Source organism: Papio anubis, chromosome 9 (genome assembly GCF_008728515.1).
Source record: "Papio anubis isolate 15944 chromosome 9, Panubis1.0, whole genome shotgun sequence".
Classification (NCBI taxonomy): Eukaryota; Metazoa; Chordata; class Mammalia; order Primates; family Cercopithecidae; genus Papio; species Papio anubis.
Window position 1 is genome coordinate 49,078,852 of NC_044984.1, and position 113,289 is coordinate 49,192,140.

General features: G+C 50.3%; 4 protein-coding genes and 1 non-coding gene across 9 annotated transcripts; 1 reads left to right on the top strand and 4 right to left on the bottom strand.

Moving 5' to 3' along the window:
* Positions 1-5,525: 5,525 nt before the first annotated feature.
* LOC116268984 lies at positions 5,526-5,629 on the bottom strand. The gene has a single exon (XR_004176311.1). It is a non-coding gene; the product is annotated as a U6 spliceosomal RNA (small nuclear RNA).
* A 7,203-nt stretch (positions 5,630-12,832) lies between these two features.
* On the top strand, positions 12,833-40,433 carry COPZ1 (COPI coat complex subunit zeta 1). The gene is made up of 9 exons (XM_031651043.1): positions 12,833-12,949; positions 29,202-29,270; positions 31,195-31,276; positions 32,244-32,335; positions 34,973-35,028; positions 37,304-37,381; positions 37,537-37,588; positions 39,172-39,210; positions 40,029-40,433. The coding sequence occupies exons 1-9, from the start codon at positions 12,932-12,934 to the stop codon at positions 40,074-40,076; spliced, it is 534 nt and encodes a 177-aa protein (XP_031506903.1). The 5' UTR covers positions 12,833-12,931; the 3' UTR covers positions 40,077-40,433.
* Positions 40,434-52,015: 11,582 nt separating this feature from the next.
* On the bottom strand, positions 52,016-54,139 carry GPR84 (G protein-coupled receptor 84). Its single transcript, XM_003906503.5, has 2 exons — positions 54,007-54,139; positions 52,016-53,430 (listed from the first exon to the last, which is right to left on the bottom strand). Exon 2 carries the CDS (start codon positions 53,420-53,422, stop codon positions 52,232-52,234), a length of 1,191 nt encoding a protein of 396 aa, XP_003906552.1. The 5' UTR covers positions 53,423-53,430; positions 54,007-54,139; the 3' UTR covers positions 52,016-52,231.
* A 6,074-nt stretch (positions 54,140-60,213) lies between these two features.
* Positions 60,214-86,388, bottom strand: ZNF385A (zinc finger protein 385A). Of its 3 annotated transcripts, XM_031651044.1 has the most exons (10): positions 85,816-86,388; positions 84,599-84,822; positions 84,119-84,394; positions 76,697-76,833; positions 66,997-67,107; positions 65,076-65,238; positions 62,549-62,791; positions 62,008-62,177; positions 61,707-61,802; positions 60,214-61,564 (listed from the first exon to the last, which is right to left on the bottom strand). In XM_031651044.1, exons 3-10 carry the CDS (start codon positions 84,126-84,128, stop codon positions 61,334-61,336), a joined length of 1,161 nt encoding a protein of 386 aa, XP_031506904.1. In that variant the 5' UTR covers positions 84,129-84,394; positions 84,599-84,822; positions 85,816-86,388; the 3' UTR covers positions 60,214-61,333. The 3 variants fall into 3 exon arrangements, with proteins under 3 accessions (XP_031506904.1, XP_003906548.2, XP_009179152.2); XM_003906499.3 differs by lacking the exon at positions 85,816-86,388 and having other exon boundaries at positions 84,599-85,064; XM_009180888.4 differs by lacking the exons at positions 84,119-84,394; positions 84,599-84,822; positions 85,816-86,388 and adding an exon at positions 78,234-78,323.
* Positions 86,389-88,103: 1,715 nt separating this feature from the next.
* On the bottom strand, positions 88,104-112,365 carry ITGA5 (integrin subunit alpha 5). Of its 3 annotated transcripts, XM_003906498.3 has the most exons (30): positions 111,870-112,365; positions 104,716-104,846; positions 102,699-102,811; positions 102,447-102,567; positions 102,106-102,167; positions 101,969-102,014; positions 101,340-101,465; positions 101,062-101,106; positions 100,880-100,923; positions 98,765-98,821; positions 98,562-98,614; positions 98,065-98,273; positions 97,599-97,790; positions 97,326-97,371; positions 97,041-97,142; positions 96,806-96,861; positions 96,520-96,674; positions 96,082-96,219; positions 95,878-95,945; positions 94,756-94,906; positions 94,577-94,669; positions 94,352-94,431; positions 94,161-94,241; positions 93,949-94,054; positions 93,422-93,571; positions 92,443-92,526; positions 92,222-92,335; positions 91,196-91,297; positions 90,186-90,308; positions 88,104-89,204 (listed from the first exon to the last, which is right to left on the bottom strand). In XM_003906498.3, the coding sequence occupies exons 1-30, from the start codon at positions 112,235-112,237 to the stop codon at positions 89,121-89,123; spliced, it is 3,300 nt and encodes a 1,099-aa protein (XP_003906547.2). In that variant the 5' UTR covers positions 112,238-112,365; the 3' UTR covers positions 88,104-89,120. The 3 variants fall into 3 exon arrangements, with proteins under 3 accessions (XP_003906547.2, XP_021778953.2, XP_021778952.2); XM_021923261.2 differs by lacking the exon at positions 97,041-97,142; XM_021923260.2 differs by lacking the exon at positions 94,161-94,241.
* Between the last annotated feature and the right edge of the window lie 924 nt (positions 112,366-113,289).

The following is a 113,289-nucleotide window of genomic DNA, read 5'->3' on the forward strand; positions in this document are numbered from 1 at the left end:
AAGTTACGTATTGCTACTCAAGGCGTCACCGAGGTTGCAGTGAGCTGGAGATCGTGATCACTGCACTCCAGCCTCGCAAACAGAGTAAACCCTGTATAAAAAAAAAAAAAAAAAAAAAAAGAAAGAAAGAAAGAAAAGAAAACATCTGCTTTGGCTTGAATGCCCATGTCAATTTTGGTCAATTAATTCATCTTGGAAGAACTCACTTATACACCAAACTTAGAAGAGTATAACATATAAGCCACATGGTTAATTTTACATATTTCTACATAAAACTTCCAGTGGCCTGGCTGGGCACGGTGGCCTGGGCCTGTAATAACAGCTTTGGGAGGCCAAGGCAGGTGGATCACTTGAGGCCGGGAGTTTGAGACCAGCCTGCTACAGGAAACTCTGTCTCTACTAAAATACAAAAATTAGCTGCATGGTGGTGCACACCTGTAGTCTTAGCTACTTCTCTAGGGAAATATTTATCTATTTTCAAACTGAAATCACTTGAACCTGGGAGGCTGAGGTTGCAGTGAGCCATGATTGCACCACTGCACTCCAGTCTGGGTGACAGATAGCGAGAGACTCTGACCCAAAAAGAGAGAGGGTGGGGCAGAGAGAGAGAAAGAAAGAGAGGAAGGGAAGGAAAGAAAGAAAAAAAGAAAGGAGGAGGAAAGAAAGAAAGAAAGAAGGAAACGAAGGAAGGAAGGAAAGAAAGAAAAAGAAAGGGAGGGAGGAAAGAAAGAAAAGAAAGAAGGAAAGAAAGAAAGAAAGAAAGAAAGAAAGAAAGAAAGAAAGAAAGAAAGAAAGAAAGAAAGAAAAGAAGAGAAAGAAAGAAGAACCAAACAACCTCTCTGTACCACTTTTTTTTTCTTTTTTTGAGATGGAGTCTCGCTCTGTTGCCCAGGCTGGAGTGCAGTGGCGTGATCTCAGCTCACTGTTACCTCCACCTCCCGGGTTCAAGCGATTCTCCTGCCTCAGCCTCCTGAGTAGCTGGGATTACAAGCACATGCCACCACACCCAGCTAATTTTTTGTATTTTTAGTAGAGACGGGATTTCATTGTGTTAGCCAGGATGATCTCGATCTCCTGACCTCATGATCCACTTGCCTTGGCCTCCCAAAGTGCTGGGATTACAGGCATGAGCCACCACACCCGGCCGTCTGTACCACTTTTAAATTTTGTTATTAAGAAATAGAGAAAAAAAACTTCCAGTGGCCTAGACAATCTTATTGGCTAATCAAAATGGTTGACTATTTTGGAAGCAAGTTTGATCATTAGAAGGTTGCTTAGTGAACAAGTGGAATTAGCTGGATAATTTTTTTTTTTTGAGACCGAGTCTGGCTCTGTCGCCCAGGCTGGAGTGCAGTGGCGTGATCTCTGCTCACTGCAAGCTCTGCCTCCCGGGTTCACGCCATTCTCCGGCCTCAGCCTCCCGAGTAGCTGGGATTACAGGCGCCCGCCACCGCGCCCGGCTAATTTTTTGTATTTTTAGTAGAGACGGGGTTTCACCGGGTTAGCCAGGATGGTCTCGATCTCCTGACCTCGTGATCCGCCCGCCTCGGCCTCCCAAAGTGCTGGGATTACAGGCGTGAGCCACCGCGCCTGGCTAGTTGGATAATTTTATTTTATTTTTTTGAGATGGAGTTTTGCGGTCACCCAGGCTGGAGTGCAGTGGTGCGATCTTGGTTCACTGCAACCTCCACCTCTCAGGTTCAAGCGATTCTCCTGCCTCAGCCTTCCAAGTAGCTGGGATTATAGGCGCCTGCCACCACTCTTGGTTAATTTTTGTATTTTTAGTAGAGACAAGGTTTTGCCATGTTGGCCAGGCTGGTCTCGAACTCCTGACCTCAGGTAATCCACCCTCCTCGGCCTCCCAAAGTGCTAGGATTACAGGCATGAGCCACTGAGCTCACCCTAGTTGGATAATTTTAATGACTAATAAAGCATACATCTTCTTTATACAGATATAAGACATTCATTTGTGTTGGACAAATGGGTAATCTTCTTTCCTAAATGTCACTGGAGAAATAATGACAATTTTAGGGGTGGGAATTCTTTGCAGAGTACTTCCTTACTCCCCTTTCTATGAAGACAAGGTACAATTCAATTGATGGGGTTTCAGCTCTAGCCAACTTAATATAATTGATTCTGTTTATATTCCCTTTAGCCATGTTATTATAATTGATTGGGTTAGAATTTGATTGTGTTAGGCCTCCAGCCATTTTACTTTGAGTGATTAGGTTGCTAGAACTTTAGATATGTTGATAGAATTATGCTTTCCTGAAACTACACCAGATTATTTGCTACTTCTACAAATGACTGATACCATCTGTTATACTTTGAGTTTTCCTAATTTTTTTTTTTTTTTTTTTTGAGATAGGGCCTCATTCTGTTGCCCAGGCTGCAGTGCAGTGTCGTGATCATGGCTCACTGAAGACTTTAACTCCCAGGCTCAAGGGGTCCTTCGACTTCAGCCTCCCAAGAAACTGGGACTGCAGGTACATACCACAATGCTCAGCTGACTTTTCCTAATTTCACTTGCGCACAATCTTTGGGGGACATTTTCTTACTGTTACTGTTTTGTGTCCATTGTAACCTGAAGAACTGCAATGAATTCCTAGTTGGTCTTTCTGCTTTCTGTCTCTTCAAATCCTTTCTGCACACACAGCTGTCAAATTAATCATTTAAAAATTGCTTCCAGGCCGGGCGCGGTGGCTCAAGCCTGTAATCCCAGCACTTTGGGAGGCCGAGACGGGCGGATCACGAGGTCAGGAGATCGAGACCATCCTGGTTAACACGGTGAAACCCCGTCTCTACTAAAAAATACAAAAAACTAGCCGGGCGAGGTGGCGGGCGCCTGTAGTCCCAGCTACTCGGGAGACTGAGGCAGGAGAATGGCGTGAACCCGGGAGGCGGGGCTTGCAGTGAGCTGAGGTCCGGCCAATGCACTCCAGCCTGGGTGACAGAGCGAGACTCCGTCTAAAAAAAAAAAAAAAAAAAAAAATTGCTTCCATAAACCTACAGAATAGAAGAAAATAATTGCAATTTTTGTACCTGATAAGGATCCAGTATCCAGAATATACAAAGAACTCTTAAAACTACAATAATCTACTTAAAAGTGAATAAAGGACTTGAATAGACATTTCTCAAAAAAAGATATACAAGGCTGGGCGCGGTGGCTCACGCCTATAATCCCAGCACTTTGGGAGGCCAATGCGGGCAGATCACAAGGTCAAGAGATTGAGACCATCCTGGCCAACAAGGTGAAATCCCGTCTCTACTAAAATACAAAAGTTAGCTGGGCGTGGTGGCACGTGCCTGTAATCCGAGCTACTTGGGAGGCCGAGGTGGGCAGATAACCTGAGGTCAGGAGTTCGAGACCAGCCTTACCAACATGGTGAAACTCCACCTCTACTAAAAATACAAAATTAGCCAGGCATAGTGGTGCATGCCTGTAATCCTAGCTACTCGGGAGGCTGAGGCAGGAGAATTGCTTGAATCTGGGAGGCGGAGGTTGCCGTGAGCCGAGATTGCACCATTGCACTCCAGCCTGGGCAACAAGAACAAAACTCCGTCGCAAAAAAAAAAAAAAAAAAAAAAAAAAAGATATGCAAATAGGCAAACATATGAAAAGATGTGCAAATCATTAGTCATTAGGGAGCTGGGCGCGGTGGCTCACAACTGTAATCCCAGCACTTTGGGAGGCCGAGGTGAGTGGGTCACGAGGTCAGGAGATCAAGACCATCCTGGCTAACACGGTGAAACCCCGTCTCTACTAAAAATACAAAAAATTAGCCAGGAGTGGTGGCGGGCACCTGTAGTCCCAGCTACTCGGGAGGCTGAAGCAGGAGAACGGCGTGAACCCGGGAGGTGGAGCTTGCAGTGGGCTGAGATCATGCCACTGCACTCCAGCCTGGGGGACAGAGCGAAAAAAAAAATCATTAGTCCTTAGGGAAATGCAAATCAAAACCATGAGACACCATGGTTTACAAACACCACTAGGATGGTCGTAAAGAAAATACAAAACCAAAAAACTCAGAAAATACCATGTGTTGGTGAGGATGTGGAGAGGAGAAATCAGAATCCTCAAACATTGTTGTTGGGAATGTAAAATGGTGCAGCCACTGTGGAAAATAATTTGGTAGTTCCTCAAGAAGTTAAACACAGGGCCTGGTGCAGTGGCTCACGCCTGTGATCCCAGTGCTTGCAAGCCCAAGGCAGGAGGATCGCTTGAGATCAGGATTTCAAGATCATCCTGGGCAACAAAGCAAGAGTCCATCTCTACAAAGAAATTTTATTTTATTTTATTTATTTTCTGAGACAGAGTCTCACTCTGTTGCCCAGGCTAGAGTGCAATGGAGTGATCTTGGCTCACTGCAACCTCTGCCTCCCAGGTTCAAGTGGTTCTCCTACCTCAGCCTCCCAAGTAGCCGGGATTATAGGCACCCACCATCATGACCTACTAATTTTTGTATTTTTATAGATATGGAGTTTCTCCATGTTGGCCAGGCTGGTCTTGAACCTCAGGTGATCCACCTGCCTTGGCCTCCCAAAAGTGCTGGGATTACAGGCGTGAGCCACTGCGCCGGCCTACAAAAAATAATTTTATAAAAAATTAGCCAAGTGTGCTAGTGCACACCTGTGGTCCCAGGTACATGGGAGGCTGAGGCTGAAGGATTGCTTGAGACCAGGAGGTTGAGGCTGAAGGATTGCTTGAGACCAGGAGGTTGAGGCTGAAGGATTGCTTGAGACCAGGAGGTTGAGGCTGCAGTGAGCCGTCTCTTTGCCACTGCACTCCAGCCTGGAAAACAAAAACAAAAAAGCAAAAAAAACAAAACAAAGCAAAAACAAAAAACAAAGTCCCAAAAAGAAGTAAAACAGGCCGGGAGTGGTGGTTCACACCTGTAATCCCAGAACTTTGGGAGGCCGAGGGGGGTGGATCACCTGAGTTCAGGAGTTCCAGACCAGCCTGGCCAACATGGTGAAACCCTGTCTCTGCTAAAAACACAAAAATTAGCCGGGAGTGGTGGCATGCGCCTGTAATCCCAGCTACTCAGGAGGCTGAGGCAGGAGAACCCTGGAGGCAGAGGTTGCAAAGAGCCAAGATCCCACCACTGGACTCCCACCTGGGCGACAGAGTGAGACTCTATCTCAAAAAAAAAAAGGAAAACATAGTTACCATGTGACCCAGCAATTCCACTCCTAGATACATACCCATAATAATTGAAAATACCTGTGGCCGGGAGGAGTGGCTCATGCCTGTAATCCCAGAATTTTGGGAGGTTGAGGTGGGTGGATCACTTGAGGTCAGGAGTTCCAGACCAGCCCAACCAAAATGGTGAAATCCTGTCTCTACTACAAATTAAAAAAAAAAAAAAAGCCTGATGTGGTGGCACACACCTGTAATCCCAGCTACTGCAGAGGCTGAGGCAGTAGAATCGCTTGAACCCAGGAGGCAGAGGTTGCAGCGAGCTGAGATCTCACCACTGCACTCCAGTATGGGTGATAGAGCAAGACTCCATCTCAAAAAAAAAAAAAAAAAAAAGGAAGGATTCGTGAATTTGCATGTCATCCTTGCACAGGGACCATGCTAATCTCTGCATCATTCCAATTTTAGTGTATGTGCTGCTGAAGCCAGCACTATATATATATGTTTTTGAGGCGTAGTCTTGCTCTGTCACCCAGGCTGGAGTGCAGTGGCATGATCTTGGCTCACTGCAACTTCTGTCTCCTGGGTTCAAACCATTCTCCTGCCTCAACCTCCTTACAGGCGCACACCACCATGCCCAGCTAATTTTTGTATTTTTAGTAGAGATGGGTTTTACCATTTTGGCCACGCTGGTCTCGAACTCCTGACCTTGTGATCTGCTTATCTTGGCCTTCCAAAATGCTGGGATTACAGGTGTGAGCCATCACTCCTGGCCTCTTTCTGTTACTTCTTTGGGGTGTCTCAATGAAATGTCCCCTTCTGAATAAGGTATTCCATGACCACCCTATTTAACTCTTCTTCCTTGTTTCTCTCTTCTCCCTAACATAAATGTACCATTTCAAATTGTGCAACGCATAGCCCAGCACCCATGGCATGAGCCTGTAGTCCCAGCAACTCAGGAGGCTGAGGTGGGAGGATCCCTTGAGCCCAGGAATTGAAGTCCAGCCTAGACAACAGAGTAAAACCTCATCTCTAAAAAAGAATATATATCTTGAACATATATATATTTTATATATATATTCTTTTTTAGAAATATTTTCTTATATCTAAATATATATATACACATATATATAATAAATTATTCTACAAAGTGGAATTGTCCACTAACTTCTTTTTCCATTTTGTTGTTCTCCATAATACTTATCACCTAACCTACTATATAGTTTACTTTTTTTTTTTTTTTAAAGTGGGGTCTCACTCTGTCACCCAGGCTGGAGTGCAGTGGCGAGATCATGCAGCTCACTGCAGTCTTGACCTCCTGGGCTCAATCGATCCTTCAGCCTCAGCTCCTGGAGTAGCTGGGAATACAGGCGCATGCCACCAAGCCCAGCTAATTTTTTATCTCTTTAGAGATGAAGTCTTGCTATGTTGCCCAGGCTGGTCTCAAACTCCTGGCTTCAAGCAATCCTCCTGCCTCTGCCTTCCAAAATGTTGGGATTACTGGTGTAAGCCACCCCTCACTGGCCTCAGTTTACTTATTTTTTTGGTTTATTGTCTGCTTCTGCACATTACCCCACCCCTCCAGCTAGAATGCAAGTTACATGAGGGTAAACATACTTGTCTGTTCTGTTCACTGCATTATCCCCAGTGCTTACAGTAAGTGCCTGGCCCACAATTGGCATTCAATAAATATTAATAGAATAGAATATAAACATTTACAGACATAATTATTCATAATTATAGTCTTTTGTGTGTGTTTTTGAGATGGAGTTTTTGCTCTGTAGCCCAGGCTAGAGTGCAATGGCACGATCTCGGCTCATTGCAACCTCCTTCTTCCAGGTTCAAGTGATTCTCCTGCCTCAGCCTCCCGCGTAGCTATGATTACAGGCATGCACCACCATGCGTGGCTAATTTTTGTATTTTTAGTAAAGATAGGGTTTCACCATGTTGGCCAGGCTGGTCTGGAACTCCTGACCTCAGGTAATCCGTCTGCCTCAGCCTCCCAAAGTGCTAGAATTTCAGGGGTGAGCCACCATGCCTCACCTATAGTCTTATTTTTTTTAATAAAAAAATGAAATAATGACATATAAATTACTCTGCAACTTACTTTTATCATTTAACATGCCATTGTTATTTCTCCAGGTGAATGTATGTAGATCTAACATTCTTTTTTTTTTTTTTTTTTGAGATGGAGTTTTGCTCTTGTCTCCCAGGCTGGAGTACAATGGTGTGATCTTGGCTCATGGCAACCTCCTCCTCCTGGGTTCAAGCGATTCTCCTGCCTCAGCCTCCCAAGTTACTGGGATTACAGGTGCCCACCACCATGCCCAGCTAATTTTTGTATTTTTAGTAGAGACGGCAATTCACCATGTTGGCCAGGCTGGTCTCGAACTCCTGACCTCAGGTGATCTGCCTGCTTCGGTCTCCCAAAGTACTGGGATTACAAGTGTGAGCCACTGCGCTCAGCCTAGTTGCATATTATTCCACAGTCTAGATGTACAATAATGTATTAACTCATTCCCCTATTGACAGATGTTATTTCTGGCCATTGTAAACAATTCTGTAATAAGCATTCTTAAATATGTATCATTAGGTATTGGACTGTGTTTTTATTTCTCTTTTTTTTTTTTTTTTTTTTTGGGACGGAGTCTCGCTCTGTCGCCCAGGCTGGAGTGCAGTGGCCGGATCTCAGCTCACTGCAAGCTCCGCCTCCCGGGTTCACGCCATTCTCCGGCCTCAGCTTCCCGAGTAGCTGGGACTACAGGCGCCCACAACCGCGCCCGGCTAGTTTTTTGTATTTTTAGTAGAGACGGGGTTTCACCGTGGTCTCGATCTCCTGACCTTGTGATCCGCCCGCCTCGGCCTCCCAAAGTGCTGGGATTACAGGCTTGAGCCACCGCGCCCAGCCTGTGTTTTTATTTCTCTAGGAGAGGGTATATCCATGTTTAGTTTTATAGGATATTGCCAGAATACTTTCCAAAAGACTGTAACAATTCCAACTTCCACAACATCTGGTCCCTCTATGGCAGCTACCTAGGTTTGTTTTCAAGGTGTTTCACAACCTGGACACAAAATACCTTTCCGATTTTATCTCTATTCTCTTCCATATTTCTTTCTTTGAATTCTGTTTCATGAAATCGATCCCTCAAAGATTTCCTATGTAATCTTTAAGACATTCTGCTAAGTGAAATAAGCTAGATGCAAACAGAAAAATATTGTATGATCCCATTTTATGAGGTACTAGAATAGTCAATTCATAGAGACAGAAAGTAGAGTAGTGGTTACCAGCTGCTGGGCACAGGAAATAATAGAGGTTATTGGTTTTTAAATTTATTTTATTTGTTTGTTTGTTTGTTTTTTTGAGACGGAGTCTCGCTCTGTCGCCCAGGCTGGAGTGCAGTGGCACAATCTCAGCTCACTGCAAGCTCCGCTCCGCCTCCCGGGTTCATGCCATTCTCCTGCCTCAGCTTCCCAAGTAGCTGGGACTACAGGCGCACGCCACCACGCCCGGCTAATTTTTTGTAATTTTAGTAGAGACGGGGTTTCACCATGTTAGCCAGGATGGTCTCGAACTCCTGACCTCATGATCCACCCGCCTTGGCCTCCCAAAGTGCTGGGATTACAGACGTGAGCCACTGCGCCCGGCCTGGTTTTTAAATTTATTTTAATTTAATGAATGAATGAATTAATTAATTTTTGAGACAGAGTCTCGCTCTGTTACCCAGGCTGGAGTGCAGTGGTGTGATCTCAGCTCACTGCAACCTCCGCCTCCTGGGATCAAGCAATTCTCTGCCTCAGCCTCCCAAGTAGCTGGGATTACAGGCACCCGCCACCATGCCCGGCTAATTTTTTGTGTTTTTAGTAGAGACAGGGTTTCACCGTCTTTGCCAAGCTGGTCTTGAACTCCTGACCTCGTGATCCACCCACCTCAGCCTCCCAAAGTGAGCCACCATGCCTGGCCTATTTTTATTTTTTTGTAGAGTTGGGGGTCTCACTATTTTGTCCAGGCTGGTCTCTAACTTCTGGCCTCAAGCCATTCACCCGTCTTGGCCTTCCAAGTCCTGTGATTACAGTCATGAGCCACAGCACCTGGTCAATCATAGAATTTTAATGTTAGGTAGGGCCCAGCCGGGCGTGGTGGCTCATGCCTGTAATTCCAGCACTTTGGGAGGCCGAGGCAGTCAGATCACCTGAGGTCGGGAGTTCAAGACCAACCTGACCAACATGGAGAAACCCTGTCTCTACTAAAAAAATACAAAATTAGCCAGGCCTGGTGGCGCATGCCTGTAATCCCAGCTACTCGGGAGGCTGAGGCAGGAGAATCGCTTGAACCCGGGAAGCGGAGGTTGCAGTGAGCCAACAGCGTGCCACTGCACTCCAGCCTGGGCAACAAGAGTGAGACTCCATCTCAAAAAAGAAAAAAAAAAAAAGGTAGGGCCCTAGAAAGCTCTGGTCTGAACCTCTCCCCTTTCCAGAAGTGACAACTATAGTCCATCCAGAGAGGGTACAGAGACTTGCAGAGTTATTTCACTGATTAAAGCAAAGTCACAACAATAACTAATGTCTCTAATTCAGTCAATTGTCTTCCCCACACAGCACAATTACCCCAACAGGCTGGAGAACTAAGACTAAAGAGATCTTCTGGAACAATATCTAACTTAACATTTGTCAGTTACTCCATAGAAAAAAGAGCCAACAATCCCCATGAACCAACCATACCACAGTTTTCCTCCCTATGGTCTTTGTAGAATATCTGGCACCGATGTAGAGTCCTTGAGGTAGGACTGGGATGCAAGAGAGGCAGTACAACAAATTAGAGGAGTGGACTTTGTATAAAAACGTGGTTTAGAGTCTCCTGTGCTCAAACATATGGCTGCTAAAATAGTTCTATAGCCTTAAGCAAATTATTTAACTGCTCTAAGCTCCACATTGCTCATCTGTAAAATGGGTTTAATAATCTACCTTGTAAGGATTTTTTTTTTTTTTTTTGAGACGGAGTCTCACTCTGTCACCCAGGCTGGAATGCAGTGTGCAGTCTCAGCTCACTGCAACCTCCGCCCTCCGAGTTCAAGAGATTCTCCTGCCTCAGCTTCCCAAGTAGCTGGGATTACAGGTGCCTGCCACTGTGCCCAGCTAATTTTTTGTATTTTTAATAGAGACGGGGTTTCACCATCTTGGCCATGCTGGTCTTGAACTCCTGACCTCATGATTCACCTGCCTCGGCCTCCCAAAGTGCTGAGATTACAGGTGTGAGCCACCGCTCCCAGTCAGGAATTTTTTTTTTTTTTTTTGAGATGGAGTTTCGCTCTTGTTGCTGAGGCTGAAGTGCAATGGCAGGATCTCAGCTCATTGCAACCTCCGCCTCCCGGGTTCAAGCGATTCTCCTGCCTTAGCCTCCAGAGTAGCTGGGATTACAGGTGCCTGCCACCACACCCAGCTAATTTTTGTATTTTTAATAGAGATGGGGTTTCACCGTGTTGGCTAGTCTGGTCTCGAACTCCTGACCTCAGGTAATCTGCCCGCCTCAGCCTCCCAAAGTGCTGGGATTACAGGCGTGAGCCACCACGCCCAGCTACTTCGTAAGGATTTTAAAAAATGTATTAAATAATGTATTTAAAGATTTAGCGCCGTGCCTGGCACATAAGTGGTCAGTAAATGTTAGTATTATCATTAAACTGCCAAGCCAATGACAACCCACTGACTGCGATGCCAGGCACAGTAAATGTTTGAACAACTCTCCTTGAGGAATAAAAGGACAAGCCTTCACTTCTTCCAGATATAAGGCTTAACACCTGGGATTCCACCAGAAATTCACCTTCCTTCATAGTACACTGTAGCTCTATAATTTGCATTGCATTATTTTTTATTTTATCTTATTTTTATATATAGACTGGGTCTCACTGTGTTGTCCAGGCTGGAATGCAGTGGCTATTCACAGGCACAATCACTGTGTGCTACAGCCTCAAACTCCTGGGCTCAAGCATCCTCCTGCCTCAGCCCCTGGGGTAACTGGTACTATAGGCACATGCCACAGGGCCCTTGTATTGTATTGTTTTATATGTTTCTTTGATTCTGCTCCGACTATTAGAAAAATTCCTGGGTGGCTGGGTGTGGTGGCTTATGCCTGTAATCCCAGCACTTTGGGAGGCCAAGGTGGGTGGATCATCTGAGATCCGGAGCTGGAGACCAGCCTGGCCAATATGGCAAAACTCCGTCTCTACTAAAAGTACAAAAATTAGCCAGGGGTGGTGGGCGCCTGTAATCCCAGCTACACCGGAGGCTGAGGCGGCAAGGAGAATCGCTTGAAACTGGGAGGCAGAGGTTACAGTGAGCCAAGATCACACCACTGCACTCCAGCCTGGGAGACAGAGAGAGACTCTATCTAAAAAAAAAAAAAAAAAAAAGAAAGAAAGAAAAAGAAAAATTCCTGGATAAGTCTGGAATCTCTTCTTGGAGAGCTCCTAAGGACATAATTTTCAGAGATGAGGAAAAAAAATCCCTGAGGGATAATTAAGGCAATAGGTGTCCCTGCCCTAAGAGGAGTCAGGGATCAGGAAACCAAGAGATAGGGGAAAGCCAAGCTTCATGAAAACCATTCCCTATTGTGAAATCCTTGCATTCAGTAAACTTCTCTTTTCTCATTTTGCAACGGCTCGTTTCTTTCCTTTTCTTTTTCTCTCTTTTTTTTTTTTTTTTTGAGATGGAGTTTTGCTGTTGTTGCCCAGGCTGGAGTGCAATGACGTGATCTTGGCTCACCGCAACCTCGGCCTCCTGGGTTCAAGAGAGTTTCCTGGCTCAGCCTCCCGAGTAGCTGGGATTATAGGCATGCTCTACCACGCCCGGCTAATTTTGTATTTTTTTTTTTTTTTTAGTAGATACGGGGTTTCTCCATGTTGGTCAGGTTGGTCTCGAACTCCCGACCTCCGATGATTTGCTCACCTCGGCCTCCCAAAGTGCTGAGATTACAGGCTTGAGCCACCGCGCCCAGCCACAACGGCTTGTTTCTATTGGAAAACCCCAGACCTTACTCCCTATAACCCTCCCTTATTCTAATCCCTTTCCCCGTTTGTCCCCCCAACTCCATCTCCAAAGACGATTTCACGTTGAGCCAAAGTTAGCTTTTACAAACTCTGACTTCTCATGTTCCTCAGGCCCAGCAAAGCCTGGAACTCCACCTTAGGGAGATTGTTACTGCGACTATCATCTCCTGGCAGCCTTGGTTTATGTAGTTAACATGTTGGGCCTTTCTTGGCTCTACTCTATGGTTGTGCAGACTTTCTGTGAGGATGCTGAAGTGACCCGAGCGAGCCTGAGGGAAGGGCTAGCCACAGAGATCATGGACCTAGGGGGCGCTGAAAAATAGGGATTATTAGGGCAGGATTCCTGTTAGGAAGCGTCAGCGTTAAAGGCTAAGGAGACACAGCGCCCCCTAAAGAGGGTGCGGTTTAAAATTGCTAAATCAGGCCGACAATATCACGTGTCCCCGGCCCTACCAATTGAAAATTAACAATCGCTTCCTCCGTTCCCCATGGAAACAACCCCGCCCCACCGACCCTCCCGCCCTAATAAGTCGTGAGGTTTTGGCGTTTTATTGAGTATTCAAACTGACAATCAAACACCTGTGCCTTCTGGTTGGATACTCCGCTTCCGGTAAGCAACTTAGTACAATAATTGGTCAACAGAGCAAGTCTTACCCAATGATCCTTATCCTAGGTAGGGCCTAATGGGGACGTATGGCCAATCAGCGGTGGCGTTACTTTTGCGGCTCCACGTCGGCACCAGCTGCGGGGCAAGATGGAAGCGCTGATTTTGGTAGGAGCTGGAGGGGCAGCAGAGATGCTGTGCTGTCCACAGGGGCCGGGAGTCAGGGTGCAGCCCAAGTGGGAGACGGGGAAGGAGAGTTCTGGGTAATTCTTGGGGACTGACGGTTCTGCCGACCCTTGGAATAAGTGTGTGGCCTAGTGTAGGAGCTAAAGCCTTGGTTTAGAGTAGGAAGCCCTGCCGGGGAGAGGGCATAGAGTCGGTGGAAAGTTAAAGGTAGCACATGGACTCCTTAGGATACACAGACCTGTAAGCGTACTGGATTAGGACTCTTCAGGTTTCCCCTTATTTTTAGCATTGTGGATGATATCCTGATTTTAATTTACCCAAACCACCAAACTAACCCCATATTGTAAGAAAAGAATACAGATGTTTTGTCGTTACAGGCTCCTCCTGATGGTTTCCCAAGTTTGACTCTCCATTGCTGATTCCCTGCCACATTCTTTCAGGAAACTGTTTTCTCTTGGGTTTCCTATTAATCCCTATTAAATAGGTTTGTCATGATAAAGAATCAGTGTTTCATCAAAGTTCTGGGATACCTGATAAAGTTAGCATGAATTGTGGAATATTTTTTCCAGACTCCTTATTCTGTTCTCCTTTTCTCTACCCATTGGACCTTAGGAATTCTTTTTTTTTTTTTTTTTTTTTTTTTGAGACCGAGCCTTGCTCTGTCGCCTACGCTGGAGTGCACACGTGGCACGATCTTGGCTCACTGCAATCTCCGCCTCCCGGGTTCAAGCTATTCTCCTGTCTCAGTCTCTTGAATAGTTGGGACTATAGGCGCGTGCCACCATGCCCGGCTAATTTTTTTTGTATTTTTAGTAGAAACGTGGTTTTACCATGTTGGCCAGGCTGGTTTCGAACTCCTGACCTCAAGTGATCCGCCGGCCTCGGCCTTCCAAAGTGCTGGGATTACAGGCGTGAGCCACCGCGCCTGGCCAGGAATTATTTTATTTTATTTATTTATTTATTTTTGAGACGGAGCCTCGCTCTGTCGCCCAGCCTGGAGTGCAGTGGCGCGATCTCGGCTCATTGCAATCGCCGCCTCCCTGGTTCACGCCATTCTCCTGCCTCAGCTTCCCGAGTAGCTGGGACTACAGGCGCCTGCCACCATGCCTGGCTAATTTTTTGTATTTTTCTTTTTTTTTTTTTGTGATGGAGTCTCGCTCTGTCGCCCAGGCTGGAGCGCAGTGGCCGGATCTCAGCTCACTGCAAGCTCCGCCTCCCGGGTTCCCGCCATTCTCCTGCCTCAGCCTCCCGAGTAGCTGGGACTACAGGCGCCCACCACCTCGCCCGGCTAGTTTTTTGTATTTTTTAGTAGAGACGGGGTTTCACCATGTTCGCCAGGATGGTTTCGATCTCTTGACCCTGTGATCCGCCCGTCTCGGCCTCCCAAAGTGCTGGGATTACAGGCTTGAGCCACCGCGCCCGGCCAATTTTTTGTATTTTTTAGTAGAGATGGGATTTCACCGTGTTAGCCAGGATGGTCTCGATCTCCTGACCTCATAATCTGCCCGCCTTGGCCTCCCAAAGTGCTGGGATTACAGGCGTGAGCCACCGCGCCTGGCCAGGGATTCTCATTGTATGATCTAGGATGCTAATTTCTCCCTTTCTGGTTACATGAGAATTGTGGTCGCTACAAGGAGTGTATTAGCCCTCTTGTCCATATGATGCTTTATGCTTGTTCTAACAAATAAAATACCTGTTACCCCTTATTTAGAACTGAACCAGATAATTTCTCTCAAAAGTGCCCTATTTTGCGATTTGGAGGGGTGTGTGTGTGTGTATGTGTGTGTGTGTGTAGGTAGGTAGGTAGGTAGTATAATGTAGGAATTTAACTCCCAGCCTCCTTCCTTAATTGGCTTGAACTCCAGGCCTCTTTCCAAAGAAGCTTGTCTTTTATTTTCCTTTAGATCTCCTATGCATACATATTCAGATCCTCGTCAGATAAAAGAATAACAGTTTTTAATTCCTCTCTTTCAGAATGTTAAAGACAGGTAATTCCTTATGTCGGTTGGTCAAATATAGGTAAAAAGCTTAAAATCTGAGTAGTTTTAAATATTTTCTGTACCAGGCAGTTAACAAATATTCTTTTTTTTTTTTTTTGAGATAGAGTCTGGCTGTGTTACTCAGGCTGGAGTGCAGTGGTACTATCTTGGCTCACTGCAACCTCCGTCTCCCAGAATCAAGCAATTCTTGTGCTTCAGCCTCCCGAGTAGCTGGAATTACAGGCACGTGCCACCATGCCCAGCTAATTTTTGTATTTTCAGTAGAGACGGTTTCACCATGTTTGCCAGGCTGGTCTGGTCTTGAACTCCTGACCTCAAGTGATCTGCTGCCTTGGCCTCCCAAAGTGCTGGGATTACAGGTGTGAGCCACTGCACCTGGCCAGTTAGCAAGTATGTTGTTTTTTTTTTTTTTTTTTTTTTGGAGACGGAGTCTCACTGTGTCATCCAGCCTGGAGTGCAGTGCTGTGATCTCAGCTCACTGCAACCTCTGCCTCCCGGGTTGAAGCAATTTCTCCTGCCTGAGCCTCCCGAGTAGCTGGGACTACAGGCACACACTGCCACGCCTGGCTAATTTTTTTGTGTTTTAGTAGAGACGGTTTCACTGTGTTGCCCAGGCTGGTCTTGAACTCTTGAGCTCAGGCAGTCTGCCTGCCTCAGCCTTCTAAAGTGCTAGGATTACAGGAGTGAGCCACTGTGCCCAGCAGCAAGTATTCTTTTTTTTTTTTTTTTTTTGAGACAGAGTCTCACTCTGTCACCCAGGCGGAAGTGCAGTGGCGTGATCTCAGCTCACTGCAAGCCTCGCCTCCCAGGTTCATGCCATTCTCCTGCCTCAGCCTCCCGAGTAGCTGGGACTACAGGCGCCCACCACCACACCCAGCTAATTTTTTGTAGTTTTAGTAGAGATGGGGTTTCACCATGCTAGCCAGGATGGTCTCGATCTCCTGACCTCGTGATCCGCCTGCCTCGGCCTCCCACAGTGCTGGGATTACAGATGTGAGCCACCGTGCCTGGCCACTGGCAGCAGATATTCTTTTTTTTTTTTTTTTTGAGACGGAGTCTCGCTCTGTCGCCCAGGCTGGAGTGCAGTGGCCAGATCTCAGCTCACTGCAAGCTCCGCCTCCCAGGTTCACGCCATTCTCCTGCCTCAGCCTCCCAAGTAGCTGGGACTACAGGCGCCTGCCACCTTGCCCAGCTAGTTTTTTGTATTTTTTAGTAGAGACGGGGTTTCACCGTATTAGCCAGGATGGTCTCGATCTCCTGACCTCGTGATCCACCCGTCTCGGCCTCCCAAAGTGCTGGGATTACAGGCTTGAGCCACCGCGCCCGGCCCGCAGATATTCTTAAGTAAGAGATTGAATTCAGTGGCTCACGCCTGTAATCCCAGCACTATGAGAGGCTGAGGCAGGAGGATCTCTTGAGCCCAGAAGTTTGAGGCTGCAGTGAGCTATGATTGTGCCACTGCACTCCAGCCTGGGTGACAAAGCCAGACCCAGTCTCTAAAAAAATAAGAATAAAAAACTTGCCCCCAAATGCAATTAACAGACTAGGATAGATTCTAGGGAATTGGTTTCTTTGGAAGTTTTTATTTATTTATTTATTTATTTTTTGAGACGGAGTCTCGCTCTGTTGCCCAGGCTGGAGTGCAGTGGCCGGATCTCAGCTCACTACAAGCTCCGCCTCCCAGGTTCACGCCATTCTCCTGCCTCAGCCTCCCAAGTAGCTGGGACTACAGGCGCCTGCCACCTTGCCCAGCTAGTTTTTTGTATTTTTTAGTAGAGACGGGGTTTCACCGTGTTAACCAGGATGGTCTTGATCTCCTGACCTCATGATCCACCCGCCTCGGCCTCCCAAAGTGCTGGGATTACAGGGTTGAGCCACTGCGCCCGGCCTCTTTGGAAATTTTTAGACTTACCTATGTATATTTAGAAGGGAGCCTGTTTAAAGGTAAAGGAATGAGGAAGATAATACTTGGGGAGCCTTTTTAACAATGGGCCTGTGTGTAATGGGTAAGTTGGGGGAGTTATATGTGAAAGTATCTCTGTCAGGCGCAGTGCAGTGGTTCATGCCTGTAATCCCAGCACTTTCGGAGGCCGAGGCAGGTGGATCACGAGGTCAAGAGATGGAGACCATCCTGGCCAACATAGTGAAACCCTGTCTCTACTGAAAATACAAAAATTAACTGGGCATGGTGGTGTGTGCCTGTAGTCCCAGCTACCTGGGAGACTGAGGCAGGAGAATCGCTTGAACCAGGGAGGCAGAGGTTGCAGTGAGCTGAGATCGTGCCACTGCACTCCAGCCCGGGCGACAGTGTGAGACTCCATCTCAAAAAAAAAAAAAGACCGGGCACGGTGGCTCACGCCTGTAATCCCAGCACTTTGGGAGGCCGAGGTGGGTGGATCACGAGGTCAGGAGTTCGAGACCAGCCTGACCAACATGATGAAACCTGGTCTCTACTAAAAATACAAAATTTAGCCGGGCGTAGTGGCAGACGCCTGTAATCCCAGCTACTCAGGAAGCTGAGGCAAGAGAATCACTTAAACCTGGGAGGCAGAGGTTGCAGTGAACTGAGATTGTGTCACTGCACTCCAGCCTGGGCGCCAGAGCAAGACTCAAGAAGAAAAAGTCTCTCTGTCACATTTCTCTTCCCTTAGTTCTCTGTCTCTGCTTCCTCAGTGAAGTCTGTTTCAGCCTGCTTCTACCTTATTCTTCTGCTTTAATCTATGCCTAATAGGCTGCATTGACAGATCGCTGCTAACTTGGTCAGGTAACCCTGGACTTTGCTTTTAAAACCACACTGATTCTTTGTTATGGCAAACCTATGTAGTGCTGTTAGGGACAATCTGATCAAAGCATATTCTTTTGTCCTTACCTCTACAAGGTACATACATAGCTGCAGGATGTTGAGAAAAAGGGACGGGTAAGATACAGGGGGTCAAGAAGAACTGTTGATCAAAGTTGCATTGATTGTGGAATTTCTAAATAACAATAGGTTCCCTTCGTTTAGGTACTTTACAATGGGTCACATTTCTTTCTTGAATTAAGTAATCCAGCTATAGCTTTCAAGCAGATTTGTCGAATCTCTCTTGGGTTTCCTTAGGCTCTAAGGAAAGAGACCCTTTCATCTCTTTTAGTTCCCAGTACTTAGTAATAGTGATCTCAGCCTACATCTTTGGACTTGGCTTCTTCTCTCTTGCTGTTTCTGCTGGGTCTCCCTTTTTGAGTTGCAAATGGAGAGGATCTCTGCAGGTCACCATTCTCCATTAATAACCTATGGAATCTTAAAGATAAGGATTTCCCCTTCCTCCTTCCCTCTTTACTTTTTTTCTTTAAAGCTGAATTACTGGGCTGGGCTTGGTGGCTCACGCCTGTAATCCCAAGGTGAGTGGATCACCTGAGGTCAGGAGTTCAAGACCAGCCTGACCAACGTGGTGAAACCCCGTCTCTACTAAAAATACAAAAATTAGCTGGGCCTGGTGGCATGCGCCTGTAATCCCCAGCTACACGAGAGGCTGAGGCAGGAGAATCGCTTGAACCTGGGAGGCGGAGGTTGCAGTGAGCCGAGGGGCCATTGCCTGGGCAAAAAGTGAAACTCTGTCTCAAAAAACAAACAAACAAAAAAACTGAATTCTGTATCGGTTTAGATCTTTAAATCTTTGTTCATAGGTTTTATTTTTCCTAATCCTCTCTGGATTCACTTTCAGAGTGCTTCTCCAGTGCTTTACAGACTAGACTTCTAATTCTGTAATTTCTCTTACCTTAATATTTTAAAACCATGACCAAATCCCAAATTCTAAGCCTCATGCAAAAATCAGGCCATCCAAAGTGCACAAGGATATGAGTATATATGGAGGAGGAAACTATGCAGAATACGTCAATGACTTTAAAGGTTGATATTGCTCCTTGGCCTTCGCTTCCTGAATCATCTTAATGGGGCTTTTGTTAAATTCCTTTGGCACTAACAGTAGAGGTACTTGGCCTAAATGCCCCCCTCCCCCTGCTCTGGGCAAAGGTATCAATTACATTAAGCCCCTAAAGCACTCCCATCTCGTTCCTGGCAGTCCCTTGTGCCCCTCTCCCAGCTGCGTCCTTGCTGGTGCCTGGCCCCTCCATTTCGTTAGGAGAAGCAATCTCCTCGTTCCTGCGCTGTGGAGATATATTTCTCAGCTAGGGCGCGAGCTGTGCCAGCACTGCCCCCGGTGAGGTCCCTGGCAGCAATAAAAATTTTTATTGTGATTATGTTGGTGTCGGGGTGTCCATCTGGGTTATTGCACACCTAGTTTAATTGATTGAAGTTTAATTTATTGACACTTCAAATTAAATGATCAGAATAAACTGTGCTGTTACTCTGGCCGGCTTGTTTTAATGGTTGATTGCTGGAAGCAGACCTCGGCTTGAACTAAAACCCCCAAAGAGCAATTGATGCTGCTTCTAACTCTCCCCATGTCTTGCCCTCCAAGAAGACCTTGTTATAGATTTCCGACGTATTTATATATATTTTTCCCTCTCCTTCACAGTGGTGGGAAAGAGTTGGTCCCTGGCAAGGTATAAATTATATCAAAGATCTAGGGGAGCTGTCACATGGTCAGAAGAGGAGGAGGGGGCCTCCATGTGAAGAAAACCAGACCCTTGAGAAGCTAGGTCAGCCTTGGGAGGCAGAGGATGAATGCAATTATCCAGGTATTTGAGGGAGCCTAGTGGCAGGTTTAGGGTCTTTTTTATGTAGATACTTGCTGCTGTTTCTTACTTTACTCCATTGACATGACTTGGTTAGAGTCTGGATGTTGACAAGAAAACAGGTTGTGGAAAGGGAAACTAGAGGAGCAAATTAGATGGAGCAGGGATAAAGAATCAGTACCTATGTACCCACTTGTGCTGGAGTAATTAGGAAGAGGAAAGGCAGAGTGCCCAGGGGACAGCTGATGAAGATGGATTGGGAGAATGAGTCCATGCACTTGTAAGATGCTTGTGCTTACAAGGGCCCTCTCACATTCTGTCCTTCCTGTTTCTGGGCAGAATAGGTTTCCTTACATCAGATTATTAGGGGGATCTCTCCTGGCCTTACATTCCCTAGCCTGTGTCACCTCTTCTGGTGTTTGACCACACCCATCTCTTCAGGAAGTCCTTCCTGTTGTGTAATTAAGTTATAGATGCTGCAGATGAAGCCTGCTTTTTTATTCGGCTTTTTATTTTCTCACTCTCTTTTTTTTTTTTTTTTTGAGACAGAGTCTTGCTCTCATTGCCCGGGCTGGAATGTAATGGCACGATCTTGGCTCACCACAACCTCCACCTTCTAGGTTCAAGCAATTCTCCTTCCTCCGCCTCCCGAGTAGCTGGGATTACAGGCGCCCGCCACCGTGCCTGGCTGATTTTTTTTTTTTTTTTAGTAGAGACGGGGTTTCGCCATGTTGGCCAAGCTGGCCTCGAACTTCTGACCTTGTGATCCACCCATCTCGGCCTCCCGAAGTGCTGGGATTACAGGCGTGAGCCACTGCGCCCGGCCCATTTTCTCACTCTCAATGCAGATATCCCATCCATAGCCAATTGCGCTGGATAGCTCGGTCAACTAATTTTCTGCAACTCCTTTTCTGTTGTGTAATTTTAGAGGGGGACTAAAACCAGAGGAGAATAGAGCAGTTTTCCTTTAGGGGTTGATTTGGGGGCATAAATAGACTGAAAGATAACACAGAGGCTGTCAATTCAGTCTTTCAGAGACTAGCTTTCTGTTTTCAGGAGCAAAAGCAGGGGGCTGTGGGGGGATAAATCATGATACAAATCGTGACCGAGGACTCATCAGGAATGGATCTAGCCCCGTTTGATTTTTTTCCTTTTCTGAGTGATATTTAAGTGAGGGCCCCTGGATTACCAAACTGAGAAGGCAAAATGTTCTAATGGTGCTCTCAGGCCTCAGGTCTGGAGTTCAGTCTGATTTCTCCTTATTCAGTTCATCTCTCTTCCCAGCAGTCCTGCTTTGTCCCTCATTTCTGTGATCTTTCACTTCCATGATAGTTGAAGAATTAGGGACTATGTGACCCCTGGGTAAAAAATTCTCCAGCAAGTCCGGGCGTGGTGGCTCATGTCTGTAATCCCAGCACTTTGGGAGGCCGAGGTGGGCGGATCACGAGGTCAGGAGTTGGAGACCAGTCTGGCCAACGTGGTGAAACCCTGTCTCTACCAAAAATACAAAAATTGGCCGGGCGTCGTGGTGTGCGCCTGTAATCCCACCTACTCAGGAGATTGGGGCAGGAGAATGGCGTGAACCTGGGAGACAGGTTGCAGTGAGCCACTGCACTCCAGCTTGGGCGACAGAGTGAGACTCCATCTCAAAAAAAAAAAAGATTCTCCAACAGACAGGCTTTCTGAGTTTTGAGAAAGAACCTGAGATTTTGCATTCCTAAAAAGCTTAGGGTTTGGTTATCTTTGTCCTGCCCATTTCACAGTCACCAAATTCAGCCATTGAAAGCTGGAGGTGGCCGGGCATGGAGGCTCATGCATGTAATCCCTGCACTTTGGGAGGCTGAGGTGGGCAGATCACCTGAGGTCAGGAGTTCGAGACCAGCCTTACCAACATGGCAAAACTTTGTCTACTAAAAATACAAAATTAGCCAGGTGTGGTAGTGGGTGCCTGTAATGCCAGCTATTTGAGAGACTGAGGCAGGAGAATCGCTTGAACCTGGGAGGTGGAGGTTGCAGTGAGCCGAGATTGCGCCATTGCCCTCCTGCCTGGGCAACAAGAATGAAACTCGGTCTTAAAATAAAAAAAAAAAAGTAGGGAAAAAAAAAGAAAGCTGGAGGGGGTGTGGTTGCTGACCTTTATTCCCCCTGCTGACTGTTAGTTTTCTCAATCATATTTATTAATTTATGAAGGCCACACACACGTTTATTGAAGTCATTACTGGGTGCCAGGTAGAGTAGAGGGGGTGATTTACAAAAGTATTACTCATTTCCCCTCTTTTTCCTGCTCCCTCCACACCATCTTCTTATATTCAGAGAGAATCTCATTTAATTCTAAACTCGACTCTATGAACTCTTTGAAATCATAAAAAAATTATTTTTATATATATATATATTTTTTGAGACAGTCTCGCTCTATCATCCAGGCTGGAGTGCAGTGGTGCGATGATCTTGGCTCACTGCAACCTCCATCTCCGGGGTTTAAGCAATTCTCATGCCTCAGCCTCCTGAATAGCTGGGATTACAGGCATGCATCACCATGCCCAGCTAATTTTTTGTATTTTTAGTAGAGACAGAGTTTCACCATGTTGCCCAGGCTGGTCTCGAACTCCTGAGCTCAAGCGATTTGCCCCCGCATTGGCCTCCCAAAGTGCTGGGATTACAGGTGGGAACCATCATGCCTAGCCATGAAATAAAAAAAAAATTGTGAATGTATTTTGCTGGGAATAAGGTCCATAGATTTAATTGGTTTATCAAAGGGGTCTGCTGTAACTCAAAAAAGGCATTAACCTTAACTGATCTAGATCAAGCCTCTCTCTCATTCTCTGATGTAGAAGCCGAATCTCAGAGAATGGGAAAACTTGAGTTAATGACTGATTCTGATTATAATACAAGTATTGTAGCCAGACGTGGTGGTGCATGCCTGTAGTCCTAGCTATTTGGAAGGCTGAGGCGGGACACCTTGAGCCCAGGAGTTCAGGTCCAGCTTGGGCAACATAGCAAGACCCTGTCCCTATGAGATGGATTGTAGGAGTTTAGAGACATTTTCTCCTGTAATATCAAAACTCTTGTTGACTGTGCTTTACATGTTTTGGGTCTGTGTCAGATAGGAAGATTGTAGGTGTCTCTTCCTCCAGTCAGTTCTTCCTGAGTCATGTGTTGAGTTTTTTCTTTATAACCAATATTTGGTATCATGTCAGCTGGGTAATATTCTGTGGTACTAGTGGCTCCCACTCTTTCCTGAGCTGTGCTTTTTGAATCTAATCTTGTTTGTATCCAGAAATAATTAGCAGGGTGTGGTGGCATGTACCTGAGTCCCAGCTACTTGGGGGGCTGAAGGGAGAGGATTGCTTAAGCCTGGGAGGTTGAGGCTGCAGTCACCTGTGATGGCACCACTGCAGTCCAGCCTGGGCGACAAGAAATGATAATAATATTAATAAATCTGATATAGGCTGCGTGCTGTGGCTGATGCCTGTAAGCACTATGGGAGGTCGAGGCGGGCAGATCACCTGAGGTCAGGAGTTCAAGACCAGCCTGGCCAACATGGCGAAACCCCATCTCTACTAAAAATACAAAAATAAGCTGGGTATGGTGGCAAGCACCTGTAATCCCAGCTGCCTGAGAGGCTGAGGCAGGAGAATTGCTGGAACCTGGGAGGCAGAGGCTGCAGTGAGCCGAGATCACACCACTGCACTTCAGCCTGGGCAACAGAGCAACACTCTGTCTCAAAAAAGAAAAAAAAAAATCTGATACCTAAAAACTGCTCTTCCCTGTCAAAGACTTTAGCTAATTCTTCTTTTCTTTTCATCTGAAGTCCATAGGATTGTGGCTGGCAAATTGGAGCCCTTAACCCCAGAGGAGCTTTTAATTTTAAAAAAGTTGGCACAGGCCCGGCGCAGTGGCTCACGCCTGTAATCCCAGCACTTTGGGAGGCCGAGGCAGGTGGATCACGAGGTCAGAAGATCTAGACCATCCTGGCTAATATGGTGAAACCTCATTTCTACTAAACAAAAATACAAAAAAATTAGCTGGTCGTAGTGGGGGGTACCTGTAGTCCCAGCTACTGGGGAGGCTGAGGCAGGAGAATGGCGTGAACCTGGGAGGTGGAGCTTGCAGTGAGCCGAGATCGTGCCACTGCACTCCAACCCGGGCGACAGGGCGAGACTCCGTCTCAAAAAAAAAAAAAAGTTGGCACAGAGGCCAGGTGCAGTGGCTCACACCTATAATACTAGCATGTTGGGAGGCCGAGACAGGCAGATTACCTGAGTTCAGGAGTTCGAGACTAGCCTGGGCAAGATGGTGAAACCCCATCTCTACTAAAATACAAAAAATCAGCCTGGCCTGATGGCAGTCACCTGTAATCCCAGCTACTGAGGAGGCTGAGGCACAAGAATTGCTAGAACCCGGGAGACGGAGGTTGCAGTGAGCCAAGATGGTGCCACTGCACCCCAGCCTGGACAACAAAGTGAAACTCTGACAAAAAAAGGAATGTTGGCACAGAGTCAGGAAGTATACCTACTTAGCCATGTGGAGCTGGGAGTGGTATCTAGGAATTTCTCCTTCTAGTTTTTACCATCTTAGTTTTACTTTGTAAACAGGATTGAGAGAAGAGAGAATCTTGTTACAGTTTTTAATTCATCAAGACCCATTGCCACATCAGGGTAACCCCTTTTGGTATGGCCTTAAGGATTTTTTTTTTTTTGAGATGGAGTCTTGCTGTGTCGCCCAGGCTGGAGTGGAGTGGTGCGATCTCAGCTCACTGCATCCTCTGCCTCCCGGGTATAAGCGATTCTCCTGCCTCAGCCTCCTGAGTAGCTGGGATTACAGGCGTCTGTTACCACGCCTGGCTAAGTTTTGTAATTTTGGTGGAGACGGGGTTTCACCATGTTGGCCAGGCTGGAAGGATTTATTTTTAAAGTAGACAATGAAGAACTTTTTGGTGATCTCAGTCAGCATCTTTTTTTTGAGGCATTCTCACTGTTTTGTGTAGCTGGAGTGCAGTAGCGCAATTGTAGCTCTCTACAACCTTGAACTCCCAGGCTCAAGCCATCCTCCTGCCTCAGCTTCCTGAGTAGCTGAGACTACAGGTGCATGCCACCATGCCTGGCTTTTTTTTTTTTTTTTTTTTTTTTAAAGTTCTCACAGAGACAGGGTCTCACTATGTTGCCCAGGTTGGTCTTGAACTCCTGGCTTTAGTGATCCTCCTTTCTAAGCTTCCGAAAGTGCTAGGATTACAGACATGAGCCACTGCGCCTGGCCTCCAGATTCTTATTTGTGCTCTTTCAGCTCTGTAGCTAGCATCCTGTAATTCCCTCCATAAAGGCTTCTTGGTTTTTTCCCCTAAATGAATCAAATAATTCATCATAGTTCCCAGGTATCCTCTATCGTCCCCAAACACTATTCCCCTAGTCTTCTGGTGGCTTACTAAGATCTTACCCCAAAGGGTTCTCTTACTATATACATTGTGAAGAGACTTAATTCAGTTATTTTTCAGGGCCCATCTCTACTAGTTTGTCCTACAAGACACACAAATAGCTTTTATCCAGAGCTGCCTTTGAAAAATATTTTTGCTAATGACTATAATCCTGTGGAAGCTGCAGGTCACCAAGAAGGCCCACAGGGGGCAGCACTGGGAATGACTCTTCCCCTCTAGTCCTCTATGTGCTAGGGGAGAGGGTTCTTGGAGATGTTGATACTTTTCACCAGGCTTTAGAAGCTCCTGACTGAGGCCCAGCACGGGGGCTCATGCCTGTAATCCCAGCAGTTTGGGAGGCCAAGGCAGGCAGATCATGAGTTCAGGAGTTTGAGACCAGCCTGGCCAATTTGGTGAAACACCGTCTCTACTAAAAATACAAAAATTTGTTGGGCGTGGTGGTGTGCACCTGTAGTCCCAGCTACTCGGGAGGCTGAGGCATGAGAATCGCTTGAACCTGGGAGGCGGAGGTTGTAGTGAGCCCAGTTTGCTCCACTGCGCTCCAGCCTGGGCGACAGACTAAGACTCCGTCTCAAAAAAAAAAAAAAAAAAAAAAAAAAAAGAAGCCCCTGAGATCAAAGATTCATTTGCAGCAGCCTAGTTGCTTGTTCTGTGGTGTTTCACCTGTCTTGAGGACAGCATTCTTGTTTTCTTGATAATAAAAACATAAATACATGAAAATCTGTCTAAGTCACCCAACCTCCCACAAAAACAATCTGCCTATACCTCATTTCCAAGCATGATTAGCATTTGAGGTGAAGTTCTGTTATACACTCAGGCTGTGGCTCTCTGAAAGTCAGTGCATCACAGAACTTTGTCTCGAAAGCTTTCTAGCAGCTACCCATTTTGGGAGTGGGAAGGAAGAATAGACCTTTTTAAGTTCTTTCAATGTGGCCCTAAGCTGATAAGGTCTTTCTCAACAGTCAGCATTTAATGTGTTACAAGGTCAAGCCTAGTCCATTGTCCTGGAAGCCCATTTCTCAGTAGCTGGGAGTTATTTATAAACTTGCCCTTTGCAAAAACTTAAAATGAAATTACATTATCAGTAATGACTTCTGGGGCCTTTAAACTGGCTAGTTTTATGGCATAGCCCTCCCCACTCCTGAGAGGTAAAAGCCCCAGGCTGAAGTGGAACCAGCTGCAGTCAGGAGGTGGCAGGAGAAGTAAAGAAGCTGCTGGCTCCAGCTGTAGCAGAATGGAGAATTGAAGCGGCATTTAAGCTCCTGCCTAAATTCTCAGCTTTATTTAGTATGCTTCCTCCTTTGGAAATTTGAAATGACCAGCCTTTTCTGTAATGCCTTCTTTCCCTTTTGAGAGCTCCAGTAAGCTCTGTGTCAAATCTAGTCTTTATCCTTGTCCTCCTTAGCCTGTCTTTTATTCTTCCCAGGAAGATCCAATGTTTCTATTTTTGGGGTTTCTTTGATAATGTCTTCTAGGAAGCCAGTGAAAAGAACCAGGAGCAGAACCCAGGGATATGTTCTCTCTTTGCCGGTGTGGCTGTCGTAGGCACTCACACCCTGTTGGCCACAAAGGACATTGACTGACTTTCCCAGTTGGCTGGTGGCCATTAGGGCTTTTCGTTTCTTTGGGTTCTAGGGATGCCAAACTCTATGGCTGCAAGAACCAGTTTCCTATGCCAGGTTAATGCCCAGCTTAAACTAATGGGCAGCTCTCTAAAGTTGCTATGAATGTGGATGGAGGAACAGGGCCAAAGAATTCCAGGAAAAGGTTGTGGGAAAAAATGATTTTGTCTAAATTTCCTTCCTTTTGGATTTCTTTTGTTCCATTAAGAAAACTCATTCCCATTGTTGTCTCCCTTTTGGAATTGAGGACCCAAGTTGTTACAGAACTGAGCCTGCTTTAAGGGAAGATCTTTCTGTGAGGAATTAGGAGTTAGGAGGGCTGCTTCTACCTGTGACCTTTTAAGACTAGACTCTAGAGGACTTCCCTCCACTAGGCAACAAAGTTCTTTAATTTGAGAGAGGAGTTACTCATGCCTTGTTTATTCCAGAGTGTTATGTATACAGGATGGGCATCTCTAAGGAGGGTTTATCAGAGGAGGGATAAAGTTGGTAGTAATATCACCCAAAGTGGCTACATCAGAAAATCCACTTATATGTGGAAGTCTAATTATAAGTAGTCCCCTAGATGCATACTGCATCAAGATATTTTAACTTTATTCTCAAAGTTCCTTTATTCTCTCAACTGTTCACCAAATATTGAGAGTTTAGTATGTGTCAGGCATTGTTCTGGACAAATGGGATAAACCAGCGAACAAAACAAAAATTGCAGTCCTCAAGAATTCAAGTAGGGAAAACTTATGTTCCTCATCAGCTTGTTGTCAAAAGACTGGGTTCCTTTTACTCCCATTCTGAACTGCCTGCCCCCCTCTGCACCCACAAACAGGGTTGATTCTTTGCATGGAACCATAAACCTCCTGAAGCCTCATGAGACAATTTATGTTTGTAGAGGCTACAGTTTCTGGGTTCTTGGCAATGATTCTTTCCTCCCCACTCTTGGATCTCTGTCAAACACATACTTTTGTGTTTGGCTCCTGTGAGGACTGTGGGTTTCTTAAATAAGGCCAGGAAAGAGGTAGCAAAGCAACAGCCTTGTCTCATAGCACAAGGGATATCAATGGTAAGTAATGTTGATTAGAAGGTCAAAGAATGTAGGCTGGGCGCAGTGGCTCACACTTGTAATCCCAGCACTTTGGGAGGCCTAGGTGGGAGGATTGTTTGAGCCTAGGAGTTCGAGACCAGCCTGAGCAATATAGTGACACCTTTTCTCTTAAAAAAAAAAAAAGAAAAAAGAAAGTCAAGGAATGTGAGGCTGCAAATACCTCTCATGCACACATCACTGTCTCCCCTCACTTTTGGTTTTTCTCTTCAATCAGAGATGGGGTTTCACTCTGTCACCCAGCCTGGAGTGCAGTGGCACAGTCATAGCTCGGTATGGTCTTAAACTCCTGGGCTCAAGAGATCCTCTCAAAACAAACAAACAAACAAACGAAAAAGAGATCCTCTCACCTCAGCCTCCTGAGTAGCCAGGACTGCAGATGCACACCACCACACCTGGCTAATTTTTTTATTTTTGTAGAGATGGGGATCTCCGTATGTTTCCCAGGCTGGTCTTAAACTGGCCTTAAGCAATCCTGCCTCAGCCTCCTGCGATTTTTCTTCTCCTAGTTAGCTGGCTTCCTGGAAGTTGCAGAGGTAGAGGAGAGCATCAGACCACCACAGCTTTTGCAAGTGACATACTTACAGTTGAAGAACCATGAAGATTGAGGCTGTGATTCCTTATTTGATTCTTGGTAGTGGAAAAAAAAATTACCCCTCTTGCTCACTCACTCTAGGCCCCAGAGTGTTTCTCAGATCATTTTGTCACTGCTTCTTAACTCCCCCAAAATTCAGATTGGCTTTTGTCCTTGGAAGTTAATTGGTAGTGTTAGTTAAGGTATAGTAGAAGAATTGGAAGACATAGGAGAGTTTTTGGAAGATGGCTGTCTTACTAAGCTGCATTGAGAACTGGTGTGCCTGTGTGTGTGTGTGTGTGTGTGTGTGTGTGTGTGTGTAAACGCTCTTTTCCCTCTGCTCAGTGTGTGGGTGGTTTAGGGAAGACTTGCTTTATGTTTCTGCATTGCCACTGCATTCGGACTGCAGAAACTTCCAAGTATACTAGGACATTCAACCCTATTTTCAAATGGCCTTGTTCAGTGCCTTTTAATTAATCTGGTCACATTCTATAACCGCCTGTACATGGGAGAGCAGGAAGGGAGAGGGTAATTTGGAAAATAACTGTACCATAATATTTGGAAATAACAGCATGACTTCTCTGGATTAAGCCCCCTGTGCGTCAGATAAACTGTTTCTCTGATGGTACTTTGGAATCCTTTGTTTAAATGCTTTCTCAGTTTACTTACCCTCGGTCTTTCTCAATGGGAAATATCAAAATCTGACCATGTTGAGGTAAGGGACTTACAGAGGTACCTCTGTATCCCCTTGCAGCCCCAGTGGGACTAGGGGAAGGTATCTGGTTTACCAGTGGTGGTGGGAGCCTCAGGACTGAAGGTATGTTCATATCTCTTCAGGAACCTTCCCTGTATACTGTCAAAGCCATCCTGATTCTGGACAATGATGGAGATCGACTTTTTGCCAAGGTGAGATTCCCTTTTGAATTAGTTTAGGAACAACACAAAGGCTTATTCTGAGATTTGAATCTTGGGCCTGATCCCCTATTAACTCATGTTGCTCAGTAGTATAATTTTGAGAACACTTCCATCTTTTTTTTTTTTTTTGAGACAGAGTCTCGCTCTGTAGCCCAGGCTGGAGTGCGGTAGCACGATCTTGACCTGGGCTCACTGCAAGCTCCGCCTCCCGGATTCACGCCATTCTCCTGCCTCAGCCTCCTGTGTAGCTGGGACTACAGGCACCCGCCACCGCGCCCGGCTAATTTTTTGTATTTTTAGTAGAGACGAGATTTCACCGTGGTCTCGATCTCCTGACCTCGTGATCTGCCCGCCTCGGCCTCCCCAAGTGCTGGGATTACAAGCGTGAGCCACCGCACCCAGCCTTTTTTTTTTTTTTTTTTTTTTTTGAGATGGAGTTTCGCACTTGGCGCCCAGCCTGGAGTGCAGTGGCACAACCTTGGCTCACTGCAACCTCTGCCTCCCGGGTTCAAGCGATTCTCCTGCCTCAGCCTCCTGAGTAGCTGGGATTACAGGCACACACTACCACACCCGGCTAATTTTTTGTATCTTTAGTAGAGACAGGGTTTCGCCATGTTGGCCAGACTGGTCTTGAACTCCTGACCTCATGATCCGCCCGCCTCGGCCTCCCAAAGTGTTGGGATTACAGGTGTGAGCCACCATACTCAGCCTGAATTCTTCCATCTTATCTTGCCTACTCCAGATAAAACCTGTTTTCTTTTGTCCCTTTGTTGTACTGCTGCCCTGCTTACTGTCCTCAGACTTTGACCTCCTTTGTTGTCAGCATCAGATTAGGAAAAAGCTTTGATACCTTGGTTCCTAACAAAGCAGTATGTAGATGCTAAGAGGCAGTCTGCCCATGTCCATCATTCCTGTCCCCTTCTCTTCTACCATGTCACCCTGCCTGGGTTTTTCCAGAGAGTTCTCTTGCAGTTCCAAGGTTCCATTCCTAGGTCTATAGTCACCATCAAGCTTGTTACCTCCTGACTTTCCCAGAGTGATGTTTTCAACTTTGGATCTGTTGGAAGAAAGAAGAAAGGACACCCCTCTCTCCCTCCATATTCTCCCCCTCCTGTAGAAATTTCTTCTGTCCCTGGTGTATTAACTCCAGGCGAGTATAGCATAAATCAATCAGCAGGTAGAGATTAGTTTAGAATTCACCAGCTGTTCCTCCCTGTAATTGGATGTAACTATGCAGGACACCTTTTGAAACAGTTATCCAGTTACTAAATGCCAGACCTGTCATAGGTCTTCAGCTGACTGCAACGGATTAGCCCCTAAAGAGCTAGCGATTTAGCAGCCTGCATCTCCGCCCCCTTGCCAGGGAGAGCCTGGGAATGGGCTCAGTGGTATGCTGGATGCTTCTTTCAGCTTGCAGAAAAGAAAGCTAAGATAGACTATAGGGCAGGGTTTGCCTTTCTTTGGAGGAGGTTTTTGTAGCCTTTCCCCATGCCTTAGCTTCATACAGTGAGTGAGGGTCTATGGAGGTGTTCTGTGCTTCTAGTGTTTTTTGTGTTCTCTGGGACTGCTTCCTGACATGGGGTAGCTCCTAGGAAACACTTGATGAGAATGGTTTAGGAGAGGTCTAGATTGCAGACAGGCACAGAGCCTCACCGTAGGGCTGGTAGGCTTCTGCCTTCAGACAGTCTTAGAAATGTGAGGTGGGGTTGCTTGTGGCAGGATCTTTTATTTATTTTTCTTAGATTACTCACTGCCCATTCTCTGCCTCTACAGTCCTTCCTTTTCCATGTCAGTATTTCTCCCTTGCCCCATGCCTTGAAGGAGAGAAATCCAAGATCCCAGGGCAAAGCATAGTCACTAATCATTCTGGCTTCCAGCTGTAGTGACCCAACCCTGTCTCCTTCCCTCTGACCAGTACTATGACGACACCTACCCCAGTGTCAAGGAGCAAAAGGCCTTTGAGAAGAACATTTTCAACAAGACCCATCGGACTGACAGTAGGTCATTTTCCTTTCACTACTCCCCGTGTTGTGGGGAACCATGGTGGAAAGGGGGTGGTAGCAGGGCTGCGGAGAAAGGATAAAATGACTCTGCCTCCTTTTTTTTTTTTTTTTTTTCCTTCCTCCCCTTGTATAATAAACTCTTCAGAATGTAATGGGGAGGTGAGTGTACCTCACGCGGGAATACCGTGCTGGAAGGTTGGCTGTTAGCTACCTGTCTAGTCCCTGGATTTATGAGCCTCACTTGACAAATTTAACTGCAGCTCTGCTTATTGTACCGCATCCATTAGGGCAGGTAAATGGAAGTCTGTAAAGGTGACCGCTCTGCATTTTCACCTCCGAAGGATCGACTAGTATCCTGTCTCATATACAAGGAGGGAAATAGGTATAGTGGGCAGGAACAGAGGATGGTGGTTAGAGAAGATACATTTAGACTCCCCCAAGTTTATGCTTCTCTTCTGCCACCACCCAAGAAGTGCAGATCATCTTCTGGCTTTGGAGGTCATTACAGTTGGCCTCACCTTAGCCCAAAACAGCTGGATACTAGGAATTCACGGTAATAGCTTTTTTTTTTTTTTCTTTTTTTTTTTTGAAATAGAGCCTTTCTCTGTCACCTAGGCTGGAGTGCAGTGGCACGATCTTGGCTTACTGCAGCCTCCGCCTCCCAGGTTCAAGTGGTTCTCCCGTCTCAGCCTCCCGAGTAGCAGGGATTACAGGTGCACACCACCACGCCCGGCTAATTTTTGTATTTTTAGTAGAGATGGGGTTTCACCATGTTGACCAGGCTGGTCTTGAACTCCTGACCTTAGGTGATCCACGCGGCTCAGCTTCCCAAGGTACTGGGATTACAGGCGTGCAAGGTGCTGGGATTACAGGCGTGAGCCACTGCACCTGGCTGGTAACTCCTTCTTTCCTACTTCCTCATCTCAGGCCACCCACTCTTTCTACTTTTTTCCCCCACCAGGTGAAATTGCCCTCTTGGAAGGCCTGACAGTGGTATACAAAAGCAGTATAGATCTCTATTTCTATGTGATTGGCAGCTCCTATGAAAATGAGGTGAGAATCCCTACTACCCCTTTGCTATTTCTGATCCTACTTTCTAAACCACAGGCAGTACATAGCCACTGGTTTGGGGCCCTGATAGAGCCGTGTTCCTCTAGCTTCTGACCAAGTTAATGAAGTTGTCAGAGATCCCACCAGCCTCACAAACATGGCCCGACAAATGAATCGCCTAGAAAGGAAGTTTTCCTAGATTGATCTTTTATATCCATTAGGAAACATCATATATGTTTTAATACCCTTCCCTGAGTAGTATTTTTTTTTTTTTTTTTTTTGAGATGGAGTCTTGCTCTGTCGCCCAGGCTGGAGTGCAGTGGCCGGATCTCAGCTCACTGCAAGCTCCGCCTCCCGGGTCTACGCCATTCTCCTGCCTCAGCCTCCCGAGTAGCTGGGACTACAGGCGCCCGCCACCTCACCCGGCTAGTTTTTTGTATTTTTTTAGTAGAGACGGGGTTTCACCGTGTTAGCCAGGCTGATCTCGATCTCCTGACCTCGTGATCCGCCCGTCTCGGCCTCCCAAAGTGCTGGGATTACAGGCTTGAGCCACCGCGCCCGGCCCGAGTAGTATTTTTTAAGATGGATTTCTGAAGTATGGTCAAGATTGCAGGGAGATACTTGCTCCTTCTATGAAGGGTCCATACCTGACTGAGTTTGAGCCAATTAGCTAACAACCTGGGTCGTGTTGAAACCATACATTCTGAATGGGTCACTTGAGAAGACCTTGGGTATAGTCCTAACCTGCTTCCTATATACAGAAAAAGCTATTTGCCTCAGGTAGCAAATTCTAGGAGAATAGATAAATAAAAATAAGCCCCCAGATAATTTGAGGCAAAAGTCAAAGTTTGAGAAAGTCAACTCATACTGAGCTCTTATTATTGGTATAAGTGCTTTGTAAAGTACATTGTTATTTAAACCTTGCAGCACTTCCATGAGTTGTAGACATTAGTGCCCTTGTTTTACAAATGAGGAAACCAAACCATGAAGAACCATAAGAAATTACTTGTATGTGGCCGGGCGCGGTGGCTCAAGCCTGTAATCCCAGCACTTTGGGAGGTCAGAGACGAGCGATCACGAGGTCAGAAGACGAGCCCATCCTGGCTAACCCCCGTGGAAACCCTTCCGGGCTCTACTAAAAAATACAAAACTAGCCGGCTAGGTGGCGGCTTCTGCAGTCCCAGCTACCGGGAGGCTGAGGCGGGAGAATGGCTGTGAACCCGAGAGCGGAGCTTGCAGTGAGCTGAGATCCAGCCACTGCACTCCAGCCTGGGTGACAGAGCAAGACTCTGTCTCAAAAAAAAAAAAAAAAAAAAAAGAAATTACTTGTATGTGACCATTGTGAAAACTACAAAAGTGGCAGTTTGATGTAGTTTAACCTAATAACTTTCTCAGGGTCACACATGTAGAAAATGGCTTAGCTTGGATTCAAACCCGTATCTGTCTGACTTAAAGTCCATGCTTTTTAAGAAATTTTGAGACATAGGCCGGGCGCGGTGGCTCATGCCTGTAATCCCAGCACTTTGGGAGGCCAAGGCGGGTGGATCACTTGGGGTCAGGAGATCGAGACCATCCTGGCTAACACAGTGAAACTGCATGTCTACTAAAACTACAAAAAATTAGCTGGGTGTGGTGGCAGGCATCTGTAGTCCCAGCTACTCGGGAGGCTGAGGTAGGAGAATGGCGTGAACCCGGGAGGCGGAGGTTGCAGTAAGCTGAGATCATGCCACTGCACTCCAGCCTGGGCAACAGAGCGAAACTCCGTCTCAACAACAACAAAAATTAGCTGGGCGTGGTGGTGGACGCCTGTAATCTCAGCTACTTGGGAGGCTGAGGCAGGAGAATTGCTTGAACCTGGGAGGTGGAGGTTGCAGTGAGCTGAGATTGCGCCATTGCACTCCAGCCTGGGCGACAAGAGTGAGACTCTCAAAAAAAAAAAAAAAATTGAGACAGGGTTCTTGTTCTGTCTCCCAGGCTGGATTGCAGTGGTGCAGTCTTGGCTCACTGCAACCTCTGGCTCCCAGGCTCAAGTGATACTCCTGCCTTAGCCTCCCAAGTAGCTGGGACTGCAGGTGCCCACCACCATGCCGGCTAATTTTTTTTGTATTTTTTGTAGAGACGGGGTTTTGCCATGTTGCCCAGGCTGGTCTCAACTCCTGAGCTCAAGCAATCTGCCTGCCTCGGCCTCCGAAAGTGCTGGGATAGAGTCAGGGTCTAGACAGGGTCTAGATGTTACAGGTGTGAGCCACTGTGCCCAGCCAATTAAAGTCCATGCTTTTTACACTAACTCTACAGCCTTCCTGTCACCTCAGCTATTGCTTGGTTAATGATTTCTCTACCTAAGACATCAGGTAACACACATACAGTTGGTAAAGACCTTGTAGAGGACTGTGACAAGAAAGTTCTGTTTATAAACTTTTGGCTAAAAGAGATGTTGAATTGTGGGATCATGTAGCAGAATTTATTTCTATGAGAAACCACAGGTCCTCTTCCTGTTGTGCTCTCACTTCCACCTTATGTTTTTGGTCCTTTGTGAAAGCCTGTGTCTTTTGATGTTTAATGAATTAGGAGGTTTTGTTTTTAGGTAGCAGCTTTCAGGGCCTTGAACCTTATCCTTCTGCCTCCTCTGTTTCCCAACAGCTGATGCTTATGGCAGTTCTGAACTGCCTCTTCGACTCATTGAGCCAGATGCTGAGGTGAGCAGGACATTCTTTTTTTTTCCCCCCAAGTTACGATGGAAACAGCAGGGCATTGTTGATTTCTGTTTGGGAGATAAAGTAACCATCTTCAGGCTCAGGGATTGTAGGAGATTGGCAAAGGCTCCAGGGAGTTGATTTAGTTTAAGAAGTTGGGTTTTGCCAGGCGTGGTGACTCACGCCTGTAATCCCAGTACTTTGGGAGGCCAACGTGGGTGGATCACGAGGTCAGGTGAACCATCCTGGCTAACATGGGGAAACCCCGTCTCCACTAAAAATACAAAAAATTAGCTGGGCATGGTAGTGGGCGCCTGTAGTCCCAGCTACTCAGGAGGCTGAGGCAGGAGAATGGCGTGAACCTGGGAGGCGGAGCTTGCAGTGAGCCAAGATCACACCACTGCACTCCAAACTTGGCGACAGAGTGAGACTGTGTCTCAAGAAAAAAAAAAAAAAGAAGGTCGGTTTTATTAATTCATAGTAATTCATGCTACTGGGGAGGACTGGATGGAGAGTATGTCCCTCCTATGGAATAATGATCTTACTAAGGAAGGGGACTGGAAGGGAGCCGAATCTTTACCTCTGTGTTTACTCTTGTAATCCCCTGTGGCCCTGTCAGATCTGAGCATCCTCAAGGTGCTTTCCTGGGCTTCATTCTTGACATTAGAAGTAGGGAAAGGGCAAGCATAAGGAAGTGTCCCAGATAGTATGTCATTCAGTACTTCGGGAATGGAAGCAACACTCCCAATTTTTTTTCTTTCTTTCTTTTTTTTTTTTTTTGAGATGGAGTCTCACTCCATCACACAGGCTAGAGTGCAGTAGCATGATCTCAGCTCACTGCAACCTCTGCCTCCCAGGTTCAAGCGATTCTCCTCCTCAGCCTCCTGAGTAGAGTAGCTGGGATTACAGGCATGCGCCACCACGCCTGGCTAATTTTTGTATTTTTAGTAGAGATGGGGTTTTACCATGTTGGCCAGGCTGGTCTTGAACTCCTGACCTCAAATGATCCACCTACCTTGGCCTCCCAAAGTGCTGGGATTATAGGCATGAGCCACGTAGCCCAGTTTTTTTTTTTTTTTTTTTCCCCACTTCTAGTCCTTGTTTTTTCCCTTCTATAGAACAGGAAGCACCCAGGCAGGAGGATTGCATAAGTCGAGTTCAAGACAAGCGTGGGCAACATAGTGAGACCCTGTCTCTGCAAAAAATAAAAAAATTAGCCAGGTGTGGTGGTACATACCTGTAGTCTCAGCTACTCAGGATGCTGAGGTAGGAAGATTGCTTGAGCGCAGGAGGTTGAGGCTGCAGTGAGCTGTGATCATGCTGCTGCACTCCAGACTAGGCGACATAGCAAGACCCTGTCTCAAAAAACAAAAAACAAAAAAACAAAAAAAAAAAACCCAGGAAGCTTCTGCCATTTACCCTCTCCTCCCTTTCCACTTCCCCACTAGCCCTCTGTTAACCGTGTAGATGGGTAATAGAAGAGAGGTAAGTTACTTTTCCTGAAAACATCCAGGGCTCTGAACTTCATTCCCCCAGCAGCTCCCAAGTGAACCCAGTACAGACAGCCATCCAGACCAGAACAGCAGGCACTCTCAGCCCTGCAAACTCAGCAGGGTGAATGGCTCAGATTTCCTCAGGAAGGGGATGATTTATTTCTTATCCAGGTGAATGAATAGACTTCATTTCGGGTAATCTAGTGAAAGCCTCAAACTGACGGATGTGACAGGCCACATGCACCAACCACCGGATCTGAGGCTAGTGTATGCAGACCCTGCCCCCTCTTTGGGCTTCTTTTCAGGGCCGGAGCAGAGCTGGTAAGGGATAGGGAGAAGAGGGAACAGAGAATGTCTCAGGAGGTTTGTTAGAGCTTGAGTGCAAATAAGGTTTGCATTCAACCCCTCCCACCTCCGGCCACCTCCAGATTGAGTCTTAGCTCTGTTTATATTTTTTTCCACCCACTGATGTCAGTGTTTATGAGCAATGTTATGAGCAGCAGCATGGCAGGTAGGAAAGAAACAATAGCTGTGGATAATCAACCCCTGAATAGTCAGAAATTGACTGTATTATTTGAATCTCTTTCCATACATTCCTTATTCAGCAACCAAGAGTAGAAAGGGGTTTTGAGTGAACTAGCTAAAAAGTTCTTCACCTTATTTACTTCTTTGTGTGGTTGGTGGAGATGTTTATTGGTCTAGTTTAGGTTCCTCAATTCAGACAAGGTCCTAGGATTTCTTTCACACACAATTTGGTTTTTTTCTCTCTTCTCTTGGGGACTCAGGAAAAATGTAGAAAAGCGAGCACTGCTGGAGAACATGGAGGGGCTGTTCTTGGCTGTGGATGAAATTGTAGATGGAGGGTAAGTTCTCTGACCTGCCTTGATCTTGGGTGAGGTAGTGGGATAACTGCCCCTGTCCTAAGTCAAGCAGGCTCAGCGGCCAGAGGTCCTGTTCCCCCACAGTGAGTTGGGCATTCGGGACAGAGTGAACAGTGATCTCTTCTTTGTTTTTGCAGGGTGATCCTGGAGAGTGATCCCCAGCAGGTGGTACACCGGGTGGCATTAAGGGTAAGCAGGAATGTGTTTCTCTGCATCCCCGCATCTATTCACAAACACCCTCCACAGCCAGACCTGCTGGATGTGTCTAGTAGTTGGGGCTCATAGGATACATAGAACCTTCTCTTTTTCTTTCAAATACATTCAGCCTTTCTCTTTCCTTCCCTTCTTATTGTCCCAAAGAAAGAAGAAGAAAGAACTTATTTCTACCCCTAATAAGGTACCTAACATCTCATACAGTCTTTGCACAAAGTGGACATTTAATACATATTTATTTAATAAGTGATAAAATAAACTAATATTTATGGTTTTGAAATTATAAAGGAACTTGAAGTTGGCTTATTCCCTTCTTGGAGATGGATCCAATCATCTGAGGCAGAAGAGTGTCTTTTTTGTCTTTTAAAGTGTTATATAGGACTGGGTGTGGTGGCTCACACCTGTAATCCCAGCACTTTGGGAAGTGGAGGCCGGTAGATCACAAGGTCAGGAGATCGAGATCAGCCTGACCAACGTGGTGAAACCCTGTCTCTACTAAAAATACAAAAATTAGCTGGGCGTGGTGGTGCGTGCCTGTAATCCCAGCTACTCGGGAGGCTGAGGCAGGAGAATTGCTTGAGCCTGGGAGGTGGAGGTTGCAGTGAGCCAAGATTGCACCACTGCACTGCAGCCTGGGTGACAGAGTGAGACTCTGTCTCAAAAATAAATAAATAAATAAATAAATAAATAAATAAATAAAGTGTTACATAACTGAGGATGGTGCCTCTCCATCAGGAAGTACGTATTTGCCAGAACCTCAGAACCTCAGTCCTCTTTGGTGCTAGTGATATCAGAAAGGGGCCTCTGAGTTAACCATAGAAGGCCCCAGGTCAGCTGAGGAGATAATGGTGGATGCAGAGAGCCCACAAGCAAATTATACGGGTGCAGAGATGTCTGAGCAAAGCAAATTCTCCCCATTCACAGAATGTCCTGGCTCTGACCTCCACAGAGTGAAGGCTGACAGTGCTTGGTAATGGGAAATCTTCTCCCTTAACTGCTGTGGGCTCCATTTGCATAGTTTAATCTTCTCCTCTAACATATGTCTCTATGTGGCAAGAGAGAGGGTCCCCCCCACCAACTCCCCCCTTTCTCTTCTCAGGCTGCTGTTGCAGCAGTTTATTTCTTCAAATTAACATGCTGTCGTTACCCATCAGGCTTTGCGGGATCCATTAAACCACTCCTGGCTCCCCCTCATCCTTTCCCTAGCAGTACTGATACTCAGAGAAGGCCTTTTCTGACTAGAGAATCAGGTCCTCCACCCCCAAGTTAAGAGAGTTGAGGATCACATAACCTGCTGGTTACTCGGAATGGAGTTAAATCTTTTAAGAAGTCCTCCTGCCTTAAAATGGAAGCTGGATGAAATGACCCTTTTTTGTTCATAGTCCCTCTGGCCAAGTAAAACTGTAGCTGTCCTAGTCCCTAGAAGGGACTGAGAAGTTCAGTGCATCTGCCCTTTGTTTCAGTTTAAAGGATTACTTTTTTCTTCTCTAATACCAGACTCCAATCAGGTCTTACTCCAGCTTTCTCCCACACTAAATGCTTGTATCTCTGTGCCATAGGGTGAAGATGTCCCCCTTACGGAGCAGACCGTGTCTCAGGTATGACTTTCTCCCTTCTTCCTTTCCAGATGGACTGGGTCACTAAAGAGGCTAGAACAGCATTCCACCCATACCTCCCAAGTCTGAGTGAGACTGGAGACTCAAGACACATCTTTCTTGGCTCCCTCTTATTCCAGAGAACTGGGACTTATACAGCCAGCTACTCCCTACCCCTACTTCCAACTCCTTTCTTAGTTTCCTGTGAACAGTGGCTGTCAACCTTGCTCTGTACCCTTCAAACCTTCCCTGCCTGATGCCTCATTCAGTGATTTATTCCCCAGCAGAGGCTTGCCTTAAGCAGATGGTCTGTGTGCATTTGTGCACACGCTCTCTCTTTCTCTTATTATTCAAATGAGGGCTAAGCTGGAAATGCATATTCTAGAATATGCAGGTTTTGCAGATCCATCTTGCTACCTTGACTGCAGATAGATTGTCTACCTGATGTAGGGGAAGGGAGGGGTTCTGTTTTCTACCCGCTTGGCATTCTCACCAAGAAGTCCATCTGGATTTGTTACCCGTCTCTCACCCACCGCCCCTTTTAATATGTGTCCAGTAACTCCCAGTTTTTTTTTTTTTTTTTTTTTCTTTTGTACCTCTTCTTTCTTCATCCCCCTTGGTGGATTTGTATTTTTTTGACATTTTCCAAACAATCTGCTAGGGCCTTAGAGAGCTTCTTCCCATCTCTTTACCTTTGGGGATTTTCTATTCTCCATTCTTGTAAGGACAGGGAAGACAAGTGAGGGGAAGGAGATCCCCAGCCCTCATGCTTACCCTGCGCTGTCAGCAAGCTTTCCTCAACGCTGCTCTTATCTCTGCAGGTGCTGCAGTCAGCCAAAGAACAGATCAAGTGGTCACTCCTTCGGTGAAGACCCCACTGTTCCTGGCTCTTCATCCTCTTCAAAAAATTCGCATGTCTGCTGTGAATTTTCATCTAGTTCCCCAATCGATGCTCTCAGGGTCATCTCGGGGATCACAGGGATCCTTAAATCTCCATTCTGTTTGTGGTTGTCCCCCCCAACCTCCCCTACACCCTCCCTATTATTTTTCATTCTTCTTGCAGTTCTGGGAGTAAAGCTCCCAGCATATTCAGATAATAGGGCAGGGGAAGCACCCTCTTTCTTTCTCGACTGGATTATGCTCACATGCTCCCCTGCCTTGACATTTTTGTAAATTCTGTGCCCTTTGTTGTAGCTACACTTCAGATTAAAGTAGGAGAAAGAATGTGCTGAATGTTTTCCTGCCTTTGCCTTTACCTGGACCTCATCCTGACACCCCAGCAAGGGGAGGGAGAAAGAGAATTCTTTACTATAGAATGAGTGGGGGTGGGGATGGGTAGGGATTTATCCAATCTAAGCCCTAGCCCCGCTTACTGACCTCAGTGTTTTCTTCCATTCCTTCTTACTGCCCTGTCCTCTGCCTTGGAAAAGGTATTGGGAATAGTTCATAGGGAAGGGACAACATGGAAGAAACAGTGATTTAAATTGTATTGAATAGGGCACATAAAATGCATTCTCTACCCCGATCTGGCATATAGCTTCAAAACTGCCGTGGTGAGTGCCCGTCTCTTAATTAGCTACCTTAACTCTCCACCCTTACTACCTGTGGGATCTTTGCCTGGTTTGTCTTCTCTGTGTCCTGAAGCAAAGCCAGTTCCTAAAACTAAAACTCCATTCTAGTCTTGGGAAGAAAACTTTCTACTCAGAACTGGGGAAGGAGTAGAACTTATGACTTGGGCGTCTAGGCTGTCTCTGTTCCCTCAACTCCCCGACATGCATTTTTTTTTTTTTTTTTCCTTTTTTTTTTTTTTTTGAGACGGAGTCTCGCTGTGTCGCCCAGGCTGGAGTGCAGTGGCCGGATCTCAGCTCACTGCAAGCTCCGCCTCCCGGGTTTTTACGCCATTCTCCTGGCTCAGCCTCCCGAGTAGCTGGGACTACAGGCGCCCACCACCTCGCCCGGCTAGTTTTTTGTATTTTTTAGTAGAGATGGGGTTTCACCGTGTTAGCCAGGATGGTCTCGAACTCCTGACCTCGTGATCCGCCCGTCTCGGCCTCCCAAAGTGCTGGGATTACAGGCTTGAGCCACCGTGCCCGGCCCCGACATGCATTTACTCCTCTGCCTTGGGTCTACATTCGCTGCAGCCCACCCTCTCTCTGCTTCAGCCTTACACCCAAGCAGTGCGTCTGTGCTCTCCCTGTCTCTAGGTCGCTGAGAGAGGTGCTTTTCTTCATAAAACCTTTGGGATTTGGATTTCCCCAGGAAGATGGAGAATGGAATACTCACTCTTGGGTCTAATCTTTCCCCTTGACCCAGAACTTCCTCCCCACAAAAATGTCTTTAAAAACCTTCCTGAGACTTAAGCATTCTGCCCCACTTACTAACTGCCAGTTCTGCAACACTGAAGTGGGGCAGATAACTGGGCATATTTGAGGGGGCATCTTTGTGTAAAAGATGCATGGAGTCAGGAGATAGCCACCTTCATAAACTGCTCTGTGCAAAGAGGAATAAAACATTTTTTCAAAACTGCCTTTGTGTGATGTTTCTGTTTCTCTTCCTCTCTTTTTGGCAGCTACTCCTGTTCTTCCAGCACCCCCTCATTCCCCATCTTACAATATTTCTTCCCTCGTACCTCAGAGACTCTATAGCAGTGCCCCCCCATCCCTAATTTACGGGGCTGTTTGCCTCCTTGGCATCTCTCCGTCCCCTCGCCTGGAAATTGGCGCCAGGGGTGGGGTGGGGATGGTATTTTCTCAGTGGGAGTCCCAGGGAACTGAGTTCTTCCCCCACCACCCCCAAAGCCAGCTGCCTGCTCCCGCCTCAGCCATTAGTAACCCAGAGACGCGCACCTGCGTGGGGGCTCTCCTCCAGCCCTTGCTCCCTTCCTGCACCTCCCACTCCTGCTCTGAAACGGCGCTGAGCGGGTTATTTATCGGAGCCAGCGCTGCTCCAGAAGGTCAGGACGGTGGTGTAAATAACCTCTTCTCGCCATTTCCCCGTCCCTCCAGAGCCTGCTCCCCTCCCCCTCCTCCACCTTTATTCGCACAAATGAATGTGGCTGGGCTGGCGCAGCGCCTGGCCCTGCATCTTAATGGGGCGGTGAGCTCACAAGATGGATTTAGCTGGGGGTTTTATGGTTGCCGCGGCGACAGAATGCTTTGGTTTTCTTTCCCCCTTCCTCTGCAGGATTTTTAAGGAAGGGGGAGTGTGGGGAGCCTCTTCTCCACTGCAGTTTGAAGGGTTTCCTCAGTCACCTCTGCCGCTCATAAAATGGACCTGCAATTCCAGGATTAAGCAAGGGAGACCAAATTAGTATCTCAGATGGGAAAGGATGAGGGAAGGAAGGTAACAGGAATGGGGGAGTCTCTCCAGCATCAGAACATGACACCCAGAGTTTTCCAGTCTTGCCTGCTCTTCTATGAAAACCTGACAATTAAGCTCAACAACTATGGGGCACCTGTGCATGGGATACTCCTCAGCAGGTAGAAAAGAAAAAAACCTGGGTGTACCACGTCTGCCTACAGTCCTGCATTGAAACTTGGAATGCAAGAGTTTGGATAAAGACTAGGTACTTCTTTTGTCTTTGCCTGTGTGAGCTGGGGAAAAGCAATACTCAGCCTTACCATCCTAATCTTCCTACTCACCACACAGCATTGACCTGGGGGAGGGGCAGTGTCAGTACCAGAGCTGAGTGGTGGTGATGTGTGATGGTGTGGAGCATGGAGTTCCATCCTGTTCTCAAACTTGGAATTCTCTGAGCTTCAGTTTCCCCAGCTTAGCCTGGGTTAAACTCCTGCCTTCTGTTTTCCAGCATGAATGGAACTTTGGTGCCCTGGCCTGCGCAGTTTTTTGGCCAGCAGGTTTTTTTTCAGGGCTATGAGTAAACACATCCCCAAGCACTGACTGAAGCAGAGCCTGGGAGCGGGGTCTGATTATTTCTCTTCCTTGGTTTCTTTCTGTCTGTAAGCCTCTGTCTTTCTGTTTGTGAGCCTTTCCCTCTTTCCCAGGGGATGCTGGGAGGCCCCTCCTCCCCTCTCCCCCCTTCCTCCCCTTTGGCTGGGAAAGTGACTACAGCCTGAACAGTGCCAGACACCTGCCTGCCAGATGTGGCGATTCCCCATTCTTCCCCCCACCCCTCTATGTCTATTCTTTCCCTACCCCACTGAGCTCAGGCAGAGGGAGCCCCCCCACAGGGTGATTTACTGCTGCTGCCTCTCTTCCTCAAGTGCCCCCCTCCACTCCTCTCCCTCTCCCTCCCCCTGATGCCCATGCCCCCTCTTTTCCCACAATGTTCTGCAGCTACCTTCTTGGTACAGCCTCCTCCCACTCCTACTCCAGAGTGCTAGGCTATGTAAACTCCAGCTCCTGGACTAGAGAGTGAATGCATGGGGCAAAGGTGATTAGCCTTCTGTTTCACCCATGGGAGAGTACATCAGCAACTGGGCTGAGGACGGGCAGCCAGAGCTGATGTCATTCTCACTGGGGGAGGAAGGGAGGTGACAGAGTGGAGGAGGTGAATAGGGAGGGAACCAACACTCCAAGACTGTCTGGAGAGGAGAAAAAGGTCTCTGAGAACTTCCTTGGTAGGTGACAGAGAGTCCAGAATTGTGGCTGCCTGGTGGACATCACACCTTTCTGGCTGAGCCTCCAGACCTTGTCTTTGAACCTATATCGCAATATGACTTAGGAGATGCCCCTCAGCTCCTCCCCTTCACACTGACCCAAAACACACACTTAGAGAGAACTGCAAGTCCGCACCCTTCTCTTTTTAGTGTTTGTCCTTCTGTGTCTTTTCTTTTTTCTTTTTTTTTTTGAGACAGGGTCTCACTCTGTCACCCAGGCTAGAGTGCAGTGGCATGATCAGAGCTCACTGCAGTCTCAACCTCCCTGGGCTCAGGTGATCCCCCCACCTCAGCCTTCTGAGTAACTGGGACTACAGGTGTGTGCCACCATGCCTGACTAACTTTTTGTATTTTTTATAGAGATGTTTTGCCATATTGCCAGGCTAGTCTTGAACTCCTGGGCTCAAGTAATCCACCTGCCTTGGCCTCCCAAAGTGGTGGGATTACAGGCATGAGCCACTGCACCCAGCCTAGTGTCCTTTTTTTTTTTTTTTGTATTTTTAGTAGAGACAGCATTTCACCATGTTGGCCAGGCTGGTCTCCAACTTCTGACCTCTGGAGATCTGCCCGCCTCGGCCTCCCAGAGTGCTGGGATTACAGGTGTGAGCCACCGTGCCTGGCCTATGCCTTTTCTTTATTAATCTCTTCTCTCTCATTTCACCCTACCTCCCTTAGTTGTGCTTCTCTTTCTGGTCACCTTCTGCCCACCCCACCCTTCCGTGCCATATCATAACCCAATATGATTCCCAGACCTCCCACTAAAGCAGGGACTCATTCAGAGCCTCTTTTCTCCTTCCCATCTATTCTTGGAATCTAACTCCCAAAGGTCCCCTCTGGGCCAGAACAGGGTTCTGATGTGGGACTGAGGTAGCAGGACTGAGGTAGGATGGCTGGGCTGAAGAGTGGCAGAAGCAGGACAGATGGAGCAGCATCCAGGAATTTGGGGAGAGGGGAGAGGGAGACAAGAAGATGGAAAGAAACAATATGAGAGAGAAAAAGTGATTGAGAGACCGAGGCAGAGGCTGAGAGACGGCGAGAATAACAAACTGGGAGAATGAGAGACACAAAGAAGGAAAGCAAGACTGGGAGCAGAGAAAAAGAATAGAATTGGAAACAGGAAAGTCATAGCAAGAGAAGGCCACTAGGGAGGGGCCAGGCAAGGGGCAGCCTGGCTCTCCAGGGCTCCCTCATGCTGTGAGTCCTGTGTGTGTGAGTGTGTGTGTGTGTGGGTGGGTGCGTGCATGGTACATTTGCATAGGGATCTGCGGTATGGATAGGAGGATTTCCACAATATTTTTCCATTTCTTTCAGCAGTCTCTTTCCTTGAGGCACTCCACACTAGCCCCCCATCTCCCAGTATTCCGGATGCTCAAGGGACCATTCTGAAGGTATTTCCACAACTCAGCAATCCTGGCTTTCTCACTTGGAATGCAGGCCTGCTGGAATGTCCAGGATCTGTAGAATGAAGAGGCCCCATCCCCTCACTGCCCACCCCCCATGCCTGCCCACCAGCTGCTCCTGTCCATCTTCTCCTCCCATTCTCCTTGTATCTCCCCTTCCTCCACACTGACCCCTCCCCCAGCTCTGACCCCCAGCCTGCCTGGGGCCTGGGTCAGAAGGGAGACAAAGACAGGATTTATCACCAGTATTGAGAAGCAGCCAGAGACCAGGGCTGAGGGCAATGACTGACCTCCCTCGGATAGGAGGGAGCACTAGGCCGGATGCTGGGAGGCTGGAAGCCTGGGTTCCAGTGGCTGCTGCTCACAACCCCCAACTTTTCCCACTCCAGCTTTCCTCTCTCGCTTGTCTCTGAAAACTTAGAAAACAGAGAAGAGTATGATCCTGAGGTGATTTTAGGCCTCTGAAGGAAAACCTGGGAGAAAGGAAGAGATGAGATTGATGTCTTAGGGTTATTATCTTATGGATATGGAAGAGGATTTGGAAACTAGAGGCAATCAGGCACCAACTGTTTCCAGGGCTGGGAAAGAGTTCAGGCCTAATACTGCAACAGATGAGAGGGACTGTCCTCTAATATAGAGAGGGACTTCTCAAGAACAGGCCCTGGTTGCCAGTAGGAAAGGAAATAAGGGTGATTATGGGTCCTGAAAGGTGGGAGACACAGTCTCACCTGAAAGCGAAGAAAGAAATGAAATTTACCAACGGCTAATTCTAGCTCTAGACCCTCTGAAAAAGTCTTCTTCCCTAACATCCCCGACTCCCTCCCGAGAGGTACAAGGAGCAGCTGGTCCTTTACAGTAAATAGACTATTGGCCTGAAATTGTCTCTACTCAGCAGACAGGGTGTGTGCTTGAGAGGGAACGGTATGATCCAGGAGTTTCCGAGAAACCAGACTGTATATCTTTCAGTGGACAGCTCCCGCAGCTTCCCTAGCTGCCCTTGGAAGCCCACCACCAGCCCCTCTAGAATCTCAGTGTGTCAGAAGCCTCCACAAACCCAGCTCACAAACTTTGGTGCTCTTCCAGTCCCTGGCACCCAACTTCCTGCTTCTTGCCTTTACCCTATTGTCCTGGAAGACGGCAGCTAGAGTTACCTCCAAGTGAGAAGAGGGTGGAAGGATGAGAAACTGAGGGAACTGGGAGTTACCAATCTACCAGTTTCTCACCACAATCCCACCAAGCATTCCCACCCGGGTCTGGTGAGGGAAAACTTGTGATCTCCTCTCTTAAACTCCTCTGTAAGCTGAAACCATTCTGTCAATTTCTGATGCAAAGCCAAAAATTGGAAATTTTAGTGGGAAGGGGTCGTAGATTGCAAGAGAATGGGAGAGGACAAAAGAATTGGGTGGAGGGGGGCGGTGTGGGCACACCAAGTAAGGAAGAAACAGGAAAGGGGAGAAGAGAGCATGTCTTTTTTCCTCAGTCCCCCTTCCCCCAACTGAAGAGGCAGATTTACAGCCTCGGTTTGGAGAGGAGGGTGAGCATAAGGAAGACAGATCTGCAGTTCTGCCCTCTGAGTGTCTGGGTACTTAGCTTTAACTCCCCCATTAGCATCAATCCCCATCTTGCTGCCCATCCGTCTTCTGACATCAGCTCCTTCCCCTCTATGTAGCCCAGGCTTTCTGACCCTAAGTGGCTCTTAAAGGGCCAGTCTAGGCCTTTCCCTCCCTCCTCCCACTCCAGGCAGCAGTCTGGTGTATGTACGCATGTGCATTGTGGCCATCCTTGCTAAGGCCATAGTGGTTGGAGGGCATGGGGGATGGGGGCGATGTGTGACTCTTCCCCAGCTCTGTTTTCCTTAGGGCTCCCTTATATTATGGACCTCCATCTTTGTTCACTTCCTACCCAAACCAGAACAAGCCCTTTCACTGGAGAGTCACAGACACATGGCTCCTAGAGCTGAGGGCTGGAGAAAATATGTGGATCCATAGGCAGATCCACCACCCCTTCTCAATTTCCTGGAGGCCCAGGGCAAGGGATGTCAAGAACTATTGACTGTTTTTAATTCTCAGCAACAGTGGGGGTGGGCAGGTTGGAGGCCAAGACTCCTAGGAGATGCCCTGAGCCCCACATTCCTAGCCTCCTTTCCCAGGGATCCAGGCTGTGGTCTGTGGAGGTGGGGGATTTCAAATCTTCCTTTCCTGTGAGGATGGTGACAGGCCAGAGAAATCTGCCTTTGAATTTTCTGGCTTCTCTTTCCTATTCCTCAGCAACTGAGCTTAAGAGGACAGAGGGGAAATGGGCTTCTCCCCACCTTCTGAAAAAATGTAACAGCACACTAGGGGCTATACGAATGCCAGGATGCTTGGAAAGTTCCTCCCCTATCTGCCTTCAATCCTTTCTGCTGCAAAGCTCTGCAGTCCTCTGAGGGGCTCTACTGGATAGTCAACCCCTCTTCCTGATACCTGAAACCCATTCCTCACCTCCCTCTGTGCTTCCTTCTCTGGCTCAGGAGGAGAGGGAATGTGTGGGTGGGGGCCTTGGGAAAATGGCCATGTTAAAAATAGGAGCCCCCAGCTGCACCCCCCAGTGGACCCTTATTTATCACCTTCCAAACCTCACTCTCAAAGAAGCATAAATATTCCTAATTCCTGAAGGCCACCCTGGACTCATAAATCTAACTGGGGAGGTGGGCAAGGAGAGGAGTGAGGTGCATGGGATGGGGAGCTTACTGCAGCCTTGAGGAAGCAGAATCTCCTGGGGGAGGCGCCTGACTTGTCTGTCCCCTTGCAGACGCCAATGGGTCTTCATAGGGAGGAGGAGGAGGAGCCTTTCTGTCAATATTTCCTTTGGGGAGTAGTCTTCTCTCACTGCACTTTTCCTCCCACCCCTAAAAACAAACAAAAAACCAAAACCCTACTTTCCTTCTGGTCTTCCCCATTAGTTCTCTGTCGCTCTCCCTCCCTCTTTTCTTTGCTATTACCTTCCAGTTGTCCTTTCCTGCTTCTCCCTCTCTCTCTCCTCCCTATTGCGCCTTTCTCTGTCTTTGCTTCTCTAATGCTTTCCCTTTTCAGAGCCATTGTGTGAAAAGGAAATTTCCGTCTCTTATTCAGTCTGGATAGTGAGATTTGAAAAGTCCCTCTCTCGGTGCCCGGATCTCCCTGCTTCAGCCCGTGTGGACCCTCAAATGCGTCCTTTCTCTTCATGTCTCCTTTCTTCTCGGATCTTGGACAAATTACCCAACCCCCTACTTATCTCCTTAACCCTCTCTCTCTTCCCCTGCCTTCTTTCTCTCCTCAGCCTTCCTTTCTTCCTGTCATCCTTTTGCCCCCTCAGTTTCCCCTTCGTTCCTCAACTCGGAATCCTCATTCCCTGTTCAGTCTCCTCTGCTCTCCCTGTTGGCCCCCACCCGCACCCCTCAGACTCGACTCCTCCGCCTATGTGTACCCCTCAGCCCCCATCATCCCTTCAGTTCCCATCACCACCACACCCCAGTTTTCCCTCCCAGTGGACGAAAAAGAAGGGAGGATGGGGCTGAGGAACAGGTAGAGAGCCATTCCTTGAGGGGAGGGAAAGAGGAGAAAAAACAGGGGAGAGGAAGAGGGACTCGGCGACGAGGGGAGGGGTATCCTCACTCCCCAGCAGCGGCACCCCCCTCCCCGCGGCCGCTGAGCCATAAATCAGGGCCAAGGCGGTTTGGCCAATGGTAGAGTGACTCGTAAATCGGCCTGTCAAGCTCAGCCAATGAGAGGCGGCGTTAAATCAAGTTCTGTCAGCGCTTGGCCAATGAAAGGCCCTGAGCTGACCATAAATCTGCCTGTAAGAGACAGCGAAAGAGAGAGAGCGTGCGAACGAGCAAGAACAGCCGGGGCGGGAGACTGGGGAGGGGGCGGGGGGAGCGCGGGAACGGGGAATGGGGAGACGAGCTTAAGAGGAAAAAAAGGCGATAACAGAGGTACAGGCGATGAAGACGGCCTACAGGAGAGACGGACAGATGGAAAGAGACAAAGAGAGGCCGTGAGAGATAGCGTCAGAAAGTCAGCGATAGAGCTCGGACTCGGGCGGGAGACTGACAGAGATAAAGAGACAAAGAGAGATAGACGGTGACTCACACTCGTGAGCACACAGGGCCTCCAAACACACACACTTCCGGGGACACGCATGAGCGACGCACCACGAGGGACCCAGTAGGGCTCACGGGCCAAGCACAACCGCAAGAGAGAGAACGCCTCTAGAAAGCCTGGCTTTTCTTAAGTTTCTTTCCCCTCATTCAGCCCTTATTGAAATTAGGGGCGGGGGTGGCTGTGTGGGCCGTGGAGGGTGGCTGCTTTCTTACTGAGATCTGTCCTCTATGGTCTTAGACCCCAGGATTTCCTTCTGTGTCTCCTGAGTTAGTTAGTTTGTTTGTTTTTCCCCCCCAGCGACTGATAATTGGGAAGTCCCTTCTGAGGTCTAACTTCAATCCCTATTGCTTCACCTTTCTACTTGACACTATTGTGATTTGCCTTCTAAGAACATGTAAAGTAAATCCTTTTACAACCCTTCAGAGAGTTGTCAACTTTCAGAATCTCAGAAGGTCTGAATAGGAAGCATTGTTAGGGATCATCTGGACATTCGATCCTAGTTTTAGAAAGGCAGTTTTGAGACTGCCCTCAAATCACGGTCTTACAACATATTAGTCATTCGGCCTTGGACAAATTACCTAACCTATTTGTGCTTCAGTTTTCACATTTGTAAGAAAGAAATTATAATTTCATGTAAATGAAATAATGTATGTACAGGGAACTGCACGGGGCACTTGTTAAGAGTGTACCCCGCACCCCGCTTTGTACAGTTGATAAAATCTGAGCCCCAGAGTTGTCCAGAGATCTGCTCAAGTTCCCAGAGCTAATTATCAGAGAGCCTTGACTGAAACCTGTGTCTCTACACCCATACACTGTTGTTCTTCATTGGTCCAACAGTTTACCTGTCTGGACCCCTGCCTTAGTAGCCCCAGCTTGATTTGGTTTAGGTTCCTGTGACTTTCGTGGAAGGAGGACACCCAAAAGTGCATGTTCCATATTAGGAGTCAGAATTCCTGGACCCTAGAAGTGTATTGCATATGAGGGTATCAATCTGTCCACCCCCAACTGTGATTCTTTCTGCCCTTAATATCTTCAGATTTTACTTTGTTCTGTCAAACCATGGACTTGGGGTAGGAAGGCGACAACATGCAGCCAGAGCATTAATGTCAGCATGACTCACATTTCATCCCCAGTGCCACCCCAGTGCCCACACTGCTACTCCCCCCAGCCCCACCCCAAGTAGACAATAATATCTCATGAATAATAAATGTCTCATTCTTCACCTTTCTTCCTCAGCTTTGGGGGAAAGGGAGGGTGCAAATCCCTGGGTCTCTATTCCCTGGTCTCTGGATTCCCAGTCCTGCCTACTGTCCTCAACCGGGAAGCCAGAAAGGAAACGCAGAGAACCAGCGTCACCTGGTGGCCACAGGTGTTTTAAGGGTGTGTGTAAGCATACACATTGTGACAGGATTTGGTCATTCTGAAGGGAAGAAATGGTATGGTTTCCTAGCCTGGCTCCTGAGCCCTTTTAACTAGAGTCTTTGTTTTCCTGCTTTCTTTTGTTTTATTTTCTTTTCCTTTTTCTTTTTCTTTTTGGTTTGAGACAAAGTCTCGCTCAGCCACCCAGGCTAGAGTGCAGTGACGTGATCTCTCGGCTCACTGCAACCACTATCTCCAGGGTTCAAGCGATTCTCCCGTCTCAGCCTCCCGAGTAGCTGGGATTACAGGCACCCGCCATCATGCCTGGTTAATTTTTGTATTTAATTTAATTGAATTTATTTATTTATTATTATTTTGAGACAGAGTTTCACTCTTGTTGCCCAGGCTGGAGTGCAATGGCGTGATCTTGGCTCTCTGCAACCGCCTCCTGGGTTCAAGCGATTCTCCTGCCTCAGCTTTCTGAGTAGCTGGGATTACAGGCATGTACCACCATGCCTGGCTAATTTTTGTATTTTTAGTAGAGACGGGGTTTCACCATGTTGGCCAGGCTGGTCTTGAACTCCTGACCTTAGGTGATCTGCCTGCCTCAGCCTCCCAAAGTGCTAGGATTACAGGCGTGAGCCACCCCACCAGGCCTGTTCTCCTGCTTTCATAAGTCCAGATGACAAATGCAAGGGAACTGAGGGCCTGGGACTCAGGTGAATTAGCCCTGTGAACAAGACCCTGCCAGGGCACCTGGAACCTTTTTCTGCCTTTGCCTCAGCTAAGCTCAGTTCCATTTCTACAGACCAAGGAGTCCCCCTCCATGACCATTCCCTTCACACAGAGCGAGGGCTGGGGGGCTGGATATAATCCCCAGCTAGATTATAAAACTTTTTTGAGATGAATAAACTTGTTTGTAGGGATGGTGGATCCTGGCAGCAGTGGTTAGGGGCAGAGGTGATTTCTGGGAAGTTAAACAAAAAGACAATCACCTTTTCCTCTTATTTAAATCACCTAATCCTCTTAAATCACCTCACATGTTTTATTACCTAGAAACCCCTCTTTTAAAGGCTACGTCCCATGCCAGCTGCTTCCTGCTTCTGCTTTGACCTAGGTACCCCTGAATCCTTAGGTATTAGGTTCCAGCTCCTGGTGGCCACAGGTGCTTTAGGGATATATGTGAGCATGCACATGGTGACAGGATTTGGTCATGCAGGAGGGATGGAATAGTATGGTCTCCTCCTAGCCTGGCCCCTGAGCCTAACCGTGACCTGTTTCCTCCTTCCCCAGAGACCACACCTGAGCATTAAAAGCACAGAATTCATTTATTAATAGTTAATAATACTCCTTGGGCAGTCTAGGGCTGAAACATTGATCAAGTGATGGAGAGACTTGATTTGGGAGGCTGGGGAGAGGTTGTTGTGAAAATGCCCGCACGTGTTATTTCACCTATTCTCCTATCAGCTGGCCACTTTGGTCCTGGAGGAGACGGTTCTGAATTCTGGTGACTAGGGTCACAGTTCTAATGGAGCCTACGGAAACTCCAGGGCCCTCTTTTTAAAACGGAGGCATATGCTTGGCGGAATTGGCGGTTCATGGCTGCATACAGCACAGGGTTGATGCAACCGTTGAGCCAGGTGAGGTTGGCAGCAAGCATGTGGACCACCCGGGGAGCCTGGACTCTCGCATCCAGAATGTTGAGCAGCAAGAAGGGGACGTAGCTCAGGGCAAAGCAGAGGAACACAGCAAAACACATTTGAGTCACCCTCCCAAATTCCGATGAAGAATCCGGAGCTCTTCGGGCTCCTTTAATTGGCTGGGCTTTGGCAGATGCTTCTGGAGGGCTTTTCTCTGCCATCTGCTCAGCTCTCTTGCTGTTGATCTGGTCTCCCACTTCTGATGAGTCCCCTTCCAGGGTCTGGGTGGTGGCAGCATTGACTGACTCAGATGAAATCCCTTCACTGGGTCCTCCTGATGCTAACCTGCTGTCCAGCTCCTGGAAACGACCAGGCATGGCCTCATCAGTCCCAGCCACATGGTTGGAGTGGATGCTTGCCTGTCGCAACTTGTATTGGTCCAGTGCCTGTGCTGCTCGTTTGACCTGGCGGTGGATGAGGCAATAGAAGATGCCAACACTGCTGAGTCCAAGCACAAAGTAGATGCCCATGAGGATGGTGGTATAAGGCCGGCCTCGGATGCGGTCAAAGCTGCAGGTGCAGACTACAGGTACCAGGATATAAATAGGCCAGAGGGGGGCAAAGCTGGCCACACCCACAACCCAGGTGCTCACCAGTGCCAGCACTATCCCCTTGGCACTGAAAACTTTGGGAAAAAGCTTAGGGTGGGCAATGAGGAGGTAGCGTCCCAGTGCGATGAGGCAGAGGGTCAAGATGGAGACAGAATTGGAGGCAAAAAGGAGGAGCCCAAATGCCCTACAGAAGGTGGCACCGGTGCGCCAGTGCAGGTGGAGGTAGGTGTCCACAGAGAAGGGCTGAAGGACTGTGCAGTAGAGGAGATCAGCCAGTGTGAGGTTGGCTATGAGCAGGTTGAATCGGGTACGGAGCTTGCGCTGGATGACCAAGGCCAGTAGGGTGAGCACGTTGCCCACGGTGCCTGTCACAGCCACCACCACCCCCCAGCTAACTGCAACATAACGATAGCCCAGCACAGACTCATGGTAGCAGGAGAAGTTGGCGTCAGAGGTTTTCCACATGATAGAGGCTAAAGAGGCAGAGGGTGGAAGAGGAAGAGGGAATCAGAAGCTAGCATTCAACTTATTTTTTTTTTTTTTTTTTTTTTTTGAGACGGAGTCTCGCTCTGTAGCCCGGGCTGGAGTGCAGTGGCCGGATCTCAGCTCACTGCAAGCTCCGCCTCCCGGGTTCACGCCATTCTCCGGCCTCAGCCTCCCGAGTAGCTGGGACTACAGGCGCTGCCACCTCGCCTGGCTATTTTTTGTATTTCTTAGTAGAGACGGGGTTTCACCGTGTTAGCCAGGATGGTCTCGATCTCCTGACCTCGTGATCCGCCCGTCTCGGCCTCCCAAAGTGCTGGGATTACAGGCTTGAGCCACCGCGCCCGGCCGCCCTCCAACTTTTCTAATTCCTTCCTCATCTCTGAAGACCCTCAGGAGTCCCCTCTCTCTATTCAGCATCCTGTATTCAGGATCCTCTCTGTATTTAGTTCCCTCTGCTCCTTTCCACTACACACACATATAGGCTTTAGTCATTTCTGTTTGTTACCACCTGGGAAATGAGGAGACCAAGAAGGTAAAAGTAAACCCACTACAAAAGTACTTACCTGAGTTTCTCAGCCTTCAATTCTTTCTCTGATGGAAGAAGTTCAGCTCACCCAAAGAGCAGTCCTTTCTGGTGGACAGTCAGGCTTCAAGCAGGAGGCATCCTGCTCTTATGTTCCCTATTATACTCCACTGAGAGAATAAGAAACTCCCCCGTTACCCAATTCCAGCCACTTCCTTCACCACCTCCGGTCCTACTCATTTTGCTTTGGCTAGTGAAATCTAGGCTTCTCTGTTGAAATTCCCTTGCTACTTACCTCAGAGTCGTTTCACTCTTTCGTTTCTCCTTCCTGAAACCCAAACTCTGTTTTCTTGCCCTCTATGCATGGCAGAAGTCATCTGTAAGATCATTGCTGAGAATTGCTAGGGCACGGAGTCAGAGCATCAGAACATTTGGGCCATTCCTCAAAGGGCCAAAAGATAAGACCAAGTTCCAGGAGCAACTTTAGGTACCCCCAGAAGCCTTGGGTTTGTTTCGGAGGAGCACTACCTTTCTTCTCTCCAGGGCTTGGACATGGTTCAAGTCAGAGGGGCCTATGTAACACCTAGCACATCTGAGAAACCGAGTCAGATGAAGAAAAGTGGGAATGAGGCCTCCAGGATTCTGGTTTCATTCCCCTCAAAGGATCAGGGTCCTGTTCAATCATTCATTTATCCATTCACCCAGCAACTTTGTCTTGAGTGCCTACTATACACCAGACTCTGATCTAGACACTGGGGATACAAGAACGTCTGATACATGGCCTTGTGCATAGTTTACTAGGGGAGACAAATACATAAATATGCAAATGCTTAATCGGTTCTCCAGAGCAAAGGTGAGTAAACTTCGCCCTATGGGCCAAATCTAGTCTGCTATCTGTTGTTGTATAGCCTGTGACCCAAGAATGTTTTTTTTCCATTTAATAATGGTTATATTTTAGGCCAGGTGCAGTGGCTCACACCCATAATCCTAGCACTTTGGGAGGCCAAGGAGGGCAGATCACTTGAGGTCAGGAGTTTGAGACCAGCTTGGCCAACATGGTGAAGCCCCGTCTCTACTAAAAATACAAAAATTAGTCAGGTGTGGTGGGTGTGCCTGTAATCCCAGCTACCAGGGAGGCTGAGGCAAGAGAATCACTGGAACTGGGGAGGTGGAGGTTGCTTTCAGTGAGCTGAGATCAGATCGTGCCACTACACTCCAGCCTGGATGACAGAGCAAGACTCAGTCCCAAAAAAATAAAATAATAAATAAATGTAAATAACATAAAAATGGTTATATTTTAAATTGTTATATAAGTACCTGTGTAATGTGGTCAAAGTGTGCTCAAGCCTGTAATCCCAGCACTTTGGGAGGCCAGACGGGTGGATCTCAACGTCAGGAGATCAGACCATCCTGCCTACTCACGGTGAAACCCCGCTCTTACTTAAAAAATACAAAACTAGCCGGGCGAGGTGCGGGCTTCGTAGTCCCAGCTACTCGGGAGGCTGAGGCAGGAGAATGGCGTGAACCCAGGAGGCTGAGCTTGCAGTGAGCCGAGATCCGCCACTGCACTCCAGCCTGGGCGATGAGCAAGACTCCGCCTCAAAAAAAAAAAAATAAGTACCTGTGTAATAATCCCAGCCAACACTTGATCAACACAGTTTAAAATATTTGCACCAGGCCCCTTTGAGAAAAGTTTGCTGAGCTATTTTTAAAATACTATAGGCCTGGCTTGGAGGCTCATGCCTGTAATCCCAACATTTTGGGAGGCTGAGCTGGGAGGATGGCTTTAGGTCAGGAGTTTAAGACCAGCCTGGGCAACATAGTGAGACCCTGCCTTTACAATAAATAAATTAAAACAAAATAGCCAGATGTGATGATGTGCACCTGTAGTCCCAGCTACTGGGGAGGCTGGGAGGTAGGAGGACTCACGGAACCTGGGAGGTCAAGACTGCAATGAGCTAAGATCATGCCACTATACTCCAGCCTGGGTGACACAGCAGGACGCTGTCTCTGAAAAATTAGAAAACCAAACTAATAGGCTGGGCGCAGTGGCTCACACCTGTAATCCCAGCACTTTGGGAGGCCAAGGCAGGTGGATCACGAGGCTCAAGACCACTTGGCCAAGATACTGAAACCCCGTCCCCTACTAAAAAATACAAAAAATTGGTCAAGCAAAATGCCTGTAATCCCAGCACTTGGGAGGTCGAGATGGGCTGGATCAATGCAGGTCAGGAGATCGAGACCATCCTGGCTAACCCGTGAAACCCCCGCCTCTACTAAAAATACAAAAACTACTGGCTGAGGTGGCTGGCGCCTGTAGTCCCAGCTACCGGGAGGCTGAGGCAGGAGGAATGGCGTAAACCTGGGAGGCAGAGCTTGCAGTGAGCTGAGATTCACACACCCAGCCTGGGTGACAGATGAGACCACCTCAAAAAAAAAGAAAAAGAAAAGAAAAAAACACCAAAAATGCTTGGGTGTGGTGGCAGGTGCCTGTAATCCCAGCTACTTGGGAGGCTGAGGCAGGAACGCTTGAACCTAGTAGGTGGAGGTTGCAGTGAGCTGAGATCTCACCGCTGCACTCCAGCCCGGTGACAGTGTGTGAGACTCCATCTCAAAACAAACAAACAAACAAACAAAAAACAAGCAAAAAACAAACTAAAAATATATGGCTGGTAGCAGGGCTCACACCTGTAATCCCAGCATTTTGGGAGGCCAAGGCAGGTGGGATCACTTGATGTCAAGGAGTTTGAGACCAGCCTGGCCAGTATGATGAAACCCCGCCAACAGTACAAAAATTAGTGGTGGTGAAGCAAGGCCTGTAACCCCAGCCACTCGGGAGGCTGGAGACAGGAGAATCTCTTGAATCCGGGAGGCTGAGGCCGTGAAAGTGAGCTTCAAGATTGCACCACCACTCCAGCCTGGGCAACAGGAGCAAAAACTCTTTCAAAAACAAAACAAAACAAAACAACCCAGAACTATATATCAGAGGCTTAAAGAGCATACTATTAAGGAGGAGGTGAGAAAGGGTTCAGCAGAGAGGTAACTGAGCTGCATTTTGAGCCTGATGAACAGGAGAGCTTTTTGGAGATAAGTAGAAAGAACATTTCCAGAAGAGAACAGTATGTAGGAGGCGAGAGGTTCAGTAGAAGCCAACAAAGGGCATGAGGAGAGCAACAGAGAAGAGCTTGGAGAGTTACAGGCAGGGTCAAGGGGAATCCTTGTGTATTGTGCTATGGAGCTGGTTTCATGCTGAAGGAGTTGGTGAGATTTGCACTGAGATTGCTGTTAGGAATGAAGGCGGCAGGCTGGGAGTGAGCTTAATGGTTATTAAAAGGAGGGGCACTAGTTCAGACAAGAGATAGAACGGGTCAGTTAGGGCCAGACCACCCAATTGCATAGGGTCTGTGTTTGAAGGGATTGGTACTTGGTTCAATGCTCTGTCAATCACTGTCTTTAAATCTTTTTTTTTTTTTGAGACAGAGTCTCTCGCCTGTCGCCCAGGCTAGAGCGCAAGTGCTGCATTCAACTCCCTGCAAGCTCCCGCCTCCTGGGCTTACCATTCTCCTGCCTCAGCTTCCCCGAAAGTAGGGGCTGGGACTACAAGGCCCGGCCACCTCAGCCTGTTGTATTTTTAGTAGACGGGTTTCAACCTGTTAGCCAGGATGGTCTCATCTCCTGATTCATCTGCCTGTCTTGGCCTCCCAGTGCTGGGATTACTGGTTTGGAGCCACCGCCTGCCAAATTTTTAATACTATACTCTCTTTTTTTTTTTGAGACGGAGTCTTGTTTCTGTCCCCCAGGCTGGAGCGCAGGCCCATCTCGCTCACTGCAAGCTCCACTCCTCAGGTTCACGCCATTCTCCTGCATCAGCCTACTGAGTAGATGGGATTACAGGCCCCGCCACCTCCCTGGCTAATTTTTGTATTTTAGTAGAGACGGGGTTTCACCATGGCCCTGATCTTCCTGACCTTTAAGCATCCGCTTCCCCTCCTCGGGCTTCCCAAAGTGCTGGGATTACAGGCGTGAGCCACAGTGCCTGGGGCCACAATTTTTTGAATAAGTACCTGCTTTTTTCATTTTGCACCTGGGTTCCACAACCAGGAGCCAGTCCTGGTTAGGGGCAGGAAGGTGGAACAAGAAATGATAAGGATCCGTATGTTGTTAGGCGGTCAAATAGGACTTATTTAGTGATTCATTGGATGAAGTGTTAGGAAGAAGGAGGAAGTAGGATAACTTTCTGCTTTCCAGAGGGATGGAGGTACTCTTTAATGGTATAGAAATGTAGTCGGCTGCCTGGGCTTGTAATCCTGCACTTTGGAGTTCAAGTGAAATGGATCAGGAGGTCAGAGATCGAGGGATCAGGAGGTCAGGGAGATCGAGACCATCCTGCCAACACGTGGAACCCCGCCTCTACTAAAAATACACAAAAAATTAGCCAGAAAAGGCAGAAGCGGGCACCTGTAGTCCCAGCTACTCCGGGAGGCTGAGGCAGGAGAATGGCTGGAACCCAGGAGATGGAGCTTGCAGTGAGCCACTGCACTCCAGCTTGGGCGACAGAGCGAGACTCTGCCTCAAAAAAAAAAAAAAAAAGGAAATGTGGGAGGAGGAGCAGGCTTAGGGAAAGGGGTAAATAATGAATTCAGTTTTAAACTAGCAGACTTGAGGTACTTGTGGGGTATGCTAGTATCCCAGACTCTCTAATCCCAATTTCTTCCAGTCCCTATCTCCTTCCCCACATGTGACCCAGCCCCTGCTTTTCTTTACCCACTCTTCTATAGGGCCTCTCTTGTTCCTCATCCTTCTGAATCCTCCCACCCCTTTTAAAGCTAGATTTACCTGAAAACAGACATGAAAACAAACACCAAAACACTCCTTCCTGGGTTCCAATTCTGAACCCACAGTGAACACCCACCTTTCAACTTCACAGTTGACAAACCCAGGAGGCCCCCATTCCCCTCTTCTTCCTGTTTAACAGACATCATCCCAACTTCCCTCCTCCTTTCTTCTGCAAGACTGGAAAGTGGGTAGAGAGGGGGAAGTGAGCAGAGATGAAAGTCAGGAGGACCTCACATAGATTCTGGGTTTTGGTTTGGGCTTTTTGTTTGAACTTCCTGCCACTCAGTAGGGATAGAGGGGGTCATGAGGATTACTGGCTGCTCTTTTTTTTTTTTGAGACGGAGTCTGGCTGCAGCCCAGGCTGGGAGTGCAGTGGCGCGATCTCGGCTCATTGCAAGCTCCTCCTCCCGGCTTACGCCATCTCCTGGCTCAGCCTCCCGAGTAGCTGGGACTACAGGCGCCCACCCACCTCGCCCGGCTAGTTTTTGTATTTTTTAGTAGAGATGGGGTTTCACTGTGTTAGCCAGGATGGTCTCGATCTCTGACTCCTGATCCGCCTGCCTCGGCCTCCCAAAGTGCTGGGATTACAGGCTTGAGCCACCGAGTCTCGCCGGCTGCTCTTGAGAGTGTATGGTTGATCCAAATTTTGAGGATAACGGAGAGACCATTTTCCTCACACACCATGTGAGAGACAGCTGAACAGTGTTTCCTTGTCTCACAGACTATTTAAGGGGCCAGTTGAGAAGGTATTCTAGTATATCTGTAAATGGCACAGTCTCAGTTCTTCAGTCTTGGATACATGAGATCTTAATGAACCTTTAAAAGACTCAAGTCTCCTCATTTTGAAGACTGCGACACTGAGGTGCAGAGAGGGCAAGGACTGACTCAAGGTCACTATTTATGTGGGGCCAGAGCCTAGAGCTCAGATCCCCAGTCTCTGCCCCCCTTTCTTCCTGTGCCTTGAGTCTCGCTGGCGTGAGTTTCCCACCAGACACACAAAAGCCTGGATTCTTTTCTTTGTCTGAGACAGAGTCTAGACCCATCTGCGTGGAATCTCGAGACACATTGCAGGAGCGGCTTAGCCTCGGGCTTAGACTCCTTTTCCGGGTCGTTGGCGCCGCCTTGTGGAGTGGTGGCAAATTCTCAACAGCTGCAGCTGCAGTCCCAGACTTGGACTCGAAATGATCCCCCAGGCCAAGTTTACACGAGCTGGACGAAAGTGGGGGTGGGTGGGATGGGGAGCCTCTGCTCACTTTGCACAAGCCTCATATTTTGCCTCCCCCCACCCCCGATTTCCTTTTTCCTCCTCCTTCTCGCGCCCTTTCCTCTCTCTGTGCCGGTCCCATACAGATACATTTCCCGATAGAATTGCTCCCCAAACAGCGGGCAAATACAGAGTCTGATCCAGGGGCGGAGGGCAGAACAAATTCAGACTTTATTGTCGGGGAGAGCAAAAAGGGGAGGACCGTGGGTGGGGGGCCGGGGTTGCTACATTGTCAAGCAGAAAGAGTTGATGGGAAGGGGAAGACCAGTGTAGGCCGGACCCCTCCCGGGTCGGCGGCTGAAGGGTTGACGATACGGAAACCACGGAGTCGGGGGCGGGGGCGGGGTGTCACACCCCCGCCCGGGTTGTGCAGTGGAGGTGACTGGTGGGAGGGGACAGCCATGAGGTCTAGGAACTGGGATAGGGGAGGCTACAGACTCGGCGAATTCTGCGGAAGGGGAGGGGCGGGGGCGAGGCTTCTATTGCTTTTTGCTCACAGTTTTGCGGAAGGCGAGGCGGGGGTGGGCTTGGACTGGACACCCCTTGCCCCCCTCGGTACCCCTTGGGCGATGGGTGCTGGTGAAAAGAATGGAACCCGGACTAGGGAGGAAGAAGGCGAGGGAAAGGTCTATGGTGGCATCTCCTTGGTCCCACCCAAGTGCCGGAGATGCCCCCAAGTGCTGCCCCCTGCGATGGGCCCTGCTAGACCTGGGGCTGGGGCATGGTGCGGGGCGGGCACAGTGAGGTTGCAGGCGGTAAAACCAAAGTGCTTATGAGGGACCCAGGATCCCGCCTGCTCCCCTCCCCCTACGGAGGACAGGGGTGTTCACGGAAGCGCTTCAGTTTGGGGTAGGGGGCCGGAGTCCCAGAGTCCGCTTATTGCCAAGAAAATCCATTTCTGTCCCCCCGGACCCCCACCATGGCTTGTGAACCCCGTTTTGTGCTAGGTTTGGGGGGGAAGGGCTGGATGGACATGGCTTTTGGGAGGGGGGGTGTCTCCAAGGGGGCTCGGGGGTGAGACGGCCCCCCCTTTTCTAGGGGAGAGGGAAAGGCAGGGGGCGGGGTTCCCTGAGATCTGGGGTGTTCCCCCCCTTCTGAAGCCCCCCTCCCCCGCTACCCCTCCCCTTTCCTGGAACCCCGTATCTCGGGGTGGGGGGGGAAGGAGAGATCATTTAGGGAGTGCCGGGAGGAGGGGCGGGCTGGGAGCCCGGAGGCCTGGGTCCCGGCTGGAGGTGGGGAGTTGAATGGGAGGGGTTCAGGGTTGAGGTCAGTAGGGGGAGAAGAGGATGGGTCCGTGCGCAGTTCGAATGGGTCCGGGGGCCGGGTGAAGCAGAGGGTGAGTGATCGGCGGTCCCTGGAGAAGAGGTGCGGCTGGAGCCGGGCGCAGGGACAGCGGCGAGCCTGCTGCCGCTGCCATCACTGCAGCCACCGCCAGGGGGCTGGGGAGAAGGCCGCCCGCCAGGGACTTGGGCAGCTCCTTGGAGAAAGTCAGCGTGCCCTGAAGCGGGCGAAAGGCAGAGGAAGAGAGAAGTCACCCAGCGGTCCTGCAAACCACGCCTCTCCCTGGGCAAAGCCCGCGTCCCTCTCTCCTCCCCGCCCGCGCCCTCCCATTGCCGAATTCCCCAGCATCCAGGCCTCACCGCCAGCTCCCCGGCGCCCCTAGACTTCTTGTGACGGCTCAGTAGTGGGTTGGGCTTCCCGGCCACTCCGTCTCGGTGCCGCCGGCTGGAGATGTGCTGCAGAGACCAGTGGGTAGGGGGCTGTGAACTCCCGGAAAGGGGCAACAGCAAGGGGGTATAATCAAGCTCCAAGCACTGGGACCCTCCCATCTGGCCCCCTGGGGAAAACCCTGAAGAAAGGCCTTTACTCAAGCTCCTTGCTCTCCTTCCCCACTTAGAGGGTGGAGCTTCCCAGAATTTCTGGGAAGGGCCTTAGACCCACCTGTTTCAGTTGGACCTCCGAGTTGACCTTGACATTGCAGATCTCACAGTGGAAAGTTCGGTCCTGGGCAGGAGCCTCTGGTTCCCCCGGGGTGGGAGGCCCCAGCCGAGGGTAAGCTTTGATGGGCCCCAGCCCGCTTCGGGCCTCCAGAATTGTCTTGTGCTTAGTACCTGGAGCCCAGAGAGGGCAGGAGGTAAGGGGTGGAAGAAAAATTATCCAGGCCTACTGGGCCTCAAATCTGCACATTCCCAGTTACAATATGAGGGGGAAGGGGTGGGCGCAGTGTGGGTTCTTTCCAAGCTCCTTGGGACCCTCCCAAACAGGTGGATCAGGAAAGAGTCATAGGTAAGGAGTAAGGTAGAAGGGGGAGCTGAGGAAGTAAAGGGCTAAGGAAGTGGGGAGAGGGCTGGAGAAGGAGATAGGCAGATAGGCTGATAGGTCTTAGATAGTCTAGGGATGTTGGAAGCCAGGAGCATTAGGATGTAGAGGCAGGGGTGGCCTGAGGACAGGAGAGTCTGGGTGGGGGCAGGGGAGTCCATACCTTTGTTATGTGCCTCAAGCTGGGACAGGGAGTTCACAGCCACCTTGCACAGAGCACAGTAGAGCAGCCGCTTGGCTTTCTCCTCCTCTTCCTTGCTACCCCCAGGCAAGGAAGCTGGGGCTGGAGTCCCCCCTTCACCCTTGGTTACACCCTGACCAGTCTCCGGAATGCTGGGAGGGGATGGGGAGCCAGGCTGTTTCTCTGGGGATCCTGGGGCTGGCCCCAGTCCATTCTCCATGGAAACTGTTGTTGGGGGAGAAACATGGGGATCACCCTAGATAGCTCTTGGAGAAGACTCTTCATGTGGAAGAGTCCCCCCCCCCCCGATTTCCTGGAGGGCAAGAGACCAGGAGTCCCCACCCTGTTACAACATGCATGCTCTCATGTCCTGGTCCAGAGCCAGATGTGGTCCAGCTGCCGCAGGCTGGGTGTGAAACTCCAATGCTTGGCTCATTCTCCATTAGCTGCGAATGGCCAAGGGGTCCAGCCTCACCAGCCTACCTTCAGGGTGAAGCCGGCAGCAAGCCCAGCCAGGGGGAGAGGCATGGAACAAGGATATAGCCCTCAGTGGCCTGCCAGCTGGTCTGGGCTTCCTGCCAGGACAGCCCCTTCCCGGAGTCTTGCCCAGCCCCCGGGAAGTACACGAAAGAGCCCTAGGAAGGGGCAGAGGCAGGGTGAGGAAAGGTCTGGAGAGAGAAACACAGGCATGGCAAAAGGGAAACAGAAACAGCAGAACCGGAGAGGGAAGAAACAGGGATGCAGGCTGCTCTATAATTCATGGCTTGATTAAAGATGCACAGGCCCTAGGCCTCAGTGCTGGGTTCTGGCCTCTGTACAGGGGAAACTCTAGCACTCCCATTCTTGCTCCAGCAGCTGATCCAGTTTCCGGGTCATGGCGAGGCTGGCAGTGGGGGTGGGGAGCTTGTGGGAGGGGAACTCCTGACCCCTCCAGGTACCCATTTGCTTGTTCATTCTATGTCCTTCCCCTTATTTCTCTTACTTTTTTCTGACATTCTTCACCTCCATCCCAATCCAGACAGCACATCCACATCTCAGTCTGGACAGGACTTCATGGTTTATAAAGCAGGGCAGGTATAGTTATCCTGCCTATATCCTCAGATACTGTAGGAACTACATGAGGTAATACGTGTGAAGTGCTGTTCAAGAAATGTTAGCTATCACCATCATCACCATCATCATCATCCTCTTCCTCTCCATTTTACAGAGATGTTAACAAACTAACCCAAGATGATCAGGCTAAGAAGCAGCCAAAGAACAATTAGAACTCAGCTTCCCATGGCCGGGACGGTGGCTCACGCCTGTGATCCCAGCACTTTGGGAGGCGGAGGTGGGTGGATCTCTTGAGGTCAGGAGTTTGAGACCAGCCTGGGCAACATGGTGAAACCCTTTCTATACTAAAAATACAAAAATTACCCGGGCGAGGTGGCGGGTGTCTGTAATCCCAGCTACTCAGGAGGCTGAGGCAGGAGAATCGCTTGAGCCCAGGAGGTGGAGATTGCAGTGAGCTGAGATTGTGTCACTGCACTCCAGCCTGGAGACAGAGTGAGACTCCGTCTCAAAAAACAAACAAACAAAAAACAAAAAACAGAACTCAGTTTCCCCACCTGCCCACCTGCCCACTCACTCTCTCTGTGCATCCCTGAGGGGGTTTTGTGTGTGTGTGTGTGTGTGTGTGTGTGTTTATTGAGAATGGGGGCCTGGTTTCCAATCTGGTAGTACAGATGTTTGTTTCTCATTCTTCTTAGGGTGGGGCAGGAAGGCCAGGCAAGGATAAGGATGGAGATGTTAGGTCTCTCTGGAATTGGCCATGATTGACATCTGATGTGGTAATCCCAGGATGGGGGTGGCTCATATCTTCCTATCTCAATATTCCTGTTCCAGTTTCTTGGCTGGAAGTATGGCTGAGGATGGTCAGCAGCCATGAGGAAAAAGGAATCTTGTAAACTTGGAAAAGACCTCAAAGATCTTAGTCTCACTCCTCTACTTCCCAGAAGCAAACAAACAAACAAACAAACAAACAAACACACACAAACACCTCTGACTAGGGAGGTCAAAAGATCTACTACCCAACATCATCCAGGGAGTTTCCTAGGTTTCTTGCACTCTCTGTCTTCCCTGAGGGGAGCCCCAGTGGGGCCGGAACTCAGATATTCTGATTCCCTTCTCTGCCCCTCTCCCTAAGATGAAAAGGCCTCTCTCTGGATTTGATGGTTCTCTTTTTCTTGGGGATGTTTGCCAGGTGGCCTCACCCTAGCCCCTCTCTGAGTCACTGGGCTGTGGGGAGGACAGACAGTGGGGACTCTGTTGAGAGGAGCTGTGGTGGGGGTAAGGGTGACAGGATGGAAATTTTACATCACTGTGCTTGGCTCCAGGACTCACCTTGGGTGGGGGTGGGGGAATAGGGACTGAGGAATAGAGAGATGGAAGCAGAGGAGAGTTCTGGGAAAGGGGGAGAGAAGAGAGAAGACAGAGATCAGTTGAAGAATATGGGGGGATTCAGACACACCTGGACGGGGTGCTACACCATCCCCATTTGTTGGGGTGCTGCCTGGGGGGGCTGGGTCTCCAGGTTCTCGGATGCCAGGCTCCCTGCCTCTGGTCTTGGCGGCCTCAATGCCTTTGACTCGTCGGGCGTGGCGGTTACCCTTGTAGTGTGCCTCAGCCTGGCTCTTTAGGGATGGAGGAAGAAAATGGAATCTGAGATCACCTTTCATCTGACGGATCTCCCCACAGAGCTCCCTCAAGTCCTGGGTGATCTCAGCAGGCTGCAGTTAATTTTTCCGTACACCAATGAGATATAAAGCCCCATGCCAATAAGTCCTGGTTATTCCTGGGGCTCAGACTAGCTTCTCAAGCTTGAGTCCCTGGGAACCTAGGCCCCCACCTAGTTCAGACTCCACCCTACCACCACACCCAGGGCCTGGCTGCTGACTCAGACCCCTCACCTAGTCCTGGTAGAGAAAGGGGGACCACAAACCTATGGAAGAGTTATAAATTGGGAGAGGCCTAGCAATCCAGTCAGTCAGCATCCTCTTAGATCCCAAGGCTATGTGCCCAAGTCCTCTGCCCCTAGGATCCAGCCTTTGCTGCTTTCACCCTGAGGCTGGAAGTCCCAGGATCCCTGATGCCTGGGCTCCGTCCTGACTACTCCACCCTTGGTCTCATTTTCCCTGAAGTCTCTGTGGACACCCTGGAGGACCCTGGCCCCAAGCCCAGCTCTGGGGACAGAAACAGCAGTGGAGACAGCTGTCAAAACAGAACCATTTGATGGGGGAGGGTAGGGTAGGGCAAAAAGAGGGAAGGGCTATCAGCTTTTGGCTCCCTGCCCCTCTAGTCTTCCACCATCCACCAGTGAGTGGAGCCAGGGTTGATAGACAGGATGCCTGGGATCCAAGCTAAAGGAGAGGCCTAATGCTGGGTTAGTCCTGCCTTTCCCTCCCCACCCTGCTCCACTCCCATATATACCCCCGCTAAGAATGTACAATCCTGGAGGCACAGGGTCACCCAGACAAGGGCAGAAATAAAAGGTGTGGATAGGCAGGAAAAGAAGATTGACAGCCTAGAGGTAGGGTAGCGGTGTACAGAGCCCAGTAGTATGGAGAGAGAGAGAGAGAGAGAGAGAGAGAGAGAGAGAGTGTGTGTGTGTGTGTGTGTGTGTGTGTGTGTGTGTGTCTGGGTACTGGGTAGAGAAACAGAACATGCTTTTATTTTCCCGTACTCAGCAGAATGAGGCTCTCTGTTTTTCTCCAAAAGCTCTCAGGACCTGCACCCCACAAAGTCCCCTCTAGACCCGCACACACTCCACAGAGTTCCAGTGGAGCCTCAGAGGGAGGAAATCTGGGAGGCTGGACGTTTGGGTTTTGGGTTTTGGGTAGCTTCTTCCCAGGGGAAAGCCCCATAGGAGAAGAGTAGGGGCCAGGCCTTGTGTGTGATTTGGAGGGAGGAGAATGGAAATGGGGTGGAGAGAGAAGGAAGCCAGAAAGTTAGAGGGAAGTGGGTGGGCCAGGGAGGAGTTTAGCAGAGGCCAAAGAGGACAGAGGCTCTGTGGGGGAGCCAATGACCTAACTCTGCCCCGTGCCCAAGAACCAGTGGGCCAGAGGCCACACTCCTGCTCAGACACTGATGGCCATCTATGTTCCAAGAAGCTCTGAACCAGGGATGCCCAAGTCTCAAGGGAGAGAGGGATCAACGTTAGAGGACTGATCTACTTCATGTCAAAATACACAGCAATGTCTTGTCCCTCTCCAGTGCCTTCCACAAGACCCTGCCTCTCCTGCGGTATCCCTATTCCCTGCTCTTTGCCTACTATCCCCTTAATCCCTGTCCCTCACCCAGAGTAAGCCTTCTTACCCAGCCTCTGCCCTCCCTCAAGGTCCCCTGCTGCCCCTGCCCCACCCATTGGGTAGATGAGCAGCTTGGCTTCTTACCTGAGAATTGAAGCGGATTTGACAGACATTACAGGAAATGACGGGGCGCTTGGTCTTGAGCAAGGGTCCCCCAAAAGTGTGGGAGAGCACAGCCTTCTGTACAGGGTCCATCTGTGGAGGCAGACTGGGGTGAGCTGGGAACCCTAGCGCAAGCTCATGTCCAGCATTCCCCCAACACAGATATCTGTGTTGAACCAAGGTCCCCAGACCATTTCTATCCCTTAATATGCCTGAGGGCTCTGAGCCTCAGTCTTCTGTTTCTCTCTTAGCCCAATCTTCATAGCACTGAAAGGGACCTGATCAATAACTGGCCCAATGCTCCCATTTTACAGAACATAGAAGTGGTTTGCCCAACGTCACACCATGAGTTAATAGCAGATCTGGTATCTGAACCTGGACTCCTGCCTTGGTCCATCATACCATGAACATCCAACTCTGTCGCCTTGACTTATCTCCTACAGTGAAGCCAATCTACCAGAGGCCTCTGACATGAAGTCCCAAAGCACCCTAGATCCTAGGGCCTTCAGCTGAAGCCTCTGAACCCTTTGGGCCTCCACTCTGGGGTAAGACTATCACCAAGCCCAGCCTCTGGTCCCAGGAGACAGATGTTCCCAGCCTCCCATCTCTGGGCCCCTGGTCACCCTAACACATTCCCTCTCTGGACCTCTTAAAGGCAGCAACTTCTAGAGGGAGTAAAAGAACTCAGGAGAGAGTAGGAGCTCCTAGTGAATCATGGGGACTAAGTGGGGGGACCTAAGCACCTGGGCTGGCCCGAGGCAACCCAGGGATCTTCTGAACCTTCTCTCCCTGATCATGAGGGTTTCTAGGGCAGAGCTGTGGGGCTGGGCAGGATTAGGAACCATCCCTGTCCCCACCCTGGGTCAGCAGATGTCTTTGCAGTCTCCTGCCAAGAGTTCACATGAGGAAGGGAGAGGATGGGAGTTTCTCTGAGGCTTTCTACTATCAGGGGATGAAACCAGGGGCTCAGAGGCATGAAAACTGCCTCCCTCAACAGTTCTCCTCCCTTTTGGCCTCTAGGAAGCTAGGGAGAGGCAAGACTGGAATGTAGCTGAGACTGAAGATTGGGGGATGGCTGGGCTCTCTCCTAAGAATAGGACAGAATTAGGACTGAAACCTTATCTTCCAGGTGGAGGGATCAAGTGAAAAATAGTTGCTGGGGACTTGGGATTTTTATCTCCTCAGCCGAGCCCGTCTCTGTGACAGGTCTTTAGGGTTTCCAATGAGACACTGGTGAGAGAACAAGAAGTGGGGGAAAGTGGTAAGAGTCGGAAAAGCCCTGCCCTCTGGACTCTCCTTTGCCTCTCCCCAGTAGTTTCACTGGCTGGGTGGGGTTAATGGCAGGAAATGGGCTTTAGTATCCCTGTGAAATAGATGGTGGCCTCATCCATTCTGCTCCATTTGGGTAGCGCTGAAGGCAGGGACCATGACTGGGTTCAGATAACTGGTCTGACTAACAAGGTCAATCTCTTGGCCTACTCTTGGTTGGAAAGAAGCCTCTCTAAGGGCTCACTTTTTACCTCAGCTTTTCAGAAGCCCCAGTCACATCCAAGGAAAAGCCAAACAGGAGAACGGGTGTGTCTGTGTGTGTTAGGCAGGCTGTGATCAATCTGTGCATGGGTGGAGTGTGAATAAGTGTCATGTACTGTGCGTACATCATTTATATATCAACATTCTGCGTTGGGGGCTTTGGTGACACCATGAATGGTCAGGTGGTGTGATCTTCAGCTGTGTGTTTATCGGTGTGAATGTGTGATGTGTTTGGCAGAAAGACAGACAGACCAAGTTGGAGACAGGCTTTCATCAGAAAGGGGAGACAGACGGCTGCTCTCAGCTCCCAGTCTCCAGGCCTTAGTCCTTCTGATTTAGAGACCCCCAACTCTGTTCCAGAGTTCTCCTCAGCCCTGGGCTTCCTCACAGGCTGGGTGGGGAATGGGAATTCAAACAGAAACTCAGTCTGGGCCAGGAAACCCAAGTTGGATGAAAACAGTAGGGAGAGAGGAGCGGGATGGAAGCGGAGAGCAGTCTCCTGGTTCTGTCTATGCTCTGTCCCATCATCCCAGCCTGCTCTCCAGAGGGGCTGAGGACACAGGACCCCGAGGATGACTTGTGGACTGGCCATCCCAGCATCCATACCCTGAGAATGGTTCCTGTCCTACCTGGGTCCTTCCTCCAGGGTGAGAACCTTAGCTCTTGCACAACCCCCTCCCCTGGTTTAAGTCCACAAACACCAACTAGGAGTGGGAGTGGGGAGTGGGGAAGAGGGCACCAGTGGAGTCAGGTGGGTGCTTCCCACCCTCCTCCAGCAACTAAGGAGACACCAGGCTGAAGGTGAGGACTCCTGGGCCCAATCCCTGCGCAGGTGGAATGTGAGCCACTGAAGTGCTGCTCCAGGCCAAGGTCAGGAGGCCCCGGTGACCTAGATGAGGGCTCCCTGGGGAGGGGTGAAGGCCAGCACCTCCCAGAGCCCATCTCACTCCAGAACCTCTTCCCTGGGATGCTGGCTTGGACACAGCCTGGAAAGGTCCATAAAACAGTCCCCTCCCACCTGCCCTCCAACAGTAGACATGAAGGGGAACCGCTCCCTGAAGCTGGGGCAAAATGAATCAGGAAGGGCAAGGGAGAGGGAGGGGGGAAACCAGATCAGGAACACGAGGGGTGCTATGATTATATTTCCTTCCATTGCCCTTTATCTGATGGAACCCGCTGCCCCTTGTGTGAGCACCCCACTTCCCCACCCACCACAATTAAGATGAAAAGGGAAAGGTGGTGGAATCTCAGGGATGGGAAGACCTGAGGAAGGACTGAGATAGGAAAGAGAAGGAGCTAGAGGGTATGTACAGAGCAGGTGGAAGCTGGTGGGGGAGGGATGCTGGGAAGGGGCCAGGGCTGGAGAGGAGGGATCTGATCAGTGTGGTCATTGGAGGGCAGGTGTAGGACCTGACAGGAAGTCTGAAGATTTGGGGGACTCCGAGAATGTGGGAAGCAGAGGTGAGGGTATCCAGTATGGTGGCAGTAGTCTGGGGGCATGAACTGGGATCCCGAGATTGGTTAGGGCCGCGCCGGTGTGGGGGATGGGCCGGACAACCCGAGGACCAGGCAGAGGAAGAGGTAGCCAGCCCCGCAGGGGCGGGCGGGGACGGGGTGGGGGTGCGCTGCGGCAGCCGCGGGAGTCAGGGAGAGAGGAGGGGCCGGGTGGCTTACCCTGCGAGACTCTAGGGGCCGCGGCTCCATGGCCCGGGGTAGCGGACCCGGGCTGAGGGGCCGAGCCTGGCCGGGCCGGGCAGGCCAGGGACGCGGCGCTCGTTGCCCGGGCGGCTCGGGGCTGTGCGGCCCGGCCGGCGGGGAGAAGGGGAGGCGGCGCTGGCCCGGGCCGGAGCCCGCCCCGGAGGCGGGGCCGAGGACGGGGGCGGGGACAGGGACAGGGACAGGGAGCTGAAGAGGAATGAAAGGGGGCTAGGGCGGAAAGAGGGGGATGTCCATTATCCAGACACTCCTAGGAAAGAGCTTGTTCGGAAGAGAAGAGGCCACTTGGCCCCGCGGCAGGGGCATTGACCAGATGACCTCGTTGTTTCCACTGGGGCTCCTTCTTGGGTCCGGGGTCCCCACCAACTCAGACATTTCTCCTTTCTTTCACTCCTTTTGCCCCGACCTTCCCTAGATCCCCTGCTGATAGTCTGTCTTCAGAGTCCCCAGAAGACCCTTCCCCGGCTTCCTCTGCAAAGGCGGCCCGTATGCTGCTACCCTTTTACAAGTCACTTCCCTCCCTAGGGATGGGAAACTGAGCCCAGGTACCCAGGTGTCAGGCATTGCTCTCTCAGAGACTCTTCCAAATTGTGGAGCTGAGGGCACCCAGGGCAAAAGCGACCTCAGACTGGGGATGTCGTTCCTAACTTCTTCCCACCTCCTACCCGCGCCCGCCACCTGCCGGAGAACCAGGCTCTCTGAAAGCCTACGCTTCATGCACCTGCTGCCCTCTGGCGGTTCAGTGGGGCCAGCATTGGGGGACTGAGGCTGTAGGGCCCAGCAGCCCCACTCCCCCAGACACCTCGTTCTGTCTAGACAGGTCCTGGGATTTCCAGTCTTTCATCTCTAGGTCTCATCTTCTCCCATTCCACCTAGGGCAGAGAGATTAGTGAAGCAGGGGACTGGATCTAGAGAGAGGGTGGCTTTGGGAAACAGTGAGGGATGTCCAAGGGCAGAGGGAAGCAGTGGAGTGAGTGGGAGGAGAATGAGGGGAGACAGTAATTCCAGAAGAGGTCTAAGGAGTAAGAACTGCCCAAGTAGGAGAGAGTGCGGGAGGTGCCAGTCCCCTGGGAAGGAGAGACTCTGTCATGAATAATACCACTACCACCATCTAATGTTGATTGAGCCCTTGGAATGTGCCAGCTTCTGTACTGAGCTCTTTGCATGGATTATCTAATTTAATCTTCACAACCACTATTTGAAGTAAGTACTATTATTATCTTCATTTTATAGATGAGGGAACTGAGGTTTTGAGAGGTTAAATAATTTGCCCAAGGTCATAAGCTAGTAAGTGGCTGAACTGGGATTTGAATTTAAACCTGGGCAGTCTGACTCCAAAGCCACATACTTAACTGCTGCACAGTACTTCCAAAGGTCTGTCTGCAGCTTTTCTGCAGTCCTCATTCCCCTGCAGAATTTGACAGTATTGATGCAGCCCGCCACACTCTCTCCCTTGGCTTTTCCAACTCTACAGGAACATATTTCCCTCCCCACCCCCTCCAGTGGCTTTTGCATTCCTTTGCTGAAGCCTCTTCCTGTTCCCACTGCCTAATTCTGCATGTTCCCAAAGGCTAAGTCCTTGACCATCCTATGTTTCTCTCTTTACTTCTCTCTTAAATAAAAACAATAGCAATAGCATAATAATCATAGTAGCTAACACTGATCGAGCACTTAGTTTGTGATAGGCATTATGATTATGTAATATGATCTCACAACCTTGTGAGTTGGTGTTAATACTATCCCATTCTCAGCCTGGGCAACATGGCAAAACTCCATCTCTACTAAAAATACAAAAATTGGCCAGGCGCGGTGGCTTACACCTATAATCCCAACACTTTGGGAGGCTGAGGTGGGCGGATCACAAGGTCAAGAGATCGAGACCATCCTGGCCAACATAGTGAAGCCCTGTCTCTACTAAAAATACAAAAATTAGCTGGGCATGGTGGTGTGTGCCTGTAGCCCCAGCTCCTCAGGAGGCTGAGGCAGGCGAATTACTTGAACCCAGGAGGCTTAGGTTGCAGTGAGTGGAGATTGCACCACTGCACTCCAGCCTGGGGGACAGAGTAAGTCTCTGTCTTAAAAAAAGACAAAAAGGGCCGGGCGTGGTGGCTCACGCCTGTAATCCCAGCACTTTGGGAGGCCGAGGCGGGCGGATCACAAGGTCAGGAGATCGAGACCACAATGAAACCCCGTCTCTAGTAAAAATACAAAAAAATTAGCCGGGCGCGGTGGTAGGCGCCTGTAGTCCCAGCTACTCAGGAGGCTGAGGCAGGAGAATGGCGTGAACCCGGGAGGCGGAGCTTGCAGTGAGCCGAGATCGCGCCACTGCACTCCAGCCTGGGCCACAGCGCGAGACTCCGTCTCAAAAAAAAAAACAAAAAAAAAAGACAAAAAGAAAGAAAGAAAGAAAGAAAGAAAGAAAGAAGGAAAGAAAAAAACTATCCCATTCTACAGTTGGTAAAACTGAGGTTCAGAATGGTTAAATAACTTGCCTAAGGTCACACAGCCAGTACTTTGGAACATCAGGTTAAATCCTGCCAATCAGATGCAGGATGCAGTTCAACACCCTGCTGAACTCTTTAAGCTTATCCATGCTCATCGCTTTAAATACCTCTGCTAGAGGCAGTGGAGCATGAACTCTGCAGGAGTCGAAACCCTGGATTATCCAATCAACTAAGTAGCTTTGTGACCTTGGACAATTCACTTAACCTCTCTGCATCTGTGTTTCCTCATCTATACAATAGGGACACTGATGGGGTTGCTAAGATCTGAGGTCAAGTGTAAGTCAGGTGTTTAGATGGGGGGAAGTATTCTCCCCATCTTATGACCTATCACATCCAATCTTGCACTTTCTCAAATGCTCCTTTCTAGCCCTTGTTCATGCTACTTACTTCAGTCTGGAATGTTCCCTAAGGCTACTTTAAAACTCTTGCCAATAATTCTTCAAAGCCCAAATTATATGTCACCTGCTCCAGGTTAAATCCCTTTTTCCTCTGCTCTCTGTTTTTCTGCCTAGCTCTGGTTGGTCCCTTAGGACCCACCATATCCAGGAAGGTCTTTCTTGACACTTGGGCTTCCGTGCAAGCAAAATGCCTCTGACACAGCTCTTCTCACACTGCATAGGGTTAACTTGTTATCCTTCCTACTAAACTAGGAGCTCCCCAAGTGTGGTAACTGAGTCCTGTGTCCCTGACACCAGGCACAGTACTCAGCATATAGTAGGTACTCAAAAAAAATTTTTTTTTGTTAAATTGAAATTTTTTTTTTTTTTTTTTGAGTTGCAGTCTTGCTCTGTCGCCCAGGCTGGAGTGCAGTGGCGTGATCTTGGCTCACTGCAAGCTCTGCCTCCTGGGTTCACTCTCCTGCCTCAGCCTCCCAAGTAGCTGGGACTACAGGTACCTGCCACCATGCCGGGCTATTTTTTAAAAATATATATTTTTAGTAGAGATGGGGTTTCACCATGTTAACCAGGATGGTCTCGATTTCCTGACCTTGTGATCCATAAACTGAGTTTTTGTTAGGGTCTCTGCCACAATATTTATAACTTTCCCCCTGTTTTGCTATGTACTTGTCTATCTTTCTCCCCTGAATATAAGTTCTTTAATTTAGGACTGTCTTATATTTACCCTCATGTCTCCGTTGTGTCTAGAACAATGCCTTGCTTATAGTTAGTACTCAATTTTCTCAACTGTAAAATGAGGACAATAACAGCTACCCCACAGGGTTTCTTTGATGGTTGAGATATGAAAAAACAGTCTGAAAACTTAAAAGTGCAATGCAAATGTGTCTGGGTTCTTTGGGAAGAGTTTGGGGGGAGCAGCTGTGGTAGAATGATAACTCTATTTGAAGCCAGATGCAATGGGTTCAAATCATACCTTAGGCACATACTGTGTCAACTTATATAAATTACTAAACCCTCTGAGCCTTAGTTTTTGCTTTTTCGTTTGTTAAATGGAATAATAATGTCTACCTTGTTGGGTTGTTGTGAAGGTGAAATGAGATTGCAGATAGAAACATCTGCTACAGTGCCTGGCGTGTAGTCGATGCTCAATACATGTTTATGGCTAAATATGATTTGATGTGGATTATTTAAGTTGAATAAGGCTGACTTTCCCCAAACCTTTAGCTCTAGCCCACCTTCCAGGCTTCAAATTCTATCTGTAGGACATTTTGGGCTCAATGTCCTACTGGTATGCCAAATCACCATATCCTTTTTTTTTTTTTTTTTTTTGAGACGGAGTCTCGCTGTGTCTCCCAGGCTGGAGTGCAGTGGCGTGATCTCAGCTCACTGCAAGCTCCGCCTCCCAGGTTCACGCCATTCTCCCGCCTCAGCCTCCCAAGTAGCTGAGACTACAGGCGCCCGCCACCACGCCCGGCTAGTTTTTTGTATTTTTAGTAGAGACGGGGTTTCACCATGTTAGCCAGGATAGTCTCGATCTCCTGACCTCGTGATCCACCCGCCTCGGCCTCCCAAAGTGCTGGGATTACAGGCTTGAGCCACCGCGCCCGGCCTCACCATATCCTTTTTTTAAAAAAAATTTATTATTATTTTTTAAAACATACAGGCCAGGCACAGTGGCTCAAGCCTGTAATCCCAGCACTTTGGGAGGCTGAGGCGGGTGGATCACAAGGTCAGGAGTTCGAGACCAGCCTGGTCAAGATGGTGAAACCCTGTCTCTACTAAAAATATAAAAATTAACTGGGCAGCTGGGCGCGGTGGCTCAAGCCTGTAATCCTAGCACTTTGGGAGGCCGAGACGGGCGGATCACGAGGTCAGGAGATCGAGACCATCCTGGCTAACCTGGTGAAACCCCGTCTCTACTAAAAAATACAAAAAACTAGCCGGGCGAGGTGGTGGGCACCTGTAGTCCCAGCTACTCGGGAGGCTGAGGCAGGAGAATGGCGTAAACCCGGGAAGCGGAGCTTGCAGTGAGCTGAGATCCCGCCACTGCACTCCAGCCTGGGCGACAGAGCGAGACTCCGTCTCAAAAAAAAAAAAAAAAAATTAACTGGGCATGGTGGTACGTGCCTGTAATCCCAGCTACTGGGCAGGCTGAGGCAGGAGAATGGCTTGAACCCAGGAGGCAGAGGTTGCAGTGAGCCGAGATCATCATGCCACTGCACTCCAGCCTGAGAGACAGAGTAAGACTCCGTCTCAAAAAATAAAAAAAAATAAAAATAAAAATAAAAAAAAATAGATAAAGCTTTAGCTTTAGCACCACATGCTAAAGGGAATTCATCACCCTCACCGGAGACCAACTTCCTCTTCCAACCCTCTGCCTCTGTCAATGGTGACTTCCATCCAGTCACAAAGACCTGAATGCTGGAGTCATCCTTGACTCATGCCTTCTCTTCTCCCTCACCCTCAAACACCAGCTGGTCACCATGACCTGTCAATATTTCCTTGGAATTACCTCCCCCATTCTTCCTTTCTCTCCATTCATACTGCCACTGCCACCAGCCCAGTCTGGCTTTTGAGGCTTACCTTGGGCCTGCATTGCTAGGACAGCCTCCTAACTGTTCACCTTCCTCCTGCCTCTGTTCCCTTTCATCCAGTTGCCCCACTCACTTTCCTCAAATGCTGCTCTTACCAAGTCAGTCTCTTACTCAAAAATAGACAGTGGCGGCCGGGCATGGTGGCTCATGCCTGTAATCCCAGCACTTTGGGAGGCTGAGGCAGGCGGATCACCTGAGGTCAGGAGTTTGAGACCAGCCTGGCCAACAGGGTGAAAACCCATCTCTACTAAAAATATGAAAATTAGCCAGGTGTGGTGGCACATGCCTGTAATCCCAGCTACTTAGGAGGCTGAGGCAGGAGAATCAGTGAACTCGGGAGGCGGAGGTTGCAGTGAGCCGAGGTCGTGCCGCTGCACACCAGCCTCGGCAACAGAGTAAGACTCCGTCTCATAAAAACAAACAAACACACAAATAGACAGCACCTTCCTATTTCATACTGTATTAAATCTAGACCATCTTGCCAGTCCTCCAAGCCCTATCCCATTGATCCTACCCACCCAGCTGTGGACTCCAGAGAGGTGAAACTTACAAACAGACATGCTTATTTTCTTGCTTATTCCCTCTTTCTGGATTCAGCACCTACACCCCTCCTACCTCCCTACTGTTACTACCACCAATTTAAGTCTCATTACTTCTCTAGATGGTAGGGTGATTCACTGTAGGACTAAATGGGATAATTCATATAAAACACTTAGCACAGTGTCTGGCCCGTAGCAAGATCTCAGCAAATATTAGCTATTATTATTGTTGTTAACACTACACCAGATGGCCCACAGTACTCAAAATTAACTAGAATTAAGGAATATGGGGTCATAAGAGGAGATAAAGAATTAGAAACAGGAGAAGAGGGCAGAGGTGGGTCTGAGAGGGAAAGATCGGGTCACAAGTGGATGGAGAAGGCAGGCAGGCTGCTACTTACGGTGCTGTAGTTGCTGAAGAGGCCAAGGGTAGGGGCCGGCTCGAGTGGGAAGGGCAGGATCTGCTTGAGGTCCAGCGGGGGCTGCATGATGGGGGGCTGCCGTAGCAGAGGCAGGGGCCCTGCCCGGCTCAGGCTGCCTGAAGGGCAGAGAAAACATTTTGTGGAGTAGGAAGATTAAAGCTTGGAAACCCCACCCAAACCTGCCAGTCCCACTCCCTAACCAGGGCCCCCACACTCAGAAGTGTCACCCCAGTGCACAGTATACACACTTCCCCTGCTGGCTCCAGAGCAATGGAGCACAGTGCCCTGTGGGTCTGGGGGAGGATGTAGACTGGTCCTTCCCTTCTGGGTGGTTTTCACTTCCCCCTTTTCCAGCCTCCCTCCCCCAAAGTCTCTAGGCACATTACCCAGTAAGAGCCCATACCTTTTCTGCAGGCTGCCTGCTGAACCAGCAGGACTCCCAGCCTCAAGCCCCTGGCCACCCTCTTTTTCTGGTTTTGCTTTCCCCCAGGGGATCCTAAAGCTTGGTATCACCCCAGGAAGAAGACAGTCAAGTGGGTGATTCATCCCACTGACCAGAGGGCGATATTGGGACTTAGATTTGGAGGGGGCTGCTGAATCTCTCAGATGCCCTAGAATTAGATTTTGCTGTAATTATAATTCTTTTTTTTTTTTTTTTGAGACACAGCCTCACTCTGTTGCCAGGCTTGAGTGCAGTGGCGCGATCTCGGCTCACTGCAACCTCTGCCTCGTGGGTTCAAGCGATTCTCCTGCCTCAGCCTCCCGAGTAGCCGGGATTACAGGCACCTGCCACCACACCTGGCTAATTTTTTTTGTATTTTTCGTAGAGACGGGGTTTCACCATGTTGGCCAGGCTGGTTTCAAACTCCTGATCTTGTAATCCTCCCGCCTCGGCCTCCCAAAGTGCTGGATTACAGGCGTGAGCCACTGTGCCCGGCTTCTAATTATAATTCTTAATTAACTATTGACACCTGTGGGGGTAGGTAGCGGGTGGTTTTTGCTCTGGGAGGTGAACGACCGAGGCCATTCTCAGAGCCCCTTCTCCCAACCTTCCTCAGTCTTCCCCAAGGCCCTTTTGTCTCACCGGGAATGCTCAGCTACAGGTCCAGTTCTGCAGGAGGAACCTCAACCTGGCCTCTGGGTGGGGAATGCCTGGGTCTGACCCCAAGGGGAAATGAAAGTCCAGGCCAGCCATTCAACTACCCTTTCCTGAAACCTTTTCCTCCTCCTCTCAGAGTCATGGGAGGAACCCACCAAAAGGGCAGCCCAAAGGTCCTCAGAGCCCCTCTGGGCTTCCACTGGCCCAGCTCCCTTCGGCGACCCTGCTGTGCACCAGTTGGGGAGTTGTGGCCACCCTTCACTGCTCCAGTAACCCCCTGACAGCAACAGGGGTTCCCAGGAACAAAGGCAAACCGAGGAGGCTGCATGCTTGGCCCGTCCTCCCTTGACCTTACTAGGGCAGAAGGTCCCCAGGATCCCTTCCTGTTCCCTCCATAAAGACCACCCCCTTTCATACCTTTAGTTTCTTGTGCCTGCTGCCCCCAGGCAGTGGCCTGGCCCTGGCCCCCCAGGGGCCTGGGCCTGACAGCGTCCCCTTCCCTTGGTTCTGCCCTCTGCCCCCTCCCTTGCCAGCCCCCTCCCCCTCAGCCCAGTCAGTAGAATCAGCCAATCAGAATCCTGGAAAAGTGGGGCAGAGGGGAGGGCAGGGGAGCAGGGATTAGGGGAATCTGAGGCGAGAGGGAGGGGGTGGGGAGGGCTCAGGCACAGCTGGGGGCAGGGAGCTGGTCCAGAAAGGTCTGGAGGGGTCTGTCTCTTTCACCCCATGCCAGGGTGGGTGGTCAGGGTGACTGAGACAGAGGGGGTGTCAAGGCTACTGGGAGCTTGGGCTTCAGAATTCTCAGGGCTGAAGGACAGGGTAAGATCCTTGGTTTTGACCCTTAAGTAGCTGGTGGTCTGTATGCTTTGTGTCTATTCCCTCCTCTGTCACCTTCAAGGTTGGGATGGGGTAGAGAGAGGACACACACACACACACACACACACACACTTGGGATGGGGTGGAGAGAGGACACATGCACACACACACACAGCGAGACCGACAGATGAAAGTGACAGGATGGGAGAGTGGTAGCAGCAGGAATAGGTGACGGAGGAATGGGACGGTGACACTGAGAGATAAAAGGATAGAGAACAATGGAGAGATGTCAGAGAGTGAAATCAGACATACAAACAGAAAGACACTGCTGAAAAGCTGGACACAGGGCTACAGACTAGGGCAGACAGACTGAAAGACACAGAACAGACACAGCAAGAAAGATAAAAGAGAAGAGAGAGGGACAGACAGACCGACGGGGCAGCTTGACCATCTCCCCTTCCTGGTCTGTCCCCTCATGGCATCTCCCCTCTGTGCTCCACCCTCCCTTACTGCCTGTTACCCAAGGCCAGGGCAGCCTTAACGAGCCCCAGGCGGCATCAGGAATGGTGAGAGAAACCTGAGTGCTCCCAGAGTCCCCTGCACCCAGCATCCACCCCCAGCAGCTGGTTTTGGGCTGGCACTTGCCCTGCCCCAGAGCACCAGAGGCTGAAGCTTGGCTTGACCCTTTCCCAGGTTCTAGATTTCTCTAGGCTCCCACTTCTTGAAGCCATCTTAAGAGGAGACAGTAGAGTTCCAGAAAAAGCCACAGAAAAAAATTTGAGGCTACTATGTGCCAGGTAATGAATTCCAAGTATTATCACATTTAACCTCTGAAGTAGCTCAATGAAGTAGCCATGATTCAATGCAGTAGCTGATAATATTTTTTCTACTTGACTTATGAGGAAATGGAGACTCAGAGAGGTTAACAAACTTGGTTGATGTCACACAGCCTGTAAATATCAGAGCTGAGATATAGATCAAGATCTATTGGACTCTATAGCAAATTATTTCTCTGTGCTACCTTACTCCCAAAGGGCTTGAATTTAACTGAAGCAGAGATCTGAGCACAGGCTTCTTCCATCTTGTTCAAGGAGAGGAAGAGGAGAGCAAGTTCCATGCACTTCCTCAGGTTGGAGTCCTCATTTTTCCTCCAGAGGAGGGATAGAGGAAAACAGGTAGCAGCCACTCAGTTATCTATGGCTAGCAACTCATCTTTTCCACAGACATGAGCCCTGGGTGAGCGGGGGAGGGGAGGAGAGTGGGAGAGAGGGGTCAAATGAGGGTACAGTGAGGGAAAGAAGCAGGGCGGGCAACTGGAGACAAACTGTCTCCTTCCCAGATTCCTGGGTCCACTCCATTCTGAGGTGGCGAGAGAGACAGATGGCAGCTTTTGGGTCGGGTGGGCAGAAACAGGATTCTTGGTTTCAGGTAGCCCAGGCCTCAGGCCCCTCCCCTCTTTTTCTGAGGCTAACAATAGTTGCCGCTTTTTGAGGCTTTACTATAGGCCAGGCACTTTACATACACAATCTCCCAGTAGGTGGTCCCACCACTCACTAGCTGGGTGAGCAGCTAGGTTCTCTGACTCTCAGTCTCATTTCTCATCTGTCAAATGAAAACACTACTTGCCTCACCAAGTTGTTGAGAGGATTGAACAAATTCCATGTAAAATGCTGGTATGTCACAGTGAGAACTCAATAAATATTTGCTGAATAAATGAATCTTCGTCTTATAGATGATGACAGTTGGCTCAGAAGGGGAGTTATTTGGCCAAGGTCACAGTTAGTGAGTGATGTGAACCTGTCTGTCTGGTTCCAGAGACAGGGCTTTCAAGCACTCCACTTTTCTGGCTAGATCTGGAAAGGGATGGGGGGAAAGGCAGGAATATAGGAAAGGCTGGGGAGGCAGGAAATGAGTAGGAAATGCAGGGCTTTTGACTTCTAGCTAGGTAAAATCTCTAGGCAGGTTTGGCAGAAGAGGTGGAGAGCAGACTGAAGTGTGTGTAAGTGTGTGTGTGTGTGTGTGTGTGCGTGTGTGTGTGTGGCACCCATGTCAGGCAAGGCAGGGAGGAGCTGAGGCCTGGCTGGGGCAGGCCACTCTTGAGGGAAGCTTATTAGAGTAATTACCTCCAGCAGATAGAGCCCCACCCAGCTTCATCGGGAATTGCTAAATGCTTTATTAAAGAAAGCTCCCAACACGATTTAGAGGGGGTGAATTCCAGACCCTTGGATGGATGTCCATCTGTCCGTTTTCACACCCTACTTAGCCCTGGGCACTTTGATCCTGCTCAAGTTGCCCTGTCAGCACTAACCCTCAACCAGGCCACATCTGGCTTCCTCTATTGGTTTTTTCCTTTCCCTCTTCCCCAGAAATTCGGGCCAGGTCTGGAGCCCCAGCCCCTTGGCTATTTTAGGTGGGGCCCCATGCCTCAAGCCCTGTTGGTAAAGAATGCTTAGGGAGTGGCTGCATCTGGGTAGGAATAGGAGCCAGGAAAGGTGTTAGTACAGGGCTGTGGGTTAGTGTTGGTCGGAAGACTGGGCCAGAATGAGATTAAGATCAGAGAGAGATACTGGGGTTAAAGGTGCAAGTAGTTAGGGCCCAAGGTGGTAAAAAGCATAGGGTCAGTACTGGGTTAAAATGGGAATTAGACTTGGGCCAAAGGAGAAATTGTGATCTCTTCTCTGATTAATCTCTTTTTCCCTTCGGGCCCTTTGGCCTTGTCTCCCTCCCTAGAAGTGCCTAAAATTAAGGGCGGGGTGGGAGGAAAGCTTTGAACCCCTGGGTCTTTTTTACCAAGTGCCATGTATATGCCCCCTTCTGCCTCAATTCCCCCAGCTTGGCAAGAGGCAGGCTGAGGACTGGAAAGGCTTTGAAGTCAAAGATGAAAGAGACAAGGGGGATGATTATGAACAACTACTCAAAACACCATGCCTAATAACCCCAGGGTGGATGTAGGTGGGGACTGGGCCTAGAGGGAGGAGTTGACTGGGAAGGGGAGAGCAGGGAGGCCCCTGGGAAATCTTTCCCAACTTGATTGGAAAGGGCCTCCTTCAATGCGCCCCTACCCTTACTGCACCAGGGACTCAGTTGGAAAGGATGGTATTGAAAGGCTTAGAACAGGCCGGGCGCGGTGGCTCAAGCCTGTAATCCCAGCACTTTGGGAGGCCGAGACGGGCGGATCACGAGGTCAGGAGATCGAGACCATCCTGGCTAACAGGGTGAAACCCCGTCTCTATTAAGAAATACAAAAAACTAGCCGGGCGAGGTGGCGGGTGCCTGTAGTCCCAGCTACTCGGGAGGCTGAGGCCGGAGAATGGCGTGAACCCGGGAGGCGGAGCTTGCAGTGAGCTGAGATCCGGCCACTGCACTCCAGCCTGGGCGACAGAGCGAGACTCCGTCTCAAAAAAAAAAAAAAAAAAAAAAAAAAGAAAGGCTTAGAACAGGGAACCTGAGCCCAGAACTGCCATCTTAAACCTGGGGCCCAGACTCTAGATCTTGAGCAGGCTGGCTGGGTGTCACATGCTGGGCAGGGAGGTTTTAGGGTCCCTCCAGGGCTACCATGCACACGGATTCAGAGGACCTGAGTGTTCAGAACTGAAACCTTTGTAGGGTCCCTGGGGGTGGGGCCTGAGCCCTGGCTGGCAGCTTCCTCCCTCTCTCCTTCCTTCCTCAAAGAGGGCTAAGGTGTGTGGGCTTTGCCAGAGTTCCTGCCCTCCGTGAGCTTGGCATGAGGAGGGAATTAATTACAGTGTCCTCCAGGGGGATGTGAGGGTCCCACTCGTGGCTGTGGTCCAGTTTCAGAGAATGTGGACCCAGGAATTATTCCTGTGGCTGGGGTCTTGGTCAGGCTCCAGCAAGCAGGTCCACGATGTCCTTTTCAGGGCCTGCTGACCAGGGAAAGCACGGCTTATGCCAGCCTGTTCTGGGCAAGCACGATGCTGCCTCTCGGGCTATGCCCGGGGTGGAGCCAGGGTTCAGGGATCACACAGGTTGGAGGAATGTGGAGCCTGTGCTCTGGGGGACTGAGTGCAATGTGTGTTGGTGGGGGTCACTCTAGCGTCTGGGTGGTATTCATAGAAGAGTGGGTAATAACTTCCCCTGCTGGAGAGGCTCTTGAGAAGGAGGCAGGCAACCAGTCATTCATGCCTTCGTTCAGTCATCCATTCAATAGATAGGTGGAGTGCCAGGTGGAGGGGGTGAGACATACAGGAGAGAGAGACTGAGGACACACAGGAGGAGAGAAAAAGAGATGGAGGAAGGGCAGAAGGACAATAGGTAGTCAACAGGGATAGGCAGTGAAATGAAAGAAGGCAAGAAAGGAAGACAAATAGCAGAGGGACTCAGGAGAGGGATGAGTGCAGGAGCCAGTCAAGCCGTCTGGGTACCAGCATGGAGCCAGGTGTCCTCAGCTGGGGGCAGGGAGACCACAGGTGTCTGTGCCTGGTTGGGGGGCTCCCAGCATAAACAGATCCCAGAAACCGGCCTAGCCAGGGTAGAGGGCAGAGGTCAGAGCAGGCCTGTGGACTATTGTGGAGGAAGGGTGGAGGGCAGGAGCCTGCAGCCGGTGCTGATGCAGAGTCCAGAGCACAGCTAGGCCCTTTCCTCCCCCACCCCTGGGGCTCCCTTCCTGATGTAGGTCATGAGGATGGGGTGGCTGTGGCTGACGGGCTGTCAGAGCCCAGCGGGAGTTCCCATCCCCCATCCTTACCCTCTCCATTGCTCCTCCCTCTCCTGCTGCCCCCCGGCCCAAGGCAGGGGTGGAGGAAGAAGAAGGAAGTCAGGAAAGAGGGACTCAGGCAGCTAGAGCAGGGAGAGAGAGGGGCAGGTCTCGGCGTGTTGGGGCAGGATGGCTGTGGAGACGGGCTCTGAGCCGCAGGAGCCCTGGAAGGACAGTTTCCCACCCCCTATCTTCCCCACCCCCTTTTCTCCCCAGCCCCTCTGCTCCCCAGTCCCTCTGCTCCCCAGCCCTCTTATCTCCGGCCCTCAGGTTCCCACCTCCCACCACACTCACCTCGAAGCTACACCCACCATCTTCTTCTTCCACCCCCCACTTCCTCCTTTCCCCCTTATCCTGGGCCCAGAAGGATGTCGGAGTGTCTAAGCTAAGGGTGGGGGAAGACGCTGGGGCGGGAGACGGGTCAGAACCTTTCCCCCAACTCCACCAAGCCAGGACCAGCCCCCTCCCCCAGCCTCTCGTAGACTGGTATATAATATTCATGAGCCTCATGAATACGCAATGTTCTAATTATGGGGCGGGGGTCTCACTCCGCTCTGCCTCCCGCTTTACCACTCCCTAGATTACCCGGAGCAGCGGCAGCCTGGGGAAGAGGGGAAGAGGGGACCCCAGATGTGGAGCCAGATGAAGGGGGAGGGGGAACCGGTCGCTGACGGGCGGCCGCAGTCACCGCGGTGCCGGGAGATGGGGGGGGCGGTGGGTGACCCACAGAGAGGAACCCAGGAGCCGGGAGCCTGGAGTCGCAGAGACCACTCACCGAGGATCATGCTGGGGACCCAGGCGCCCGGGGTTCCGCGTCGCTCTGTCCCGGGGGCCGTTCTGGCCGGGCTGGGGGTACGGGGGGAGGAGCCGGGGAGGAGCAGAGGCCGGCCGAGGCGGAGCGGGGGCGGGGCCCTCAGCAGGTGAAGACGGGAGGAGGGGACCCGGGCACTCAGGGCTCCGCGAGGGGGCGTCCTGGCCCCTCCCGCTTCCTCCCGCCCTTCTTCTTGCTGCCTGCTGGCGTCCTGGGTTTACGGTGTCACTGCGGCCAGGGCTGGGGGAACAGGACGTGTAGAAGACGGTGTGAGGTGATGGACGAAGCTGGAAACTAGGATGCCTGGGTTCCCGGGAAGGGCTGACTCTGAGGGCGGGAAGTCCGGTTCTGGGCTGATATGGGGTGGGAAGGGGAGTCGGGGAGAGGCGGGCGGGGGTGCCTAAGTACTTTGGGAAGCGATGGGCCTTGGGTTGGGTGGGATACCTAGGTTCCCTCCAGAGTGATGGACTGAGCAGGGGGCAGGGGAAGTGCAGCAGAAATTGTGTGGGTCCTAATTTGTTGTTCTGGCTTTGGAGCAGGATGCCTGGGGGCTGGGCCTCTGAGGTGAAATGGGATGTTGAAGATGGATCCCAGGTTGAGTTCTGGCTGGGGTCTGAATGCCTGGGTCGTTAGGGAAGGTCTCAGCGAAGAGATTGCAATCAATGGACCTGAGGAGATGGAAATAGAAGCTTGTAACCGAGATCATTAGGGCAACTGGAAGATGACAGAAAATTGAGAACTGAGGCACCTTGTAGAGATGACCTGGATTGGGGTGGGGTGGCGTCGGGGAGCATCTATCCAGGGCCTAAATCTGGGGCATTCCCCACTAAGGCCAGCTTCGATTGAAGAGGACTGGTGGGGAGGCATGAGGGTATTTGGTGAGGTGGAGGGGAAGATGGAGGGTAGGACAAAATGTCTGAGCTGGGGAGAATGTCAGGAGGGAGAGGAAGTACATGCCACTCGGAGGTATTCTTTTCTTTTCTTTTTTTTTTTTTTTGAGACCCGAGTCTCGCTCTGTCGCCCAGGCTGGAGTGCAGTGGTGCGATCTCAGCTCACTGCAACCTCTGCCTCCTGGGTTCAAGCAATTCTCCTACCTCAGCCTCCCGAGTAGCTGGGATTACAGGCGCCTGCCACCACACCTGGCCACTATGTTGGCCAGGCTGGTCTTGAACTCCTGACCTCAGGTGATCTGCCTTCCTCGGCCTCTCAAAGTGCTGGGATTATTGGTGTGAGCCACCATACCCAGTCCACTCAGAGGTATTCTTAAGGGACTCCAGTACAAGGCTGGAGTCTGGGACACTGCAGATGTCTGGGGAATATGGAGCCTGAACTTGTCTGTACTTGTCTCAAGAGGGAGGGTGGCAGGCAGATTTCCCAGAATGCCACACAGTTAGCTTCAGGCCAACCCCAATCAGAGGAAAAGTGGGTGGGAACTGGAACGTTTGAGGTTTAGGCAGGTAGAAGTGGAGGGGAAGAAGTCTGTGAAAGGGTGGTGGGACTGAAGTTTTGGAACAGTTTAGGAAGGGGAAAGAGACTGACATTCCTGGGTTCTGGAGGGAAATTGGGAAGGTGCAGGAAGTTTGAGTTTCTGTTTCTGGGTCCCAGCAATCTCTTGCCCTCACCCCAGTAATCTGGTTTGAAGAAAAGACCTGTTTCTGTACCTGCCAAGACACTCCAGCTCAAGGGCAGGAGAATGCTGGGAGTGCCAATGCCTTAGTCTCCTTCTGATTCAGTGGGGCAGAGATCTCAGGTGATTGGCCTTGCTGCCCAAGTCTGGCGTTGGGAGAGGATATGGGGTTTCTGGGTCCATCAGAGGAGGTCCTCCTGCTCTGGGTCTGTCCTGCCACCATGCTGGTCAACTCCAGTATGAAAAACCCTTGCTTCTCCTTAGACCTTGCCCCTCCTTTCCTCTTCCCATTCTTTCTCCTCCTGGGTGGACTCAGAGAGTAAACAAGAGTCATTATCAGGCATGGTCGATTGGTTTTAGAGACCCCTTTGCCCTCAGCTGTTGTCCACCCTGCCACGCTGCCCCAGGGACTCTGGGTTAGGAAGATCTCAGAAGAGGGGTTGCTTAAGCTTACGAAGGGGTGGCAGCTGGCTAGAGGACGGGTGACCTTGCAGGCAGCTGGGGTGGGGGGAAGGTGTGTGGGGTGAATTCATTATTGATGAGCCCTGCACCCCGGGCTACTAATGAGCCCAGGCCGGCTGCTCTAATTGATGTCAAGAAACTTGAGACCCCCAGATCAGCTTCCCGCCTGCCAGCTGCCTCTCCTGAGCCCCCTCCCCCTCCCTGCACCCCCAGCTGCTCTGTTCACTTCCTAAGACCTCCTTTCCTTCTCCTTTTCATCTCTACCAACACAGCCAAGGATAGGGCTCAGGCCTTCCGGCCCCCTACACTTCTGGCCCCCCTACACTTAAGTCTCAAGGTGGGAGTCACACTTCCTTCGGAGGGTTGGGAGATTTGGGAGAAGAAACTTAGACCAGGAGTCTGAGAATTACAGCTCAGGGAAAGAGAGGCTCATACTAGATTACGTCTGTGGCATTTCTGAGCTCAAGGAATTTCTTCCTTGTATTGTGCATCCCGGGTAAGAACTTGTCACTGTCTCAAAAGTACAGGCCCTACATAGTGACACACCCATGACACCAGCCCAGTTTCCACAGCCCACTTCCCTTCCTTATTTCCTCCTCACAACAGTGGAAGACATTTTAGGTCTGGCGCCTGAAGTTTGGCTGTTTCTACCCCCAGCTCTCTCCCAAGAGGGGGACTCCTCTTAACGTATCCAGTATGCGATCTCCTCCCTCTAGAATTTCTGGTGCCTTGTTATGCCATGGCTGCCATTCTTAGAAATGCTAGGGGGTTCTTTGTCTCATGCTGCCTCTTCTACCCCATCAGCTCCTTTTCGTTTATGGGTTCTGTGACGATATTCCTGACTCGGAGCATTCTAAGAAGTCACAGACTGGAGCGTGGTCCAGGCTTGGTCTCCCAGGAGGGATATTTTATGCAGGCCCTGCTAGGCAGGAGCCTGAGTTAATGAGAATAGTCCTGGTGATGGGGGAAGAGGGTGAGGTGGACCGCATACCCTACCTTCCCAAATTTCCCATAAATTTGTGGCTATGCTGCCCTCTGGTGGCTGAATTTTAGTCTATCCTGACAGGGACATCTTTGTCTCCAACAACCCCAATTGCTCTCCCTCTTGCTGCATGTTGTGACAGGCCTTGAGGAGAAAAGAGGACCCTGAGGATCTCTCACTTTGCATGATTTATCTTCAAAGATCTGAACCCTGTGGCATGTTGTTTAAGAATTCGGACTTTCCCAGTCAGATAAGGCTGAGTTTCACTCTGTTCTGCCACTCACTGTGTGACTTTGCACAAGTTATGTAACCTCTCTGGGCCTCAGTTTCCCTTTGTGTAAATGGGATTAATAGTACCAACCTCACAGAACCCTGTGAGAAATTAAATGTATGCAAACTAACACCCCCTACCAGCACACAGTAGCAATGAAAACAAAGCAATACAAAAACCTAACTGGGCTTTCTTCTAATTTAGTTCTATGGCTTTTTCCTCTCATTTCATTATTCTGATTTAGGGAAGCCTGGGAAATTTTCTGAACCATCCTTCTCCACCTCCACCTTGGACCTCCCCCTTTGCTTTCTTCTCTAATCCTGAAACCCAAAGAGAAGAGATTCCTTTCGCTTCTCCCTTGGGAGTGTTGGGGACCAGATCTGATGGGGGATGAGGGAGGGGGAGAGGAGTCAAGCCCTGCTTTCTCTCCTTCCATCACGTCTTTCACCTAAGAAGGGAATCCAGAACTAGTTTCACAGTGTCTAGGGGGTCGTACTTCTGGCCCCGAGTGGAAAGAAGCCATGAGAGAAATAGGCATCTGCTTTCCACCAAGCTGCTTGGTTCCAGGATGGGTTTGGAAAGAGTGAGGTATGAGATCACAGATTCGAGTTCTGGTCAGTGGGGGCACTGGGTCAGATTTATTGCACTTGCAACAGAGTTTAAATAAGTCCTGGGTGTCTGGTGCCAAGGTGAGGGAAGGGTTGGGCAGAGAGAGGAGGGGCAGCATCAGTGCAGCTGGCAGGCAGAACCCAAATTCTGCAGGTCCAGGACAGTGGGCTCCCCTTTCTCTGGGGAACAGGGAGGGCCTGTGTCTGGCCAGGCTGAGGTTCCAGATCTGTTGCCATTATGGCCCCTTCGGGGTCCTGGGAAATTCCTGGCTTCTCCTAAAGCAGGGTGAACTGGGCCTCCAGGATCAGGTCTGGAGCAGGCCCAAATATAGTCCCAGATCTGCCTGGATTAGGTGCCAATGTCTGAGTCTGGGTTCCAGATCAACTCTAGACCCCAGGCTGGATGTGGCCCCATTTGAGTTCTGATTCCCCTTCGAGCTGGGCTCTGGGCAGCATCTATCCTTGTGGCATCTGTCCTGAGCTGGTCCTGGGGCACCATCCATAGTTAGTGTTCCTTCTTGGCCCACCAGGGTGGGGCTGTCCAGAGCTGCCAGGTCTTACTCCCCAAGTTCCAAGTTCTTAGCTGGGGGCTTCTTTTGGATCTCTGGCAAGGCTATGGACAGATCTTTGCAGGTTGGAGCTGGACAGGAAGTCCTTGTGGCATGTCTGGCCCGAAGAACTGTGAATGGATTTCCTAGTTATCTTTCCAAGTTGTTTCAGGAAACTCTCCAAAATGCAAAGGCTTCAGGGAGGCTGGGGCCTCTGTCCCTGGATCTGAGTTCCCCCATCCATGAAGAGGGTATGTGTAAACAAGGGTCCTTCACAGTGCGTGGGGGGGAGGGATCCCCAGCTCCTCACCCGCCTGGCTCTGGCCCTTCAAGTATGTCTCTGGGCTGGGGAGAGGAGCTTCTCCCTGGCCCTCAGCACCTTCAGGAAGTACCCAGACCCCTCCCTTTCAGTAGAATGAGGGTGGGGGGACTGGTTCTTCAGGATTGGGAGTCTGAAATTGGGAGGACTCAGGCATCAGAGGTGGCTGGAGGCTTGAGCTGAGCTTTTTCCATGGCGGTGCCATATGGGAGGGAGCGTTTGAAGAATCCGAGCTGATAAAGGGGAAAAGAGGGAGAGTTTAGGTACTATGGTTGCCTTTTCTCCACAGCTCTTATCCCAAGAAGTAATAAGGAGGACTCTAGTGCCTCCAGCCTCTACATCCTGCAAAGTGGCCTCTGAATTCAGGCTAGGACTACCCCTCCAAGTTGTGCAATGGACCCAGGAGGACTAAACTTGGGGGTGGTTTTGTATGGTGGGTATCTTTTACCAGTGTCTTTAAAATTCCCCAGTTAAGCCAGAAATGGCAGATAGGTTTGAACTCAAGCGGCCAGTCTGATTGCTTAGTAGTGGCTGCTTTTGTTTGTTGGTTTTTGAGACAGGGTCTCACTCTGTTGACCAGCCTGCAGTGCAGTGGCATGATCATGGCTCACTGTAGCCTCAAACTCCTGCGCTCAAGCGATCCTCCCACCTCAGCCTCCAGAGTAGCTGGGACCATAGGCACGCACCATCAAACCTGGCTAATCTTTGTGGTTTTTTGTAGAGACAAGGTCCTAGTGCGCTACCCAGGCTGGTCTTGAATTCCCGGGCTCAAGCTGTCTTCCCACCCTGGCCTCCCAAAATGTTGGGATTACAGGGGTGAGCCACATACTTGGCCATGGCTGCCTCTTGAGAGAGATTCTGAAGCCACTTCTAGGAGATGATCAGTAGCCATTTCTAGGTTAGTGATGACTGCCATGGATTTTTGGAGAAACTGACAGCACAAATGCCATGTATTTGTAATCTGTGGGTTCCACTGATTTTGCAAGTATAGGCAAACTTACCGTCTTGAGTCAAGAGGACCCTTTCTAAGCTAGGGGCTATAGAATGTAGGGAGGGATCCTATAGGAAGGGTTAGGATGGGATGCATGTAGCCAGGACAGAGGTGGGGGCACATGGCTGGTGAACTGGTCTAGAGGTAGATACTTGGGACTGTGCCAGGTCAAGGGCAGAGCCTGATGAGAGGGTGGCCAAGTCACAAGCAGGATGTGGCTGACCTTGTAGAGGATGTAGATGAGTAGACCTAGGAGCAGGAGGCCAAAAAGGATGGCTAGGATGATGATCCACAGTGGGACGCCATAGCTGCCTTCTGCCTTGGTCCATTGCACAGCTGTGGCCACCTGGGGAGCAAGTTGGGTGAAGTCAATGAAAGCTCAGAAGTTCTTTCCACCCTATACTTGGCCTCCACTTGTCATTGGATCTAGACCCACTTTCCACCTCTTATTTTGAACTAACAGCATTCTGAGCTTAAAAATTTAAGTTCCTAAAATGTGCAATATTGTCTCTTACTTTCGGGCTTTCATATCATATCCATTTCTTTCTTTGACAGAGTCTCACTCTGTCACCCAGGCTGGAGGGCAGTGGTGCGATCTCGGTTCACTACAACCTCTGCCTCCTGGTCTCAAGTGATCCTCCTGCCTCAGCCTCCCGAGTAGCTGGGACCACAGATGTGCAACACCACATCTGGCTAATTTTTGTATTTTTTTTGGTAGAGATAGGGTCTCACTGTGTTGCCCAGGTTGGTCTTAAACTTCTGAGCTCAAGAAATCCGCTTGCCTTGGCCTTCCAAAGTGCTGGGATTACAGGTGTGAGCCCCTGCGCTCGGCCTCATATCTGTTATTCACCTCTCCCCAGGATATCCCTTTCCTGAATGACTAGCCTGGTTAGTTCCTATTTATTCTTCAGGTCTCAGATTGAACATCACTTCTTCCAGGAAGCCTTCCCTGATCCAGTTAGACTGGGTTCAGGTGTTCCTATTATGTGTTTTCATAAATATCACCACACTTGGAACACTGTGTTGTTCCACGAGACTGTGAACTCCAGGAGCAAAGATACCATGTTGGTCTTGCTTACCACGCTGTCTCTGGCATCTGCACAGTGCTTGGCGCATATTAGATTCTCAACAGTTGTTAATAATACCAAGGCCAGCCCTCACCCATGTCCCAGCCCTAGTTCCAGCACTCTGAGCCCTGTATTCCCTCGTCCAGTCCTCTGGCCCTAGACTCACCTGACGCTCCTTTTGGGGCAGCTGCCGAGGCAGGATTCGGTAGGGCATCTTCAGGGCTTTGTACACAGCCTCACACTGCAGGCTAAATGGCTGGTGCTCCCGCTGTGGGTGGGGGAAAGTTGGTCAGCACATCCTCTCTTGGGATCCAGAGGACATAGGGTTCCCCATGGTCTGGCTGGGGTTGTGATCTTTCCCTATTTTGGACTCATTCTTCCTGAGTCTCTCTCTCTCTCTTTTTTTTTTTTGAGACAAAGTCTTACACTGTCGCCCAGGCTGGAGTGCAGTGGTGTGGTCTTAGGCCATTGCAACTTCCACCTCCTGGGCTCAAGCAATCCTCCTGCCTCAGCCTCCCAAGTAGCTGGGACTACAGGCATGTGCCATCGTGCCCACCTAATTTTTGTTTTGTTTTGTTTTTGTAGAAGTGGAGTTTTGCCATGTTGCCCAGGCTGGTCTCAAACTTCTGGGCTCAAGTAATCTGCCAACCTCGGCCTCCCAAAGTGCTGGGATTACTGGTGTGAGCCACTGTGCCTGGCCCCTGAGCCTCTCTTGATGTTCCTTATATGGGATGACAAATGTGTAACTGAATAATTGTAACGATAATATATAATTAGATGACTACATGTTCAATAAAAACTTTTTTTTGAATTATTAATGTGCTTTGACACCAGGACAGTGCCTGGCCTGCAGTGTGTGCTCAAGAAGTGACTGCTCTTTACTATTCCTACATGTGCTTACCTCTCCACTATGGATTCATCTTCCATCTCACTGTTTTTCTATCATTCTTTGTACACTGGTCTCCCTCCAGCCCTCCCCCCTCTGAATGGGCCAGGAAAGGGAAGCTGCTGCTCCCACTGTGGTCACTAGGTGGCGCCAAGGACATACAGCCTGGTCTAGACAAGGGCAAGGGAGCTGGAGTGCTGGATCCCATTCACCAAAGGAGGGGTGGCTACTGTAGTGGAGAAAGGGGTGGGTCAGTCTAAGCAGGCCCAAAGGTCAGGGGTCAGGGCTGAGGTAAGGCTCCCTCACCTGCAAGAAAGTCTTGGCCCAGACTCGGAAATGCAGCTGCAGACTTTGGCTCTCTTGTTGGTGCAGGGGCCCGAGCTCACAGCGCAGCCTCAAACACTCAGCCTCTGGGCATTTCTAGGAAGAAAGAAGCTTGAACCTGCTGTTCTGCCCTTGTGATGGCTGTGAGAACCCAAACAAGTACTCAACGCTTTCCTCCACACCTCATTCCCTGTCTGACTTACCAGGATCTGAGGTCCAGAGGAAGCAGAGCTGCGGCTTGGAGCTTCCCGTTTTTGCCGGTGGTGCAGGGAACCCTCGGGATCCAACTATAAGAGAAAGAGAGTATTGAGCCCCTTTCCCATCTCATTACAGCTTCTGAGTCAGCCGGCACCTGGGTTCCAGAGCAGCTTCAACCTATTCTTTCATCTATCTCTTTATTGATCATCCAACTCTTCGCCTCCTATGTGCAAGGCACCGAGCTCGGGGTTAAAATATGGAAATGAAGAAAACTTGGTTCTTAGAGTTCACGCTAGAGGAGATGCTTAAATAAATAATTAGGTCCAAGTTCCTGTTTTTGCACTGGCTGTTCCCTCGGTTTGGAATGCTCATCCCTGAGTCTTACAGATAGGTTCAACCTTATCTTTCAGGCCTCAATTCAACTGTGACGTCTTCAAGAGGTTTTCCGGTGATTCAGTTTAAATCGTATCCCCACAGCTTATTAACACTTCACTTCATCACTTTTCAATCCTTGTTAATTTTTCTCCTTCTCTTTCTATTTTCTATGTCTATCACCCTTCACTAGAATGTAAGTTCCATGAACGTGGAGACCTTGTCAGTTTTGTTTGGTACAATATTTCCTGGGCCTAACAGTGTTCAGTACAGGCACTTATTTAATTAAATGTTAACGAGTAAATGAACTATAAAACAGGCATTGGGGCCCAGAGGAAAAGGTTTGAAGAAGGCTTCCTAGAGGAGGTGGCACATAACTGGGCCCTAGGGGTATGCCAGGAAACAAAGAAGGGATAGTTCAGGCAGAAAGAAACACAGTGGATGAAAGTCCTTTTTCCTCCAGAGGCTTTTGAGGTACCTCTGGGCCTTGTGACCCTCAGCCCTAGCTAAAGGCACATCCTCATTGCCTCTTGCAGGCCCCCAGCAACCTTCCCCAATCCCCAGGTCCTCTGAACCTGCTCCTCTTCCCCATGCCAGTGTTCAGGCCCTTACCTCCAGGCCTTTTGGGTTAATGGGGTGATTGGTGGTGCAGTTGAGTCCCGTAACTCTGGTCACATATAGGAGCTGCTGACCTTCCAGAGCCTGGGGACAGCTGAGCTCCAGCACGCCCTGGCTAATGGAGCTGGGGCCTTGGTTGATGAGCTGAGGAGGGAAGAGCACAATCATCATGAGAAGGAAGGGAATGCTTCTGCCCCCTTGAGACCCTGGATCACCGTGGCTCCACTATACCTTGCTGTCGGGCTCCTATCTCAGAGATGAAGCAGGGAAGCAATGGGCAGAGGTGAAATCCTCTCTAGCCAACACTTTTGGAGGGGGCTCCATCTTTCTTTCCAAGCCACTCAACTGGCCTGTTTGTCTTCTGGCTGTTTCTCACAGGACTCTGCCTCATGCCTTTGCATATCACTTACCCCTCCCTCCTCTCTTTCTCTCAGTACCTCACGTGGGTCTCAGCCATCTGTCACTCATACTACCTTTCCTTTCCCTTCATTCATTCTGGCCCTGCCCCTTTCCCTCCTTACCTCATAGACATGGTGCACAGCAGGTCCCACGTCCTCCTCCTTCTGAGGCTGGTCTCGGGGATGCCAGTCGCTTACTGGGAATAGCACTGCCTCAGGCTTGGAGACACTAAGGAGGAGGGTGGTTTAGGGGAGGGTGGAAAGAACCCCATATGCATCCTTCCCTAGAAGTCTGTCTCCCCTCTCAGAAAGACCCCATTCTGCCTGGCACTGACCCGTTCAGGGTGACCTGGGCCTGAGCCTCCACGGAGAGCCGGAAGGAAACCACGTCGCTTTGCGAGTTGTTGAGATTCTTGCTGTGGGATGGAGGCAAGACTGAGGTGCTAGAGTGCAGCCAGTGAGAACTGTGCCCAGCCCTCCCTTCTGTCCCCAGCTCAGCCCCAGCCTAGACACACTCACTCCCTACCTGAGGATCTGGAAGTCAAACTGGATGGTTTTCTTAGTGTCCCGGAGATGAGGGACTGTAAACCGAAGGCCACCCCACAGCTGGGGACAGAACAAGAGGAAAAGAGGGCAGTTAGACTGTGTATTTCACTCTCCCTCCCTATCTCACAGCGGTGCTCTCGGCTGGCTGGTTACCGCCCTCAGGTCTGCTCTCCCTCTGTCCCATCCTCCTTCATCCCAGACTTACACTGGCTCCTGCCTTCATGGGGTTGCCCAGGTCACACACCAGCAGGCGGCTCTGGTTCACGGCAAAGTAGTCACAGCTCAGGCTGGAGAAGTTCTGGAGGTGGGGTGGGCACTGGTCAGGTTTTGGTGTCCTCTCTGGAGAGGTATCCTCCCAACTCCCACTGGAGAATCTCATCTCACCCCTGGATGTCTGACGAGTCCTGAGTACTCAGCCTCTGGAGGGGCGGTGACCCGAAGCTCAGCCTCATAGGCGCCACCCTCACCCACATTCTGGGCATGGAAAGTGAGGTTTAGGGCATTCTTGTCACCCAGGTACACATGGTTCTGCTCCCTGGAAGGGACACAGAGGGTAGGGGAAACTGGGGAATTAATCCTCAAACTAGGACAAAGGACAATTATAAGAGTAATAATACGAGGCCGGGCATAGTGGCTCACGCCTGTAATCCCAGCACTTTGGGAGGCTGAGGCGGGTGGATCATGAGGTCAGGAGTTCAAGACAAGTTTGGCCAAGATGGTGAAACCCCGTCTCTACTAAAAATAATAATAATAAAAAAATTAGCTGGGCATGGTGGTGGGCACCTGTAATCCCAGTTACTTGGGACACTGAGGCAGAGAATTGCTTGAACCTGGGAGGTGGAGGTTGCAGTGAGCTCGATTGAAAGCACTGCACTCCAACTCCTGGGGTGATTAAGGGTGATGACTGTTTCCCAAAAAAAGAGCAATTAATTACAGTAATACTAGATACTAGTCAGCAATGAGCCCCAAACCCCAGGCACCAGGCCAAAGACTCTCATGATGTCTCCATCATAACTTTCCAAAACCCATAAAACAAATGCCACTATCTCACCAAGAATAAAAACATTAAAAGCTCGCATGTTTTAGGAGCGAACTCCCAAGGCCACAGCCAGCATGTCCCCAGCACTTTTTGAGACAGAGTCTCTGCCTTGGCCGCCTCTATGGGCTAGATAGAGTGCAGTGGCGTGATCCTCGCTTCACTGCAAGCCTGGGCCCCGGGTTCACTTATTCTCCTGCCCCTCAGCCCCTCCCCGGAAAGTAGCTGGGACTATAGGCCCCAGCCACTCGGGCCAGCTAGTTTTTTTTGTATTTTTTGTAGAGACGGGGTTTCACCTCGTGGTCAGCCAGGAGCTGCACCCCCATCTCCTCTGACTCAAGGATCCCACCTGGCCTCTGCCTCCTGTGCTGCTGGGATTATTATGGCTTGAGCTTACTCAAGCCAGTCCCTAGCTGACTCTTTCAGGTGCCAGGTGCACCTGAACTCCCTAGCTAGTCAGCCCTACTTACCCAAACACTTCCAGCTGCAGGTCAGGCACACAGATGTTGTCTTCTCCACAGTCCAGCAAGATCTGAGCCTGGGGAGCAGGGCAGCCTTGAGAGGGGAAGTTTAGACCCATTCCTGGGCTATAGGCTCTTCTCTTTCCGGGGCCCTGCCCCCACAGTACCCAGGCCTCTGTCCTCCCAGGTCCCTTCTCCCTGCCCTGTCCTCACCTTGTCCTCTATCCGGCTCTTGCTCTGGTAATGCAGGGCTGGCCTGAGGCCGTGGCTGTCCACTGGGGCTTGGGGGTCCAAGGAGAAGTCGAGAGCGATGTGAATCGGGGAGAGTTTGTCTCGAAATTCTGACTCATTCTGGGGACAGAGGAGAGAGTTCACAGAGTCAGGAGACTCTGGAGACTTGGTGGTCCTGCTCCTCAGCCTCTCTCATATCCCTTTGTCTGCTTAGGGCCCAATTCTGACCATTCTTATTGTTTCAGAGGCGCTGGCAGCCTGCTTCCCAGCTCCTCTGACAGAAAGTCTCCCTTTCTCAGTCCCCACAAGAGTCCCAAACCCTTCACTGGAATCCCCCAATCTTTTTCCCGTCAGGAGGTGCCCTCAGTTCTATGTGGCCACCCTCCCTGGCCAGTCCACACCCCGCCCTCTGGGCTATACCCTGAGGTAGATCTTCATCTCTCTGCAATCCTCTCGAGCCCCATTCTGGATGAGCAGGGTCTGGGTCAGGGTTGCCTGCCTGGAGGCCAGGAACAGTGCCCGCCGTACCCCTCCCTTCTGCTTCTGCCAGTCCAGCTGAAGTTCCACTGTGAAGCCTGCAGCCAGGGACATATAAGGGGAAACTGCTTGTCTCTCCTCATCTTTTCAGAGAGAAGAAATGTCCCCAGGTACCCAGTCCCTTCGTTCCCTGTCCTAGGGCCTGAGAGATCCAGGCAGTCTCCCTCACCAATGGAGTCAGCAACGTGTTTTCCAGAAGCATTGAGGCAGAAGCTAAGGTTGATGCTGGAGAAAGACCAAGAAGAAAGCTGGTGAATCCAACTGGAACAGACATCCTATCCTCTACCTATCTCCCAGCCAGACCCAGACTAGGACACCCCCATTTTTCCCCTTCTGAAGGCAGACTTGGTGCCCCTGCCCACTCCCAGGCTCAGGTCTCTGCAATTCCCTGGGCGCCAGCTCACCAGGCCACAGGGTTCCCCTCTAAGCTGCAGCTGCGCTCCTCTGGGTTGAACATGGCAGGGAAGATGGTGAGGGAGGCACTGGCAGACACGATGGGGCGGCCCCTGCCAAGAGTGGATGTGGGGTCAATAGAATTAGGACTCCTCTGTAACCTGGACACAGGAAACTGATGCCCAAGCCCCAGAGTGTGTGTCCTCTGCATTGATTTTCCCAACCTCAGCTCTGTTGAGAAATTTCCAGTTCCAGTTCCCCTACGTTGTCCCCTCAACTCCCCTTGGAGTTCATACCTGTATACCACAGCCTTGTCCACACCAAAGGACCCCACAATCAGATCTGTAAGAAGTCAAGAAATCACGTCTTACAGCAAGCCCCAAATCAGGATCCTTTCTTCCTAACCCCTCCTGGTTTCAACGCTCAGGGAGGCTGAAGTGAGAAGACAGCGCCCTCTGTTGGAATTAGCTAGAACTGCACCCAGGAACTTTAGGAAAGGTGAAGAAGAGAGGGTAGGGGTCAGTGACAAGTGAATTTTAAGGTGAAAAGGGGCCTCAGGCACAACTCACCAGGGTATCCGTTGCCATCCAGGTCTCGGCCTCCTCGAAGGGCAGAGCCAAAGAAGTCTGGGGTGTGGCTGGCTGCCCACAGGGGTTGCAGAACCTGGGAAGGCTTAGAGCCCAGCCCTCCTGGGCCCCCAGGGAATACAAACACTACTCCCTGCTGGGTCTCCCCACCAAAGGGAGCCCCAATGGCCACATCTGGAAGACACAGAACACACACTAGTCAGCAGGCCAGGAATCCAGGGGCCCAAATCTCTACTCCCAGACCCCAGGACCTAGGATCCTAGTTTTTTCCCATCTGTCAGTCCCTATATTCTAGTCTCTTGAAATCCCAAGACCCAGACAGTGGGATTTTAACCCCTCGGGAAGTCATGGAGGTCTGGGTATCTTAGCTGACAGACGCCCGCTCCCCAGATCCCTTCTGACTTGGGCCCCTGCCTCCCCTTTCACTCTCTGAGCCCATGGTACTCACCATTGTAGCCATCCTGGTCCAGGTCCCCCAGGGGGGTCAAGGAGCTGCCAAATCGGCCAAACTCATCATGGCCAGTGAGGGTAAGGGTGGGTGTGGGCTCTATGCCGGCTGGGTGCTGCAGGTAGACGTAGACCCTGCCCACCTCCTGAGGCCGCCCGTCAGGGGTCCGATCCATGAGCAGGGGTGCCCCTACCAGCAAGTCATCCAGCCTGAGGGGAAGGGCAAACCCAGGCATCTCGATACCCTGTCTTGCCACCCCACCCCAATCCTAGTGCCAGAAACCCCAGGCACTCTGGATTCCATCGAGTCAGAAGACCTGAGGTCTCTGATCATTAGCTCTCAGCTTTCCTTGTCCCTGAGCAAGGGGAATGCAGGTATAAGTGAGAGCCTAGAGAAAAAGCCCTGGAGAAATTCTCCTTGCATTTTCTGTCCCATTCCCACTCTTCCCTCCTGGAGCTGGGAGAGGTATCACAGTGAGCTCATTTCCCACTGCTCACCCGTCCCCATTGATGTCTGTGGCAGCCACTGCATAGCCGAAGTAGGAGGCCATCTGAGGAGGACAAAGGGGCAGCGCTGGGTCAGAACTAGAAGGTTCAATACACAGGATCAAGAAGGGCTGGGAAGTTGGGCTGACACAGGTCAGGGCTGGGGCTTCATTGGCAGAGGGCCAAGCTGGGGTGGGATTGAGGGGTATCCTTACCTGTTCCCCTGAGAAGTTGTAGAGGGATCGGATGTCTGAGCCATTAAGGATGGTGACCTGGGGGATGAAGAGATAGGCCCATTGGTCCTGGAATCCCAGAGTATCCCATGGTTAAAGAACAGATGTGTACAGGACACTCAGGGGCAGGTATCCCTTAGAGATGCAGACCACTGTCCCTAGCTCCCTCATCAGCTTTGCCCTCATATTCCCACCTCTATGCCAGGTAGCTCCACCCTATGTCTGCTCCACTATTTTTCTGCATATCAATCACCAACTACTGACAGATTTGTATTTTTCTGTTCCTTGTCCCTCTCTACCCACTAGAGTGAAAGATCAATAGGGGCAGGAACTTGATTTTGTCCTTTGCTTTCTCCTCAGAGCCTAAAGTCATGCTTGGTGAGTAGTAGGCACTCAATAATAATTATGACTGAATGTGCGCCGGTGCCTCAAACCCATCATGTTCAAAACCTAAGTCATCCTCATCCTCCAGTACCCCGAACCACAAACACCATGACTCCCCTATGTTCCCTTAGTGACTGGCCCCACCAGGCCTCTTGAATCCTGGTATGAGCCCTTTCCCAGGACTGCTAGACAGATGTCTTGACAATGTCCCTGCCTCCAGCTCTCCCAGCAGATTTAGGAGGCTACCTCTGGCTTGGAAATCCAGTGGCTCCCTGCAGTCACTGCCCAAAGTCTCAACTTCTTGGCTGGTCCTCCAAAGCTCTGGAGAATGTGGCCCTAACCTATCTGTTTTTGCTCAACCTTTCCATATTCTACTCATCCTCAATCAGCTCATGAGTCTGCTAAGCTGGGCTGAAATTGTTTCCTTTTCTTCCACCTCGTTCATGCTCCTGCACAGGATGCCCTCCTGCCTCATCTCTGCTGAACCTTCATAGAACCTTCTCTGATCTGTCCTCTTCCTTTTTAAACATTTTAAATTTTTATTTCCTGACTCCCCAAACTTGTTATCATCCTTTTCCTAGAAAGGAGATTATTCCTTCCCCTAAACTGCTATGTCACTGTATCCACTTTTCTGAAGTTTAGCAAAGTGCAGAAAGAATGCTGATATTGGATTAAGAGAGACCTGATTTTTTTTTTTTTTTTTTTTTTTAATTTTGAGATGGAGTCTCGCTCTGTCGCCCAGGCTGGAGTGCAGTGGCGTGATCTTGGTTCATTACAAGCTCCGCCTCCCGGGTTCATGCTGTTCTCCTGCCTCAGCCTCCCCAGTAGCTGGGACTACAGGTTCCCGCCACCACGCCCGGCTAATTTTTTGTATTTTTTTTTTTTTAGTAGAGACGGGGTTTCACCGTGTTAGCCAGGATGGTCTCAATCTCCTGACCTCGTGATCCGCCCGCCTTGGCCTCCCAAAGTGCTGGGATTATAGGCATGAGGCACCGCGCCCGGCCGAGAGACCTGATTTTAAACCTACTTACTAACTGGTTGATCTTAAGGAACTTACTTGGTCTCTTAGAACCTCAGTGTTCTCACATGTAAAATACAAATGATAATATCTACCCCATAGGCTTGTTGTGAAGAATAGAAATCATGAATAGATAGTGCCTGATGCACTGAGTAGAGAAGAGAATGAATAGTTGCTCCACTTTAGATCATAATTGTATGAGTGTCTTATCTATCATACTTGATTAGAAGCATCTTATAAGATGGGGTATGATACCTTATTCATCATCTTATCTCTTACCTTGCCTTAATAAATGTTGTTAATTGAATGAACTCCGCTGGCACTCTTATCTGTATCTTTTTAAAAGCACTTGTCCTCGTCTAATAATAACATCTGCCAGTTGTACATTGCCCAACAATTCACTGACTACTTTCACATGCATTTTCTCATTTCATCCTTGCCAGAGCCTTGTGAGGTCAGAACGATTGTTATCCCAGTATACAGAGAAGAAGGAGGCTCAGAGAGGTTCAGCAGGAAGCAGAGTATGAATAAAGAGCAGAATGATTCTGCCAGAGTAAGTGCCAGAACTTGAATGCCAGTCTGCCTCCAGAGCCCGTGTTCTGATCCACCTTTTTGAGCCCTTGCAAACTGCCATGCATGGTTCTTTGTGATTAGGCAGGGGAGGAGAGGAAGTGAGGGGTCAGGCTGGGTCTTACATAGCCGTAAGTGAGGTTCCCTTTGGGCACACCAGCAACAAAGTCTGCAGAGAGAAGAGAAAGTTGTGACTTAAGGTCGGGGAAAGGGAAGTAGATAATGGTAAGTGGCCGAGTTCACGGGCTGTCTGACCCTGAGCCACTAACCACCCCCTCCCTTGGCCCCAGCCTGGGGACACACTCACCTTCTGTGTCATCACCACTGAATTCACCTACAGCCACAGAGTATCCTGGGGGACAGAGTGGGTGGATGTTAGGATTCCTGCTTTGGGGACCCCTCTGCTCTGGCCTATCCCCCAATCCCTTCCCCACCCCTGCTGGGCCTTCATAGTCAGCAGGCACATGGCAAGTATGGCAGGGGTGCTGGGGATGCCCGCGTAGGAGAGGGGAGGCAAGGGGGTGAGTGGGGACAGGAGCACTTGAGGTTCTCCCTCTGCCATCCCTTCCCCACTTGCTTGCTCACCTAGGTAGCTGTCATCATAGATGGAACTGGCCTGGCGAGTCTGCAGCTGCCCCTGAACCAGGTTGATCAGGTACTCGGGGTAGTAAGATTCTGCAATCTGCTCCTGAGTGGCAGACAGGATCTGGCCTGGAGCGAGGATGAAGAGGGAGTAGATGGTGGGGAGGTGGCAGAGGGGGCTTGGGGCTCTGGGGGCTGACTGGGTAGTATTTCAGAAGTCTGGTTCAAGAAAGGGAAGCATGGGGAGGGTGGTGGCATGTAAGTTTCAGGAAAGGAAGAGGAGAATTGGGCGTAGGGTGGGAGGCTATGTGCCAGGTGACTTAAAGAATGGCAGAAACACGCTGGGCACGGTGGCTCACGCCTACAATCCCAGCACTTTGGGAGGCCAAGGCAGGTGGATCAGGAGTCTAAGACCAGCCTGGCCAAGACGGCGAAACCCCATCTCTACTAAAATTACAAAAATTAGCCAGGTGTGGTGGCAGGCGCCTGTAATCCCAGCTACTTGGGAGGCTGAGGCAGGAGAATCGCTTGAACCTGGGCAGCAGAAGTTGTGCCACTGCACTCCAGCCTGGGTGACAGAGTGAGACTTCGTCTCAAAAAAAAAAACAAAGAATGGCAGAGAGAGGACTTACCTTGCCAGAAATAGCTTCCTGGTCCACCTAAAACCACACGGCCAGTCTGTGGGTGAAAGGAGGGGAGTCCAACATCTGGTCTCGATCCCCCCGTGTCCACCACCCACGGCCCCTTCTCTCCCAGACCACACTCTCACCTTGGTGAACTCAGCACTGAAGCCTCCTTGGCAGTAACCCTGTCCTGCTGCCCAGCTGAAATCTGTGAGGGGAGAAGGTGGTGAAAATGAGCCCTGCACAGAGGGTCATCCAGGAAAGAAGAGAGGGCATAGGGAAGGGGGTGGGAGAGCGAACCAGAGAAAGGGCCTCCCTGGACCAGTCAGTAAGCATAAAGGCTAACTAACTGGGTTAACCTTTATCTTAAGCAACTTAGAATCTCATGGGGGTATGTGGTGGGGGGCGCGAGTCAGCCCTAAGTATATGAGACACTCCAAGTATATGAGAAGGCAGACATGGGGCACAGGCCGCCTCTTTCCCCTACCTGAGCGGCAAGGTGCATACTCCAGAATTCGGGTGAAGTTATTTGTGGAGAGGTAGCAGGTACCCACGGGGTCGCTCAGTGGCTCCTTCTCTGTGCGCCAGCTGTACAGTGGAGCGCACGCCTGGGAAGGCCCAGGAGGAGGGGCCTCAGATTCAGTCCAGTAAGGCCCTTCCTCCTTCCCTCCAGGCCCGGCGTTATCCAACCACTGCCCATCCCCTGGCCACCACACCACTGAGCCTGCTGGCCCCTCACCAAGATGGAGGAGCCATGGGCTCGAACTGTTGCCCCGAACCACTGCAAGGACTTGTACTCCACAGGCTCCTCTCCCTCTGAGCTGGACAGTGAGGACTCCAGGAGCCGAGAGCCTTGTGGGAGTGAAAAGAGGGAGTCTTGCTGAGCCATGGACAGCTGAGCTCTAGGGCAGCCCCTACCCTCAGCCTGGGGATACCCAACAAATACTTCCAAGCCCTGAGATGCCATGACTCACTGGGAGTGCGGAGTTGGTAAGGAGCTTAATTCTGCTTTGTGTAGCCTGTTTGTGTAGCCTGACTCACCTCTCCACTACACACATACACATACACACACACACATACACACACACGCACACGCACACAGAACCTGGGCTTTCTAGAGTTGCCTCCCCATAGTTCCTGCTTTCTCACCCAACTGAGATAAGGATGCCTGCTGTGGAGTAGGGGCAGGAGGGTGGTGGGGAACAGTGGCTATTTCCCAAGAGAGTAACCCTTTGGCTGAACTTCTTTGTCTGTACTTGGGCTCGGTCTCTAACAGCATCTTGTTCCACCTCCTTTTTTTTTTGAGATAGGGTCTCACTGTGTTGCCCAGGCTGGAGTGCAGTGGCGTGATTACAGCTCACTGCAACCTTGACCTCCCAGGTGCAAGTGATCCTCCCACCTCAGCCCCCCAAGTGGGTGGAAACTATGCCCAGCTAATTTTTGTGTTTTTTGTACAGATGGGGTTTTGCCATGTTGCCCAGGTTTTTAAAATTTTTTATTTTTTAAACAGGGTCTTGCTCTGTCACTCAGGCTGCAGGGCAGTGGGGCAAGTACCACTCATTGCAGCATTGGCCTCCCCACTCAAGTGATCCTCCCACCTCAGCCTCCCAAGTAGCTGGGACTACAAGTGCTCACCACTATGCCTGGCTCATTTTTTTTTTTTTTTGAGACAGAGTCTTTCTCTGTAGCCCATGCTGGAGTACAGTGACGTGATTTCAGCTTACTGCAACCTCTGCCTCCTGGGCTCAAGTAATTCTTGTGCCTCAGCTTCCCAAGTAGCTGGGATTACAGGCAAGTGCCACCATGACTGGCTAGTTTTTGTATATTTAGTAGAGATGGGGTTTTGCCATGATGGCCAGTCTGGTCTCAAACTCTTGGCCTCAAGTGATCCACCTGCGTCAGCCTCCCAAAGTGCTGGGATTACAAGCATGAGCCACTGCGCCCAGCCCCGTCTAATGTTTTTGGTAGAGACAGGGTCTCACTATGTTGGCCAGGATGGTCTTGAACTCCTGGGACCAAGGGATCCTCCTGCCTCAGCCTCCCAAAGTGCTGGGATTATAGATGTGTGCCACTGTGCCCAGCCTCTCCGGTTTTTATTTCTGGAGACAGATGGCCCTAGTTCATAACCTCACTCCAATGTTTGCTAGCTGTATAACCTTGGATAAGCTACTTAACCTCTGTCTCCTCACTTAGAAAATGGGGATAATAATACCTTATACAGTTGTTGAAAGGATTAAGTGAACTAATACATGTAAAGTGTTCACAACTGGGCCTGGCACAGAGCAACTGATAGCTATTAGTCTCTGTCTTCCTCCCATCCATCTGTGTCTACTCAGACCTTGAGCTCATGAGGGCAGTGGCTTAGTCATGTTTCAATCCCTGCAGCACCAGCATAGTGCCTGTCATGCACTGTCACTTAGTCAGTACTTCGTTAAAGCAACTGAATAGTTTGTGCAACATTTCCCTGTCTTTGTCTGTGTTACGGCCCTGGCGTCCCAGAGTTGTGGGTGATTCAGGGGAAATGAGAGCCACATGTTTCTGAATCATGCCCGTCCTCCTTGGGCTGGGCTGGACGGGAGTGTGCAGTGAGTGCCATGGGGATCCACTGTAAGCAGCTGGAGCACCAGAGCTGGTGCTGAGCAGTCACGTGGCCGGGGGTTCCAGCAGGCTCCACCCCTCATCCCAGGCCCCACCCAGGCCTTGCCCCCAGGCTGCGGTCCCACTCCACAGTCCCTCTCTGAATTTCACTGGCCTACCTTTGCTGTCAAATTCAATGGGGGTGCACTGTGTGGGGCTGGCGCCCCAAGGACAGAGGTAGACAGCACCACCCTGCAGCACTCCTGGCTGGCTGGTGTTAGCCTTGGGTGCTCCCACTAGCACACTGACCCTGTGAAGGGGAAAAGAGAGGCAGTTCAGGATGGCTCCTAGCTCTTCATCGGTGTCTGGAGGCAGGAAGGACCCAGGCCTCTAGGCTGGGGCTGGCTGGGGGTGGAGTAGATGCCCCCTGGGTTGTATTTATATCTCAGAAGATGCCACAGATGCCAGAGGCACAGACTGGAGTCAGGCGGTCCCCATGTGCCGCTGTCACTAACACAACCCTCTCCTCCTCCCGCCATTCTCTGTCCTCTCCTACCTTCCCCTGTTCATAAAGAGAAGAGGAACCAGAGTCAATTCCCAGAAGGGGAAGAGGGGCCAAAGCCTGTACCCCCGGCTTCTCCCTCTCCTCTATGTACCTTCTGAGATTAGATGTGCAGCCTCTGGAACCCCAAGGTCCTGTGGAGCCTCAGGGTCTCTCATCTAGCCTATATACTCTCCTCCCAAGCTAAATCCCCTCCCTGGGCCAAGACCCAGGCATCCGGCTGCCCAGCCACCCGGCCTTGGGGCGTGTAGGAGGAAAATGTGAGTCTTGGAAATCAGGCAGCAGGAGTGGAGAGAGGAGCTGCAGGACAGTGAAAACAGATTGTTCCACTGGGCCTGGGCCTGCCCTCACCCCGGCCCTGGTGTGGACCTCCCCTTCCTGGCTGGGTCTCTGTCTCAGCCCTTGAACCCCTTTCCCATAGACCACCCCCAGCTGACTGAATTCAGAGTCTTCTCTACCGGGGTCCTAGTTCTGGACACAGTGCCTCCGTTCCCCCTGAGACGAGAAGTTTGCCTCTGTTGGAGGTCCTATGTAATGGGGTGGTCATAGCTAAGGGGCTGGGCAGTCCTCCTGCCGTCAGCTCTGCCTCATTCATCCCTTGGTCCCTTGCCTCCAAGACCTCCACACAGCTTTTGGCTCTCTTGGCTTTCTCCTAAGGGTCTCCCGCCAGGAGTTGTATCTGGCTGCCTGGGCAACTCGACCCAGCCTCTGGACCAGTGCCCCTGCCAGCCTTGGCCTCTGCTCTGCTCCGTGTCAGCCTTTGGCACTGCTTCTCAATCTCTCTGTCCCTCTGCCCCTATGACCGCTTGCTCTCTTGGTTTTGGTGTTTGGATCCTATCTCTCTATCTCAGATTTTACATTTCTCCATCTCTATTGGTTTCTGTCCACTTTCAGCTTTCAGCCCATCCAATACCTACCCCTTCCCTGATATTTGAATACCTTCTTCAGCTTTCTCACTAGGCAAGAAGGCCCAAAGTGAGGGATTATGGTAGAGGTTACAAGAGCTGGGGGTCTTTTCCAAGAAGACCAGGTATACTGAGGCAGGGAGGAGTGGCCCAGGAGGTATAGGGGATGGAAGCAGCAGAGAGGACAGTTCTGAGGGGACGGAAGTGGGGAGAGAGGAGGGGTCTGTGAGGGCCAGTGGTGAGAATGGAGGGGAGAGAAGGCAGGGTCCAGAGGAATAGGAGGTGGGTAGGCTGAAGAGGGAGAGTTCCTGAAGTTAGGGGGTGGGGAGGGGAGGTGCCAGTCTCCGTTACTCTGGGGACAGGAAATGTTTACTGCCTGTGGCTTCCTGTCTGTTTCCAACCTCTCACTTCTCCGTTTGTCTCCCACACCCCCACCTCCCTGCCAGGCCCCACCCTTCTCACTCAGGCATGACATCCAACTGGGGGGTCTGGCTGCGCCGCCCCAGGGCTGGGTGAGGTGAGAGGAGTAGACCCCTCTCTCAGCAGGGGCAGCCCCCAGAGAACTTGGTTGCTGCCTTCAGGCTCTAGAAAGCAGAAAGGGCCACCAACCTGAACTAGACCAGAACAGTAGAGGTACAGGAAGCAGTGAAAGGAGCACTGGACCAGGAGCCAAGAGTTCTGGTTCAGGCACTAACTGTGGACTTGGGCAGTACCCTCTCCCTCTTCCTCTGGGTGAAGAAGAGGTTATCTCAAAGTTTTCCTAGATCTCCGGGCTAAGGCCAAGGGACCCTGTTCCTGTTCCCAATTTCTCCAACACCCACTGCTCTTGGAGAGGAGCTGAGCCTGACACTTCTGGGGTGGCCTGAGGAAGTAGCCTGGAGTTTAGCAGGTTGCAAGACAGAGAGTTTACAAAGCTTGTAAAGCTGACAAGTCAGGGGCATATCCATTCCGGCTGTGTGATGGTTCAAGATACCTGGCATGCAGGCAAGTGACACAGACCCAGGCCTCCTTTCCTCCTGCCACACTACCCATGGCTTATACCTGGAGAGTCAGTGGCCCTTCCATCCCAGCAACCTTAAGTCAATCCAATAAATAGTGCCTGCCCTGCCAACAGGCCAAGTGAGGTGACTGGCGCCAGGGATGGCATGCAAGCTAGTTTGTCTTTGTTTTCCCACATCTTGTTCCTGCTTCCTAAATCCTGCAGCAGTTGGGCGCTTTTAGGGGTCTAAGAAGGTAACAATGAAGGGTCCGTGGGCTATTTTCAAGATTTCAGAAAGGCTAACGGAAATCATGCATTTACCAGATAAGGTGGCCTAGGCTAATTAAAAGTGTATTTGCTTTTGGCTGGAATTATATCAACTTATGTGGGAACCTGGTTATCTTATGCTGGTCAGAAACTCTGATTGGCAGCTATAGATGTTTTTGGTTAATAAAAAACGAGAAAAGCGTCGGATGCGGTGGCTCACGCCTGTAATCCCAGCACTTTGGGAGGCTGAGACGGGCGGATCACAAGGTCAGGAGATCGAGACCATCCTGGTTAACATGGTGAAACTCCGTCTCTACTAAAAATACAAAAAAATTAGCCAGGCATGGTGGTGGGCACCTGTAGTCCCAGCTACGCGGGAGGCTGAGGCAGGAGAATGGGGTGAACCCAGGAGGCAGAGCTTGCAGTGAGCAGAGATTGCGCCACTGCACTCCAGCCAGGGGACAGAGCGAGACTCCATCTCAAAAACAAAACAAAACAAAACAAAACAAAACAACAGCTGGGCGCAGTGACTCACGCTTGTAATCCCAGCACTTTGGGAGGCCAAGCAGGCGGATCACCTGAGGTCAGGAGTTTGAGACCAGCTTGACCAACATGGCGAAACCCTGTCTCTACTAAAAATACAAAATTAGCCGGGCGTGGTGGCGCATGCCTGTAATTCCAGCTACTCAGGAGGCTGAGGCAGGAGAATCTCTTGAACCTGGGAGGTGGGGGTTGCGGTGAGCCGAGATTGCGCCATTATATCCCAGACCGGGCAACAAGAGTGAAACTCCGTCTCAAAAAAAATAAAAAATAAAAATAAAAAAAATGAGAAAAGGAATTCATTATTTCTTACTAAATGCAGTTTGGCAGGTATACTCTTCTGAAATAGAGTCTGAGAGAAGAAATAATTGCCATAATTTATTATGAAGCCTCAGAAATGGAAGGGTTGGTCCTTAGAGACACAGACTACCACAGCTAGAAGGCACTGTAGAGAGCATCCACTGGTTTTAAGACTACTGTAGGTGCCTCAGGCCACATGGCATAAAGGCAGGCTGGCCTCGTTCTGACACTCCTTAAGAAAAAGTTCAAAGCTGCTCACCTCGTCCCATGTTCTCATTCTGTAGATGGGAAAACTATCTCAGAGGAGTTAAGTAATGTGCTTAGGTCACTCAGAATCCCTCCCAGAATATGAAGCAGAAATCAGGAATCCTGATTTCTAGGACAGCATTCTGGTCTGCCCCATGGCCAACTTATTCCCTCCTCTCATATCTGCTGTCTCCCCAGCTTTTGATTAACCAAGTCCCAGTTCAATACTGGGTTACTGTTTGACTCTGTTGGCCTGACAAGGTCAGGGGTGGAGAGCAGTAAGTGGACCAGTGCCCAGCTCCTACAGGTCCTACAGCAGCATGGGCCAGGCCAGAGAAGGACACCTGGTTTGGGGTCCCCCAGTGCATTCACAAGGGATATGTATGATTGGCTGGGGAAGAACAGCTGTCTCCACTTGTGGCAGTTGCAGAAGGAAACGAGGGGCTGAGCTGAAACTGGCCTGCCTTTCAAACTTTCAAGTGTCCTGGGCCAAGTCACTGTCTCTCTTCAAGCTTTGGATTCTCTGGCATAAAATGATGGATTTCCCTTGAATGTTTCCTAAACTAACTTCTGGTTCAAAATTTCTATGACTCCTGAAGCCTCAGTTGTTTTTATTTTTTGTTAGTTTGTTTGCTGTTTTTTTGGGATGGAGTCTCGCTCTGTCTCCCAGAGTACAGTGGTGTGATCTCAGCTCACTGCAATCTCGGCCTCCCAGGTTCAAGCGATTCTCCTGCCTCAGCTTCCCGAGTAGCTGGGATTACAGGTGCACGCCAGCACACTTGGCTAATTTTTTTATTTTTAGTAGTGACGGGGTTTCACCAGTTTGGCCAGGCTGGTCTCAAACTCCTGACCTCAGGTGATCTGCCCGCTTTGGCCTCCCAAAGTGCTGGCATTACAGGCGTGAGCCACTGCGCCTGGCTAGCCTCAGTTTTTATATATCTGAAAATGGGGCAATAATGCTTCCTTGGCTTTAACACAAGGATTTTTGTTACAATCCAATGGAAAAATCGATATGAAAGTGCTAAAGGAATATAAGAGACTATTGTTACTATCACCAGTATAAGCAAATACTCAAAGCAAGTAAGAAATGGGGGAGAACTGAAAGAACTAGGCGGTAGCCAGGAAGGAGAGAACCAGAAACAGAAACAGCTACCCCATAAAAACCATGCTGCCCATCTATTGATCACCCTCTGCAGACCAGGTTCCTTTTGTATATGTTTTCTCATTTAGTCCTCAGAACTCCATTAGTTAGGTGTCTGATTTTCACGGGAAGACCAGGCTCCAAGAGCTTAAGTACCTCACCCTAGGTACCAGGGTACCACACAAAAAACTAGTAAGTAGTGGGGACTCACACCTACCTCTGTCTGACTTAAAGCTTTGCCTTTTCCTACTATCTAACTGCTTTGGTGCTCACCCTGTCCTTTAATGCGGTTTTGGTGTTCACCAAGAGAGGTGATGCAGGAAGAACAAGAACACTGAGGCTGTCCCTCTTTGGCAATGGCCGTAGGTGAGGGGCTATGTTTGTCTTGTGTTGTGGGGAGGCGGGTGAAGGCCTAGCTGTGGTGGGAGGAGGTCACTGGGAAGGTAGAATGTTCTACTCTAAGAGGGTATTGTAAATAGGAAATGAGAGGCAAGGAGTGCAAGCTGGACACCTGGGTTCTCTTGGGAGGGGAGCTGAGCAGAAGGGAAGGGGAAGGGATGAGAGCTGGGTCCTGTTTTAGAAGAGGACTTTAGAGACTATAGGATCAGGCCAGGGGCCAGACAGACACCTAGGGGACCAGGAATGTGTGAAGTCCAGATGTTTTAGAGGAGTGTTTTAAAGGGAAATTTAGGGGAGGTGGGGAGTAAAGAGAAGGTTAAATGCCAGACAACTAGATACTCTGATCTGCGGGAGGAGACCTCATCTCCTTCCTCCCTCCCTCTTTTTTACTCCATTAGGGCTGTGATAAGAAGTTTGAGAGAACCTGGGGGAGACCAGGCCTGGCAGAGGCTCCAGGCCAGGGTGATGCAATGGGGTTTGGGCAAAAGGCCAGGGGGGTAGGGTGAGGGTTGGGTGGGGACGTTGAATAGCCCAGAACCAACTGCCCAGGCCTAATCATTTTTCTTTTCTCCCATCCCCAAATCCTCCAGACAAAGGAGAATTTGCCTTTCTCCCCAATTGTATTAGCTAGATTAACCCCTTTGCTCCAAAAACCACAGGGACTGAGTAGAGATCAGTTAACTGTCTCATGTGTAAAAACAGGTCACTTCTGAATTCCCCTCAAACTCTGAGATCTTGGGGGTGGGGTGGGGGTGAGCAGTAGGAAGCTCCCAGCTCAGAGATGTAGAAGAAAAAGGATTACACCAGTCATTGTGGAGGACCAGGAATCTGGCATCTGTGGCCTAGCCCAGGAGCAACCACCTACCTCTTTTGCTTCCCAATCTTCCTCATCCCACATTTAAACAGACACCCTTGGTTCTAATGTTGCTTCTACTCTAACTCCTGTTTCCTAAGCCTGTCAGCACCCCATTTTCTAGGCACTCGGGGTCCGGGTCTGCTTATCACTCTGCTGAGTTGGGAATAAGGATCCTCCTTTGAGACTTCCAGGGTCCTGAGTCCTTCATTCTGACGTTCTTGGCCCCACGGAGCCGGCGTCTCCCCAGCTTCCGACCCCAGCCCCAGAAGTCCCGGTCTCAGCACAGCTCCAGCCGACCAGCTACAGGAAACCAGCTTTTCTCTTCCTCCCAAGAGCTAGAGGAAGAGGGAAACCGCCCACCCCCCTTCACGCGCGCACACACCCCTCCCGACACATCCCAGCACCCGCCCTTGGCTGAGTTCGCCCCCAGCCCCAGCGCCCCCATTGCCAGGGTCCCCGCACTCGCCCCCAGTTCTCGGATCCCCTCGCCTGAACAGAGAATGGGGGTGGAGGGAGGAGTAGGAGACAGAGGAGAAAGGAGAGGGAACCGCCGTTCCTCTCTCGGGTCTTCCCCAGCCTGAGTTGAGGGGGGAGGGGAGGATGAGGCTGGCCCCCATTTAACCTTCCGACCCCCTCAGTCTCTGACTTTCCCCCTACTACACGTAGTTCATTCGGCTTCTACCCGTTCTCTCCCCGCACAATGGCCCCTACGGATCCCGAGGTCTCCTGGAGCCCCCCAAAAGCTCTTCTCGGCCTCTGCGCCCCCTCTGCGCCCCCACCCGCCTCAGGTCCCAGCAGCCCACAGACTTCAGCCAGAGACCCTCAGCTCTCCATTCACGCGCTCTCCTCTCTCTTGGCCCGGAGACCCCTGCCCAGACTTCTCCAGCTCCGTGTCCTCTCCCCACCCGACACATGTCTCCCCACTGATCGCAAACGCCAGGGCCCCTCCTCACCCGCCACGGTGCCCTCCCTACTCCAGCGCGGGCCCCCAACTTTAGCGCGGGCCCCCAACTGCAGCTCTAGTCCTTCCAAACTCCACCCTCAAACTCAAACTCTGGTCCCCTCCAGACCCCAGCCGCGCCCCCAGTCTCCAGGCGGCTACCCCACCCCCATCCCGTCGCCAGCCCTCCTCACTCACCCGTCTGTTCCCGGCCGGTAAAACTCCACTGAGAATCCGAAGAAGGAGCCTGGGGGCCCCGAGAGCACTGCTGGGGCCTCCGCGTCAAAGTTGAAGCCCCCGACCCTGGGTGGCGGCGGCAGCAGCAGCAGCAGCAGCAGCGGCAGCAGCGGGGATCGGCGCCGGGGGCCCCAGCGCAGCTGCACGGCGTGGAGAGGGGACTCTGGCGTCCGGCTCCCCATAGCGCCCGCTCTTCCCTGTCCTGGGGCCACCGACCCGGAGCCGCTTCCTAAACCTCCCAGAGGCGAATGACTCAACGCGGGGAGGAGTTTGCCAAACTCCCGGCTGAGCCCTCCCCCCGCCTGCCGAGGGGGCTGGCGGGGGGGCATTCCTGGGTCCCTGGAACTCCGAGCCCGCGTCCCCCACCCCTAAGGGGCGTGGGGGGAGGCGCACCTCTCCAACCCCCTTTCTTTAGCCCCAGCTGGAAGCCGGTTGTCTGGACTGGGTTAGATTGGGCGGGTTTGGGTTCTTCCCCCTCCTCTCTGCTTCCCCCTCCTTCCTCCCCACTCCTTTCCAGATGTACAACGTAAACGCTCGGAAAACGAGTCGGAAAAGGGAGCGGAGAATTTCCTAATGAGGAAAGGAATCACCTCTGGTGGGTGGAGGAAGCCTGTATATGTGTGTGGGGTCTCCCTCAGTGCTTTAGGGAGGAGACTTTGGGGTCTAAAGAGACAGGAGACTCCTCTGGCATCCGGCCAACTGGGATTCCCCCTTGCCTTCCGGGGCCACCGGGTGCCTGGGTTCTAGCCAGCTGGATTTGGGACACAAGAGTTCAGGTACAGATACAGCATTCGCAGTCAGCTTGCTAGAGGACCTACACCGGCTCCTCAAGTTCCGCTGCCTCCTCCTCCAAGCTGCTAGTATTGAAAACCCAGGAGTCTGGGGTCGTTCACCAGGAGGATTCTGCTCCAGTTTGTCCCCTTCTTGGTCCTACGGTATGTAAACCTCTGCTGAGCCCCTTCCTTGGATCTGACAGTTAACCAAAAGCCTGCGAGTGGCTGGCCCCTCAGTACCTTCTTGATTAAACTCACCTGATTCCTACAAACCTGGAGAATTGTGAGGAGTGGTGGTGGTGGTGGGAAGTCTTGTAAAGGGACCCAACCTTCAGCTCCTAACGGCTGTAAACACTGGGAGCTCTGGCCAGGCACGGTGGCTCACACCTGTAATCCAGCACTTTGGGATGCCCAGGTGGGCAGATCACCTGAGGCCAGGAGTTCAAGACCAGCCTGGCCAAAATGGCAAAACCCATCTCCACTAAAAATACAAAAATTAGCCGGATGTGGTGGTGCACACCTGTAATCCCAGTTACTCGGGAACCTGAAGCAGGAGAATTACTTGAACCCAGGAGGCAGAGGCTGCAGTGAGCCAAGATTGCACCACT

Excerpts from the sequence above, each read along its gene's own strand:
- COPZ1 (XM_031651043.1), top strand. Across the intron at positions 32,336-34,972 it reads GCAGCTCCTATGAAAATGAG|CTGATGCTTATGGCAGTTCT; the intron begins GTGAGAATCCCT and ends GTTTCCCAACAG. Across the intron at positions 39,211-40,028 it reads CGGAGCAGACCGTGTCTCAG|GTGCTGCAGTCAGCCAAAGA; the intron begins GTATGACTTTCT and ends TTATCTCTGCAG.
- GPR84 (XM_003906503.5), bottom strand. The coding sequence starts at position 53,422 with ATGTGGAAAACCTCTGACGCCAACTTCTCCTGCTACCATGAGTCTGTG.
- ZNF385A (XM_031651044.1), bottom strand. Across the intron at positions 62,178-62,548 it reads GCTTGAGGCACATAACAAAG|GTACTAAGCACAAGACAATT; the intron begins GTATGGACTCCC and ends TCTGGGCTCCAG. Across the intron at positions 61,565-61,706 it reads GGGGCGCCGGGGAGCTGGCG|GGCACGCTGACTTTCTCCAA; the intron begins GTGAGGCCTGGA and ends CGCCCGCTTCAG.
- ITGA5 (XM_003906498.3), bottom strand. The coding sequence starts at position 112,237 with ATGCCCCCCCGCCAGCCCCCTCGGCAGGCGGGGGGAGGGCTCAGCCGG. Across the intron at positions 98,822-100,879 it reads GGAACCTCACTTACGGCTAT|GTCACCATCCTTAATGGCTC; the intron begins GTAAGACCCAGC and ends TTCATCCCCCAG. Across the intron at positions 98,274-98,561 it reads ACAGACATCAATGGGGACGG|GCTGGATGACTTGCTGGTAG; the intron begins GTGAGCAGTGGG and ends CCTTCCCCTCAG.